Source organism: Rhinatrema bivittatum, chromosome 3 (assembly GCF_901001135.1).
Source record: "Rhinatrema bivittatum chromosome 3, aRhiBiv1.1, whole genome shotgun sequence".
NCBI classification, from domain to species: Eukaryota; Metazoa; Chordata; class Amphibia; order Gymnophiona; family Rhinatrematidae; genus Rhinatrema; species Rhinatrema bivittatum.
This window is the reverse complement of record NC_042617.1, coordinates 60826494-60970672: the sequence shown is the minus strand read 5'-3', so window position 1 is coordinate 60970672 and position 144179 is coordinate 60826494.

The window sequence follows — 144179 nt, the reverse complement described above, 5'->3', positions numbered from 1 at the left end:
TGTCCTCCCTGTCTCTGAGACAAACGTTCGCTGTGTTGGCATCATTCATCGAACTATTTTAGTAATACAGCTGAGAGGTGGATCTATTTATGTAAATCCACCCCACTAAGTGACCACTGGCAAATATTGTTTATTTAAAACTTTTAACATCAGTTCCTAATCCAGCCCCTGCAATAAGGGGAACTGCCAGTGCACTCACTCGTGTGCATACAGATAGAGGGTGGGTGGGTGCATTGGTGGGGATGTTACAATTTGTTATGATAAATATAAAGAAATACTCATTTAAACATTTATTTTATAATTCCCACCATTCATGTGATTTATGAGATTATGAAGTTTTATGAAAGGAGAAAAAGCTTTCTGGCAGAGGTTTTCTTCGGCGCAGATTGATTTATGTCTTTGGATAATTGTTTTCGGGCTACGTACGTTAATATTCCAAGTATGTGACCAGCCTGGGCACAAAAGGCATCTTTGGAGGTACTGGAAAGCAATTAAAATTGTTGCATTTTCATTATTAAGTACAATAAATGCAAGTGCATAACAATTACAGGAATAGCAACAGCACAGACCACTAAAAAGATGGCAACTTGCTATGGCCACAGAAATCTCCATTGCTCTACATGCAGCCATTCACAAACTTACACATAAAGCTAACTTTTTAGCCATCTGTGCAGTATGGGTCCCAGATGAAAATACAATTGAAGAGAACTCTGCTTACTTTACATAATAATCTATGAAAAGAACCGAGTTTCCTAGCTTATTATCCTTAAACAGAACACCAGATAAATGGAGTGGCATTGCCCTCTACTGTTAGAGCTAGGGATGTTTGTCGCTCACACAGAAAGTATTTGCGATTTAATTGTTGAAGCTACAAGGTTTTCACATACACTTGCCAAATCATAACACCCGAGATGAATGGTTTGGAATAAAAGATGACCGAGTTTAGACTTACTGTAACGACTGCACCGTGATCACTCAATAATGTATTGTTCTCCTGGATCTAAAGGTCATGAGTTCAATCTGCTGTGCTGCTAAGTTTATTTTAAGTTACTCCTTTCCTGTGGGTTGTCTGCTTTTAAAATAAATACATTTTACTTCAGTATTTTTTTTTTTTGGCATGTGGGGGGGGGGGGCTTCTCTAAAAGACATCGTTCTAATCGTTAAGAATTGGAGTATAATTCCAGTACCACAGTGACATCATTCAACACTTGGCGGAATGCAATACCGGGGAAATCTTCCACTGATGAAACCAATCAACGTTTCCATTTCAGAGGTCAAGCTTTGGATGAGTTTATTTGGGAGCCAGTTCTGGATCCATCCACAGCAGTTTTTGGAAGAAGTCTGCACAGAATGATTTAACCCTTGAATGGTGCCAGAAAGGGAAGGTTATATATATATATATATATATATATATATTTTTTTTTTTATTTTTATTTATTTTTAATTTCTATTCATTTATTTATTTATTTTAAAATCTTGTATTCCGCTATATTTCCAGGAAACTGTTCAATGTGGATTACATGTTAACTATCAAAAAATACCAATATGTTAGTATAATTTCAGGAAAGTCTATTCAGAGCACTACTAAGGTCTTCACAGATCTCTCAAGTGGCCCACATTTTATTTATTAGCTCTGTACAGAACTTGCAGTTATTCCAGTGCATATATAATGCATATTCCATTGTAGGCGTTAGCTGGAACTGCTAGAATAAAATTCCACGTACTCATTCCTAGGTATTTCCTCTTGTGCAGCTCATAATGACAGTTACACTTGGACCTTATTACTTCCAAAATGATCCCTTAATCACTATAACAGATGACCACCAGTGAATCAGCATTGGGGTGAAATCTGAGTCAATATCATTCCATCAGGAATGTACTATAAATTAGCCAGTAGGCATCTGGAAGACTGATGAACTTGCTTCTGAACATATATTGCCAATGATAGCTTCTTAAGAAAGAAGTGTAGAGTTTTGATGCAGAGTCAGTGATTATGGTGATGGTGGTGGGTCTTGGGACCCCCTTATTGAATTATGTTATGGAAACAAAGAGTATCTGACTGATAGGAGCAGAGCTAGTGAGGGCCTCTTGATAAGAAATTGTCAGCACATCATTGGGAGAACTGGAACTATTATATGTGGATTTGTCGTGACACATTTCATAGAATTGACTATAATGAAAATGTTAGAATTATGGAAAGGTGAACTTTGGGCGTTCTAAACTGTAACTGATTGCTTTGACTTAATTAAGGAGACAAGAATTCAAGCATTGTGGCACCCATGTAACCATTGCTTATGGATCCAAGTTTCATATGAGTAGAATGCCTATACATATCTAAAAGACTCCACTCAGCATGCTGTAGAACTTTCACTAATATTAATGTTTGCATACATCAGCTTGCATTCCTTTACCTCAGGTCATTTGGTGAATTTCATAAAGCTATCAGTGCTTCAGTGTGATACAATACAACGTAATGCATGATAGTTGTATCAAGGATTAATTTACCTTCATATAAACCTTTTTGTTATTGTCATCTCATTATAGGCTTTCTTCAAAATCTATCTAATATTTAGTCATTCATTTAGATAACCTACATTTATATAATCTACAATTTTCACAATTCTACTTCTGGTATTCTTACAAAATGTTTTGTTAAATCTGATATTCCTGATGGAGTTATATACAGCATATTATGCTATACATCAAGCACTTTAGCATAGGTGATCTGAGAACTCTTTTCGAGGGAAACACTACAGTTAAAGCCTCCCAGGATCATCGGCCAGCAGAAATGCTATTCAAATAGTCAAAGCAATCAAAGAAGAAAGCAAAGACTCTAAAGTTGATATTATCATCCATCTGGGAACCAACGACCTTGCTAGAAACAGCATCCAAGTGGTACAGAGAGATTTCCAGTCTCTAGCTAAGCAGATTAGTCACATGGCGAAGACTATTGCCTTTTCAGAAGTGTTACCTGTCCATGGAAAGGAGAAGGAGAGGCTAAGACATATTAATAACTTCAATGAATGGCTCAAATCCTGGTGTAAGGAACAAAGTTTTGGATACATTGGGGGCTCGGGCCATGTATGGAACAGTAAAAAGCTCTTTGTCAAAGATGGCTTATATCTGTCTGTGGCACGAAAAAGGATCCTAAAAGTTAAATTCAAATCCTATGTCATAAAGCATTTAAACTAGACACTGGGGGTGGCAGAAGAAAATTATAATGTCACCCCCCAAATACAAAAGCAATGGAAAAGGGTGAAGTGGATAACAAAACTCAGTTAAATAAGCCACAAATGGAGTCCAAGAAAAGCAATAACCTGAACGAGAAAAGCTGGAAAGTTTTGAGCATAAATGCTCGCAGTTTGGACAATAAAATCCCAGATCTGCAAGCGCTAATGGTGGAGGTGGACTTGGACATCGTTGCTGTCATGGAGACATGGTTCACGGAATCTCATGATTGGGATATGGCCATAACGGGCTATAACTTGTTAAGGAAGGACAGAGAAGACAGAAAAGGGGGAGGAGTGGCTCTTTATGTCAAAAACAATATCCAAGCATCTCAGCTGCAAGGAAGATGGGACAAAGAAGAAGCACTATGGGCCGACCTAAAAAAAGAGGATGGGGCATCCATTTTTATTGGAGTAGTTTACAGGCCTCCAAATCAGATGGAAGAACTTGACAGAGATCTGGTTGAAGACATCCAAAAGATGGGAAAGAAGGGAGAAGTGGTGATTGTTAGAGATTTTATTCTGCCGGATATAGACTGGAGAATCCCTTCTGCAGAATCTAACAGTAGTAGAAAAATAGTGGATGCTCTGCAAGGGGCACTGTTCAAACAAATGGTAATGGAACCCATGAGGGAGGGAGCTATACTCGATTTAGTGCTCACTAATGGAGATAATGTCTCTAATGTCCAGGTGGGTGCCCACCTCGGCACCAGTGATCATCAAATGGTAGGGGTGTGCATTCGTTTTGAACTTATGTAAAACGCTACTTTTTTTTTTTTTTTAACTTAAAAAAGTGATGAGGCGAAAACGATCGGATTTCCAACTTATTCAACATAGCTATGTTGAATACGTTGGAAATCGCGATCGTTGATCCTAAATAAAAATTTAAACTCCTCACCCTCCTTAATCCCCCCCAAGACTTGCCAAAACTCCCTGGTGGTCCAGCGGGGAGTCAGGAAGCCATTCCTCTATTCCTTTGCGAGGAGCATGTGACGTCCGCGTCACGTCGGAGTGACGCGGCCGTCACGTGGTCCACCGCGGTTCCGCTCCCGGACCCCTTGTTGGACACAAATGGAACTTTTGGCCAGCTTGGGGAGGTCAGGAGGCCCCCCACGTTTTTACTGCTTTTCTGTGCACTTTCCTGGTGCCCGAAGAAATTAGCGCCAACCTTTGGGTAGGCGCTAATTTCTGAAAGTAAAATGTGCAGCTTGGCTGCACATTTTGCTTTGTGAATCGCGTGGGAATACCTAATAGGGCCATCAACATGTATTTGCATGTTGCGGGTGCTATTAGGTTCGGGGGATTGGACGCGTGTTTTCGGCCGCTTACTGAATAAGGGGTGATGCTAGTGCATCAAAAAAACGCGTCCAATGGCGGGTTAACAGTGCATCTCTTTTTACCGTGGGCCCTAATTTAAATAAATTAATTTACTGAATCGCGTGCCTCTTTTTGGACAGGAGCGATGGCTGTCAGCGGGTCTGACAGCCGACGCTCAATTTTGCCAGCGTCAGTTCTTGAGCCTGCTGAGAGCCACGGGTTCGGAAACCGGACGCCGGCAAAATTGAGCGTCCGGTTCTCAACCCGCGAGCTGTGGGCTGATTTTAAATTTTTTATTTTTTTATTTTTAACTTTTGGGACTTCCCTGGCGCCTGCAGAAATTAATGCCTACCTTTGGGTAGGTGCTAATTTCTTAAAGTAAAATGTGTGGCTTGGACGCACATTTTACTTACTGTATTGCGCGGGAATGATAGGGCCATCAACATGCATTTGCATGTTGCAGGCGCTATTAGTCTCGGGGGGGTTGGACGTGCATTTTCGACGTGCTACCCCTTACTGAATAAGGGGTAAAGCTAGCGCGTCGAAAATGTGCGTCCAAATGCGAGTTAACAGTGCGCTCCGTCGGAGTGCACTGTACTGTATTGACCTGTTTGCTATTTACTCTAAGTAGTTGAATTCAAGAAAGCATGGGAAAAGTGCAGGGGATCTCTGAAAGAATATTAGGAATTGTAGGCCTAAGAAGTTGGTATAGTTATGCAAACTAGATAGGTTATATGGTCATTTTCTGCCATCATATTTCTATGATTTTATGTTCCTAGATTACTGAAAGCTAATTTTGAATTTTTTTGTCATGGGCTTGAAAATTATTATTTATGTGGGAGAGAAGTCTTATATCTACAAATTTCTACCATATGCCAAACAGTGACACTGATATACAACAAACATGTTGTGTATGAACTTATTAAATACATAATGGGAAACATTTTAAATGAATGTGTATAATTTATTTGGGGGTAATTTTCAAATTATCATAAGAAATTTTCAAAAGCCATTTACCCACATAAAGTGCACTTATGTGGGTAAATCCTATGGACAATTCAATGTCATATATAGTAGCAATATTTAAAAGCCCACTTACATGGGTAAAATGCACTAGTAAACCCATTTTTAAACTTGTAAATGCTTTTTAAAGTCAGGCCCTTAATATTTATCTCTGTCCAGCAGACTGTAATCAATGTATAAGCCTCAATGTATAAGCCTCATAATAGTCTCTAATAAGGCAAATAATAGGTAAGCAGTCCATTTTCAGATTTTCCAGATGCTATGCTGCACAGACAGTTGTTTTTTTTTACTGTCTCTTCATTTCTGGCACAATTCATGCATATATAGGGTAATAGGTTACAATCATTTTCTTTAATTTTATTTTTCTTCCTCTGCAAAGCCTATTTCCTTACTACACCCCTACCCCAAAGTATAGGCCAGGTTTTACAGAGTGAACTCATGTGCCTGAGAGCAGGAAGTAACTCCAATTAATGCAGAGTTCTAAAACTCTGGCCCTTGGGGGCCACAAACAGGTCTGTTTTTCAAGATGTCTCAAATGAATATTTATAAGATTATTTGTTTGCAGCTTTTGATTACAACATATTTTTTTCTAATTTTTTTTGCTTCCAGAATTTACAAAGAAACTAAAGACTATAAGGTGAATTTTAAGTGTTGCCCACAGTAAAAAGTCCATATACATGAGAATATGGACCAAGTACCAGCAACTCGTATTTTAAAACTGGCAAATTATGCATGTATATGTGCATGTACACGGGTGAGAACTCACAATAAAAAGGGGTTGATTAGGGTGGGGCTGTGGTGCTCTGGGGTGCGGCCAACATTTACATGTGCAAATCACAATTTTAAAATTGGTTAGGAGATCACATGGTACAGTGAGCAAAGTGAGATGTAGTTTGCTTCGCTCTGATCCCATGTCCATGGAATCAATCTCCAATTGAGTTTAAATCTGCTAAAACTTGGCTTGAAGGTTGAAAAATTAATATCTCGCTGTTTGCAGGTGAGTGTTTTCGGTATGTCTGCGAGAGTAGTTAAGAAAGATAAAGATAAAGAAAAGACTGGTGAAGGTAAAATGTCAGAGGTCCAGTCCATCTTGGAGAAAGAGGCTTTGCCCATATCTGTGGTTACTGATCTTAAAGCAACGGTAATGGATGCCCTAGAACCGAAATTCAAAAAAATAGTTGAAAACTCGATGAAGTTACTAGATATACCAATGTGGAACAACAAGTCTCTGGTAACCATGATGCTATACAAAATGCATTTGAGGAACTTGCTGATTTAAAATTGCTGGTCCAAAACCAGGACAAATAGCTTGAAGATCTAGGGAATAGATCTCGCCATAATAACCTAAGATTCATCGGGTTATCAGAATTGATTATGGAATCAGAATTGCCTAATGTTTTGGAATCCTGGTTAACTAAATAATTGGACCTTTCTGAGTCATGAGGCCCATTGTGCATTGAGCAAGCACACCGACTTGGAGTGAGGAAAGAGAGGGCTGAAAGGCCGTGTGTGGTGATCGCAAGGATCTTGGATTTTAGACATGAGTTGGACATTCTGCAGACGCTAAGATTATTCGATGAAACTGGCTGCTCAGAGAAGGGAATTTTCTTCAGTATGCTTCATGCTTTATGGAATGGGAATATGATTCGCTTTACTATACCCAGCGAAATTAAGAATTACTCTCCCAGATGGGGTGAATTGGTACTAGTTGGTGAACGAGGCTAGAAAGCTGGTCGATAGTCTACAGAAAGACAAATTTCTGTTGGCCCGTGCTTCAACAGAACGCTGATTTCCCTGCATGCATTTCTTTTTTTTGTTTGTCTTTTTCTCTCTGATGTGGGCACCAGGGTTTATAACTGAGGATTTGTGTTATTGAGCAAGACATCTGCTTAACAGTCAGTTTTTTGTGCTTTTTGAAGTTGGAATTCAACAGAGTGTGAATAAACATTAGAGGAGTATATTACCTTTTCTTGGGCCAACAAACAGATCAATCGTGGTGGTCCCTTTTTAACTTTATTTTTATTTTATTTTTACAGTAATCCAAGCTGAGAGCTTAGCTATTAATACTTAATATATTTTCTTGATTGTTGGTGATTGGCAGATAATTCCTTGTTTGTTCGGGACCATGCTGGTGGAATTAAAATTCAGCAGTATTTGTTCCTGATTTATGTTGCATCTAGGTGGATGGGGTGATTCTTGGGGGGGAATTATGGGATTTATGTACTAGGAAGTGATCTACCTGATAGCGAATAAGATTGGTTTGGGTTGAGAAGGAGACAGGGGACAAAAAGAGGGTTTTTTTTGGGGGGGGGGGGGAGGAAAGAATGGAATTGGGGAGGGGACTTCAACTTGGTAAGGAAATGAATTTATCCTATCTGGGGGAATTTTTTTGGAAGATGTCTCAATGTGTTTATGCAGGGGCCGCTGGGAGGGCTTCTGTGGAATATAGGGTGGGTAGCAACAATTTACCTAGGGGGTGGCAGCAATGAATAAATTTGGTATAAAACTTGTATCTTGGAATATCTGTGGGATTAATTCTCCCATTAAAAGGACAAAGATTCTGCTTGTGCTAAATAAAATGTCCACTGATATAGCTTTGATACAAGAGACACACCCGAATGATTCTGAACATAAGAAACTACAACAATGGTGGGTGGGGGATGTACAGTTTGCCTCTGCTTCCACTTCTAAGGTTGGAGTAGTGATCCTAATTCATAAAAATCTGCCTTTGATAATAAGCAAAGAAATTAAGGATCCAGAGGGATGCTATATTATTTTGCTAGCTGAGCTACAGAGGAAATCAGTGGCTATTTGTAACATTAACTCTCCAAATCTTATAGTCATTCTTTTTCTTGAAGCTAATTGAACTTCTGTTGCCCAATGTAGATGACTTCTCTAGAAATCACATGATCTTTGGCAGTCTAATATCTAATAACTTTATACTACCACCTGTTTATCTAGACTTCATTAGGCACTGTACCTTTTAATTATGTTATTAACCCCATATATCTTAATCCAAGTTAATTCGACCTGTTCATTGTAAGACATTTACTTGTCACTGTTATTGTTTAGAATGTAAACCAAATTGATCAATAATTCTGTTATTGGAAAGTCGGTATAGAAAAATGCTAAATAAATAAATAAATAAATGACTGATTGTAGGGGGGGGGGGGGGATTTTAATTGAGTTCATGATCCAGAGTTAGATAAATCACACATACCCTGCCAAAGGGGCAAGAAGCAGGAATTGAAGGGGATCCCGCTTATGAATGCTGAGTTGCACTGGGTGATGTGTGGAGAGTTTTGCACCCCTCGGAAAAAACTTCACTCATTTATCAAGAGCACATGCTACATTCTCAAGAATTGACTATATTTTAGCCTCAGAATATTTTTTTTTCAAAAATTGAGGAGGCTGGAATTGGAGAAATAAAAGTATCTGATCATGCCCTGATTTGGATCAACTTACATGATCCTGAGGTTGGGATCATTCAAAAGGTTTGGAAATTTCCTTACTTTTTGGCTAAGGATCAACAATGTCAAGATTTTTTGAGAATAAAATGGGCGGACTATGCTAAAAATAATGTGAAACATCTAATTGACCCAATTAGCTAAAGCAGTACTCAGGGGGATATTATTTCATTCCTTATTAAACAAAAAAAAAGATTTGGACAGGCAAATATTAGAAATGAAAAAATGTCTGAGAAAGCAGAAAATGCTTTTAGTGAATCTGAATTTGGCAAAGAATAGAGGGGCCTATATAACCACTCAAGGTGCCTTGAATTCAGTGATACATCAGAGAGCAAAGAAAAGTATTTTGTATGATATATTCAAAATGCATCATTATAGTGATAAGTCTGAAGATTGCTGGCATGATTAATTAAAACCTCCTCAGGTTCCTCCTTCATTACTTCTTTAAGATCAAATACAGGGAGAATGATTAAATCCAATAGTGGAATTTTGAAAGTCTTTGAGGAATGCTATAGCAAACTATACACTTCGGAAGGTTTTGATAAAGAAAAATGTGTATGGTTTTTAGAGACTTTAAATTTAAAGCCATTTCAGGAATCTCATTTGGCCTTATTAAATAGACCAATTAGAGCAGAAGAGATTCAGGTGGGAATACGTAAGCAGCAATGTTGAAGACCACAGAACTGGATGGTTACAGTACAGAATTTTATAAAATTTTAAAAGAACAAATATCACCTTTGCTAAGCAAAACCTTTGAAGCGCTCATTGATAGGGGGGAATATCCAAAGGGGGAGAACCGAGCAATGATTACAGTTATACTTAAGCCTGGGAAAATCACAAGCAAGCAGCTTCCTATTGTCCAATTTCGTTAATTAATTTTGACCAAAGACTCTTAGCCAAAATAATGGCTGATAGATTGACTTTATTTCTGCCAGATTACATTGACAGAGGTCAAGTCAGTTTTGTTAGAGGTAGGTATGCGACAGTTAATATCCGGATTCTTCTTGCAGCAATACTTTCTTGTAAATAATAAACTACTCCCTTTATTATGGTTAGTTTCAACACTGAAAAAGCATTTGATAGAGTAGATTGGCCCTATCTTTTCTGTTTATTGGAATATCTGGGCTTAGGTGATGTAATAGGGAAAGTAGTGCAGCTATTATATAATAGACCTCATGCTTCAATAGTGGCGAATGAGAAATGTTTGGAGGTCTTCAATATTGACAGGGGCACTAGACAAGGCTGCCCTATGTCTCCCTTGTTATTTTTGTTAACTTTGGAACCATTATTGAAAGCTATTCAGCTGAATGTGGAAGTGCGTGGAGTTCAGCTGGGTCAGCGTATCTTTAAATATGCTGCTTTTGCAGATGATCTAATGGTTTTCTAACTTCTCCTAGCTCCTCTTGGTAAAAGTTTTGGACATTATAGGAGTTTTGGGGGAATTTTCAGGTTTTCATTTGAATATGGATAAATCAAAAGCTGTAGCATTTTCTACACAGTCCGCTCTCATTGGACAGGAACATTTCCTTTGCGCTGGGCCCCAGTAACATTTAAATATTTGGGCCTTCAGATGATGCACGAAGTGGAAAATGTATATAATCTAAATGTTGCACTTTTGCTGGCATTCACAAAAGCTAAGCTTTGGGTATGAAGGCATCTAATGAGTTCTTTGATTGGTCACATTCATCTTTTTAAAATGGTTTTATTTCGATCTATGTTATCCAGAATTTACCAGCTAAGATAAGGTTGGGGAAGATTCAGAAATTGGACTGCATGATTGGACTATTTATTTGGAAAGGTAGAAAACCGAGGGTTGTTCTCCAAAGACTAAAATGGAATTGGGAGAATGGAGGCTTGGGAGACCCAGATTTGGAGCAATATAATCTGGCCAGTCTATTGAGGATAGTACGGGATTGGGTTTTTGAAAAAGCAAGATATATGTGCTTTGACAGGGAGAAGTGCCTTGTTTCTCTGCTGGATTTAAAGTATCTACTTCATGTGGACACCAATATAGTTTCCAAAAGTGGTTTAAACAATATATTAGTGGCCCCTGTGCATTGGTCATGGAAAAAAAGCATTATTTTAATATTTTCTATGAACTTGTCCAATTCCAGCTCTCCTTTCTTGCCTATTTGGGGTAATTTAGATTTTTCTTCAGGATCTCAATCCAAGTTCTTTTCGAATTGACTTCAGGTTGGGATTATTTCATTACAACAGGTTTTAGCAATTGATGGCACAATGATATCATTTCAGGATCTGAGCAATCAATTTGGTTTGAGAAATAAAGATATCTTCCCTTATTTACAACTCAAGCTTTATATTGGCTCACTGCAACAAAGGACTTTATCTCAAGATGTTGTAGTGTAAACTGAAGACTTTTTTATATAGAAAGAAGAAAACTTTCGGTGTCTATTTTATATAAAGACTTAAAAAAACTATCACATGCTGACACATTTGAGGTTGTGAGAGAGAGGTGAGAGACGGTAATTTTCCGATATCAGAGAGAGAGGTGCAGTCTAGAGATGTGCTTCGGGTAAACATTTCGTGTTGGGCTTCATTTCAGGGCCCCCCTTGGGAATTTCATTTTTCCTGCGGTTCGGGTTTTTTTTTCGGGGGCCCTGATTTTCAGGTTAGTGTGCACTATCGGGAGTTAGCACGCACTACGTTTCTATGACATTGCCTAATTCGGGAAAAATGATTGCACATCCCTCGTGCAGTCTTCTTACATAGAGAATATGCCTCACATTTGACAGCTTTTTATGCTAGTCTGATGCCTTCAATGCTTTGTCTGAAGTGAAAACAAGAAAGTCTCATACATTTTGGGAATGTGGTATTATCCTTAATTTTTGGGGCAAGGTGACATAATTTTTACAAGGAATATTGGGGTATATTATTCCTTTGTCCCCTGAGCTAGTGCTATTTGAAAAGGGTTTATCCCAATATTTTATAAAGAATGGAGACATTCTTTTTGCATATAAGGCCTTTGTATTGGGGAAAAAAATCAATTCTGTTAGTTTGGCGGGAAGAGAATTCACCATCTTACTGGCAATGGAGAAACTCCTTACATGATATGGTAGTTATAGAATCTACGCTACTGACTACCGATACTAGTTGTGTATGTAAGAAACGATTTTTGATGGTGTGGGTTAAATACATTCAAAATTTACCTCCATGTGCTAGAAGTTAGATTTTGAACAAATAGTAAGACCTGCAAAGGGTGATTAAAAAGTTTTATGTTAGGGGAGCTTGCCTGGAGAGAGTCGCTCTGTAAAGAGGAAGGGCAGCCGGGACTGAGCTCAGTGGTGAGAGGAACACCGTCTCCCATCCCCCCCCCCCCGTGACGTCATTAACAACGGACGACCGCTGGGCTGATTTAAGGAGACGCACAGCGGGAAAAGAGTGGGAGCTTGCCTGGAGAGAGTCGCTCTGTAAAGAGAAAGGGCAGCCGGGATTGAGCGCAGTGGTGAGAGGAACACCGTCTCCCATCCCCCCCCCATGACGTCATTAACAACGGACGACCGCTGGGCTGATTTAAGGAGATGCACAGCGGGAAAAGAGTGGGAGCTTGCCTGGAGAGAGTCGCTCTGTAAAGAGGAAGGGCAGCCGGGACTGAGCGCAGTGGTGAGAGGAACACCGTCTCCCCCCCCCCCCCCCGTGACGTCATTAACAACGGACGACCGCTGGGCTGATTTAAGGAGACGCACAGTGGCGCGCAGCCGCCGGCGCACAGCCGCGCTCGTTTGTGGAACAGTTCAGTAATACTAGATGGGTAAAAAGAGAAAAATCAGAGCAATAACATCGACGCCATTGGGCAAAGAGATGAAGGGCCCAATGGATACCCATATTGTGCGGAGGGGGAGTCAGACCTCCAAGGAAGGAGCTCAAGAGATCTCTTTTTCATCGGGGGCTACGGCGAGTCCCGCCCAGGACCAGAAATCCAATGAACCTCTCGAATATGATGGGGTAAGTGTTTTGAATACCCCTGAATTGAGGGAGGGATTGACATCTAAGGAAAATGGACAGAAATCGCTAGAGCAGGCCCCAGAGGAAATACAGGTGCCTGATAATATCTCCCTAGCTGATGTTTGGAAAGCCATCATGAAAGTGGAAAGGATGGTTTCCCAATCCATAACTCAATCCACCGTCTTTTCAGCAGAAGTGAATGGGAAAATGGAAGATCTTGGTAAAAGAGTAGAGAAAGTTGAAGCCTCTAACTTAGTGATGGGCTCACAAATAACTGCCTTACAAACAACGGGGACTACCTTTATTAAGGACACTATGATAATGTATAAGAATATGGAAAGTTTGGAAAATCTATTGCGTAACAAGAACTTACGTTTTTTAAATTTTCCATACACAAGATTACTATCTCACCAGGAGTTATTTAAAAAATATGTTAATGAGATTCTGCATATTTCTAAAGATATGTTAAAATCAAAAATGTATTATATATCTAATTACAGGAGAGAAGTTGAAGAGCCTGAAGGGGGTATAGATATATTGAGTGAAAAAAGCCCAAATTTAACATCCTTTTTAGAGGCCTCAACGGATGATATTGCCACTAGAGCCACTTTAATAGTGGTTTTCTGTTTAGAACAGGATAAAAATCTAGTACTACAAAAGTATTTTCAAAATAAGAATTTTTCCTTTTGTGGCAAATTGGTGCAAGTATTTCCAGATGTGTCTAGGAACACGCAGTATAGAAGGAGACAATTTCTTGTGTTACGACAAAGAGTGGTAGCTTTAGGTGCAACCTTTTTTCTTAAATTTCCGTGCAAGTGTCTTATAACTTATCAGAAAAATAAGTTTGTTTTTCTTGAACCTTCTAGTCTGGAAACATTCCTATCTGATAAGGGCGGATAGGGTTTGAGTTAGACATAGTATTGGATTATGTTATGGTCAAAAAGTAATTACTCTCGTTTATATTCAGTGGTTATGAATATATTCTTAATATGTTTTATTTTCCTTTTTGGCTCCCCAATAATGTGGACTGTTTAGATTAACAAGCATTATATGTACCTAGCTATTGTTTCTTGAACTGTAAAATTGTGCTTGTTTTTTTATTTACTTTTCTTTCATTTGTAAAAAATGTTTGAGAAATTAATAAAGTATAAATTAAAAAAAAAAGTTTTATGTTATTTTGTTTTGTATCGATTAAGAGTAATCACTTCCGAATTGTTTTGACCTGGATTGGGGGGGGGGGGGGGGGGGGGGTGGAAGGGAGGGATAGGAATTTGGTAGCCAATCAATGTTAATAGTTTTTATTCTCTGGATTTCTTTCCATTACTTTTGCATTTTCTTGGGTGCACAAGATTAAGGCACCTGAAAATTGAGTACTGTTTCTGGTTATTGGAGTAGGAGAAAAAGTAAAACAAAAAAATTTAGGATGGAAAATATCAAGGACATAACATCGTTTGGTCAATAATGTTTGATTATTCTGTGGAATATTGGGTGGGTAGCAGCAATTTACCTGTAGATGTCTGTGGTTACGTATCTGTATGTAGTATGTACCTTTCTTGATTGCATACATTGTTATATTGATGTTGTATGCTAACTTAATAAACAGTTTAAAACTAAAACGTGAATGCAGAGTGCCTTGGGCTGTTACCTGCGCATATTCACTTCTGCTCTTGAAAGGTGTAAGTCTGAAAAAACTGGTTATAGCAAAAAACTGACTGGGTGAGGTGTCTGGATTAATTAGAGGGAGTGCAGGCTGAAGACCCTGAGGAGTCTTGATGACCTTGAGATAGACTAGTCAAACCGATGGACTGAATAGTTATTTCCTTCATGCACGCATGTTTAAAAATTGGCTCACTTGCATGTGTCAAAGTTGACAAGTCCTAAGGAAGATACGCAAAGAACGTTTTCTCGTGTAACCACTTAAATTAGGAGCACACATATGCCCATTAGGTGTATATAATTCTATATGCAATCTGAAGTCTGCAAACCCTTAGATAAACTTTCTCAGGAAACAGTTTAATTCACAGTGAAACTGAAAGAGTCCTGTCTCACAGTCCAAAGCTCTCAACACTGACCAATGTTTTGCTGATTGCTTTCATTGGGGGAATAAATTCTACTGTAATTTCTTTTAATTTTATAAATATTATTTGCTTTTAATGCTTCAGGATATGTTGTACACCACTATGTGTTGCGAACCCTCCCATGGCCGGAGCCACGGGAGGCCTCTTAGCTTCCTCCCTGTGCCTGCCCGATCCTCTGACGCCGCTGCTTTTCAGCCCACGTGGTCAGGAGACCGCATACTTACTACTCCTTCATAGTGGGCTTTGCCGCCATGCTCTCCCGCAGCAGGACGCCGCTGACCAGGCCATCTTCGCGGCCCAGGAGCCGCTGCCACCGCCATTTTGCTTCGTGGCCCAGAGGCTGCAGTCCTCGGACTCTCCTGCAGCAGGGAAGCTGCTTCCAGCGTCATCTTTGTGGCCGGATGCTGCGTCCTTCGTCGGGGCCTGTTTCCTCAGCTCAGCCTTGCTTCTCCTCTCAGCGGCAGCATGGCTGCTGTCCAAAATTCTGCCCCTCTGCCTAAGTGGCGTGGCCGCTTCTTCTCCCTGCATTTAAAGGGCCAGTAGGGAGTAGTCCCTCTGAAGCTCCTCCCTGGACGTAGTCATCTTCAGCCCTATTTAAGGGCCTTGCAGTCACTCCAGCTTTGTCTTTGCAAGGAGTCAGTTCCTGAGTTGGACTGCTCCTGGATCCTCCGTTCCAGCTTCCAGTCCAGGAGTCTTCAATGATGTCCTTCCTCACTTCTGCAAGGCATTTCCGTTCCCCGTCATCCTTGTCTTCTTGTTCCAGTCCTGATGTTCCGTGAGTCCAAGTCCTGAGATGTTTCATGAGTCCAAGTTCCGAGATGCTCCATGAGTCCAAGTCCCGAGATGTTTCATGTTCCAAGTCCTGAGATGTTCCCAGTCCTGATGTTTCTAGTCCTGATGCTCCAGGTCCTGAATAACCTGTGCCTCGGGAGATTCCTTGCTTTTAATCCAAGTTCCTGCTTCCAAGTTCCAAGTTTTATCCTCGTCTGTATCCTGTTCCAACTCTGGAGGATCCGAGGGATTACTTCGCTCCTGTGCTGTGAGACATCCTGAGCCTGTCCTGCTCCCCTCGTGGTCCATGACCAGTCTCCGGGCTGTGTAGGGCACGTAGGGGACAGTGTGGTCCACGACCAGCCTCCGGGCTGTGTAGGGCACCTGAGGACCTTGCTCGCCCCCCTCTGTGTCCACATTCCTCATCTGAGTCTCCAGTGTGGTCCATGACCAGCCCACGGGCTGTGTAGGGCACCTGAGGGACTAGCTTGTCTCCACATCTCCTCGTCTACATTCCAAGTCTCTATGTCTCCTCGTCTCTGTTCCATGTCTCCACGTCTGAGTCTCCGTTCCAGGTTCCACGTCTGAGTCTCCATTCCAGGTTCCACGTCTGAGTTCCGTTCCAAGTTCCACGACTGAGTCTTCGTTCCAAGTTCCATGTCTGAGTTCAATCCCAGAGTCTCCATCCGCCCTTGTGTCCTGTCTGGCCTACTGCCTTTGCTGTTCCCAGCCGCAGGTCCAATAGGACTTGGAGTGGTTGGAGGACCACTCAGAGACCAACCTTGTGTGGTTGGCCTCACCAAGGCTGTGCAGGTCGGTGGGGGCCTGGATTTCCGGTCCTAGCCCAGATGGGACTTTTTCTCACCTGACTCGATGCTTCCTTGGAGCTCCTCTCCTGGTTCCCCGGGGTCCAAGGGCACACTTCTCCAGGGGATCGGGAGCGCTCCCTAGTGTTCTTTCCTACAGATCCCTAACACTATGGGCAGGTGTTGAATCTTGAATGGCAGTATTTAAGAAATAATATGCTTAGATGTCTCTTGCATAAAATCTCTGGCAGCCACCTGCTCAAAAAACCAAGTATATCAATTACACTGGATGATGTTCCCTCATCATCAAGCCTCACATCCATTCTGCCAATCAGAGACAATGTACATCAGCTGCCATGGATCTGCAACAAAAAGAGGAGCTTCATGATACAAGCTCCTCTTTTTTACTTATCCTTTCTATTCTGCAATCATAAGATTGTATATATTGTAAGTTTTTATTTGCTTATACTCATTTCTGGTTTTTTGTAATCACTTATAGAAGCTATGTTCTCCTCTCCTTATCATATTATTGTTTCTCTGAAACTCCATCGCTAGCTCTTTTTCCCTCTGTTATTCTCCCTCTCTCTTTCTAGCCTTCTCCCCTTCCCCCCTCCCTGTTCATTGTAATTTCTCCATCTTTATTGTTAATTGTAAACCGGCATGATGTCCCACACGAATGTCGGTATATAAAACCTGATAAATAAATAAATAAATAGATACATTGCCTGAATCCGAGGCATAATCCCAGTTTCTCTATAAAATAAAAAACATCTGTATAAATATTCAAAACTGAAGGGTTAATCAACATGTGACCTGACTTTTTGCCACATAGGAATCCAAGTCATTGCAGAGGAGGAATGTTCTAATGGATCAATGAAAGGGGAAGAGGAGAGTGACAAAAATGAGAAAGGAAATGGAACAGCTTTCTTATGATGAGAGGCTACACAGGTTATGATTCTTCAGCTTGGAAAAGAGACAGCTGAAAGGGGACATGATAGAAGTTTATAAAATCATGAGTAGGGTGGAACAGGTAAATAAAGGACCATTATTAGCTTTTCAAATAATATTAAAACAAAGGATATTCCATGAAACTCTTTACTGTGGTTTTCACAAGATTTGAGATCCGCTAAAAGATATTTGTGCAAACTTGAATGGTGACGTTCACCTGTAGCTAAGAATTTTGATTGTTGTCATCAATCTTCCCCCTACAGAGCTCAGGTTAATGATGCTAATCATTAGGGATGTGCATTCGTCCTGGTTCGGGGAGCCCAAAACCTGAACGGGTTTTTCCCGTTCAGCTAAAACTCTGTTCCATATAGAATGTGTAAGTCCAGCAATGTTATTATGCTAACGTGGTTGCTTTATATTACTTTAATGTTACATTGTTTCGTTGTTTTTATGTACAATTTTGTGAATGTTCACTTGTACTCGCCTTGATAAAGGGAGACAGTAGTTAAAAAATACTAATAAATAAATAAATAAGCCAGCAGATTTAAAAGGAATAATGGAAAGCACTTTTTTACTTAGTGCATATTCAAGCTGTGGAATCTGTTGCCAGAGGACTTGGTCAAAGCGACTAGCATAGCAGGGTTTAAAAGAGGTTTGTACAAGTTCCTGGAGGAAAAGTCCATAAAATAGCTATTGCTATCCCTGGAAGTGAGACACAGGAAGCAGATCTACTGCATGGGATAAGCCGAGTACTTGCGACCTTGACTGGCCATTGTTGGAGATAGAGTGCTGTGCTCAATGGTCCTAGGTCTGATTCAGCATGGCATTTCTTATGTTCTTATGCTGGAGCAGAATATAAGAACATAAGATGTGCCATTTTGGGCCACTACAAAGGTCCACTGAGCCTAGAATAAAAAAAAAAAAAAGTACTGGAAGGTCCCAACAAGTAAATCCATTCCTTGTTGCTCCCTCCCAGGGATTAGAGGTGGCTTTTCTTTTGACTTTTCTGTCGCAATCACTAGCATTATCTTATACAGCAAAACAGATTCCTTTGTGAATAGATATTTTTGAGGTCCATATTCAGTAGACTGGTTAGAGGACAAGTTATCCGGCTAAAGTTAGAATAAAGCTATGTTTGAATATATCTTTAAAAGATATCTGGCTAAGTAGCACTGTCATTGCCAAACAAAATAATGAATCAGAGGGTCAATCCACTCCCTTCCCCCCAAAGCATGATACAAAGGCCTTGTCAGGCTATACTCTCCTAACCACCCCGCCAAAGTTTTCTAAAGATTTACGAAGTGGCCAGCATTGTACACCAGGCCCCTATCCCAATTATCACTTAAACACAAGATCAGGCTGCATCCCCTGCTTACTGCGCACCCACTCACAAAAGAAGAATCAATGACACCTGCACCCTATCCCCTCCCAATACCTTTTTTTTATATATATAATTTACAGTTTTATTGTTGTCATCAAATATATAATAATACAACCAATGTATACACCATATAGAAATAAAGTACCAATAACTTGATATAACAATATTTTACAATTATTTCCCCTACCCTACCCATCCCTCCCTCTAATCTTTCTTACTCAACAAATTCTATGAAGAATACGTAGCGAGAAATCCAAAATATTAAAAGATATATAACAAAGTACTGAAAAAGGGCCATAGAATGAAATCAGGAATGATTAGATTCTCTCCAATGCATATAGGGCCCCCAAACCAAATCAAATTTCTTAAGCATACGATGTTTAGTGGCAGTTAATTTGCTCATGGTACATACAATGTCCAATCTAGATAGCATCCTTCTCCAGGTGGGAGCATCTGGTTGATTCCAATAGCTTGCAATTTCAATCTAGGCTGCAATACATATCTGTTGAATCAGAGCATGATAGGCAGAATTCTCAGAATGGAGAGAGCAGTTAAAGAAAACCACCTCCGATTGTAGCTGAATTGCAACAGAAGTAATCTCAGAGATAAGAGCCAACACCCTTCGCCAATATAAAGAAATGACTGGACAATCCCACTAAATGTTCATGAAAGAACACCCCCACCAAGCATCCACTCCAACAAAGATCACTGTGATTGGGATATAATTTATGTAGTTTTTCAGATGTATAATAGCATATAAAGCTATTTATAACCATTTTCCACTATTAAAGATGAAATGGAAGATTTACTAATCCCGAGAAAGATATCATTCCATTCTTCCTCTAAAAATTGGCATTTAAAACTTTTTCCCATGCTCTAATATGAAAGGTTTAACCTTCGTAGTAGTATTCAACAGCATGTATATCTTAGATGTGGATCCTTTCATTTTGAATATCGAGTCCAATTTGTTTATTTTCATGATAAGAGATTCAAATTGTTCATGTGGAAAATGCCAGATTCATCAATCTGATTAGATCATCCTTTTCCGCCAAATAAATTGCTTGAAATGCAGTTTTAAATCAGCTGCATAGTACATCTTTACTAGTTATAGTTATGAAAGCAGAAAGGTAGCCAAGAATTCCTCAGAGAGGGTAATTTTCAAAGGGACTTCTGAGGGTAAAGTAGTGCTTGACCCACAGCAATGACCCATGAGAAAACCTATTGACCAATACATATATAAAATTGCACTCATGCACACTGTGTGCTGAGTTTTCTATGAGCATAGGAAAGAGTTGTTTAAGGGGAGGAGTCTGAGCAGGATTGGGACTTAGTTGCATACATTTTGATTTTAAAAAGCATGCATATAAATTCTCTCAACAAAACTACCTACACCAAATAGCAGGTGTAATTGTGTGCATGTAGTTTGGTAGTGATAATTTTCAAAGCAAACTTATGTGCATAAGTCTGCTTTGAAAACTGATGTAACTTATGTGCATATTTGCCATCTAACTCATGCACGATGTTACAAAATTACCTCCAAAGTGACTAGGAATTTGTAGGAACAGAGAGTAGCACTATTTTCAGAGCTGGTCATGGTAATTTTCCACAAAAAGTACTAGGTCAGGGCTAGTGGTGGCCTCTACTTTGTTCTAAAACTGCAGTGGGGAAACAGAAGTGAGTTAAGAAAAAGTTCCATGTCAGCAATTTGATTAGATCTAGCAGAAAATCACCCCTGGAGCTTGTGGTAGGAAACAGACAGATAAGGCCTTGAAATGGTCTTCATTTCATGTTGGAATGAAGGATTCCTGAATTCATACAGGAAGGTCTGACAGCGTGACTTGGCATCATTACAGATTTTCAAATCTGGCCAGCATATGGCATAGTTTAAAAAAGGAGATGGTCAAGGTTATATTTTGACTATAACCATTTCCTGAGAAATTGCTTCCTACTGGATGTGCCATTTCTGTCATAAAACACATTTACTTATAAATTAAATTATTTCAAAGGGATTGTACTGACTAATGGACAAGAAAAATAAAACCAGACCATTTCCTGTCTTCAGTGCTCCTTCTGTGGTTAAGGAACAGGACCTTGCCTTTGTGAATCATCAGTAAAATGTTCAGTTGATAGCCACATAGAAAAAAAAAATCTATATTTTAGCGTAGGATGAATGATACAAAAGTATATACTGTATGTCAGGTTAAAATGTCCAAATAAGCAGATGTGGATTAATCAAACCCTGTACAAGCTGTCATAGTAGTCAGAATTGTAGGAAAACCAAGCATATGGATTGTACATATGAAATACACAATGTAAATAAGATTTTTTTCTCTTATGTTCGTTCATATGTGAAACCATTATTTTTGATAAAGTCAAACCTATAGAAATCATTCATCAAAGGAGCCCAATACTTAGTTCTAATTGTGCACTTTTGCTAAAAGTGCTGCGGGACTTTATCCCAAGCCTCAACTATCAGTTCTTAGAGGCCAAAATCCTGCAGCACTTTTAGCATAAGCTTTAGCTTGTACAAAGTTTTCAATGAAACCTAAAACCTAGGACAAGGCATGATAGGGCAGTTTTCAAGGGGACTTTGCTGGGTAAGGAAGGCAAAGTTTGGCTGCAATAATTGCATGCATCGCCAGCAATGTGAGCCCCCAGCACCCTATTCCAAGAGAAGGGAGGGCTGAGAGACCCATTTAATGCTCCCATTTATTGCGGACCAAAATTCCTCTCTGTGTGCTGCAGTCTTTACAAGCAAACGTGTACACCCTGGCCATAAAGGGATTGGAAAGACTTTCCTTGGATAGTTAAACAGGCCCTTTTATGATTTGGGGAAAGCCCCATGCCACGTTTCCTATACCAGTGTGGCCCGACAGCCCAGATATGCTTAAACTGGGGCACCTTCAAAGCAACAAAATCCTGAAAGAGGAGGCAACAAAGCACTGTCACAGTATTTCAATCACACAGATACTTTTAATAGAAGTCTCAGATAAGTTATAGCACCACTTACACACCACCTTCCATGGACAGCTTTCTGGGTTGCCGCACTTCCAGCCCTCCATTCTCCATCCTCACTGTGCTCCCTGACATTCTTTTTTTTATGCCTGTTTCTTCCAGCCAGGGGAGACAACAAATATAAGCTGCTTTGAAGTGCCTGAAAAGTAGAATACAAATAAAGTAAAAAATAAATGTAACATACAGGACTCAATGATCACGTCGTTGACTTTCACTGGTGCAAGAACAAGGAAGCCTTTCATGTGGTTAACCTTTGTTTTGACCCAGCAGCTTTCTTTAAGACTTCCAGTTTAATCAGAGGCAAGGCTGGATCTGGTGCCAGGAGCCTTCATTTGCAATTACAGTTGGACAGTTCTCCTATTCTATATCCCCTCCCAATTTACTTTCGTCCAGTCATTGCAGTGTCAGTGTTTGGCCGGGGGCTATGCACCAGGGAGCCTTCCGGAACCTTGTAATCATGGACACTAAAACTAGCTACTAAGTGTTGGCATTGCACAATAACTATGGCTACGTCTCTTCCAGGAATTGTGAATACAGAGTTGAAACAAGATATCCATTGTACACAAAAACCCAAAGGCACTGCCAAAATATCCCATAAGAATAGCAAACTCCTTCTGCTGGTGAACTCTATTAAGGCATTAACTTGGGGACACATTTATAGGTCGGATATCTACTAGAATCCTCAGCTAGCAAGAATACAAAGCAGATTTTTTTTAAAATTTAATTTAATTTAATTTTTTTTATTTATGCATTTTTAACAATTATAGACAGCAAAAAGCATATCAATGAAATGTCTAAGTAACATCCATATTCATATATTATTCATACAATAATAATATACTTTAAGCAAAACTAATATGACCTATTTTAAAGGCAAATTAGGAAGTCCCAAAGTTTATCAGGAACTCAGTAATTCAAGAAATCCAATTTTATAGAAATTTAAGGGCATCAACAATATATATACTCATACCTATGATGGGTGTGGTAGCTAGTTAATTATTTTTTTAAATGTAAATGTGAATTTAAAAAGGAACGTAACTGCATTGGTTCAAAGAACACATATCTTGTACTATTTAATTTTAACACACATTTACTAGGATATCTAATCACAATTGTGGCTCCAAGAGCCCTAGCAGCTTTTTAGAATTATAGGAGAAGAAAGAAGAGATTCTGTGCTTGATGTTTTAGTCTACTTGGGGAACAAGGACCTGGGTTGAAACTGAATCAGTGTAATACAGGGGGAGTTCAAAAATTTAGAGGAGGGGAATCTTCTGAGCTATTACCCTATCCTAGTAAGGAAGAGGAAAGGTTTGCAGTTATATAGAGTGTATTAAATGAAAAGGGAAATAAATGGAAAGCTATGACTACAATTCGTTGTTGTCTAAGCGACACAATTTCAGATCTGCAAACTCCAATGGCAGAGATAGACCTGGATAACAGGACTCATGGAGTTCTAGGTTGTACTGGGGCCATGCTGCTACCAATACTCCTGGAGTGCTATCCAGCATGAGGAGAAAGAGTCATTCTTTCAAGATACTAGGCTTTCTATGGAGGCTTTCTGCTTCTTACTGTTACGGGAATGCTGGGGAGCAGTCCCGATTCCAGAGAGGTAGTGTGCCCTTGGACCACAGCACGACTGCAGAGGGGCTCCGGGGAAGCACTGTGGCAGGTGAGACGTGTCCCAGCACGGGCGGATGGGATGAAGATCAGGGGCCCTGACCTCTGCTGAACCTGAACACATCAAAGAGACCCAACAATGCAATGTTGGTCTCTGGGGTAGCCCTCCGGCCACTCGATAGCCCTTTCAGACCTGCCGCTTGGGAACAGCAGATGCGACAGGATGGACAGATGATGAGGACAGACGATGGTACTAGAACTTGGAACATAGACAAGATGAGGAGACTTAGAACTCTGATGCAGGATGCTCAGACGTGGACTCAGGAAAGTCAGGAGTGGACTTCGGATACTCAAATGAGGACAAGGACTCAGGATGTAGGTCAAGGACAGAAGCAGCACAAGGTACTCCAAACACTGGGAACAGGATACAGGATTCAGGATTCAAGAGTCGGAACTTGGAACTCGGAATATTAAAAACAAGGGTCTTCCGGAGGCTTGCGCTGCCAAGGAAATGGACATATGGATACAAGGACATTAGGGGACATCTGGAACCTCAGAACATCAAGGCTTCAACCCCCAGGACAATCAAGAGCATCAAGGAGGCACTGAGAAATGAAACATCTGCGCATCAGGACATCTGGAGAACATGACATCTGGAACATCAGGACCTTGGACCCCCAAAAGCATCAAGGTGGCATTGAGAGAAGGAACAATTGGACATCAGGACATCTGGAGGAACAGGACATCTGGAACATCAAGGCAATGCCATCAGGAACCGACGAGACTGATGAAGAATCCTATTTATAGGACTGACCTGGATGACATCATCAGGAGGGGCCGCAGGACAACTCCCATGCAGGCCCTTTAAGTTACGAAGAGAGGCACGGCCTCATGCCTAGGGCAGGACCCTGGAGAGCGGCGTCCATGCGGCGAAGAAGAGCAGGAACGGTGCAAGGCCGCAGGACCAGGCCCAGCATTAATGGCAGCTTCCAGGCCGCAAAAAGGAGGCTGGGGGACGGCACCAAGCCATGGAGGATGGCGCTGACATCTGCGGCCTCCAGTCCACATGAAGGTATGGTGGCAGCTCCCTGCTGCTGCACAGCAAGAAGAACGCTGATGGCCACCAGCCGCATGGAGATGGCATCAGAGGCCTCCTGCTGCAAGGGTAAAAGACAGCGGCTCCAGCCATGCAGAGAGGACATTGGCAGCCTCTGGGCCATGGAGGAAGGGAAAAGAGGTGAGAGGCTGCTCACGGCCCTAGCCGCGGGCAGAATCGTAACAGTATTCCCTCCTCAAGGACCCCCTCCTCAAGTCTGCTTCTCAGAGATTTGGAAGGTTTGACGAACTTCGAAGTTGAAGGAACGAATATGGCAGGTACCTCCTGCGGGTCGTAGACAAGACACAAAATCTCAAAGAGCAAGTTGAGAAAAAAACATTTTTTGAAAACAAAGGCTCTGAGATAAAGTATATGACAGAGAGCCTCAGATTGGCTTAATGGACCGGCTCCAGCTATCTGGTCCAGTCCACCTTAAGACAGACAGGAAAGGGATTCTCGGGTGGGGGCGTTTCCCTGAGGTAAGGGATACAAAGGTGAGGCCCTGAGAGAGTTAGATAGGCGCCAGGGAGAAGAAGGAAGCTGTAATGGAGTGCTGTGCTCTTTTGGAAAAACTGTTCTTGCTTTGTCAGTCTGCTGAGGTAAGCAGACATTTTGATTCTGTCTTATTTATTTATTTCATTTATTTATTTATTTGCTTTTATATACCGACATTCAATCGAGATATCACATCGGTTTACATATAGCTGAACAAATAAGGCAAGATCTGCTTATTTTACATTGTAACATGGTAACTAGTATAATAGAAAAAGATAAACATTTATATTATAATGTTATAACATTTCAACTTGGGAATATAAATTATAGATTACGATCTAAATAGAGTCTTAGTGAGGTGGAGTCCTTGAGGGAAGGCTTTTAAGATGTGGCTAAGGGGGGAGAGGGGGTGGGAAAGTACGGATAGCTGCGGAGTGGGCTGTAAGGTGGGTTTCATCGGGTAGGTGACAGCGGGTAGGGTTTTGAGTTCAAGGCAGGGATGAGCCTGGGCTGAGGCTAAGTATCTGGCAGGAAGGCTTTTCTGAAAAGCCAGGTTTTGAGTTGTTTTTTGAATACTTGAGTGGAAGGTTCATTTCTGAGTAGGGGCGGGAGGGAGTTCCAAAGTGTGGGGCCAGCCAGAGATATGGCTCGTTTATGGGTTAAGGTGAGGTGCGCTGCTTTGGAGTTTGGAGTTTGCTGAACTTTTTGTAATTAAACTGTTGAAAAGCAGAACAGACTCCAGCCTGGTCTGTTCTCTGACCTTCTCCTATCTTAGACCACTCCAAGGGCATCACAGGCTCTTGGAAGTCTAAAAAATATGGGCCCATCACAGAAACATATTCGCCGGGCACATGGCCTTTGCAATCTGTTACGGGAATGCTGGGGAGCGGTCCCAATTCCGGAGAGGTAGTGTGCCCTTGGACCATGGTGCGACCACAAAGGGGCTCCGGGGAAGCACCGAGGCAGGAGAGACGTGTCCCAGCATGGGCTGACAGGCTGAAGATCAGGGGCCCTGACCTCTGCCGAACCTGAATGCATCAAAGAGACCCAACAAAGCAATGTTGGTCTCTGGGGTAGCCCTCCGGCCACTCGATAGCCCTTTTGGACCTGCTGCTTGGGAATGGCAGATGCGACAGGACGGACAGAGGTTGAAGACAGATGATGGTACTGGAACTTGGAACACAGACAAAACAAGAAGACTTAGAACTCTGATGCAGGATGCTCAGACGTGGACTCAGGAAAGTCAGGAGTGGAATTTGGATACTCAGACAAGGACTCAGGGTGTAGGTCAAGGACAGAAGCAGGCACAAGATACTCTGAAGACCAGGAACATGATACAGGATTCAGGATTCAAGAGTTGGAACTTGGAACTCAGAATATTAAAAACAAGGGTCTTCTGGAGGCTTGCGCTGCCAAGGAAAAGGACATCTGGATATGAGGACCTCAGGGGACGTCTGGAACCTCAGGACATCAAGACTTTGGAGCCCCAGGACATTCAATCAAGAGCATCAAGGAGGAACTGATAAACGGAACATCGGGGCATCAGGACGAGAACAGGACATCTGGAACATCAGGACCTCGGACCCCCAGGACACTCAATTAAGAGCATTAAGGCGGCACCGAGAGATGGAACAACTGGACATCAAGACATCTGGAGGAACAGGACATCTGGAACATCAAGGCAACAACATCAGGAACCGATGAGACGAAGACTCAGGATCCAACGAGAGACCAGAACATGGAACCATAGATGAAGAAAGGGAATTCCCATGAAGAACAGAATGCCTAGGAGAAGTTGAGATGACGAGAAGTCCAGGAGCGGACTGGCTCCTTGCAAAGGCAAAGAAGAACTGATGAAGAACCCTATTTATAGGGCTGACCTGGATGACATCATCAGGAGGGGCCACAGGACAACTCCCACGCAGGCCCTTTAAGAAATGAAGAAAGGCGTGGCCTCACACCTAGGGCAGGACCCTGGAGAGCGGTGTCCATGCTGCGAAGAAGAACAGGAATGGCGTAAGGCCGCAGGATCAGGATCAGCGTTAACAGCGGCTTCCAGGCTGCAGAAAGGAGGCTGGGGGACGGCGTCAAGCCTCGGAGGACGGCACTGACATCGGCAGGGATGAGCCTGGGGGGAGGCTAAGTATCTGGCGGGAAGGCTTGCACTAAAAGAAATGCACTATACAAGTCAGCTATTGTTAAAAAATAAATCATTTTGCTGAATGTTTGATTGAAGATGAAAATCACAAAAGGTACACTATTGAAAAGTACACTTCTATACAGAAAAAAATTCCAGAACAAAATTCACAGATACAGGCACTGATAAGTCTGCATACCCTAGCAACAGGTACTCTTCACAAGGGACCCTCCCTGGTCATTTCCCCAGTGGTACCTGAAAACTGGATGCAGACTCCATCCCAGTAGGTAACTGGAAGTCTTGCTGATCCACCACTGATGCTTTACTTTAAGCAGCACTTGTATTGAACCTGTAAGGCAATTCTTCCTCTAACTCTTCACAAAGGAAATCCTCTTTCTCCAAAAACCAAAAACTCACTCATAGGCAACAAGGACTACAGGACTAATTCCTCTCTTCTTTGAGACCCTCTACTCTGCTTCTTTGCAATATCTGAGAAGTCTACATTTGAGCCCCAAGACAAATCTCCCTCATCCTAAGGGCCTGGAAACCCCAATCCTAGGCCTAGAAGCCATCCTCTCAAGACAGGAAACAGGAAGGAAGAAACACTCTCTTAAGAACAATTGACTTAAAGAAGAACCCAGAGCCAAAGGACTCATGAGTTTTGATAAACCACTGTTATAGCTAGACACCTCCCATTGGGGAGCATCAGACCCACTATTACTCTTCTCCTCTTTCTCACCTCTTAAACCAGTATCCATGGAGACACTGAAGTCAATAGTAAGGGACACTTTGGTAACCCCCTTACACTTTCTATCATAGAGCATGGTTCAATGAATCCCATAAACGGGATATGGTCATACTAGGCTATAATCTGTTTGGGAGGGCTAGAGATGGCAGAAGAAGGGGGAGGAATAGTTCTATATGTATAATGTATTTCAAAGCCGCTGAAATGCAGGGGCTATAGGGAGGAGAGCTGTGGCTTATGTTGGAAAGGGGAGATTGTATTTCAATTTACACTGGTGTGATTTATAGACTACTCACAGGTGGAAGAACTAAACAGAGATCTGATTGAAGACATCCCAAAGGAAGACATGAAGGAAGAGATGTGGTAGATTTTAATTTGCCGGATGTGGATTAGAAATAAAGAGATCCTGGACTCTATTTAAGGGTTGCTCCTCAGAGAAATGGTAGTGGAACCTATGAGGGAAAGACCTGGTACTTACAAAATAAAAAAGCATTCCTATGTATAGCACCTGTGCCACATGGTATGTCCCAGGAAGTGTGGACCTCTTGTGTTTTGAGCCTTAATGGTACTGTCCCACTGAGGTGTTGTGAGCATGTTCTATAGCAGAGTCCCCACATGCAGCTACATGTGACATTTAAAATCACTATGAGAGCTGGGGTGCTGGGAGTCCCTTAGAGGTTGGATGAGCTGGGGGGGGGGGGGGGGGGGGGGAGAAGTAGAGACTGGGCCTTTTGGTGATTCAAAATGCTGGGGAAGGGGGAGGCAGAGGGCAGGGTTACCACAAAGGTATGGCAGATAGGTGTCAGTAAAAATTTCTCTAGGAGGTTGACAATCCTGCTAGCTCCCTGGGAAACAGCATCTGCCTGCCTACTTCCTTGGCTTGTGCATCTGCTCTCTGGGGGAGAGGTGTTGTGGTGCGTTAATAAATGATACAATTTCTATCCCCACTCACATATCTCATATATTCTTGATTTCTTCTTCCCTTTCCTTACTCACCCCGTTCTTTCACCCTCTCCCCTTCCCCTCTTTTTCTTTCCCTCACATTCCTTCTCTTCACCTTCCCTCGCCCCTTCCTCTCACCTTTCATCGACATTCCCTACCTTTCACCATTTCCCTCCTTCACACTCACTGCCATTCCTTTCTTTTTATCCTTCTTCAGTCTCACTTCCTTTCCTTCCTTACAACTCCCTCCCCTCACTTCCCTTCCCTTCCCTTCATTTCATTTTACTTCCTTTCACTTCCCCTCCACTTACTCACATGGCTTTTCCTTCGTCTTACCCCCATCCCTTTTAACCAAGTGTCTTCCTCTTTTGCCAGTGGTGATTGGGAGCCCTGTTGAAACTTCTGTGTGCTTTTGTGGTACTACTGCAGCATCAGGCCTCCTGCTGGGGTTTGGGATAACAGGGCTCAGGTGGTGGCCCTCCACTCCCTCTTCCCTCTATCAGTCCCTCTCCCCAACTGTTTTCCATCTCTCACTTTCTCTCTCTCCCCATCTCCCTTTTCTTTCTACTTTCCCTTATCTCCCATTCCCCCTTTCTTCCCTGCTCATCTACCTTCCCTCCCCCTCATCTCTCTTCTCTCCCTTTCCTCTGCTCCCCCTTTCTCTTACTTGTCCTTCCCCTTATCTCCTCTCTTCTCTTCCATCTAACTCTCCCTACCTAACTCCCTTGGCTCTCAAATCTATCTGCTCAATCTTCATTTAACTGACTGGGCCTGGCCTCCCCATCAGAATCTCAATTCAGCAGTGGATCAGCCAATTCCTGTTCTGCTGGTGAGACCAGATGTCCTTGGCACTGACTCAATTCAGCCAGTTCCTCTTCTGCTGGTAGGGTCTAGGAAATCCCACAAGCCATTTTTTAATCACCATTATCAATGTCATCATGTGCTTAAGAACATAAGACTTGCCATCAAACCCATTATCCTGTTTCCAACAGTGACCAATCCAGGTCACAAGTACCTGACAGGATCCCAAGGGGTAGACAGATTCCAAGCTGCTTATCCCAAGAACATGCAGTGGATTCCTGCAACGCTACCTTAATAGTTAATAGACTTTTCCTCTAGGAACTTGCCAAATCTTTTTTAAATGCAGCTACACTCACTAATAGCTTTCACCACATCCTCTGGCAATGAATTCCAGAGCTTAATTATGCATTGAGTAAAACTACATTTTCTTTTATTAGTTTTAAATGTATTACCTAGTAACTTTATTGTGTGTCCCCTTCTGCAGGTGGGGGACTAGGAAACCCCTTTAGCCTTTTGAGGTTGCTGTTGTTGCATATCATCTTCAGTGGCAGGGCCTGAAACCCCCCCAGCAGCCATTCTTTTGTTGCTGATACCACACAGGAAAAAGAAAACTTTCTTTGTGGGCCAGATCCTGCAGCAGGAATGCATATTATGGCGACCTGGAAAAATGAACTCTGTAGGTTGGATCTAGCCCATGAGCCATAGTGTGGGGAACCCCTGCTCTAAGGGAATGGTGTCGACTTCAGTGAGACTGAAGCTGGATTTTGGTGTGTGAGGCAGCTCGTTAAGCAGTTGCATTGAGTGGAACTGAAAATAAGGAATCTTCAGGACAAGGGCTGGAGTGAGAATGTAATCTCCTAGTGAAGACCCAAGCTCCTGGGAAGATCCCAACCTGTCAGTGAGGACATTTGGAATAGTGAATTAAAGGGAATCCTTCTAACATATGTCAGGGATGTGCCTATGCTTTCTAATGAAATGTAAAAAACAGTGAAAAACTGTTTCGTTTTGTTTTATTAGGTAATTAATTAAAAAAAACTGTCAAAATGTAGTTTTAGAAATGAAAAAACCACAGCATTTCTAAAATTTTAAAAGTGCCCATCTTCCCCCATGGGCCTTCCACTTGACTCTCCTATCCTCCCTGAATACCTCTTACCCTATCCATGGGGTGTGCAAAGTTGAAATGTGGCAGGAGCAAGGCCCAGTTGCTCCTGCTCTTCTGGCTCCCATTTTCAAAATGGTATCAGCTAACCTTGAAGCCAACACTATTTTGTTGTACAGCCATACAACAAAATGGCACTGGCCACAGGGCCAACTGGCAATATTTTTTTTTTGTGTGTGTACATTTATTCAATATTTTTACAATACATAAAGCAACAGTGTCATAAACATAACAACCTTCAATTCCCAATTCAACCTCCCCATCCCTCCCTCAATTAACCCTTCAACGAAAAGACTAATATAATATAATATAAGGCTCTGGAGAGTGGGCCTGATCATGTCTTATAAGAAAGAGTCATGCATTGGATACCAAACCCCTCATTTCACCTGATAAGGGTAGCAGATATTTTCCCCAAACCATCATGAAAGAATCTAAATGTTTTGAAAACTTATTTTTATTTATTTATTTATTTAAAAGCATTTATTGCCCGCCCTTCCTACGTTCAGAGCGGGATACAATATAAGCATACATAGTCAAGTGAACAGATGAGAACAGGACATCACTTAATACATCAGGAAGGGGAGGGGGGTTACATAATTCTTCAGAAAGGGGGGAGCCACATATAGGCACCAGGGGAGTTCATGCTATCAAGATAGAGGCCAGAAAGGTGTACAGTAGTCGGTTAGTTAGTACCTTCTGTAGAGGGGCATTTTGGGAGTGGTCCTTTGTCATTTAGTTTGGGAACGCTTTTTTGAAGAGAAAAGTTTTTAGGGCTTTTTTAAAGACTTCCTTAGGTAGGCCGTACCATACAAGTGGTCCTGCGGAGAAGAAGGCTCATTCTTTGGTTTCTTCAAGGCGAGTAAGTGTTGGAGATGGGACATCTAATAGCAAATATTCAAATGCTGCCGGTTTATGAAGTTGGGATTTCCATTGCTAGCATGTCGGTCTGTCTTCTGTAATCTAACAAGCCAGAAAGGACTGTAGAGTAAGTATACAAGATTTCTGTAGGAATAGACAGTGCTGATCATTTATAGAAATCTCATTACTGTCAATCAATCCCAATAGACATACCCATGTTTGTTTAGGGATTGTGTTCTGTAATATCTTACTTAGAGACAATAGTATTTCAGGCCAAAAGATACCTATCTTGGTACAAGTCCAAAATTAATGATAATCAGATCCCTTATCTTGTTGACTTTTAATACAGATTTATTTATTTATTTAGACATTTTCTATACCGTTGTTCCATGTAAAGATCATGTCTAAATCTATAGGTTTAGCAGAGAAAGCCTAAGTACATGGCATATACATACAATTTACCAGCTTGAGGTAAGTTTCTCTCATAGATACATTTTCTGAAATTTTTGTTATGTATTACAATTCAGTTTGACTTCTCAATCTGTATATCAGCAAGTACATCTGCTTGTTAATGATACCTTAAATTCCCAGATCATCATCACATTTTGAATTTCTTTTTTTAGGGCTCGTTCCTTTTTAAAGAATAAACTCGTCTGACACTTGCCTATTTTTTATAATTGCAGATTTAGGTTCCACATATAATAATGAGATATTGTGAATGATCTCACCCTGAAAGCCATATCTTTCTACTACTGAAAGTGAAAACAGATTCTTCCAGGACACTTGATTAACAGCTTTATTGAGTCAAATCCCACTGCTACTGCTTGAGTGCCTGTGGCCTCACAGGTTTCCATAGCAGTGATGAGTTTAGTTATGTTTGTGTTAGCTGACCTGCCCTTAACAAATCCAATCTGGTTTCTTGATATATATAATCTAGAGAACTATCTCACTTAACCTATCTGCTATTATTTTAACATGAAGCAATGGCATCACAGTTTAATAGAAAGATAGGTGGTGATGTCCTTTTGTGGATTGCAAACTGGCTAAAAGACAGGAAACTGAGAGTAGGATTAAATGGACAATTTTCTCAGTGGAAGGGAGGAGACAGTGGAGTGCTTCAAGGATCTGTATTGGGACCCTTACTTTTTAATATATTTATAAATGATCTGGAAAGAAATACGACGAGTGAGATAACAAATTTGCAGATGACACAAAATTGTTCAGAGTAGTTAAATCATAAGTAGATTGTGATAAATTGCAGGAAGACCTTGTAAGACTGGAAAATTGGGCATCCAAATGGCAGATGAAATTTAATGTGGATAAGTGCAAGGTGATGCATATAGGGAAAAATAACCCATGCTATAATTACACAATGTTGGGTTCCATATTAGGTGCTACAACTCAAGAAAGAGATCTAGGCATCATAGTGGATAACACATTGAAATTGTCGGTTCAGTGTGCTGCGGCAGTCAAAAAAGCAAACAGAATGTTGGGAATTATTAGAAAGGGAATGGTGAATAAAACGGAAAATATCATAATGCCACTGTATTGCACCATGGTGAGACCGCACCTTGACTACTGTGTTCAATTCTGGTCACCACATCTCAAAAAAGATATAATTGCGATGGAGAAGGTACAGAGAAGGGCTACCAAAATGATAAGGGGAATGGAACATTTACCCTATGAGGAAAGACTAAAGAGGTTAGGACTTTTCAGCTTGGAGAAGAGACGACTGAGGGGGGGTATGATAGAGGTGTTTAAAATCATGAGAGGTCTAGAACGGGTAGATGTGAATCGGTTATTTACTCTTTCGGATAATAGAAAGACTAGGGGGCACTCCATGAAGTTAGCTTGGGGCACTTTTAAAACTAATTGGAGAAAGTTCTTTTTCACTCAACGCATAATTAAACTCTGGAATTTGTTGCCAGAGGATGTGGTTAGTGCAGTTAGTATAGCTGTGTTTAAAAAAGGATTGGATAAGTTCTTGGAGGAGAAGTCCATTACCTGCTATTAAGTTCACTTAGAAAATAGCCACTGCCATTAGCAATGGTAACATGGAATAGACTTAGTTTTTGGGTACTTGCCAGGTTCTTATGGCTTGGATTGGCCACTGTTGGAAACAGGATGCTGTTTCCAACAGTGCTGGGCTTAATGGACCCTTGGTCTGACCCATTATGGCATGTTCTTATGTTCTTAGGTCTATATAAGACCTAATTTGTGGGATTCTTCTCTGGTTTCGTTATAACCGTAATATAAGTTTTAGTAAACTGTGATGGAAATCGGCCTCTTACTTTTGCCTCATAAAACAAGCATCTTATAGCCTCCGGTACTTTCCCTACTAACAATTTATAATAGTCAGCATTTAATTCATCAGGGCCTGGGGCTTTATGGCTTTTATGTGCTTTTGTAACTGATATGATAATTCTTGCAGCTGGATTGGTCTATTAAGTTTAATTAGCTGCTCCATTGATATTTTAGGTATGTTGAGTCCCTGAAAAAAATTCTTCCTCCTGAATTTCCCCCACAATGTCTTCCGTATGTAGATTTTTATAAAACAGATGACAAATCTCACTAATATCCTTAGCGTGAGTTGCAGTGTGGCCCTTTTCATCTCTTAATTTCTCTGTGTAAGTTTTCCCTCTAGTCAATTTTAGTAAATTCACCAAAGGTTTTCCCGCTTTGTTGCCAAAATGGAACAACTTGGGTGATTCATATAATAAAGCTCTTTGAGCTCTCTTATGCAGACAGCCATTTAACGAGGCCACCTTGTACTCTTCTTATAAACCTGTGACCCTGCCCCTATCAATTTGTCCTTTGCCACATTTAGTTTTTGCTCAAGTACTAATATTTTCTTAGAAAAAGCCCTATTTCTTGCTAAAACAAAGGCAGTGATTACTCCCCTCATCACAGCTTTGCTGATTTCCCAAAACAGAGCAGGAGCCTCTTTGTGTATGGCATTGTTTTTCTTGAAATCATCTCATTTGGCCTGTAGGAAATCCTTAAATTCCTTATCTTCTGCTAAGACGCCAGGGAATTTTCAAATTCTCAATTGCCTGTGAATTCCCCCTAGGTACATGTCTACCCAAACCATTGCATGATCAGATATCTCAATAGGGCCTATCTCCGCTCTGAGAATTTTAGGGAAAAAAATCTGTAATCAAAATATAATCAATCCTGGACAATGTTGAATAGGCCCTAGAAACGTGTGTGAAATCCCTCACATTTGGATTTAAGGTATGCTAAATGTCCAACAAATTGAGAGCCTTGCATTGATAATTTCCTTATTGTTATTTAATCTTGGGGCATTTGTTTGCACTGATCTATCATATTAGATGATTGTGGGCACATTATCAAAGGTCCCTTCATCATTTGTATGAATGTACTGGCTATACCTGTGAAGAATGTATTTTTGTAATCATTAGGCCCATATGAACTGCAAATCGTGCCATCCTGCCCCTTTATCTTACCCACTAATATTATGTTTCTCCCTTTGTTATCTGCAACTTGTTATCTGCAACTTGTTGTGTCAGCTGAAATTGTGTCTGTTTGTGAAAAAGCACAGCAACCCCAGCTTTCCTTCTTACTGCAGGTATGTCCTATCCAGCTTCTTTTTAGTTTTTTACACTTCTTGTTAGAGAGATGTATTTATATCTCTGAAACACTGACAAGATCTTCTGCCTAATCCATCTGTAACCAAGAGCCTTTCTTTGGTTACCAGTATGCTCAGGGAAGCCCTATGTAGAATGGGTTAGTGCAGTGGTTCTCAACCCTGTCCTGGGGACCCCCCAGCCAGTCGGATTTTCATGATATCCACAATGAATATGCATGAGAGAAAATTTGCATGCACTGCCTCCATAACATGCAAATTTTCTCTCATGCATATTCATTGTGGATATCATGAAAACCCGACTGACTGGGGGGTCCCCAGGACAGGGTTGAGAACCACTGGGTTAGTGGATGAGAGGAGGGCCTATTCAAATTCAGTCCCTCTCTTTGAGGGGCCTGGGAATGGCCATCCCCCTGGGAGGCTTTATAATAGCTCTTTCCTGAAAGTCTGGAGGCAGTCGTGTATAATTTGTGGAGAGTTAGTAGGAGGTTGGCACTTACCTTTTGTTGAACTTTTCAGGCCCAGTCAGAGGGAACAGGCTAACCCAGCCTGGGATTCATGACCAGTGTCAAGAGGGTGATCCTACCAGTCTACTCCCTAGCTGGTTTGGATATCCCTCTAGGTGGCTTTTGGGATTTTAAGCTTATTGTGGTAGGAGCCTCACTGGACACCTGAGTCTTTCTCGGATTCAGGGAAAGGGGAACCCTGTGTCTGGGATTTATCCAAGGGAAGTCTTGCTTTGGGAGGAGGGGACAGGACTGGGGCTGCACCAGAGACCGGACGGGGCCTTGAGCGCCGAAATTGCCCCCATTTTTTACACTTTATTCCCGTTTTAATTTTTGAACACCACACTAACACCAAGTAGAGGGTAGGCGGTAAACTAACAGGTTAAGGACGCGGCAAAATAGCTGGTTACAAAGGAGAAAATCTGAGCGCGCGTCACAGTATCGGAGGGGAATAGCTAATTCCTTCATTATACAGCTAATTCGTTCATTTACATATCATATACATGCTGCGTGCGGAAAGGGTTATGCGTCTGTTTTAAGAAGCGCTAAGGACGCTAAGGACGCGTGAAACTGGAGACTGTATCGCTGGATCACCTTACACGTCCGAATTGTGCGCTCCCAGCACATTACCGACGGGAAATCTTCAACCGCACATTACAGTATCGACCTGTGAGATAGCAATTGCGGATGGAGGGAGAAGCCACAAAGCTGGAGTGGGAGGAATCAGCTGACCGGCAGCAATTAGCTGAGATTGTAATCACAACTGCTGCCGGTGGCGTTCCCCTTCCTGTAGATGCAGCCACGAAGGGGGTCGGAGACTGAAGCCGTCACCATTGCTGAGATTGCCATTGCAGCTGCTGCCCTGTAAACTGAGTGCCCCTGCCCCCACCGCTATTTTAACTTACTAAGATGAAAAATAAATAAATAAATAAATAAATAGAAACACCGTGATTAGCATCGGAGGACCTAAGTGAAGCCTCCGATTTGACAACTGATTAGGCTACGGTCTCTCTGATGTCATTGATGACATCAGCGAGTAGCTGTGGCTCTGGGAGGAGGATTATTAATTTTTGATAAAATAAAGAAAAATAGAGGCAATTTACAGAAAGCAATGGTGGTGACCAGGTAAGGGGACCCTGGCCACTTGACAGACACCAACGTCCCTGCCCCAAAAGGTATATTTAATGTGTAATTTGCCCCGATGGGAATGCTACCCATATGAAGCTTAAAACTATTTAAAAACATAGCGAAAGCAGCAAAAGACAACAAGGGAAACCAATTAGTTTTCTAAAGACACCTACCTAGCCATTAATGGTAATTTAAAAATAATAGTTTTTAAGGAAGGAATATTTATGGTAATTATACAAGGTATGCAGATATTTTCAGAATAAAAGTAACAGAAAAAGCTATGAATAAATATGAGGAATATTTTTAATGGAGTATAGGAAGGTTTTAAGGGCACAAATAAGGTGGGTAATTTAATTTGAAAGTGATTTGGTACCATCCAGACACCGCTAATTTTGTTGGTCTACTCCAAAGCATCTAAAAAGCCCCCAGGTATTCCCATAGCAAGAAAGAAAGAAACAAAGCTGTAGTCATGGAGACTTGACTATGGCTTCCCTAGAAACCAGTGACGGGGTGAGCGTAGCTTTACCATTCTAAGCCGCAGCGCAGGATCCAAATGGAAAATATAGATCATCATAAAAGATAATAAAGATACCAAAAATTTTCTAATGCTAAACGTGCTAGACAAAATTAGAAATTGATTCATCAGTGAAAGTTAAGGATATCAGATAGACTGTCCCTAGAACTATTTCTCAATATAACATCATCAAGAGCAGGGATTTTACAAGCCTAGAAACTAAGGCCTGGATTTTCTAAGGCCACAGACCTTAGAAAATCCGGTGGTAACGGGGGGCGGGGTGGCGAAGCGGAGGGCGCCATCGTAAAAGGTGGTGCTATTGGGCACGAAACTGGCGGCAAAAAGGGCCCTTACATTTTCGCCATCAGCGACGTCTTCGCGGCGTCCGCCCTGGTGCCACCCCGACTCCTCCCCTTCTGGTGCGGACACCGCCCAGAACCCACCCCAATCTAGATATCGCACGCGAAAAGTCCCTTTTCACTTGTGAACCCTTTTGAAAATTACCCCCTAAAAGACAGTTATAGAATTCAATGAGTAGTGAGCATGAAGTCTGAGGGAGCAGAGGTGCTGTCAGAGTCCTCTGTTCTCAGGCCCAGTAAAAGTGCACCAACACTTTATTTATTGAAAAAAGTCATAATATTATTTAAGAGTGAATGTTATGAATAAGTATGTGTGAGTTCCTGTCAGGGTAAGGTGGTAGGCAGAAAATTTTAAACATTAATTCTGTTGCTGTACCATGTATTAGCACAGCATTTTGAGGGGTCAGAGAAAAAGTGTGAATGACTTTTATCAATGTTGAACACTGAATGCTAGTATAATAAGGACAATTCAGTGATTAATTACTGAGGTCACTCAGAGAGAAATACTCCATTCAAAATAACCCACAGCAACTTTGGAAAATACCTGAGAAGATTTGTTTATGCTCGAGACTATTGAATAACCCACTGTCTCTAGAGAAGATTCTGCTTGTATCCACTTTATTAACACCAAGTCATACTGGAGGATCTCAAAAGTTAAGAGAAAGAGAGAAAAAGAGAGAATGAGCAAGAGACTGAATGTAAAGATATATTTTGTGTAGTGAACTGTTCTTTCATGAAAAAGAGATAGGTCCATCTCAATTTTCTTCCGCTTTTCATTAGTAAGAAATAAACAGTAACAATAAGACGATGGAGACGCCAACACCCAGGGAGCTCCACTGATTAATCTGCGGAAGATCCAGGAGCAGTTTGAGGGAGATATTTTTCTTTTGTTGATTTATTTAAAGCTTAAGTTAGTAGGTTGAAGAGGAAACCACAAGATGAAAGAAGAAGAGAAGGACAAAAAATGACAGAAAAAGGAAGAAACTACAGATGTCTTTCTTTAAAAAGAAAAGAACATTAGAAAACATAGCCAGACCTGAGCAAACAGACACATGAACAACAAACTATTAGACACAGAAGAAAGAGAAAGTAAGAAAATAGAAAAGGACATTAAGAAAGGAAATACAAAATAAAGACTATATGTAAAACACTAAAGTTATTTACCTGAATCCAGGAAGGACAACTTGTCTTTACCTGAAAAATAGCAAAACAACACAAAGAATCAATTCTTTATAGTGAGAGAAAAAATACATTATGAATTAACCTATTAGAAGTAACAAAGTAACAAAAGAGTTTAACAAGATAATACTTATCTGATTGGGTTGTTTCCTGAACTTGTTGATAGTTGTTTTGTATTCTCTTGCTTGTTTGAATAGTAATCTCACTGAAAATATAAATAAGAAAAAGTAAAAAGTTGTTATTTATTGGAACGAACAAGGAACATGTTTCATTGAACTAAGGTTAAAGGTTCTATTTGCAAATGCACATTCCATTGAAGCAGAGATATAGTATTGTTTAATACCAGAAGAGTTAAAAATAAATAGTCAAGTATGTTCCTTTATTTTATTATCCTTGCCTCTTCTCTTTACCCTAAGAGACTTTGCTGGTTGGGTTGTGGACTCCTGTTCCTGAGGGAGATCTGTTTGGCTGGAGGGACCTGTACTGTATCCCTGAGGATTCCATCTGAGAGCTTGTTACCTTGGTCATACTGAAGAAACATCAACTTCGGCAATGACAGCAATCTTCCACCCTCAGGGGAAGTATTGGAAACTGAGTCAGAAGATCCACCCCTAGAGTAGGCAGGTGCAAAGCCTTACTCTGAGTAGCATCACTGAAGTTGAACTAAGATGTATCAGTGATTTTTCTATTGAATTGTGATCCATGATTCTGAAGCTCCAAGCCAAAATCATTAGTAGGAAAATGCTTGTACTGGAGAGTGATTCATCAGGAACTACTGTCTCAGAAAGGCTGGGAGAAGCAGCATACTTTTACAAATCACTAAGCTCTTTCTGGAATGGAAGACAGAATATCTGATCTCTGTATTGGAACCAACTACAAGTGCTGGAGTTGTCTGAAGTTACTTCAGGTCTTGACCACTTCAAAACATGGTTGCCAAAGAGAGGATTTGATTACCATTTGGAGTGCTTTCATCTATAGTCTACTATCCTACATGTTCGACCACTTTCCAAATAACCCCTATATCAGTGGCATTCACTTCTAATCCTCAAGGGCCACAAACGGGTTAGGTTTTCAGGATACCACTAATGAACATGCATGAGATAGATCTGCATACCACTGAGGAAGCATGGATGCAAGTCTCTCATGCATGTTCATTAGGGATATCCAGAAAGCCTGAAATGTTTGCGGCCCTCAAAGACTGGAAGTGAATACAATTGCCCTAGACTGTCAGGAAATGATTCTGTGAACAAAGGATTTCATAAGGTCCAGATAGATGGCCATCTGATCACCCAGAGATCATCAGATGATATAGTGTGATATAATAGCTGAGGAGGGGAGGAGTCGTACAAAAGTTCAAGTCCAGGATTTCCAAAATACCAACTTTGATAAAATACGAAAGTACCTTAAGGAGGAGCTAGCAGGGTGGAATAGAACACGTACTTTTACCTGTATATTGGAAGGATGGGAACAATAATCAAAAGGATTTTGACATGTTTATTTATGTAAAAGCCTTTGATTATTGTCCCTATAATGGGACCAACTATTACTTAATCTGAACCTTTGGTTTGATGATTTAACAATACAGAATACTTTTTTTGTATAATGCATTTTACACAGTGGGAGGAAAGATGCACAAATATAAGTGTCTGCTAAATGGTTAGCTCCACTGAGACATGACCACATTAATCAACTACACAACAGTGCTCCTCTGAAAACTAAATTACACAGCCAACATACCCTGCCAGGATGTGTGGCAAGCGTTTTCTTTATGACCGTCCCAGGTAGGCAATTATATTCTTGGCCTATACCAAAGCAAGAAAAAATGCTGTAGAAATGTGTCATTTCAAAATTGAGCTTTTTGAAGAAACCCAGAGAAAACAAAAGGCTCGTGTTAACTGTAACATTTAACTGCTTTAAGTAATAGGACTGCTCTTTTTCAGTAATGTGAAATATAAGGTTGTTAAGTCTGGATGATGGAATTTTTTTCTGTCTTTGGAAAAATGTGTTTAAAATGGAAACAGTATACACTGGCAGAAGAGGAATACTAGGCCCATTTAGTTCACTGCCATAGATCCCAGTTCATCTCTGGCTTACTCACTTCTTCACAACTAGGGATCCTCTGTGCTTACTCCAGGCTTTCTTGAATTCTGAGGGGGCAATATTTTGCCACAGAAAGTCCAGCTAAGTTGGCCAGATAAACTTATCTAGCTAACTTGTATCAAATATTCAATGATGCAGGTACGTCACTGAATATACCTTGATATCTAGAAGTTAGCTAGATGAGTTTATCCAGCTAACTTTAGGGCTGCTCAGAGACAGCCCTAAAGATAGCCTACTAAGGGCCTCATTTACTAAGCATTTTTCCCATAGATACAGAATCGGAGAAAAGCCTTAGTAAATCAGGACCTAAATTAGTTGGATAACACTGAACATCGACGACATCCAGATAAGTTAACTGGATATTTACTTCTCCTTGGATCACCCCCTGAGCACGTCTGACTTATCTAGCTTAGCTATTTAGCTAAATGAATCCGGATGGTGAAACTGATGGGGATTTTCAAAACTTGCAGTTTGTCTGGCAAAGTCCACAATGTAGCCAGTCAAACCATTTAAATATGGATCTCTGTAATTATTTGTATCTTCACCATCTTGACCATCCATCCCATAAAGAAATATTTCATTTATTTAGTAAATATTTCATGTAGTATCATGGGTCTCTAATATTGTTGAATTTATCCTTTTTAATATTATTTTGGACATTATTGGTTTTTTAAATTGTCACTTTCTTCTGTTTCTTCTTTGTTAAATGTCCATGTTTTACCTTCTTTCTCTTTGTATGCAAATTTATTTAACATAATAAAATATCTCTATGTAAGATTGTTTGGGGGAAAGTCAAAAGGAAAGACAAGTTTAACCTGTTTAAAGTAGGCCAATTCATCAAGCACACTTAAACTGGGCTACTAAAGAATATAAGGGGGGCCGATATTCAGCCACAAAGCAGCTAGCTGAGTTAGCCGGATACAGCTAACTATATCTGGAACATCTCCAACTTATGTGGATAAATTCTAGCCACGTAACTCGTTACGTGGCTAGATGTTAGTCATATATGGTTTTGAATATCGCCAGGTAGCCATTTAGATGGATAACTTTTCAGTTATATGACTAAATGACTTTTGAATATCATCCTCAAGATGTTAAAGAATGATTTGCCTTTTGTTTGATTTTACATAACCTTCATTAGTTACTAGGGGTGTGAATCGTGTGATCGATCGTCTTAACGATCGATTTTGGCTGGGGGGAGGGAAATCTGATCGTCGTGTTTTGTTTTGTTTTTAAATCGTTACAAATCGTAAATCGGGAGAGGGCGGGAAAACCGGCACACCAAAACAACCCTAAAACCCACCTAGACCCTTTAAAACAAATCCCCCACCCTCCCGAACCCCCCCAAAAAGTTTTAAATTACCTGGGGTCCAGTGGGGGGGTCCCGGTGCGATCTCCCGCTCTCTGGCCACAGCTGCGTTGAGAAATGGCGCCGTGGCCCTTTGCCCTTATCATGTGACAGGGCAAAGGTAGCGCCGGCGCCATTTTGGTTCCTGCTCCCGATGTCACATGTGCAGGAGATCACTCCCGGACCCCCGCTGGACCCCCAGGGACTTTTGGCCAGCTTGGGGGGGCCTCCTGACCCCCACAAGACTTGCCAAAAGTCCAGCGAGGGTCCGGGAGCGACCTCCTGCACGCGGGCCGTATTGCCAATATTCAAAATGGTGCCGGCGCTACCTTTGCCCTCACTATGTCATACGGGCGACCATATGACATAGTGACTGTATGACATAGTGACCTTTGCTCTCACTGGAAACTGGATTTCTAGTCACACTGAGATTGTCGAGGATTAGGGAGCTAGGGGGACACCCAAACTTTATCCTCTCTCTCACTCTCACTCACATGCACATTTGCATGTTTATTCTCTCTCTCACACATACACATATATACATACTGTCATATATACCCACACACTTTCATTCAGATGAGAGTCCATCTCCCCCTCCATGCACACTAAAGCCCTTACTCTCCCGGATTCCCCCATACACACACAGACTCTCACCCACACAGATGCCTGGCAGGCACCCATTCATTCTCATACACACCCATACACACACACACACACACACATACACATAGACCCCAGGTAGGCATTCATTCTCTCACACACACCAAGACAGACTCAGAGACAGTCACGCATTCTCTCTCACACACAGACCCCAAGCAGGCACTCATTTTGTCATACATCCATAGACAGACCCCCCCAAGTAGGCATCCATTCTCTTACATACACACTCACAAACTCCCATTCATACACATACACACATTGAAGGCAGGCCCCCTCTCTTCTTTTGCCAGTAGCCTCGAAGCATCTCTAATTCCTGCTGCCGCTGTCAACGCTGCTGCATGACTGTTGGGGAGCAGCTGATCACTCATTGCTGCTTCTTGCACTGAAGCCCATTCTGCTGCTGCCTCCTCTGTGCAGGCCCCGCGATATTAAAAATTGGTGGGACTAGCACTTTATGCATCACGAGGTCAGCATAGAGAAAGTGCTACTCTCACGCGTTCTAAAACCGTGGGCCTGCACAGACAGGAGGGGTGTCCTTCTCTGCACAGATGCTGGTGGGGTGAGGTCCACTGGTGGCTGCACAGCCTCTTTATCTGTTTTTCAGCTGCTAGTGGGATTGGGCCCACTGGTGGCTACACGCACCTTCCCCCGCGGTACGATATTTGCGGCCTCCTGGAATCTCGTTCAAGGCCCCCTAGGGGGGTGTGCACCCTGTTTGTGCATCCCTGACCTAGATTTTCTCCCTTCCCGTTCAGGGGCTGAAAATGTGAACTACACAGCATCCCCAGTCCCAGATATCTCAGGGAGCAGAAGATCTAGCTTGGATATCTAACCCAGGTCTTTAGTATGACAAAGTATAGCACAATAAAATAAGATCAATAATATTTAAATATGGGTAATTGAAAGTCATCACCGTTTGCAAGCCATTTCTTATAACTAATTGCAAATAATTAGATACCACAAATATCACACAAAAAAAATCCCCTAATTTACTGCGGAAATAAAGGTTTATTAAAATACATGAGCCACAAACTATAGTAAAGACAATTGTAGATGGTCTCTCTGCTAGTTTATTGTATGTGTTCTTTCTGACTTACTGCAAAAAGTTCCACAGGGCCACACAATAGGGATGAGCATTCATTTAAACAAAAATGCAGAACGCAATGAATAAGGCTAATTCTTTTAATTTGGGGAGGGGGGGGGGGTCCTGAACCAAATCAGGCCCCTTGAATGAAACAAACCTTATTCATTCATTTTGTTTTAAACTAATGCATTGGGCCTATACCTAATCCTGAAGCCGGGACCTCACCTACGGTAGGGCAAGGCCAAGGCCCAAAGCAGGAGCTGCAGCCTATGCTTGAACATGATGCTGGCACCTTGGCCAAGACCCCTGAAAATTAAAAAAAAAAAATTATCTAATTTGTCGGGTAACCAATGAAGGCCAAGACCTGACACCAGGTCCTCAACCTAGGTCAGGGCCTGAACTTGAAAGATGAGTCCTGATGCCAGGGCCTCAGCCTTGGACCCAAGCCCGAAGTGGTGATCCAACCTGAAGGCTGGGTTCTGATTCTGGAGCCTTGGCTTAGGCCAGGGCCTAGACCAAGGCCTGATGCCACAATCTAACATAGAGTCTGGATCCCGATACCTGGGCCTCGGCCTAGGATGGAGCTCAAGCCCAGGCCCAACACCACAACCAGACTCAGAGGCTGGATCCTGATGCTGGGGCCTCAACCCAAACCACGGCCTGGACCTCAGTTCAGGGTCAGGCCCAGGCCTTGGAACCCAGGCCTGGGAGCTCCTCTTCCCATCCTCTTCTTTCTTTGGCTCCTTAACGCCAAATGACAGTGTTCGCTGGGATTGCACCGGAGTTAATTAACTTTGGCATATTTACCCCAGTGGAAGGTGTACAATGCTGTACATCAAAATAGTGCTGTCCACTGGGGTGAATGCATCTCTGGGTCGGGTCCCAGCATCAGGCCTGGGTCTGGCTTCTGGCCTAGACTGAGGCATCGGCCTTGCATTGGCCGATGCCTCAGACTAGGCAACACATCCATAGCTTCAGCCTAGTCCTTGCTTGTGGATCCACACCATACCAGGTAAGTGGGGGCTGGAGGGGATTCTGACCCCGGCATTTTCCATGATAGTGGAAGGGAGGTTTCAATTTTGTTTTTTTTATCCGTTTTGGTGTTTTGTTTTGTTTTTTGTTTTGTTTTTTTTGCTTGATTTGTGTTTTGTCACATGGATGAAATGAATCAAGAAATCCATGAACCAAAATTTGTGGGAAAAAAAACCCTTCCAAAAACAAACCAAATAATAAAAACAATTTTTTCCCCTCCACATCTCTACCATACAATACTGAGGATAAAGCTGTAGTATGAATCTAGCGTAGTGTGACTTATGGCACTTAAGGGTTTTTTGTTTTTTTTTTGGCATTTTCCTTTTATAGCTCTTCATGTTTGATTTCTTCTTCCGTATGTATTCCTAGTTGGTTCAGGAGACCCTAGATGGCTTGGATGGTGGAGAGGTGCCATTGGTTAGAACATGTGGTCATAGTACTGCTAGCTGTCCTCTCCCTCTCCAAGCCCAAATGGCAACCTATCACAGTCTGCTCCACTGAAGATGAAGAAGGGCTTGGGCATGGGCAAAGTTTAGAGAGGCTGGACAGTCTGGAGCTGATGTATTCTGTCTGAAGCAGTTGCCATTTCTTGCAGGTTGAGCCCTTGAGTGGATGCCGGAAATGGAACAGGACCCAGGAGTGGACCTGAAGACTAGGATAGGAGCCATGAGCCAGGAAAGGAGCAGGAGACAGGATGCAGCAGGAATGAGGACCATGCAGGATAAAAGGTCAAGCAACAGCAGGATCACAGAACAAAGTCTATGAGGACTGTTGGATCAGCAAAGGTGTGTCAGGCTTGGGTTCCATATATCCCACTCTCAATTTGGGACTCAATTAATACTGGTCCAATAGGGCCGTCTCTAATGTTGTTTTAACGTCATAGTTTCTACAGGATTCTTGCTGAGCCAGAGTCCCTGTAACTCCACTGCAAGATCCCCTGGCCTTAAATACCCAGGGCTACAGGTTTGATCCACTGCCCCTTACACCACTTCCCTGGCACCCAAGCCCAACAGGGGCATCATTAGCCAAGAGCACACAGTGCTGATTCCCTGAATCTCTATCTCTTTACTATGCCATTCCCTCCTCGCCAAGCAGTGTGCATGGAACAGGAAGGGAGGATCTGGAAAAGCAATCAGAGTGATTTTTTTTCTTGTCTGCTCCAGATTCACCTCCTGCCCCTCCTATCTCCATAGGAGGGAAAGGGTAAGACTGGAAAATACACTGCAAGCAGCACAAGGGAAAAACAGGTGTTGAGGGATCGCACGAAGGAGCAGCTCAATTTGTTTCCTTTTGTGCTGTATCACTCTAGTCTCATCCCACACACCCTTGTCCCTTTGTTTCAACAGGAGGGTAGGGGATGGACCAGAAATACAGTTACTGCCACAGGGCCTGTGAGCCCAGGACTCGAGACTCATTTAAGGTCAGCGTGAGAGAGGAGGAAGCCGACATCTTAGAGCATAACCAGGGAGCTGTAAGTGATTGATGGGGATGGAGAGGAAGTAAACGTTGAAAGGGGGTAAGGTGAAGAGGGGGTGAATGCTTGTGATGTGAGAGGACTGGTGGTGATGTTAGAGGGGACTGGGAGAGGATGGCCTGGAAGGGGAGAATTTTTGGGGGTGAGAAGGAGGTTGAAAGCTGGGGAGTGGGAGCATGGTGGGGGTAAATGCTGGGGGAAGCAGAAAGGGAGGTGAATGCAGTTTCCTCCCCCATCTTCCTGAAATCAGTAATGCAATCTTGGGTTCTCTGAGGTGATGAAAGAGAGAGCCAGGACATGGAGGTCCATGAGAACCATGTGGGAGGAGAGGATATGCATGGGGAAGAGCATGGCTGCAATACCCGGGGAGAGGGTAGCATAGCAGCCTTTATTTCCTCTTACCCTTATTTACTTTACAAACAAAAAGGTTAGTTGCCCTTACAATATCTCCTTTTAGCTTTTGCACTGCTCTTCTATTTACCCTTGATTTTCTCATCTCTTTAGTGACCATTGAGGTAATCCCCTATTTTAACAATGTTAGTTTTCCTGAAGTCTAGGACCATCACCTTGAAATGAACTACTACTCCCTGTACTCTAATACTGATCCATACCATCTGGTGATCTCTGGATCTCTCTAATACTGAACTATACCAGCTGGTGATCTCTGGATTCCTCTAATACTGAACCATATCATCTGGTGATCTCTGGATCCCTCTAATACTGAACCATACCAGCTGGTGATCTCTGGATTCCTCTAATACTGAACCATACCATCTGGTGATCTCTGGATCCCTCTAATACTGAACCATACCATCTGGTGATCTCTGGATCCTAGATGAATAGCAACTGCCATTAGCAATGGTTACATGGAATAGACTTAGTTTTTGGGTACTTGCCAGGTTCTTATGGCCTGGATTGGCCACTGTTGGAAACAGGATGCTGGGCTTGATGGACCCTTGGTCTGACCCAGTATGGCATTTTCTTATGTTCTTATGTTCTTATGATCATCTACTGTGACATCAGCAATTTTGAAAATTCTAAAGTATGAGTGTAAGGGCAAGCCCAATCCACAATCCCACCCCCAGAAATACCTTTTGTCACAGTAGATATAGTTACGTATGTAATGGCACCTCACTCACAAATTTACCCATACACAAGGCAAGCAATTTGAACAAACAAACCCCAAAACGTATGTTGATAAACACTGTTTAACCCACAGAAATGGTTTACAAAATGACTCTCCCTGTGTAGAAAATAATGAATCTCTTCTATGCTCTTAAACTCAGCACTGTCCAGATGTACACTAATACTCAGTTCCTGCTGTTGCTTGGCCAGATCTCATCAGTCAGCCATCAGGGAGCGATAGGTATTTATAGTGTTCTGGCTGGTCCAGATCTCACTGGTAAAATGCATGCTATTCCCCTCTGCCTTGGCCATCTGTGCCTGCATGTGACTAAGGCACTGATTGTACAAAGCGAGGTACTTGATAACTGAATGTAGTCCTGGCAGGCACTTTGGAATTGGGGGCTAAAAGGTGCAGCAGGTACTTAAAGCCCAGGTTCTCTACTACCTGCAGGGGCTGATCCTCTAGGGCAATCATTTCCCCGATGTAGCAAGTCACTACTTTGGATGCTGCCCGACTCTTGCCTCAGGACAGTGGTACAGAACACCACTCCATTTCCTCTATAGTGGGTTTCTACTGCAGACGTATGACAGGGGGCTGCTGGCTTGCCACCTGACTGGTATAAGGGGCCTTGTGGTCAGCTTGGGGAAAAGTCTTCCCTTTTCAATCCTTTGCTGCAGCTTCAGCTTTGAGTGGCAGAGAGTATCCCCAGGCTAGTACTGCCACCTTCCCCTGATGCCAATGTTAGTGAGTGGTGTTTCTGTAGATGATGCTGCACACAAGCATTTGTAAGATGCCCCATTATCTTCCTTCAACAGATGGCCTTACTGCAGGGAATACACTGAGGAAAATGCAGGTTCTTCCTTAAATATATGAATATATATATGAACATAAGCACATAAGAAGTTGCCATATTGAGGCAACTGAGGGACCATCAAGCCCAGCATCCTGTTTCCAACAGTTTCAATCTTAGTTCTGACAGAATAGGCTGGCATTGCAGGAATATCCAATCCTATGCCCCTGCCATTTTTCTGCCCTTTGCCATTCCCTCCTCTCCCCTTTTTTTAGGTGACATGAATGAATTGGAAGTGGCTACTGGGAGTTTTCATATCACAAAATACGTTATTGATACTGTACCACTCACTTTTAATACTCTACTTTTGTCTGAGTGTCTGTTACATAAACTCAATCAAGTTGAAAGACTGAGTTCCCTTCAGTGCTTAGCAAGCACTATATTCTTGCCAAGCAGAGTTATCAGCTAGTGGCACAAATTCAGCCTCTGACTTTCTAGGGCTATCACTCACATTGTGTGCAAAAATGTCTCTCTTATATGTACAGTGTATGTGTGTGCACTGCTGATGATGCTTTTGGCAAACACAGAAAAAATTACCAGAAAGAGAATAAACTGAGATGACTGGTAAGACTGCACTTCTTTTCACAGCAATCTGTCTGCACTAGGCAGAGTCAGACAGATACAAAAAATCAGTGTTTACTGTTTCTGTATCTCCAGACTACTACCCTGACCCAGTGAACAGACAGAAAGCAGTGCCACTGTCTCTCTGTCACAGTAATAGCACTGAGACTGCAGCAGTGAAGATAACAAAAAGCCCTTTGCCAATGCCAAAATTATTCTCCTTTTTAAGATAGCTTCTGAAAAGAGTAGCTTTCCCTGTAAAATCCTAAAGAGAATATGGAGTTTCTTTGCACATGCTCAGACCTTTCAGTGGGAGAATATCAGCATCACTAGATCCAGCTATAGTTTAATTTAAAAAATACTGCACCTCAATTGGTCCTCCATCCTGTCTACTTGCCTATTTTTCTCTCCTCAGTTCTGGCTGTTACCTCACACAGGCATTGGTTGGTTGCTATAGTTACCAGTCTCACTGCAGCAGTTTTCAATGGGCCATAGACTTGAATGGGATCAAATTTGAGGGCACCCTCTAGTTGTGTTGGGGATTCACAAATGAAACACAAATGGTCTTATTGATTGCATTTTACACATTCTTCTTAAATAAATGCATAGCCCTAAACTTTGACTGGCTGAAAAAGAGACTTTCTGAGGGCATTCCAGGGGTAAAGTTATTCACCTACCTTAGCTAGTCATAGTTAAAAATTGGTTAAGTTAGCCAGATAACTTTAGACCTGTCTCAGTACAGTTCTAAAGTTATACGGCCTTATGTGGCCTGAAGAAATCAAGTTAAGTGGCATTGTTAGACTTGAAAAAAAAAATCTTGAGCTTGGGCCTCTCAGCCTGATCCCCACCTGCTGGCTGAACCCACCTCTCCCAAACCCCTCCGATGGAAAATAAAAAAACAATTACATTGACACTATTGGTGCTGTCCCTCCCCAGTAAATTCAACTAAACCTAAAGACCCCCTTTTCTGCTCTCCCTCCATCCCTTCATCCCAACCTTAAATCTCCCACCCACCCACTCAGTAATACCTGTGAGAACCCAGAGGCTCCCATTTCAAGTTCTGTGATCACAGTTCACTGAGATCTTGAGTGCTTCCAGCATTGCTTTGGCAGCAGTGCTGAAACCACTTGCTATCAGCATCACTGTTCGGTCACTAGACAGTAATGCTGACAGTGTACACCTCCAGTGGAGCTGCAGGAGCAAAGCTAGAAGCACTCAGGATTGCAACGCACTGCGATCCTGGAGCTGGAAGGGAAGATCCCAGGGTGCTGACATATATTGGGAAGGTGGGAGGGCTAGGACTGAGGTGGGAGGCGGGAGAGGAAGGGACCTTATTTTAAGTAGAATTTAATGGGTGGGGGAGAACAAGCGCTGATAATATTTGTTTCAGTTTTAAACTTTCCACTGGAGGGGTTTTTGGGGATGGGCTCAGCCAGTAGTGGCCTTTGTAAAGTTTGTGGGGGAATAGTGGGAATTGGGCCGGGAGGCTCGCGCTCAGGATTTTAATAGTGCCACTTAACTGGATATCTTTTGAAGATATCCGGTTAATTGGAATTTATCTGGCCATACAAGGCTAGATAACTTTAAACTTAACTGGCCATATTATTAGAACTGGTGGTCCCCAGCTGCTCCCATCCAGCCAGCTGACTGAACCGGCGTCCTGCTCCATCTTCACAGCAGAGCGCCGCCATTAAGCGCATATGGTGGGGACCTGGCAATAGACGCCTTTAGCGAGCCGGCGCCCATGTACGCACAACGCACCAAGGCAGGAAAAGGCAGGAGTCTCTCTTGAATGATGCGCCAGCCTCTAGGCATTTAACCCGCTCTGCCCTGCACTCTTTGCATCGGCAACAAGATTCCAGAGTGATCTGCTCCTCAGTACATGTTGCTTCTCCCTACGTTGTCTGCCCGTGTCCTTGCTTACTTGTGTTGCTGCGTTCCTACTTCCTGCTGTGATTCTGTCTTCTGACTTTTTCTTTCCTGCCTGGTACTAGGCCTCAGTACTGTGATCTGTCCCTGTACTTGCCCGTGTCTCTCCCCCTGTCTCCCTTGGCTTGACTTCCTGGTTAGGCTTCGGCTTTGCATGACCCTCCTGGTTGCCTCCTGGACCTGACCCTTTGCTTTGGATCGGATCTATGCCTGCCTGCTGCCTGCTTCGACCTTTGGCCTGTCTACTGCATCTTGAGCTGCCTGCCCTGACCTTCACCTGGACCTGAACTCTCTCTCTCTCTCTTGCTGTTGCCCCAGGAACCCTGTCAAGACCTGCCAGACATCAGAACCTAAGGGCTCAACCCACAAGGGAAATAGTAGGTATAGGCGCAGCTCCAGTCAGTCCCACTCAGGGTCAGTGTGGGCCGTACGGGTTTGCTCATCCAGCTGCGCCAACCACACCACAGCACACGGGTCCATTTCCCTAACACATATTGAAAAGCTGCCTGGTTAGGTTTAAAATTATTTGGCTAAATTTAGACGGATAACTTTAATGAGGGATATTCAGTGGGTCACTTATCCTGCTGAATATCCAGGACAAGTTATCTGGCTAACTTTAGCGAATAACATGTCCACCAGCCGCCTAACTGAATATTACCCCCAGTGAAAATTGCTGGGTTTTTACTTTCACTTCAGAATGTACCCCCTGCTGCCATCAACATCATCTCCATCTCCCCAATCCTGGAGAAGCTGTAATAAAAACTGACCTCCCCCCCCCCCCCAAAACTGGCCTTTCCTATCCCTTCCCTCTTTCCATTCTCATCTCACCTCATTCTTGGGGGTCAAAATGGTGCAGGAGCAATCTTCAGTGGCTCATGCCCCCTATGGATCCCATCGTCAAAATGGCACAGGATGGCCCTGAGGTTAGCGTCATTGTGTTGTATTATCACTGTTTTGATGCCTGGACTCCACAGGGCAGGAACAACTGGGGATCACTCCTGTCTTATTTCAACTTATTCAACACCACAGTTAGGGTACGATGGAAACAAGGAGGCTGGGGGGGGGGGGGGGGTAGGGAAGGCTGGCAGGAGGGCTATTTTTATTGCAGAAGCATTGAAGGGATTTGTTGGCAGTGGTGGTAGTGGTGGCAGGCGGTGCCTACCCAAAGGAAAGGAAAAACCCAACAGATTTTGGGTTTCAAATGAAATGGAGTGTTGCATTGCATTATTCCTATCATTTGAAAACAAATGCATACTCCTATTTTTGAAATAGCTCCTTTGATTTCTTGCAAATTAGTGAATGAAAAAATATGAGCATGCAGGAACATGGCTCTGACTTCAGGGCACGCCAGCATCATTTTGACAACGAGATCTGAAGGAGCAGCAGCAGCAATGGGGGACTCCTCCTGCCCAGATTTGACTTACTTTGATGGCGTAGGATGAGTATGGGGGAGAGTAGGAGAATTGAGAAGGCCTGGGGGAGGGAATTTTTTTTTATTTCAGTAGGAGGAGGGAGGGTGCATCCCATCCCCCTTTGTTTCCTTTCTTTTTTTGTTTCAATTTTTTCAGTGTTTAGCTTCAATTAAATGAAAAGAAATAAAATAAACATGAAATGAAATGAAAATTGAATTTAAAAAAAGCAAATGAAACAAAAAAATTAAAATAAATCAACTTTTTTTCCCTGCACATTCCTATTCAAAACTTATTATTAGCCATTTATACTTTTTTTTTTTGTACCATATTTCCCTGCAACTTGAATTTGTTCTTAGCTTTGATATTTAGGTCTATGTGCCAATTTTCTGTATGGAGAAAGTGCTCAACTTCTTTAGGTATTTTACTACAGAAGATACTTATTAAAGAATATACGGTTGATATGTTTTGTGGTCTTGAAAGCTTGCTAGTAAAGGGAAATTTTACCTTATCTTATTGACCCAGACACCTGGAGCATGAGAAAATCAACTCTCACATGCCTTGCATAATTGCAGTTTTGTGTGCATTCCACTAGATGGACCCAGAGACCATGCATTTTTCTCTAGGGCACCATGCAAGTTTTATTCAGAACGAGTGAAATAGTATGTTGACATATTAGTTCATCTGAAACAAATATAAATAAAGGACAGCAATTAAGTTGTGGGCAATGCCTTTTTAATGATACAACCTAGTCACACATGCATCAGGACACTCCAATTGAAGCAACGTGTTTACTGACATTTCCATATTTGTCATGTTTTCTCCTTCATATTTTGAAGCTGATGTATTAAGTTGTCAATGGCTTTGCAGGAGTGTTTAAGCATGTTATAATGGCAAATAATGTACATAATCACATTTGCAAGTTTTAATGCACGTTATTTGCTGTTTGTAATTTTGCTTTTGTGAAGTCCTTTGCAAAATTCTGCTAAATCACTAGTGAGCTGAAAAATCATGCAAATAAACTCATTAGTGATTCAGCATTAGTAAAATGACACAAGAAGAATTTCACAAAGCTGAAACCTTTTTTTGCAAATCTTAAATACATGTCAAGGAGAAGTAGTTAAGGTATTTTGTGATAAAGTCAGAAATTTCACATGAAATTTATTGCAAGAAAAATGCCATAATTCTCATATCTAAATTATTCAAATGAGCTGTAACTGTGAGAAAAACATTGTGTGATGCCAGCTCAATTAAGTGAGTTCCCTCACAGTTTAGTACATTGTTCCCATTGTAATACCATATAAAAGCCAAATAAATACCAGCAATATTGACAACTCAACATTTAGCCAGAAAATGTCTGAGTTATTCAGCTAAATGTATTTGAATATTGTTCTCCTTATAATTTGAAATGGTAAATAACCATCCCCTATTTATGAGTTGCATCCCACTCATGATTTTATTTTTAATTTTTTAAATTTTTCTTTTATTGAATTTTCAATTATATAGACATAAATAACATGTCATGGAAAATACAAGAATGGCTGATATCTGTTTAAGAGAAAAATTAACAATTTAAGCTTTCACATTTAAATCATTCCTTGAATTACAATGAAATTGGGGAGAATCAATGCAGAATAGAGCAACACTGAACCACACAGAAAATAAGTAATTAGAGAGGGAAGTGCAGGATTATTCACTCACTGGTAGCTTCTTGGTTGACTTCACCAGATTGTTGATGGGAATCCAAAAAATAACCCAACTGAGAAGGTTCAAAGAATACATATCTGTTGTTTTCAATTTTCATTACACACTTACATGGATACCATATAGGGCCTCATTTTCTAAGCGGCTCGCACACGATACCAGGATGGGGGCGGAGTCGGCTTCGGAAGAGGAGGAGTCGGGGCGTCACCGGGGCTGACTCTGCGCCAATGCCACGGATAGCGAAATGGTAAGGGCCTTTTCGCTGCTTATTTCGCGCCCAATAACTACACCTTCTATGGTGCAGTTATTGGGCACGATGCCGGCAGCGATTGCACCACGGAGGTGCGATCGCTGCCGGACCGCCCCCCCGCTTCAGCCCCCCCCCATTAGTGTGATTTTCTAAAGTATTGCAGGTCTGCGATACTTTAGAAAATGAGGCCCATAGTTATTTGAGCACCCAACAATCGCGCCCGAGGGCATAGGCTCAGAAATGTTTTCCGTCGTATCTGTGTTACACTTGAAATGTCTGGGTAAATCCCAACCCTTTGGCCCAAGTACAAGGATTCTCTATTTCAAAGAAATATCTTAAGGACATTGTCATGATCAGTAGAAAAAACAAATTTAGCCAAAAGAGTTCCTATATTTTCAACCTGGGCTTCAGTAGAAGTTTCCAGAAATTCCGACACATTTACAGGTGATGTTAAATTTGCATTCAATGGCAACACTGGAGTAAGGCCGGGAATTTCTCCCTGTTTCATACTGTTTGGAAGAAAATAAACCTTTGACATAGGCGGTATCATGTCCAATAAAAAATGTAATATCTCTTGCAAATACTTTTTAAATTGCTCTCTGGGAGAAATTAATTGACATTTAGGAAAATTTAATACTCTAAGGTTCAGATATTTAGTTGAATTTTCCAAATTCTCCACTCTTTTTGATATTATAGATTCTCCCTATATTAGAGCAGTCTGAGGATTTTGAATTTGAGACACTTTAAGTTCAAATTCTTCTATTTTAGATGAGTGCATAGTAACCTCTGGTTTTAAAGAAATAAATTGGTTTTGAGAGTCTTTCATAGCCAATTTTAAAGAAACAATAGAGCTTTCTAACATAGACATGGCTTTCCAAAGAGAATCTAAAGTCACCACTGAAGGTTTAACCAAAAATGGTTTATATGAGAAAGTAACCATGGGAATTTGAGGATTTCCATCGCTGTTCTGGGGGTCTTCCAGGAGTTCTCTTCCTGCTAGGGCAGGCATCTTGACGGGAAGTCCCGACTGTCCTACCTCTGCACTTTTAGTTGTTTCTACTACTAGCAGAGTAGATGTCCGTATTCCAATGCTGGCAACACAGGACACAAATTCAGCTGGAGGGCCTGCCTTGATGGTGGCCTTATCATCAGGCGTCTTCTGCCCTGACCGACCACCTGGTCTCCCAGCCGCTTTGTGTGAAGGTGGCAAGGGAGTCACCGGAGCTCCGGGACTTAGTGATATTTCCTCCAATGGTGCAGGAGGTTGCTCTACTCCTGCACTAACAGTGGAGCTGACATCTGCAGCAAGTCCCGCAGCGAAGCAGAAGTCCTCTATCCTTGTCTGGATCATAGCTGGCTGAGGGGGAGTCGAGGTTACGTCCCTCTGTCGGCCTTTTCTTTTAGTATGAGGCATCCTAAGAGGAAAATAGTACAAAACGAGGTAAGACTGGAGCTTGAGCCAACGCGTCCTCCCCTCAAGATGTCCCTCATGGTTTTATAAACGTCTATAATATCCCTTCTTATCCAAGCTGAAGACCCTTATTCCGATTAACCTGTCTTCACTTCTGTTGCCCTTCTCTGTATCTTTTCTAGTGCCACATTCTTTGTTGAAATGGAGCGACCAGAACTGCATACATTACTCAAGGTACAATCGCACCATGAATTGATATGTGGCTGTTCTGGGACCACTGCTTTTTAACATATTTATAAATGACCTGGAAATGAGAACTATGAGTGAGGTGATCAAATTAGCTGATGACAAAAAATTATTCAAAGTTGTTAAACCATAAGAGGATTGTGATAAATTGCAAGAGTATCTTGCAAAGCTAGGAGATTGGGCATGCAAATGAAAAATTAAATTTAATATGGACAAGTGCAAAGTGAGGCATGTAAGGATGAATTTTAAAAGAGTTGCTTGCGTTAAAGGGCCTATATATGTGAGTATCTGGGCCAATTGCGAGCAACTGATATTTTAGAATGTCCCAATTATATGCTAAACCCAACATGCAGGAAAAAGGGTCGGAATTAGGGTGTGTCAGGACATTCTTGGGCAGGGCCAATATATTTGTGTGTAAATGCAAATTTTAAATCCCACACTCACAGCACGCGCCAGGTTGTTACCCACGCTAATTTACCTCTGACGAAAACTAATTTTAGGCCTAAAATAACCGAGTGAACAGTCTGTGTAAACTGGGGGGAGTATAGGCTGAAGAATCAGGAGGGTCTCAAAGATCAAGAGATAGACTGGGCAAACGGGTGGACTAATTAGTCAAACTGGCTATTTCCTTCACGCGCGCATCTTTTAAAATCTGCCTAGCTGAGTGCGCTAAAGCCAACAAAAATCCCTAAAGAAGCTATGCGAATAACAGTTGCTTGTGTAACCACTTAAAATTAGGAGCATACATTCGCATAATAGATATATTTTAAATCGTATACGCAGACTTGCACAGAAGATTAAAAATTCATGCATGTGGGCGCACGCATGCTAGTTTTAAAGTTACCTTCTCCGGGAAGAATAACCCAAATTATAACTACACAATGCAAGGTTCCACAATAGCAGTCGACACTCAGATAAAAGATTTCGGTGTCATCATTGAAAATACGTTGAAATCTACTCAGTGTGCATCAGCTGCCAACAAAGCAAATAGAATGCTAGGGATTATTAGGAAAGGAATGGAGAATGAAACAGAGAATATCATAATGCCTCTGTACCACTCCATGGTGTAACCTCATCTTGAATAGTGGGTGCAGTTCTGGTCACCACATCTCAAAAGAGATATAGCAGAATTAAAAAAGGTACAGAAAAGGGTGACTGAAATGATAAAGGGCTTGGAACGAATCGCCTATGAAGAAAGGCTAAAGAGGTAAGGATTCTTTAGCTTGCAGAAGAGATGGCTGAGGGGAAAAATGATAGAGGTCTATAAAATAGTGATTGGATTGGAACTAGTAAATGTGAATTGTTGTTTACTCTTTCAAAAAGAGAAAGACTAGGGGACACACAATGAAGGTACTAAGATGAACATTTAAAACTATTAAGAAAAAATATATTTTTACTCAACGCATAATTAAGATCTGGAATTTGTTGCCAGAGCTGAAAGCTGTTAGTGTAGCTGCATTTGTATATGCATATAATCAATAAAAAGATTTAAACATAAAAATGGTTTGGAAAAGTTCCTGGAGGAAAAGTCCATAAATTATTATTAAAGTGGAGTTGCAGGAATCCATTGCCTATCCCTGGGATAAGATTAAGCAGCATGGGATCCTGGCAGGTACTTGTGACTTGGATTGGGCACTGTTGGAAACAGGATACTGGGCTCCATGGACCTTTAGCCTGACCCAGTATGGCAAATCTTACGTTTTTATGGTTCTTATTATGATATTATATTATTTTCTATTCCTTTCCAAATCATTCCTATATTCTATTTCCTTTTTTGACCGCTGCTACACACACTAAATGGAGGATTTCAATGTATTATCCACAGTGACTCCAAGATCCTTCTTCTTGGTAATGACTCCAAACATGGAACCCAGCATTATGTGCGTAGAGTTTGGATTTTTTTTCCCTATGTCATCAATTTGCACTTGTTCACATTAAATTTCATCTGCCATTTAGATGCATTGTACTCTAGTCTTACAAGATCCTTTTGCATTTACTCACAATCTGTTTTTGTTTTAACAGCTTTGAATAATTTTGTATCATCTGCATATTTGTTCCCATTTCCAAATTATTTATTAATATATTAAACATGGGGACCCGTACAGATCCCTGGAGCACTCTTGTTTCCTGACCTGAGTCTTATTTTCTGTTTCCTGTCTTTTAACCAGTTACCAAACCACAAAATGACATAATCTCCTATAACATGATTTTTTAATTTCCTGATGAGTCTCTCATGTGTGATTTTGTCAAATGCCTTTTGAAAATCCAGATACAGTATCTCGATGGCTCATCCCTAGCTACATGTTTATTATCACCTTCAAAAAGTCCAGTAAATTAGTGAGGCAAGACTTCCATTACTAGGTCATGTCTATCCATATGGCTAGTGATTTTGTTTTTAAGAATGGCTAGGCTATTACCATTTTGCCAAGCATTAACATCAGAATCATTGATTTTTAATGTCTTTGATCACCCCTTGATCCCTTTTTAAAAACTGGAGTTACATTGGCCACCCTCCAGCCTTCAGGTACTGTGGATGTTTTTAGAGATAGATTACAGATTTCGTCGTAGGCCTACAATTTCAAATTAGAGTTCTTTCACAATTCTGGTGTGAATGCCGTCAGGTCTTGGAGGTTTCTTACTCCATATTTTGTCAGTTTGTTCTATTGCATTGTCTATTTTCACAGTGATTTCCTTCAGTTTCTCTGAATCATTGCAATAAAAAAAAATATATCCGCTGGGGGTATCTGCTCTAAATCCTCTTCGGTAAACACTGAAGCAAAGAAATCTAAGATTTTGTTTGCTATGACTTTTCATAGAAACATAGAAATGACGGCAGAAAAAGACCACTAGGCCCATCCAGTCTGCCCAGCAAGCTCCCACACTTATTTTCCCATACTTATCTGTTTCACCAACCACCAAGTTCAGGGCCCTTGTTGGTAACTGTTTGATTCAAATTTCCTGCCATTGATGCAGAAAGTAATGTTGGAGTTGCATCAAAGGTGAGCATAAGACTTAATGGTTACAGGTAGTAACCGCCGCATCAAGCAAGTTACCCCGATGCTTGTTTACCCAGACTGCACAGATCCATGCCTTGTTGGATGTTGACTGAATGTAAATCCTCTTTTCCATATTTCTTTCAATCTCTAATTATCCCTTTTGCCTCTTGGTTATCTAGCTGTCCAAATGAGTTCCTCACAGGCTTCTTGCTTCAAATGAACTTGTAAAAGATATTATTATTAGATTTTGTCTCTATGGCTAGTTTCTTTTCAAATTCTCTCTTGTCCTGATTTAGATCAAATGTACCAGTGCTTGTGCTCCTTGCTATTGTTGGATTAGATCTCCATTTTCTGAAAGATCTCCTTTTGGCTTTAAATACCTCTTTCATCTAGTCATACTGGTAGTTTTTTCATCTTCCCTTGGCCTTTTTTAAAGCATTTATGCAGGTTTATGCATTTGGAGGTGAATTTTAAGACGCGCGAATGTATGCTGGCCCCTGCACATGGATGCAGCAATTTATGTGTGTACATGTGTGCCCAATTTTATATAGACATGCGCATGTGCACGCAAATGTCACGTGTACCACGTAAGTACGGGGAATTTTATAAGGGGTGCGTGCCGAGGTTACTTACCCTTTTCCCAATTCATTCCCAGTTCACCCAATGTAGGGATAGTACTTCCTCATCCCACTAGTTTTGAAGGCTCTCGTTTCCCCTGTTAGACCCGACCCTTAAAACCCCGCAGACTAGCCCTGATTTTTTAATTTTTTTGACTTACATGCCAGCAATAGCAGAAGTAAAGTTATACGGTGGGGACTTCTGGCGCACGCCTGTGCACATAAATGTTTACACACACATCTCTTGGTCCTCCCCCATCATGCCCATGCCCCACTCCTTTTTTGAACTTTTGGATTTGTGTGCGTACCGGGAGATACACACGTTCACAGGAGCTTCTTAAAATCTGAGTGGTGCGCACCAGCCCGTGTCATGCGCATATCTCCTGGCTTTGGCATGCATAGGGCTTTTAAAATCCACAAGTTGGATTGTAAAACCACAAGGGAGCAGCAAAGTATAGGGGATGAGGCTCTTCTGTGCAAAAAATGAGAGCAAGATCTGGAGAAGATCATAGCTGACAAACTTCAGGTGTCCAAACAAGTAGTAGACTAGGTGATGGCAAAAGGCCAGAAGAATGCGTGACTGCATAAGGAGAGGTATAAACAGCAGGAAAATGGTGGTGACAGTGCCTTTGTATAAGCCTCTGGTAAGACCTCATTTGGAGTATTGTGTACAATTCTGGAGTCCACTTCTTCAATAGGATATAAACTGGAGGACCAAGATGGCCACAAGCACATATCCTCCTTGCTGAAGACTCTTGTTATTCTTTAAAGTTTTTCCTTGTTTAAAGATTTACTTTTGCAGCTTTTCCATTGGGAAATGCAAGGGGAAGACACATAACATTTCCAGAAGCCTCAGCTATGTCAGCTTCAGGCCCCATGGACAAGTTTCTCCTCAAGCTGAAGGTAGCTGGACAGAATCTGGTGTGATGGAGTAGTTAAGACTCCCAGTAAGCGAAGGTTTGCTTTTAGGCTCCTAGGACAGAGAAACATTTCTATCCCTAAAGAGCGTTATTCCTCCCACCCAACTGGAGCCCCACGGTGAGATGAGTGAAGGAGCTTGAGCCACGTTGGGGTTGCAATTGGATGACATCAATGCAGACTCCTTTGGAGCTACAGCAGTGTCTGGAGTGTTTGGGCTGTTAGTGGGAAAAAGAGGAGAAATAAGTGTGGGACTAAGAAATGGAGTTTCTTTGTCATTATCTGGAGCCCTGGGTATGACAAAGGAGGATTCTGTGCTTGAACTTCAGGTTCCCATTTTCAAGAAAATGTGAAATTTAATTTTTCAAAAAACCTCATATTAAAACCTTAGACACTATTTTGGAAGCAATAGCAATGTTGTTGTCTCAGCTTGGACAGTATGCTGGGGTACAACCACATTTATTGGAATCATTACAGTCTTGTCACTGTGACCTTATTGGTGTTTCTGGAATAACTGGAAACTTCAGCAGCAGGTTTCTTCCTTACATGATAATATTAGGACTATCTCTAAGGGTCATTTGGCAATTCAAAATAAAATGGAGACTTTGGAGAATGTGGTTAAGTCAAGAAAATAAGGCTTATGAATCTTCCTAGACAGAGATCGGTGTCTCTTTTACAGATGTCAAGCAGATACTTTTCGGAAGCTCTGATGATTCCAGAGAATATATAATATTACCACCTTTTGCCAAGGCTTTTGCCAAGGCTTATTAAAATTGAAAAAATAAAAAATAAAAAGATCCTTTTTGGATTATGAAAAAATTGAATTGATTATCAGTGAATATTCGATTGAAATATTCAACACCGAGTATTTTGTTATAGGATTGAAGTGCACACTTGGTGTAGAATCTCTTTTTTGGATTAAGGCTTATTATTTGCCTATGGCTAAGAAAGGACCGCACCCTGATCCTTCACTGCAAGCCTCATTTGATCTTCTGAATTTGACAAACTATCTGGAACAATCCATGGCTGATTACATTTTTCCTTCAACCTTAGATGTTTCCTTTCTGGTGGATTCAGAGGCTTAGTAATGAAATTTTTCCTTAGAAGAGATTAGTTCCCTTTCTTAATTTAAAGATTAATATTTTCCCCCATATTTCTAAAGCAACCCAGCTTAGGAAAAAGAGATTATTGTTGTTGAGATCTGGTGTTCCACAATCGGGGGCCTTCTTCTAGTTAAATCTCCCTTGTAGGTGCATGGTTAAGTTCCAGGGGTAAAGTATGCTTTGTTTTGACCTCAGCAGCTTGCCAATTTTATAACTCAGAGGCAAACCCAAGTTGCTACAATAGGGGTAGGGGTGCGCGTCCATGTGCATGCGCTTCCCAGCCCCGCACATATGCATGCCGGATTTTGTAATCTGTGTGCGGCGCACGCAAGGGGGACTAGATTTGTGCAAATTTCACGTGGCGACGCATCATGGCCTTCCCCAGTTCCCTCCCAGTCCGCTCCAATGGAGCAGTAGCAACTTGCGCATGCCAAGATTCCCTTCCCCTGCACAGAAGCAAATGGCCGCTGTACCGGCCATCTCCAGCCCTGCCCCTCCCCCCCCGGACTGCCCCTTTTCTTTGGCCTGGCACTTCTGCGCGTAACAGGAGTTACACACACGTCTGGGCCCCTTCTAAAGTGCGCATGGCATGTACAAGGCCCGGCCGCGCATGTACCCCCGTTTTTTACGCGCACTGGCCATTTAAAATCAGCCCGATAGTGTCTTCTGTTCCTAGAACCACATCTTCTGTAGAAGAATGATACTGGCTCACTAATTAGAACAGCTGTCCTGGTGGTATGTGTGAGCATTAATTTTCTTAGATACATTTCTTCTAATTTAGAATAGGTCCTCTGTATTTGTGGGCTATAAGGATGCATTGCCAGGTTTGTTTTATCATTTTTATTTCCTTTCTAGTTCTATACATTATTCTGTACCAGTTTTTTCTTAATTGTATTTTGAAAATCCTATAACTCAGATGTTAAAATAAGTATAAACCAAACATAAGAACATAAGATATGCCATATTGGGTCAGACCAAGGGTCCATCAAGCCCAGTATTCTGTTTCCAACAGTGGCCAATCCAAGTCACAAGTACCCGACAAGTACCAAAACATTAAATATATCCTATGCTACTAATTTCAGCAACAAGCAGTGGCTATTCCCTATTAGTTAATAGCCGTTTATGGACTTCTTCTCCAGGAACTTATCCAAACTTTTTAAACTCAGCTATACTAACTATCTTAACCACATTCTCTGGCAATAAACTCCAGAACTTAATTGTGCTTTGAGTGAAAAAGAATGTTCTCCAATTTGTTTTAAATGTGCTAGTTTCTATCTTCATGGAATGCCCCCTAGTTCTTATAGTATCCAAAAGAAAAGAGTAAATAACCAATTCACAATTACTCATTCAAGTTCTTTCATGATTTTGTAAACCTCTATCATATCCTCCTTTAGCTGTCTCTTCTCCAAGCTGAACAGACCTAACCTCTTTAGCCTTTCCTCATAGGGGAACTGTTTCATGCCCTTTATCATTTTGGTAGCCGTTCTTTGTACTTTCTCCAGTGCAACTATATCTTATCTGAGATGTGGTGATCAGAATTGCACACAGTATTCAAGGTGTGGTCTCATCATGGAGTGATACAGAGGTATTATAACATCCATCGTTTTATTTACCATTCCCTTCCTAATAATTACTAACATTCTGTTTGCTTTTTTGACTGCCACAGCAAACTGAACTGACAATTTCAATGCAGTATCAACTATGATGCCCAGATCTTTTTCCTGGGTGATAACTCCTAATATGGAACTTAATACTGTGTAGCTACGGCATGGATTAGTTTCAACTAAATGCATCACCTTGCATTTGTCCACATTATATTTTATCTACCATATGGACGCCCAATCAGTCTCACAAGGTCCTCCTGCAGTTTATCACAATCAGCTCATGATTTAAATACTCTGAATAATTTTGAGTAATCTGCAAATTTGATTACCTCACTCATCGACCCTTTTAAAAGTTAAATGTATCTGCTGTAATTTTACTTAATGTCCTCGCTCAAGTGATTATATCAAATTTGAATGCATTATGATCACTATTGTAAGTAGCCCCCCACTATCATTACCCTTTGCACCCTGTTCTGCATTCCACTGAGGACTAGATCCAAAATAACTCCCCCCTCTCATCAGTTCCAGGACCAGCTCCATGAAGCAGTCATGTATGGAGCCCAGAAACATTACCTCCCTAGTATGTCATGATGCAACATTTACCCAATCAATACTGGAGTGATTTAAATCTCCCATGATTATTGTGTTACCAATTTTATTTGCCTTTATCGTTTCACTCTTTGATTATTTATCCTGGTTAGGCAGATGGTAGTATAACTCCCCAATGCTATAGTCTTTCTCATTACACATGGAGTTACTTTCTATCCATAAAGTGCATTTTATTTCTTGGAGAATTTTTATCGTGCTTGACTCTATGCCATCCTTGACATGTAATGCCACCCTTCCACCAGTGTGATCTGACATGTCTGGTCAATATAATTTGTAGCTAAAAGACAATTGTGAGCTACGATAACAGTTATAGTGGATTATTGCTGAGGGCAATAAATCAACAAGATGCTGTTTATTGTCTTATACTCACTTTGTTTATTACTTTGTATGATTTATTGCCCTCACCAATAACCCATAAGTGTAATCACAGCACATAATTGTCTTTTTGCTATTTTCCTGGTGTGTTTCCTGCACATCGATCCACCTTTTCCTTTGCAATATAATTTGCACCCTGGTACAACAGTATTCCATTGGTAATCCTCTTTCCACCAGGTCTCTGAGATACCTGTTATGTCTATATCCTCATTTAGTGCCATATGTTCTTATTCTGCAAATGTGTTTTTTAGATTTATGGCATTTGCATTTAGACAATATAAAATATTTTTTTATTTTTAACTTTATTGCCAATGTCCACTCTGCTAGGGTCAAAAGAAGGTACCGCGACCAGGCAGGGGCATAACTTAGGGAGGCCAGGTGGTCTGGAGCTGATGTCTTCTGCTTAGAGCAGCTGCTGTTTCACACAGGTTGGACCCTTGGAGCAGGCAGCCTCCAAGACTTACCAGGTAGAAGAGAAACCTGGAACTGGAGCAGATTCCAGCAGCAGAGATGAAGACCAGAGTGCAAGCCAAGGCCCAGGAACAATGCAGGTGTCAGGATCCAAGCTCCTTATACACAGCTCTCTATCTGGGATACACCTAATGCTGGTCGAATAGGGAATCTCCAGGGCTGGAAGCCCTAGTACTGTTTTAGCTTTATGGTTTCTGCAGGATTCTTACTGAGCCACAGTCCTTGTGGCTCCTTCAGCAAAATCCCCTGGCCTTTAACAGCTGGAGTCACAGGTTTGGTCTCTGCTGCTCCTAACATTTATTTATAACATGCATATTAGTCATTGATATAAATAGTTTGGAATCCTTCATATTTGTCTGCTCATTGTTTAATTTCACTTCAGTTGCTTCAGCAGCCTCACTACTGTAATATTCTTTCATGTTATGCCAGTATGATTAGAAAATCCCAAATCAATAAATCATGTGCTCCCATGAAACTGTTTTTGCTATCTTTGGCATTATTAGTGCAGCTAAGGATGACAGTAGGTTTTCCAAGGCTTAAGGTTGAACAACAGTCTCAAAAACTTCTTGGAGTTCACCAATTGTTTTGGTGCGAGTGCATATCTCTTTTTTTTTTCTCTTTTCTGTCTTTCTTTCAACTTTGAAGGGCTGGTAGTCCAGCCATTTCTAGGCCTTCACTACCGGATATTTGTAGAGGGCGGAATAGTCAGATGAGTCAGGACAGCCAGATTCCTCCCTGGGTCAATGCCTTTCATGCTCCCTTCTCTCACTAATCACATCCTCCCATGCTGTTCTTTCAAGATCCTTATTTAAATAGAATACATATGGAGTGAAACACGCACACATTTATGGTTTATCCTCTCCTGAAAATGTCTGTTCTCCTTTAGCCCCCCTCTTCCAGGGTTCAGTAGCTCTATCATTTTTCCCTTCCACAAACCTATGTGCCAGTTTGGAAGGAGCTAGAGTCAGGAGAGAAAAAGGAGTGAGCATTGCCATTCTCAGTTTAGTATGCTCATGCTATTAAGCTTTTCCAATGTATTGTAACATTCATAAGCTATTTAGCAATTGCATTTCCGCGTTGACATGCTATTGGGGAAATGTTCTACCATCTACATACTAAAATCTATTACATCATGTTAAGTGACTTTTGGCAAGCCTGTTAAATTTTTACTGACTCACAATAAACTTTTTTGCTTTAGATGTATTGCATATGTAAATCCCTTCCTATGGGAGTAGCCACCTAAATATTCCCCCCTCTCAGCTATGTGAAAATAAAATTAAAGAACACAAACTATTAGTATTACAGGTAATATAAGCAAAATCAGTGCATGCATAATTACATAACATATTTAGACTCATAATCTGTAGGATGCAGAAAAGTATGGCTTTATAGTAAAGAAGAGTTTATTAGTGTTTGGAAAGATTGAAAAATTAGAGGTAAATTTTCAAAAGATGTGTGTGTAAAAAATAGCAAGTATCTATTTTAAAAAATTGGAACATATGCATGTATATCGGGGTTGGCAAATAAACTTGCACATATAAAAAAGGGGCAGGCCAGAGGCATTCCAGGGAGGGACCAACATTTATGCTCATAGGAAGTAATTTTAAAAGGAGTTAGATATGTAAATGTAACATACTATCCTAGATACGCGCGTACCCCCCGAAAACCTGTCCCAAACACCCCTGCACGCGCCGAGCCTATGTTGAGTAGGCTTGGCAGCGCGCACAAGCCCCGGAACGCGCATAAGTCCTGGGGCTTTCCTGGGGGGGCGTGTCGGGGTCGTGTCGCGGCCGGCGCGTCATTGGGGGACGTTCTGGGGGGTGTGTCATGGCCGGCACGTCATCGGGGGCGATCCGGGGGCTTTCTGGGGGGGGCGTGTCGCGGCCGGCGCATCATCAGGGGCATTCTGGGGGCATGGCCGTGGCCTACGGACCAGCCCCCGGACCGGACCATGACGCGCCGGCAGCCGGCCCAATGCACGCAAGTTATGCCTACTTTGAGCAGGCGTAACTTGTACAACAAAGGTAGGGGGTTTAGATAGGGCCGGGGGAGGGGGGGGTGGGTTAGGTAGGGGAAGGGACGGGAAGGTGGAAGGAGGCTGAAGGAAAGTTCCCTCCGAGGCCGCTCCGATTTCGGAGCGGCCTCGGAGGGAACGGAGGCAGGCTGTGCAGCTCGGTGCATGCAGGCTGCCGATTTTGGGTAGCCTTGTGCGCCGACCCCGGATTTTAATGGATACGCGTGCCTGGTGCGCGAACAAAAGTACGCGTGTGCGCAAATTTATAAAATCTACCCCAAAGGGCCGGATTTTAATACCTACACGCGGGCGTAGATTTGTGTGCGCAACACGGTATGCACAAATCTACGCCCAATTTTATAACATGTGCATGCAGCCGCTTGCATGTTATAAAATCCGGGGTCAGCGCACGCAAAGGGGTGCACACTTGTGCACCTTGCGCATGCCGAGCCCTAGGGGAGCCCCGATGACATTCCCTTTCTAATAATTCCCAATATTCTGTTTGCTTTTTTGACTGCCACAGCACACTGAACTGATGATTTCAATGTGTTATTCACTATGACCCCTAGATCCTTTCTTGGGTGATAACTCCTAATATGGAACCTAACATTGTGTAACTATAGCACGGGTTATTTTTCCCTATATGCATATTAGTGCTTTCTCTGAATTTGCCTTTAGGACTCAAGAAACACTGTGTGATACAGAATTCCTAAAGGAAGGTCACCTTCCTGCTGTGCTTCTTAAGTCAGAATGTTCCTAAGATAAGTGCAATCGAAGGGACTGAATAAATCCAAATTTTATAAGTTCTTGGCAGATATCAAAGCACATTTCTAGTGCTACATCTACTGGGTCACTGATCTGGATTTGAGCACAGTGCTGTCTATGGTTTCCATTAGATCTGGGCCTGACTTGATCCAATAGGGAAGCTGGGGGGATTTTTTGCCAGGGTAATATCCATAAAGTTGGCATTCATACCAGAGTCCACCATGGCAAATAGAGTTAAGTACATTTGAGAAGCAGTAGGGAGTTGTAGATTCATTTCCACTGCCAGATGTGTAATAACTTTAGGGTTGAGGGGCACTTCCAAAGCTGTTGAGTAAAGCAATGGAGCACTAGATTCACTTGTGGCTTGGTAACTAGGTATGGTTGCATCATGAGATAAGGTGAGGTGGCCATCTCTGGTGGCAAAATTTGGGAAGCAGAAAAAAGTGCCCCCCCCCCAGAAAAAAACACTACTAACGCAGCTACTTCACCTTGCTGCAGCTATGTTTATAAAAATTCCCGGGGCCCAAAGAGAGCCAAGCCAAGGTGGACCCCATCCTACCTCAACACAAAGATGCGCCCAGTGGGGCCTGAAGAGCAGCATGGCCGCAGCAGACCCCATTCCGCCACAGCCCTATATATGCAGAGAGAGAGTGTGAATGAGAATCTGTGTGTTTGTATGTATGTGTGTGTATGATTGAGTGAGTGCTTCTATGGGTGAGAAAGAAGGTGTGAGAAAGCCTGTTTACATGTGTGAGTGTGTGCGCATGAGAGAGAGGATTTGTGTGAGAGCTTGTGTGCATGTGTAAGTATGTGTGTGAGAAAAAGAGGATATGCTTGAGAGTCTGTGTGCATGCAGGAGTGTATGCGTGTGAGAGTCTGTGTGATGTGTGTGTATGTGTGTGTGTGTGAGAGAGAGAGGGATGTATGTCTGTGAAGGAGAGAGAGCTGTATATGTGAAAGAGTGAGTGTGTGTATGATAGAGAGAGTATGTAAGTATGTGAGTATGTGAAAGAAAGAGAACATAAGAACTTATGAATGGAATGAGTAAACGTTAATCAGTTGTTTACTCTTTCAAAAAGTACAAAGCCCAAGGAACTCACAATGAAGTTACTGGGTAATACATTTAAAACTAACAAGAGGAAATATTTTTCTATTTAATGCATAATTAAGCTCTGAAATCCATTGCCAGAGAATGTGGTGAAAGTTATTAGTTTAGCTGTATTTAAAAAAGGTTTGGCCAAGTTTCTGGAGGAAAAGTCCATTAACCATTATTAAGGTAGAACTGCAGTAGTCCACTGCTTATTCTTTCGATAAGTAACTTGGAATCTATCTACCCCTTGGGAGCTCATCAGGTACTTGTGACCTGGCTTGGCCACTGTTGGGAACAGTATACTGGGCTTGATGGACCTTTGGTCTCACCCAGCATGGCAAGCCTTATGTTCGTATCTCGAGCAGCAGTAAAGCTACATGGATAACAAGCCGATGCACGCCACGGTCTCTGGTGTTAAAATGCAGAAATACAATACACGCATAACTGTTGGCACCGCCCTGGAAGGCTCATGGTCCACCATGCCCCCACCCCTTCTCTGACTTCTTATTTTTGATACGCACACAGGTTTATATGCGAGCACTTCACGGATTTTAAAAACCTATGTTGCCTGAGCGTGGCCCACATATGCGCGTATGTGGGCATTTCTGCATGAGCAATGCTTTAAAAATTGACCTCTTAGAAATCAATTCTCATCCCAATAGATTTTTGGGTATAAATGGTAAATGAAAGAAGGATGTGTGTGAAAGGTGTATTTGATAATAAATGTAGCTATGGTTAAACCGGTAATGTGTACTCTTTGGGGTAGATTTTTAAAATTACGCGCGGGAGGGGGGGACATTTGTGCGCGCTACCCGGCACGCACAAATGTACACCTATAACATGTGCGCGCTGCTGCACGCATGTTATAAAATCCAGGGTCAGTGTGCGCAAGGGGGTGCACACTTGTGCACCTTGCGCGCGCCGAGCCCTAGGGGAGGCCCGATGGCTTTCCCCGTTCCCTCCAAGGCCGCTCCGAAATTGGAGCGGCCTTGGAGGGAACTTTTTTTTTGGTTCCACCCCATCTTTCCCTCTCTTCCCCTATCTAACCCACCCCCCAGCCCTACCTAAATCCCCCTCCACCTTATTTTGTTGAGTTACGCCTGCCTCTGGCAGGCATAACTTGCGCGCGCCAGCTGTCTGCCGGCGCAGCAGGCCCCGACACAGGCCGCTGTGTCGGGGCACTCGGCCATGCCCCTGACCGCTGCCACGCACACGCCCCACCCATGCCCTGCCCATTTTTGAGAGCCCTGGGTCATATGCGCGTCCCGGGGCTTGTGCGCGCCACCGAGCCTATGCAAAATAGGTTCGGCGCGAGCAGGGTTTTTTTTTAAGGGTTACACGTGTCACCCTTTTAAAATCCGCCCCTTTGTGTTGCTGATTACACTTGTTTAAATCTTGTATCTTCATGATTGAACCACTGTAATCTTTGCTATAATGTGGTCGAAGGGGAACATTTCATAAAAATAAAAGACAAGGAAAACCTTTCCTTCTCAGTACTGTCTATCTGATATAATTTTAAATGGGATAAGGGATGTTGCCTTTTTTTTTTTTTTCACTTTCTTTCTCCACAGCTTCACCCCATATTCAGCATGCCCAGACTTTCTTTCTTTCTCAGTCATTTATTGCATCTTATAACTGTTACTGTAGCTTAGATGCTTCCAGCTCCTTGATTTTATGCACAGTCCCAGCTATGCCTGCTAATCAGACCACCATTTCTAATCTGCAGTGCCTTACTCACACCCTACACCTACCATCTAACCAGTCACTAAACCAGACACACAGACAGAATCCAACAACACTGCCCCTAGCCCGAGAACCTCTACATAAGTCAACTTGCCCCTTTAGAGAGACTTCTGGTCAGCAAGAGAACGGGAACAACCTGTGCACCAGGCCCTCCTGAGGCAGCAGTAACCCGTGTCTTCTAATAATGCAAACCCATGTAGAAGGGAAAACCCGATCTTGGCCATTCTGGCACAGAGCCAAATCTTTCTATTGCAAAAGTTCTTCCACTAATCCTGAAGGGACAGTGTAAAAGTAGAAGAAATAAATACATTCATTCATTTATTCATTAAAATCAGATTCTGTTTCCTGTGATTGGGAGTTTCAAAATATCTCCTGGTTTATTATTTGTTTTGCTTAGTTTTTGCTGTGTACTCTGTAAGCAGAGCTAATATGCAGTTCATTTTGGACAACTTGAAATATAAAAGTATATAGATTATAGATGAAAAGGGTAATTTTCAAACAACTCACAGAGGGCTGGATTTTGCATTTGTCTGCTTTGAAAATACGTGGTTTGACCCAATATATATGTACACATATAGTTGCTCTGGAGCAAGTGTAACTTTCTGCATGTACATTTTACATGTATACTTTTGAAAACTGAATGTATGCATATAAATGCTTTCCTTGGTCCAGCTTCACCCCTTGGAATGCCTACTGTGAGTGTGAGGAAAAATACACACATAATCCAGTTATATGCATATTTTTTCCTGCATAATCGCTCCAGGTAATTTTCAAAAGCCATTTTATATGCATAAATTATGTGCGTAAATCCTTTTCAAAATTACCACCATAGATATAGATATTGATATAATTAATTGCTACCAACAACGCCATTATTTTCCATTAAGAAGCATTATAAACCAGTGAATTCAATATTATATCACTATATCCTGATCTGAGTACTATCTTTGCCTATCAATGTACTCCAAAATATTTAATTCAATATTTATGCCTTTTTCTCTTTTATTTCCTTACAAATTTTAAACTGTATTTATTTGCGTGGTTTGAATTATCAAGCACATATTATTGCCTCCCAGATTTAGGTTTATCCACGTAAGCAGTAAGTTTTTCTAGCAAAGTTATAATTTGATATGAGAAAACAAATAGCAGATATCCAGCACTAATGCTTCTACATATCATTGATATAGAGATGTGAAGGCAACAGTAGCAGTGTAAACTCAGTTATTTTCAGAGTAAGCTATTGGGCAGAGTCTGAAAAATGTAGGGTCTTCTATAAACTTAAAAAAAATATTTTACAATGTGTTTAGTTTGACAAACTTTGCTTTTATAGTTCCACCTAGAATTTCTAGTAATTTTATAGTCTTTCTACATATACTCTGCTATGTTTGTGTATTGATTACTCCATGACAATCCAAAAACCGTATTTGTGCTGAATTTTTCAAACATTTACTGATTTAATTTGCTTTGTAAGAGTCTACTCTGTATGCCATCAAAACCTTTCCTTTAACAACCTTAGCTGAACATGAAACGCAATCATAGATGCCAGCTCTGTGGATGAAATGGATGCTTGACCACCTCCAGTATTGAGAAGAGTCCTTCACTGTCTAGGAAGGGGTAATTTGTGTTGAGTTTAGCACCCCAATCATTTTGAAAAGTTGGCATCTATGAATACAATTAAAATGCACTTCTCATTGGACCTTTAAAGATGTCAAATTTTTATGCATTTCACACAGGCAGCATGTATAAACAGCGATCAATTTTCTATTTGACATGGGTGAGCATGCATGAAAAGCGTTCAGAACATTTTCTGGTTTCTTTACATGTAAAAGTACACAGAAAGTGTAACAGCGTGTGCACTTTTACTCGCTGTGAAATGTGTGCTTGCTGTCTTTGCACTGCTTAGAAAAAGAGCTTTTCCAGGAGCAGGGGAAGGTCAAGAAAGTGGCTCTGTGCATAAATCCCTTTTTGGGCATCATTTTTCACATGTCCTTACATTACAAGGTGTAGTTTAAAAGCCCAATGCGCGCCAAACAGGGAGATACACAAATATGTCGGGCCTGCGTGCGCCGAGCAGATTTTAAAAGCCGCCCGAGTGTGTGCAAATCTCCCACTGCGGGCACAAATGAAAAGTTAAAAAAAAGGGAGGGGTGTGGGCATGGCCTGGGTGGGGCATGGAAGTTCCTGGATTTCATAGAAACATAGAAACATAGAAATGACGGCAGAAGAAGGCCAAGGGCCCATCCAGTCTGCCCAACAAGCTTTCACACTCTTTTTTTTTCTCCTCATACTTATCTGTTACTCTTGGCCCTTAGTAACCTTTTGGTTCTGTTTCCATCCCCCCCCCCCCCCCCACACACACATTAATGTAGAGAGCAGTGTTGGAACTGCATCTAAGTGAAATATCTAGCTTAATTAGTTAGGGATAGAAACCGCCTCAATAAGCAAGCTACACCTATGCTTGTTTATTTACCCCGATTATGTAATTCAGTCCTTGTTGGTTGTTGTCTTTATATAGATCCACTTTTCTTCATTCCTTCTTGCCATTGAAGCAGATAGCTATGCTGGATATGCATTGAAAGTGAAGTATCAGACTTTCTCCCTTGCCGTTGAAGCAGAGAGTAATATGCATTGAAAGTGAAGTATCAGACTTTCTCCCCTGCCGTTGAAGCAGAGAGCAGTGCTGGATATGCATGAAGTATCAGTCTTTCTCCCTTGCTGTTGAAGCAGAATTTCACAGCGCATAAATACTTACGTGCACAGGCGTGCGCCGAGGTCCCCTGCCACGTAACTTTACTTCTGCCATGGAGGATGTGTAAGTAATAAAGTAAAGATAAATAGATAGATTGGCTGGGTTTTAAGGGTCAGGGCTAACAGGGGAGAAGGGAAGCTTTTAAACTAAGGAGGTTTGGAAGTCCTATCCCTTATCTGGGTGAACTGGGTTCGTACTGGGAAAACTGGTAATGGCGGCAGCACACATGTCTATTAAAATCCTCCCACTTACGCGGTAGAAGCGTCATTTGTGCGCATAGATGTTCGTCCACTTAAAATTGCGCACATGTGCATGTGGCCAGGCTATTTATAACATACGCAGATATGTTATAAAATGGCTGCATCCTTGGGTGCGAGCCGATGAATGCGAACACATGTGTGCCCGCACGCTGGTTTAAAAGTTACAGACCCCATTTGTTTAAAGATCATATAATTTCAGTTGCTGCATATACTCGCTTGTGTGTATGTATTTTCAAACAAGTGTAAAACTAATATTTTCCTATCCTCACATGTCTTTTAAATACCTTACAATTTTCAAGTTTTCACTATAAATCCTTAATCTTAGGAAAAGTTTAAAAATATCTCATTCTCTTTCTCTTCATCTTTTTGTTTCTCCGCTCCCTTTCTTTGATGTTATGTTTATAAGATTATTGTAAGAACAAAACCAGGCATGCATCCTATGTGTCAGTCAGTGACTTAGAAGAATGTATTCATTTTAAACAGTTTCTTCCTCTGCTATAAGCTTAACTCCAGGGACAAATGGAAATGTAAGATTTCCTTGACATCTTTTATTTGTTAATTAAAGATGTAATGGCTAAATGTAGAAGGGAGCAAATGTTCTTCTGAAAGACAAAAGAATAGCAATCATCTTTAGTTTACGATGGGTACTTGAGGCTTGTAAGTTTCCTTTGAAGAGTTACTAAGTTGGGAAGAGGAGAAACCTTTTAAGTGAATTTTAAAAGCCTGGCGTGCACATCAATCAGGGATGAATGAATAAGTCAGGCTAGCACGCTGACCATATTTTAAAAAGTGTCCAGATACACACGTAAATGCCGCTGGGCACTCATCTAAAAAATTTCCAAAAGGGGCAGGGTGTGAATGTGGTCTGGGCAGGGCAAGAGATGCACACCTAAATACTTACATGCCTCTGCGTGCACCAAGGTCCCCTGCTGCTTAACTTTGCTTTTGCTATGGATAATGTATAAGCCATAAAATAAAAGGATTGAGCCATTTCTGAGCGGTTTAAAAGATCTAGGGAAACTGGGGAGAATGTAGGCTATCAAACAGGGGGTTTGGAGGACCTAGCTATTAACTGGGTTAACTGTTGGCCGAATTGGTAAACTGGGAATGGCATGGATGTGCACCCCTTTTAAAATCTCCTGACTTACGCGGTAGTAGCAGGATTTGTGTGTCACTGTCCATATATGTGGGCCACTTAAAATTTGCCACATATGTGTGTGTGCAGTCAGGCTACTTTATAACATGCATGCAATTATGCATGCAAGTTATAAAATAGCCCCAACCCTGTGTGCGGGCCGACATATGTGCACAGATGTGCACCCATACACTAGTTTGAAAGTTACCATCCCTCTGCTTTGCAACTGCAAATGAATAAGTATGTGATCCTATTGGCTGGAAACTAATGCTGTACCATTTACTAGATGAGACTGCCACCCTGAGGACAGTCCAGTAAAGGGGGTAATGTATTATTTATTATTATTAATTTTTCTTTGGAAGCCTATTTGAAACTATTTAAGTTTAAACTGACAAATAGCAGACTTTTGCATCAGAGCTTTCTTTAGCAATATATTACCTATTCATTCTTGTATCTAATAAAAGACAAGAGGCAAGTACTAATTAGACTTTTTAACCAATCACAGATGTTTCTTTGAAATCTGTGAATAAAAAAATGTTTTATATTGTTGAAGGACAGACAGATGTAGAGAATGTCAGAGAGACTGTAATGAGGTGAGACATTTGCCTATAGCCTGACTGCTGAGAACCCCTCAAAAAAGAGTAAAACAGAAAACAAGTTTTTTGATTCTGGGAGCTTTTTTAATTTAATTAATTATCCAGTACTAAAAGAGGTAGTCTTCTGTTATTTTGTAGAGAAGGCAAATAGGTGATTTTCAGATCATTCTTGATTTTGTTTTATTTCAAGTTAGGTGAAAAGTATTACGACAGTGCCTGCATTTTATCATTATTAAGCAAACTTAGATTTACTGAATTATCAGTAGATTTGCCATAATTTTATTCAGAATAGAGAGAGAATTTTTATTTATTTTGGTGACATTTTTTCTGTGAGGCATTTTGATTGCTTAGTCCATATGAAGCTACCCTGCAACTGCATTATTATCCAATGGGAGCAAGTGGAATGCAAAGAATTTCATCTAAATTATTCAGCAATCACATGAGGTTGAACTGAGAAATTATTGCTTTTATTCTGGCCAGAATTTGGATGGGGATTTTAGAAACTCATGTTTAATGTGCTTGAATTGAAAAACTAGGCAATGCTTGGGATTTTCTGTTTAAACGTTACAAAAAGTTAAGAGGATAACTTTAAAAACTACTTGGATGCACCCATATAAGCGTGTGTATGGGTACATACAAATTTACTACATTTTATAACCTGCATGCACATGATGGGGTGAATTTTCATATATACGCGCAGGCGTGCAATTGCATGCACTACCTGGCGTGCACACATGTATGCTCGATTTTATAACATGCACGTGCATGTAATAAAATTGGGGGTCGGCGTACGTAAGGAGCTACACAATTGTGCACCCTGCGAGTGCCAACTCCCGCAGGCTTCCCCCATTCCCTACCCCCTAGCCTGAACTTCCCACCCCTTCCCTTAGCCTTTCCACCCCCTAACCCTAACCTAACCCCCCCAAATTTCTATTTCACCTGCCGGCATGTGATCCTCCAACACAGCGGCAAATGGCCACTGTGCCGGAGGACTTTGGCCCCTCCCACAGACCACCCTGCCCCGCCCCACCCCCGGACCACCCCTTTTGTAAAGCACCAGGACTTAGATGCGTCCTGGGTCTTTACGCGCGTCGCCGGACCTTTATAAAATAGGCCCAGCGTGCGAAACCCCTCTACGCGCATAAACCATCTGGATTTACGCACGTAGGGCTTTTTAAATCAGCCCTGATATGTGCAGATTGCAAAATATGAGTACATATGTGTGCAATCATGCTCATGTATGTAAAAATTGTGAGCCTTGCGAAAACATAAGAACATAAGAAGTTGCCATACTGGATCAGGTAAAGGGTCCATCAAGCCCAGCATCCTGTTTCCAGCAGTGGCTAATCCAGGTTACAAGTACCTGGCAATTACCCAAACACTAAGTAGATCCCAAGCTACTAATGCCAGTAATAGCAGTGGCTATCGTGGTGCTCCTGCTCGCGGGCCTAGCCGTGAGCAGGTGCTTACCTTCGCGTCTGGAGCCGCCAACGTCACCGCTGTTCCGCGGCCCAGAGGCCGCAGTCCCCGGACTTTCCTGTGGCATGGAGGCCGCCATCTTTGCCGCCCCTGTGGCTGCCCGAGACCGCACCTGTCTCCTCTTTACCACAGCAGGGAACCGCGGACTTCGAAGCTCCTCTTTAGTGGCAGGACATCACCACTCCAACGTCGGGGCCTGCCTGTGGCCCAGCTTCCTCCTGTGCGGCAGCATAGCCACTCTCCAAGGTCCTGCCCCCTTCTCCTAAGGGGCGAGGCCGCGCCTCTTTCCCCTTCTTAAAGGGATAGCGCAGGTGTGGCCCTCCTTGGACTCCTCTCTGGGCATTCCTGGTCCAGGCCTACAAAAGGGCTCCTTGCTCACTCACTCCTCACCTTGGCAAGGAGCCAGTCCTCCTGGGAGCTTCTCCTCCATGGACTTCGCTGCGTCTTGCTCCTGCCTGGCTTCTTCATTCCTGATGTCCGAGTCCTGATGTCTGAGTCCTGATGTCCACGTCCAGATGTTCAAGGTCCAGAGTACCAGTGCCTCAGGAGGTTCTTGTTCTTAAGTGATCCCAGCTTCCGGTTTCCAAGTTCCGTGTTTTAAAGATTGTAACCTGTTCCGACTCCAGAGGATCCAAGGGGCAACTTGTTCCTGTCCTGTGTCTGTGTCCAGAGCTGTTCACTCCTCTCGTGGTCCGCGACCAGCCATCTGGCTGTGTAGGGTGCATAGAGGACAGTGTGGCCTGTGACCATCCTAGAGCTGTGTAGGGTGCCTAAGGGTCCAGCTCCACATCTTGTTTTCAGAGTTCCAAGCTCCGCATTTTGTCTTCAGAGTTCCAAGCTCCACGTCTTGTCTCCTGACTTCCAAGCTCCATTCCCAGACAAGGTTTCGTCTCACCGCAAGGGCACACATATCTCGTGCCGCTATGGGGAGTGCCCCCTAGCACTCCCTTCCATAGCAGCGCAACAGCTGTTCCCTAAGTCAACTTGATTAATAGCATTTAATGGATTTCTCCTCCAAGAACTTATCAAAACTTTTTTTTAAGCCCAGTTACACTAATAGCACTAATCACATCCTCTGGCAACAAATTTCAGAGCTTAATTGTGCATTGAGTAAAAAATAATTTTCTCCGATTAGTTTTAAATGTGCTACTTGCAAACTTCATGGAATGCCCCCTAGCCCTTCTATTATCTGAAATAATAAATAACTGATTCACATTTACCCATTCTAGCCCTTTCATGATTTTAAACACCTCTATCATATCCCCCCTCAGCCGTCTCTTCTCCAAACTGAAAAGTCCTAACATCTTTAGTCTTTCCTCATAGGGGAGCTGTTCCATTCCCCTTATCATTTTGGTAGCCCTTCTCTGTACCTTCTCCATCGCAATTATATCTTTTTTGAGATGCAGCAACCAGAATTGTACACAGTATTCAAGATGTGGTCTCACCATGGAGTAATACAGAGGCATTATGACATTTTCCGTTTTATTCACCATTCCCTTTCTAATAATTCCCAACATTCTGTCTGCTTTTCTGACTGCCGCAGCACACTTAGCCGACAATTTCAATGTGTTATCCACTATGACGCCTAGATCTCTTTCTTGGGTGGTAGCACCTAATATGGAACCTAACATTGTGTAACTATAGCATGGGTTATTTTTCCCTATATGCATCACCTTGCACTTATCCACATTAAATTTCATCTGCCATTTGGATGCCCAATTTTCCAGTCTCAGAAGGTCTTCCTGCAATTTATCACACTCTGCTTGTGATTTTTTTTTAATGTATTTATACATCTTTTACAGGTATTTTTAGACAACAATTACATTGCCAATAAAAGGTCTATCTTTAAATACATAAACATCTTATTAAAAAATAGAAATAAGGAAATAATAATCTGAAGCATCAACCACTTTATCAACATTATTATTTGACCAGAAAAGGAAAATTTGGTGGAATTAAATCCTCTGGAGCATAAGAAAAAAGTAAAATAAAAATAATACACTTTAGGAAAACAGGAAGATAAACATTTAAATTAATATTTACTCCCTTTAACTACACTAAGCTAAAGCACACAGTTCCCTAAATGCTATTTGCATTCAAAAAGGATTTTAGTTGAATGGGGTAAAAAAAAAAAAAAGATATCTGTTGTTTTTAAACCTTACAACACATTTACTCGGGCATCTTATAGTTATCGTTGCCTCTATATTTCTCACTTCTTGACTCTTTGAAAGAAACATCTTTCTACAGGCCTGGGTTTCTCTTGTGATATCTGGATATATCCATATTTTTCCATCTAAAATTGTTTTTAATCTATTTTGAAAAAAGTATTTCAGGATCAGATCTCTATCTGAAGTAAATACAAAGGTAACAAGTAAAGTAGCTTTATATTCAATCTGGTCTTCTGAGGGAGATTCAATTAAAATCTGTTATATTTACTAATTCTTGTTGTTGCTCAACAAGTTTCATTTGATATTTATCCCCATTCTTTCTACTACCCAATAAAAAATAAAGTTTTGCACTCTGCTTGTGATTTAACTACTCTGAACAATTTTGTATCATTTGCAATTTGATTACCTCACTCGTCGTATTTCTTTCCAGATCATTTATAAATATTTTGAAAAGTAAGGGTCCCAATACAGATCCCTGAGGCATCACACTGCCCACTGCCTTCCACTGAGAAAATTGTCCATTTTATCCTCTCTGTTTCCTGTCTTTTTAGCCAGTTTTAATCCACGAAAGGACATTGCCACCTATCCCATGACTTTTTAGTTTTCTTAGAAGCTTCTCATGAGGAACTTTGTCAAACACCTTCTGAAAATCCAAGTATACTATATCTACCGGTTCACCTTTATCCACATGTTTGTTAACTCCTTCAAAAAAGTGAAGCAGATTTGTGAGGCAAGACTTGCCTTGGGTAAAGCCATGCTGACTTTGTTCCATTAAACCATGTCTTTCTATATGTTCTGTGATTTTGATGTTTAGAACACTTTCCACTATTTTTCCTGCCACTGAAATCAGGCTAACCGGTCTGTAGTTTCCCAGATCGCCTCTGGAGCCCTTTTTAAATATTGGGGTTACATTAGCCACCCTCCAGTCTCCAGGTACAATGGATGATTTTAATGATAGGTTACAAATTTTTACTAATAGGTCTGAAATTTCATTTTTTAGTTCTTTCAGAACTCTGGGGTGTATACCATCCGGTCCTGGTGATTTACTACTCTTCAGTTTGTTAATCAGGCCTACCACATCTTCTAGGTTCACCGTGATTTGATTCAATCCATCTGAATCATTACCCATGAAATCCTTCTCCATTACGGGTACCTCCCCAACATCCTCTTCTGTAAACACTGAAGCAAAAAAATAATTTAATCTTTCCGCGATGGCCTTATCTTCTCTAATTGCCCCTTTAACCCCTCGATCATCTAATGGTCCAACTGACTCCCTCACAGACTTTCTGCTTCGGATATATTTTAAAAAGTTTTTACTATGAGTTTTTGCCTCTACGGCCAAATTCTTTTCAAATTCTCTCTTAGCCTGTCTTATCAATGTCTTACATTTAACTTGCCAACGCTTATGCATTATCCTATTTTCTTCTGTTGGATCCTTCTTCCAATTTTTGAATGAAGATCTTTTGGCTAAAATAGCTTCTTTCACCTCCTCTTTTAACCATGCTGGTTATCATTTTGCCTTCTTTCCACCTTTCTTAATGTGTGGAATACATCTGGACTGTGCTTCTAGAATGGTATTTTTTTTAACAATGACCAAGCCTCTTGCACACTTTTTACCTTTGTAGCTGCTCCTTTCAGTTTTTTTTCTAACTATTTTTCTCATTTTATCAAAGTTTCCCTTTTGAAAGTTTAGCACGAGAGCCGTGGATTTGCTTACTGTCCCCCTTTCAGTCATTAATTCAAATTTGATCATATTATGATCACTATTGCCAAGTGGCCCCACCACCATTACCTCTCTCACCAAATCCTGTGCTCCAGTGAGAATTAGATCTAGAACTGCTCCCTCTTTTGTTGGTTCCTGAACCAATTGCTCCATAAAGCTGTTGTTTATTCCATCCAGAAACTTTGTCTCTCTAGCATGTCCCGATGATACATTTACCCAGTCAATATTGGAGTAATTGAAATCTCCTATTATTACCGCACTACCAATTTGGCTAGCTTCCCTAATTTCTCTTAGCATTTTACTGTCCGTCTCATCATCTTGACCAGGTGGATGGTAGTATACTCCTATCACTTTAGTCTCCCCCAACACACAAAGGGGTAGATTTTCAAACCGCATGAATTGGCGTAATTTTGCTGGCGCATCAGGCGCCAGCAAAAGTACGCGGGATTTTAGTAGATACGCACGTAGCCGCTAAAATCCTGGATCGGCGCGCGCAAGGCTAGCGATTCTGTATAGCCGGTGCGCCGAGCCGCGCAGCCTACCCCCGTTCCCTCCGAGGCCGCTCTGAAATCGGAGCGGCCTCGGAGGGAACTTTCTTTTGCCCTCCCCTCCCCTCCCCTTCCCCTCCCTTCCCCTACCTAACCCACCCGCCCGGCCCTGTCTAAACCCCCACCTTACCTTTGTCGGGGGATTTACGCCTCCTGGAGGGAGACGTAAATCCCCGCGCGCCAGCGGGCCGCTAGCGCGCCGGGACGCGACCTGGGGGCGGGTACGGAGGCCGCGGCCACACCCCCGGACCGCCACGGGCCGTAACCACGCCCCTGGGCCCGCCCCCAAAATGCTGCCGACACGCCCCCAAAACGCTGTGCCGACCGGGCCCGCCCCCGACACGCCCCCCTCGCCAAACTCCAGGACTTACGCGAGTCCCGGGGTCTGCGCGCGCCGGTAGGCCTATTGAACATAGGTGCACCGGCACGCAGGGCCCTGCTCGCCTAAATCCGCCCGGATTTAGGCGGATTTAGGCGAGCAGGGCTCTGAAAATCCGCCCCAAAGGATTTCTATCCATAAAGATTCGGTTGTGCATTTATCCTGTTGGACTCTATGCCATCATGGACATAAAGCACCACACCGCATCCCGGGTGCTCCTCTCTGTCATTGCAATATAATTTGTACCCCGGTATAGCACTGTCCCATTGGTTATCCTCCTTCCACCATGTCTCTGTGATGCCAATTAAGTCTATATCATCATTCACTGCTACACATTCTAATTCTCCCATCTTACTTCTTAGACTTCTGGAATTAGCATACAAACATTTCAAAGTTTGTTTTTTGTTTGTATTTTCATTCTGCTTTTTAATTGATAGGGATAAGTTAGAATGTTTTAGCTCAGGTGAGTTTTTAGTTACAGGCACTTGGACTACTTTTCTTATTATTGGAATCTCACTGTCGGGATGCCCTAATTCTAATTCATCATTAGTATCCTTGAAGATATCTCCCTCCAAACTATGCGCTGCTGAGCGACTGTCGGCTTTCCCCTTTGTTCTAGTTTAAAAGCTGCTCTATCTCCTTTTTAAAGGTGAGCGCCAGCAGTCTGGTTCCACCCTGGTTAAGGTAGAGCCCATCCGTTCGGAAGAGACTTCCCCTTCCCCAAAATTTCCCCCAGTTCCTTACAAAACTGAATCCCTCTTCCTTGCACCATCGTCTCATCCACGCATTGAGACTCTGCCTGCTCTGGGGACCTGCGCGTGGAACAGGGAGCATTTCATAGAATGCTACTCTGGAGGTTCTGGATTTAAGCTTTCTACCTAAGAACCTAAATTTGGCTTCCAGAACCTCTCTATTTTCAGATAATCCTGTTCCAAGCAAGCGCCTAGGTGCCAGTTTCTCTAATTCATGACCAGGGACATGTGAAATGCACTCAGAAAGTGATTATAGGTTCTGGAAGAACCTAGAATAGGTAAATATACACATAACCCAGCGCACTAAGGAGATCATGACCCCAAAGAACATTGCTGTAACACGGTAGAGGACACCAGTGCTCTATCAAAGACATGTAGGTTCCACATGAAGTACCCCCACAGCCCAGGCTTTTAATGCACTGGGATCACCCTTGAGGCATGGGATAATGTAAGTGTGAAACTCTAGCAGGGACTTGAACTGAAGAGTTCTAACCCTCAGATCAGCTGGGGATCCGAAGCATGGGGAAGCAGCAGAGAGGAGGAGTGCTTCAGGTAGTCTGCAAGGCCACACCGACAGGCATCAGGGATTGGCTGGGGATCACTCAAAAGGGGTTGCAGAGGGTCAGAAAGTTATTCACAGTAACCCGAAGGCTGACTTGCTCTCTTCCTATCATATTTGCTATACGCTGAACTTCAAATCTGGGGAGGTTTTGGACTCTTGGTAGAAGGGTTTTTTGAAAATTTGGAAGGGGCAAATATTAATGGGTAGATTTTAAAAGGACCGCATACGTCCAAAGATATGCATTGTTTTCTAAAGTATATGCTTAAGTTATAAAATACACTCCACATGCACTCAGTGGTGAGAGAGAGAGAGAATGAGAGACTGTAATTCTAACAATAGTTGATTTGTAAACTGCATTCTCTGCTAGCTGCATTGTACAAATCAACTCCTTTTCATCATAAGGTCTGAAATTCTTTAATGATGTCAATTTTATAATGAATACTTCTGAATGTATCTGTAACACCACTCCCTTAACCTCAACCCACCTCCTGAAAACTCATCCCGAATCAAAGTGCCCCCTTACAATGGTCCATATATTGAGTGTCAAGCTGAGCCTTTTAAAGAGTCTCCCTTTCTGACACTCACCTATCAAGGAACTGTAGCAAAATTATACTACCCAACCCAGGGATCTCAATAATTGTAGCACCAATGCCACTGCCCATCTGCAAAGGACCTCTGACTTTGCTCAAAGAAGCCAATTATCCAGATATGGGTGAACTAGGATGCCCTCCTTCTGGAGAGCTGCCATCACCTTGTTGCAGGTCCTTGGAGCAGTCGCCAACCAAGCAGAAGGGTGCAAAATTGAAAATGTGTCTCAGGAATCTCTGATGATCTGGATCGATTGCTATGTGTCAGTCAAATCCAGAGAAACCAAGAGCTCCCCTTTGTACACTGCTGCAATGACTAACCATAGAGTGTCTGAAAACGAGAAACTTTGAGAGCCACATTCACCTTTTTTAGGTCCAAAATTGGGCAAAAGGTCCTTTCTTTTTATGAGACCACAAAATAAATGAAATACCTTCCTGTCCCCAGCTCCTCTGCAGGAATGGGAACAATGGCTCCCAGCATCTGTAAGCAGTTGATGGTTTCCTGTAGGGATGTGCAGCAGGGACGGATTTGTCCCATTCGGTATTCGTAGGGACTCAAATCCGTTGCATCCGTTCTCGGGGACCCCGATCCATTCATTAGTTACATATGTATTCGTTTAAAAAAAAACCAAACCCATCCCAACCCTTTAAATTTAATTAACTACACCCCCCACCCTCCTGACCCCCCAAGACTTGCCAAAAGTCCCTGGTGGTCCTGCAGGGGTCCTGAAGCTATCTCCTGCACTCGGGCCGTCGGCTGCCTGTATTTAAAATGGTGCCGATAGCCTTTGCCGTTACTATGTCACAGGGGCTACCAGTGCCATTGATCAGCCCCTGTCACATGGTAGGAGCAATGGACGGCCGGTGCCATCTTGTGCTCCTACCATGTGACAGGGGCCGACCAATGGCACTGGTAGCCCCTGTGACATAATAAGGGCAAAGGCTATCGGCGCCATTTTGAATACCGGCAGCCGATGGCCCGAGTGCAGGAGATCGCTCCAGGACCCCTGCTGGACCACCAGGGACTTTTGGCAAGTCTTGGGGGGGGTCAGGAGGGTGGGGGTTTATTTGTTAGTGATACGTTGTATTCGTGGGGGTTCGCCATACGTTTTGTGACCCCTATGAATACAACGAATATGGCATATATGTTGCGGATTACCAATACATTGCAAATGAATGCACACTCCTAGTTTCCTGTACCACCCATGTTTTTGCAATGGAAGTGCAAAGGGAGACCATGACAAGTTATTTAGTGGACGTGCAAACTCTAAAGTGTAACCTTCTCTTATCACACTTAAGACCCATTGGTCCATTGTGATTTTGGCCCACTCCTCATAAAAAAGAGTCAAGCGACTCCTCTATAACTGATTCTGAAGAGTAACCCAGCCTCGTTTCATTAAATGGACTTGGCTTCAACAGCACCCTGGCCGGAACCATCTCTGTTTGGCTTCCAGTCTCGAAAGGACTGGTTCCAGGACTGCTGTCTTCCAGTTCCTTGCCTCTGGGCTCCCCCCGAATCCCTATTCTTCTGAAAACATCTATTCACCCTTAAGAGAGAATGCTTAGGAAAAGATCCTTTCCCCCTGTCAGCTTATCCTTCAGCATTATATGCTCTTTATTTTCACCTAGATGCTTCATGAGCTCTTCCAAAATAAGATGAAGAATGTCCCCTGCTTGCCTGCTCCTCTGATAGCTCCTGCTCCACGGGCCACAGCAGCATAAAAAAACACTTTGGGCTCTTTCTTAATCAGGGCATTGTGGCCCTGTTCCAGCCAGCTCCCCTGTCAACCAAATCTGGGCACCAGCAACCATGTCATTTGTCAGCTAGCCATGCCAGCCAGCACCTGGGCATCAAAGGGGCATCTGTGCCCACCTCAGGCAAAATACTTTTTTTTTTTTTTTACACATATTCACATCTACCAAGCTTCAAATTCCTCAACACAACATCCTGTTTTTTTAAATTGAGCTGCATGCTCTTACCTCAGAGGAAGAGGACAATCAAAATAAGGCTGCAGCATAAGGACAGGCGTGGGAGCTCCTTCCTTCAATTGGTGCTTCCAGAAGTCATTGCCGATGCCAACATTCTGTGCTCCCCTCCCCCCCCCCCCCCATGCTGCCACTGTGCCATCACAGACCTCCAGCAGTCAGACCGACATTATCAAAGAAGGACTATAATGAGACATTGTTGCCCACATGTTGGGCCATCGCTGATTTGCTGTGACATTGATTAGGCTGCTGAAAATGGCGCTGACTCAGCGGCAGGTAACAGACTGGATATGAGAACCTATAGAGGTAGGAGAGCTCCAAAAAAGGGGAGATGGTCCAGTTCTGGTCCACAGGCCATAGTTTGCCCACCCCTGTTTTGAAATGAGTAGCTTGTTTTTCAGTCAGCCTCACTCTCCCATGCTATGGAATGTAGTCTTAAATGGCAGAAGTCTTGGTAAAAGGTACCATCTATCATTCTGATATTCTATGCCTGCAAACTACAGTTCAAACAGTGTTTATGTTGTGCAGTCCAGATGTAATAATTATATTTGGAATGATGCATTTAAGCAAAAGAGTGAAAAAAAGCAGACATTTTGCTTGATTTCTTGGATTGTTTTTATTATACTAATTATGGTAAGTTTCAGATTTCTTTGCATTTTAAACAAATCTTTTTCATTTTCATTTGTGGTAACTCAGTGAAAGCACCCAGCTTATAATTTTGTGGTTGCCCGCTCCTAGTGCCTTTCTTAATTTTGACTAGATCTTATATGTAACTTAAACCATGATGTGGTACAGTGTCACAGTGCAGTCATTATTTACATGCTGTAACTGATTTACATAAACGTAATTAGCATCTGCTATCACCAACAATCCTCCCATTTACATAAGCCCTGAAAAGTCTGCTGAGCCAGTATTTTTGCTTAATGTGAAATTTCAGTTACTTGAATTGAAAGGACTCATTTGTTTTTGCACTATTTGGAGGTGGTTCTGTGGAAGGGAGCGGTAACTCTGTACAGTGTATGTTAATATTTTTGCAATGCCAGTCATAGGTGCCCATTCCCTTTGATTTTTGAAAGACCCCTCACTCCCATGGCAAATCATCTCATAAAGTTAAAAATACATATGTTTCAGATATTTTCTGAGCCCACATCATTCTCCTATGGCTTCCTTGTTGTCAGCCTGGTTTGAGACTGTTGAGGCCTTCCCCTTCCTCCACCCATAGAGCCTAAAACAGCTAAAAGTGAAGAGGTAGAAATTCAGCATGCAGGTGAGTGGAAAAAGTACCTGGATAAGTCTGTCACTGAATATTCTTGGCTAAAGTTATTTGGAATTTTTCCAATCAAACCTACTTGGCTAACTGTCGCTGGGTAGTATTGAATATTATTGCTCTCTGGTTAACGCTTTGTAATACTTCCGGAACACAGCCCACTTCACTTCATATAATGAAGAAATGTTATCTGGGCAACAATTTGAGATTTGTCCAGGTAATTCCCAAAATTAACAAGATAAAATCTTTGCATTTCAACCCTGAATAATGTAATAGAATGTGAGATCAGCAGTTTGAAGCCATCAGTGCTAATGCTATTGTACTGAACCCTACTCGGAAGTTGGTATTACTGAGTATTCATGACTTTTGATCTTTTCCCAGCGTATACAGATGAAATTTACTATTACTAGAGTATATTCTACTATGCATTTACTACTGAGTAAATGTACATACAGCAGGGATGTGCTTTTGTTGAAACAAAATGGAAAATGTTAACAAAAATGTTCTGTTTCGCTTCATTTCATTTTTAAAACAAAGCTCCACCCCACCCCCTGTGCCTCCTCCATGGATATGTAAAAATCCAAATGGGGCAGCAGTGAGCTCTAGGATCCAGATCTACCTCCATACAACAAACTGTTGCTGGCCTCACCTCTGAGTTGGCCAGCTCCATTTTGAAGAAGGGACTCAGAGAAGCAGGCATGCTTGGGGATCACTCTTGCCCCATTTTTATTTCTACAGATTCACGGATGGGATAAGAGAGCTCCAGGGGTAGGGAAGAGAGAGGGGAAGGCCTGGCAGAACCTCAATTTTTAATTTTTTGTGGCACAGGTAATGGGGTTTTTTTTGTTTGATTTATTTCATTTTAAATAAATGAAATGAAATAAACCATAAACAAAATGAAAAAATAAATTAAAACAAGAAAACTAACAAAACTGTATAAAAAATGTCAGTGTGCACTCTGAATACTCAGATACTGTGTACATAACCATTAATGAATGTAAATACTCTGGGGTCAATATTCAAAACTGGCTGTTTAAGTAACTTAGCCAGATATAATTTATTTGGCTAAGTTATATGGTATATTCAGCAGCAAAGTTAAGCCACTGATAATATTCATATATATCCGCGCTTAGCTGTATAAGTTATAACTGGCTAAGTTTAGACCTGTTCTATGGCTTGTCTAAATTTAGCCACATAACTTATGTGGCCAAAACTGAATATCAATAGTTAGCCGCATAACTTTTATGTCTAACTCGCTCTACCCCTATTTGCCCACTACATGCCCACAAGTTATGTGGCTAACGTTTTAGCTTTATAAGTGACTTCTGTGTCTGAGCAGAGGCTGCTGAACATAGGTGCATATTCAGCAGCCGCTACTTAGCCTCATAAGTTACACTTATATGGTTAAATAGCGCTGAACCTGCTTTGAATATTGAGCTTACTATGCTCAAAGCTATAAAAATAGCTGTAAATTCTCCTGGAAAAAGTTATGTGTTTAAATTCCTAGATGCTACTATCATTGTATACTACCACAATTTAAGGACCATCATAAACATGTGACTTGCATGCTCAAATTACAATGGTCGCCAGGATTTTTAATGATCAGTCTAAAAAGTATCCACTTATTTTATAAACTTTTTTAACCTTTACTTATGCTCAAAGATCTCTTTATCTCCAACACTTCCTTTTAAGATGACTGCAAACAGTAACCTTGAGTCATAACCTAAAATAAGGGTGTCAAATCACTTATCTTAAGCATCTTGTTTGCAAAAGCTGTAACCTGAAGCCTGGACTGACAATCAAACAATAGTCTCGACAAGGTGCATGTTTCAAAGAAAATATGCATCTGCACTAGGGGAAATATCATCCTTCAGTTACTGAAAAGCTTGCAGCATCCATTTTCTTTGAAAAATCATGATATTCATTGTTTATCATGCACTCCGTTTTTAGGTTTCACTGATAATATCTGAACTCTAGTCTGACCAATAAGAGATGCATGCATGATACTGCTAGGGACTTGGAGGTCTGGAAGGATGCTTAAGCTTTAGCTTAATAACACCGGTATGATGTACTCTGACCCTTATTTAATTTAGATTCCACTTCTAAGTTTCTTTAATTTATATTCCTCCTTTTGGGCACTTCAAAGCGAATTGCACTTAGGTACTAGTATGGGAAGAAGAGAGCCACTGAGTGTGAGAGTGTTGTATTTGTGAGGGAGAGAGAACCTCTGAGTGTGAGAGAACGCCTTATTTTGTGAGAGAGTGCCATTGTGTGTAAGAGCCAGAGTGTGAGAGTGTGTGAGAAGGAAAGAGAGACACTGCTTGTGAGAGACTGCCTGTGTGTATGTGAGGGAGAGAGAGCCACTGAGTGTGAGATTGTCTGTGTGTGTGTGTAAGAAGGGCAGGGAGCCACTAAGTGTGGGAACATGCCTTGTATGTGTGAGGGACAGAGAGCCACTGAGTTTGAGGAGTGTCTTTGTGTGTGTGAGGGACAAAGAGCTACTGTATGTGTTTGTTAGGGGTGTGCATTCGTTTTGAACACATATGTAAAACGCAACTTTGTTTTTTTTTTAACTTAAAAAAGTGATGAGGCGCAACGATCGCAATTTCCAACTTATTCAACATAGCTATGTTGAATAAGCTCCCCCAAGCTCCCCCAAGCTGGCCAAAAGTTCCGGTTGGGTCCAACGGGGGTCCCGGAGCGGAGGCGCGGTGAATCACGTGACGTCTGCATCACTCCGACGTGACGCCGATGTCACGTGCTCCTCGCAAAGGAATACAGGAATGGCTTCCTGACTCCCCGCTGGACCACCAGGGAGTTTTGGTAAGTCTTGGGGGGGGATTAAGGAGGGTGAGGGGTTTAAATTTTTATTTAGGGAACCGGTGCACGTATGGACATAGCCTCAACTTATGGAATTCTACATATGTCCATATTGACCGAAATTGACCCTCACCTTTGACTTATGGACTTATGAACATAAACTTTTTGTCTGCACATCCCTAGTGTTTGTTTGTGTATATGTATGTGTGTGTGTGTGTGTGTGTAAAGAAAGAGCCACCGAGTAAGAGCGTGTGAGTTAAGAGTGTATGTATGGAGGAGACAAAGAGGAAAACATTTGTATACCCTTCCCTCCTAACTAATCCAGGACAATCTCAAGGTGACTGGAAATGAAAAGTTCCCAGGTATGGGAACGTAGTATGTCTGCTGTTTTTAAATGTTTTATTGATGTAATATTTGCAGTGGAGCTCTTTCCTGGGTAGGGTTGTTGCTGTTTGGGTCCTGAACATTAGTGTTGTTTTGATATGGCAGATTTGTCTCTTGGGGTAAATTGTATTCTTGGCAGGCTGTAATAGCTTTTATTGGAGCTATGTAATTATTATCCCAATATATTGTACATGAGCTATTGAGACAATATAGAACTCGTCTTTGTATGTGAAAATGTCTGATCTGACATTTGAAGAGGGGGCCTATGTAGTTTCTAAAGCTTTTGTACAATATTTTTAGGTAAAGGTGTTTATTTTGCAGGTATTTTTAGGCAGCTTGGCTTGTGCTGTTTAACTAATAGGTGGTGTATTGGTGTTTTAGGGCCTGATGTAATATTTGCATTGTTGCCTTTATATACATAAGGTTTTTAATGGTTAAGTACTGGCAGTTAGTGTTGTCTTTGGTATGGAAGGTTTACTATATTGTAATTATTTATTCATGGTTTTCTAAGGGCCAAGCCCACACCCATGCATATTATAAAAAGCCTAATGCCATATGGGTTCCAACTATCTTTTGTATGTTGGGGAAAAGGGACAGAGGGAGTGAGACTGCTGAAGGGTTGGGGAGGGGGTGAGGGAGGGTAGAGGGAATGTAGGGATCAGGATTGTTGGTGATTCAGGAGTTGGTGCTGTGGGGAGGGGGAGTTGGAAGTGGAAAGGGGATGAGGGAGCGAGACTGAATCCCCAACTATAAATGTCACTGCATGCCACTGGTGTCTGATAAACAGGGAACATTGTGAATTTTCAAAGAAAGTAGATGCTGCAGCTGAGGGATGGTATTTCTTCTGATGAGTAATTGAAGGGTGGTATTTCCCCTGATGCAGATATATATCTTTCATAGAGACACAGCCTGTGTAGGGACTATTGTTTGCAAGTCAGTCCAGGCTTTGGTTTATAGTTTTTCAAAACAAGACTCTTACGATAAGCGATTTGGGCATGGGATAAACGTTGTGGATCCCTAAAGGCTAGAGGATGGAATTAAAGGAAAGAATGCATGGGGGTAACTGGGGGTAACTTGCTGGTGTGGCAGTTGCTATCTTTAACAAATAACAGTAGCAAGTCTTAATGCAGCTCCATCATTGCTCTCTGCTTCAATGGCGGTGGGAAAAAAGGGAACTGGATTCAGACAGCATCCTATGAGGGCCCCAACGTTTACGGTTTGGGGAACAAATAAACATGGGGGTAACTTGTCGAGGCGGCTTTTACTATCTTTAAACTTAAAGACTGATACTTTTGATGTGACTCCATCATTGCTCTCCTGCTTCCATGGCAGGGGTTAGGGAAAAATGTATTTGGAGAGCATCCGAGGGCCCTGACGTTTATGGTCTGGGAAACTGATAAGCACGAGGGTAACCTGCACAGTGCAGCAGATACTGATATAAGCTTGCCGAGCAGACTGGATGGATCAATTGGTCCTTTTCTGCCATCAATTCTATGTTTCTATGTTTTCTTATTTTTGGTAATCACTCAACGTTACTGTTTGCAGTCATCTTAAGATGAGATTTTATAGATAAGAGATTTTTAAGCAATTGTATCTCCCAATTGACAAGATGGAAGAATTCCCTGTTGATTTTTTTAATCAGCATTTTAAGAGTATAAAAAATTGGTTTGCAGAGAAAAATTTAGTTCTTAACTGTGATAAAATCTTGGTGTTGTGGTTAGGATCTCTACCCTTGCCTGCTACATCACAGTTACCTATACTAGGCCAAGATGCATTACAGTTTGGGCTTTATTTTGAATTCTAAATTGTTATTGACAGTGCAAATACATGTGGACAGTATAAAAAAAAAATTGTTTCACCACTGAAGGTCCACCCAGCACAGATAGGCTGGCTGGCTGGCATAGGTCAGGCCCCCATGGAAGGAACCTGACACTTTAAAAACACATTTAATTTTTCTCTGCCAAGGTCTGAGGTTAAAAGGGGCCTATGACTGGAGGCAGCGTCATTCTGCCAGAACGGGAAAGCTGCTAGCAGCTATGGGAGGGCATTTCCTGTGCCTCCCATGGTCCCTCAATGCCTCGAGAGAGGGAGGGATTGGAGCAAGCACTTCCGTGGCTCTTCCAGTCAGCCACGTGGCTGTCCTCAGCAGCAGAGGACCAGTGCAGGGGTGAGGGTGAGGTGGCAGGAAGCTTTGGGAAAGCTTCCTGCTCCAGTGCCAGTATCCTCCACTAAGGATGTAGAGAAAGGATCGTGGAAGAAATCCATGATCTGCAGGCACTTTGAAATTAGGGCAGACCCATGCTTTGTGAAGTGTTATCAGTTGAGGGAAGCAAATAGTGCACCTGATAAACACTGGTATGCACTAACACCTGCAGAAGTGGCACCCACTACTACTGGCATTTAGGGAGGTGGAATTACTAGTAGTAGCCTGGGGACCCCCTCTTCCAGGCAGGCGAAAGTGGTGGAAAAGAGGAAGAACATTTCCCAGGCTGATCCCATGCCCTAGATCCCTTTCAGCAGTCAGGTAGGCCAGCAGCCCCCTGCCAAGCATCTGAAGCGCAACCTACCATGGAGAAAATGGGGTGGTATTCGATAGCAATGTCCTGGGTAGGAAACAGGCAGGAGCCAAAGTTAAAACAAGGAGCATTGCTGAAATAATTGACCTTGATTGCCAGCCCTGCAGCCAGTGGAGAATGTAGCTTTCAGTGTTTTGCAAAGCTGTCATTCCCACATTACAAAGTCCCCCTCCAGGACCACCTTTAATAGAATAGTCATCCCCAACCCGGACAAACAGTGCCATAGTTGCATTCAGACGCTGTTGGCTAAGGGAGAGGGGAGTAGCATACGTTTCATCAGTGAAATCTCATCTACCACAACATAGAATAAACTATGGATTCTTTTTTCAGAGTATGAGCAGGCAAAATCAAAGAAACTACAGTAGAATGCTGCTACATATGCTGTATGTTTTCTTATAATGGGGAGCAATGAGACGTGCAAACATTGAAACAGAATATGATGACAGATATGGACCATAAGGCCCATCCAGTCTGCCCATGACTGCATGGAAGGATAGAATTTAGCATGATTTTCATTGACAGCTTGGAAAGCTGGATGGTTTTGTCATGCCTTAAAGGCATGCTTTCATTTTTCAGGAGCTGCCACTGTATATTTGTGTATGTCTGACTTGTCTGCGGTAGAGAGCTACCACTTGGCCCATTCATTAGTGTGCATGTACTAATGCAAAATACAAACTGTCCCAAACTTGATTCAAATTTAAATTGTTGTTTGGGTTTTTTTTAAATAAATTAAAGGAATAGTATAGGTAGCTGTCTAATTTCAAGATACAATTCATATCCAATTACCTCTATTTTAGATAGGATTGCCAACTGGTTCCAGATTTTCAGGACAGGTTCACCCAGTCCTGGTTTTACCCCATTGCATGCAGGGACTTATTCTGATTTTCCTATTGTATTCCCTAAGACTATAAGTACCTACATGCAGGGGAGTAAAACCAGGACTGGATCAACCTGTCCTGAAAATCTGGAGCCAGTTGGCAACCCTATTTTTAGAGTCCATGAAATGAAATGTGACCATGATGTTCTAGGGGTATGCTCTTTGTCTGACTTTCATGCCATGTTCTCTCTATTTGCATGTCAAAGATACTCTTTAGCTAATATCTGCTTCTGACTGAGGTAAGATCTTCAGATATAATGAGTCTTGTCTGTGCATAGGCTTACAATCGGCGAAAATTCCTGAGTGGCAGAAATGGATGAATATCTGGAGATACATACATGTTCCTTTATGTTGTGAAAAAGATAACTTAAATTAGAGGTGGTCAAATTAATCAAAGTTTGAAGCCATGATTAAAACTCCTGCCACGCTCAGGGTAATCCTGGGAAGACTGTGATGCTGCCAGGTCATATTTTGGTCAGAACGGAATCATGAACCAGGAAAACAGTTCCACAGCTGGTAATACTCAGTTAATGGGAGGGTTTTTCCAAAGCAAAGCTCACTTACAATTCATTTACTCATCTTTACTTGCAAGTATGCATTTTGTTTTATACTATGTTAATAACTCTAAATTAGTCCAATAAAAAGGTATCACGACACCTAATACATTTTTTTTTGTTTTTACTTGTTCGCTTTTATTCTAATGACTATGGGGTAGATTTTCAGACGAGCGCGAACAGCCTACTTTTGTTTGCGCTCCAGGCGCAAACAAAAGTACGCTGGATTTTAGTAGATACGCGCGGAGCCGCGCGTATCCACTAAAATCCTGGATCGGCGCGCGCAAGGCTATCGATTTTGTATAGCCTGCGCGCGCCGAGCCGCGCTACCTCCCCCCGTTCCCTCCAAGGCCGCTCCGAAATCGGAGCGGCCTTGGAGGGAACTTTCCTTTGCCCTCCCCTCACCTTCCCCTCCCTTCCCCTACCTAACCCACCCGCCCGGCCCTGTCTACATCCCCCCCTTACCTTTGTCGGGGGATTTACGCCTCCCGGAGGGAGACGTAAATCCCCGCGCGCCAGCGGGCCTGCTGCGCGCCGGGCCGCGACCTGGGGGCGGGTACGGAGGGCGCGGCCACGCCCCCGGGCCGTAGCCACGCCCCGTACCCGCCCCCAAAACGCTGCCGACACGCCCCCCGGAACGCCGCGACGACCGGGCCCCGCCCCCCGACACGCCCCCGACACGCCCCCCTCCGAGAACCCCGGGACTTACGCGAGTCCCGGGGCTCTGCGCGCGCCGGGAGGCCTATGTAAAATAGGCTTCCCGGCGCGCAGGGCCCTGCTCGCCTAAATCCGCCCGGTTTTGGGCGGATTTAGGCGAGCAGGGCTCTGAAAATCTACCCCTGAGTGTCCAGTGGTTATTAACAGAAATAAATTTTAGTTTATTGCAAATTTTTTTGGGGAGATTAGGTGAGCTTAAGGCTTTATTAGCAGATGAGTGGCATTTCCACATCATTACTGGTATGAAGATTTGTGTCTGAAACAGAGTTTCCCTGCAAGAATGTGGCTTTTGAGGACATGCATTCTTTGTAAGAGGCATGAAAGAACCTCAAAACCATAAACATGCTGAAAGATAGCATGTTTAAATAAAAACAACTTTCAAGCCCATAAATGATCTGTAAAATCCAGCAACCATCAACGTATAACTTGACATGAATGCTTAGTGTTAGTATTCTCATTTCACTACCTCTGGCAGAAAAGTTTAAGAAATGCACATTATGTGCAAATATTTTCAACTGCAGTTTTGTTTCCACCACATATGGTTTGAATAGTCTAACTCCTCAGATCAATAATAGAAAAAAAAAAAAAAGCAAATACACTTCAAGGAAAAAAATATATACAGGGCTCATTCAACAGGACCTGGTATGGTCCACATACCTGGGGGAAAAAAAAAAAAGCATAACAGCCCTTACAGAAAGGAGATTTGCAAGAAAAATATACCCAAAAATACCATTGGTGTTCTTTGCAAATGCAAAAATGTATATGGGATTTTGTAGTGGTGGCAGTATGATCATTGCAACTGTTATGCTTTATAAGGAGGTTACATTCACTGTGAAGGCCTCAATATGTGAATTTCTCCCATCCTAGCAGCCAGAGATCACCTGGTTTCTCTTATTATTCGGAAGCCGCAAACACTGGCGGAAATGTCAATTGTCTTACATTTTCAGGGTTCTTATGATTGTGATCGGTGATTGTGACCTCTCCCCACTCACACGGAAACCCCCTGTATTATAGGAGGGGGGTTCATGAATAGGATCCAAGATCTTTTAATCTCTAACAAGCAATATTTCATAGAGAGGGAATTCTAATCCATTGAATATTACTATTTAGCTAAACTGAATTATTTAGCAACAACAGCAGTGCAGGATATCTTATGTCTAATCAGAAGTAATAATCAGGGCCCCTGTTTTCCAGTGAATCTGTGGCCGTCGCAACTGCCTTAGAAGTTGCTGCTCCCTGCAGAATCATGGAAAAGCATCAGTACACCTGCACCACTTAGCCCTTAGACCAGGCTATGCTCTTCTCCTTCCCTTCCAGCCCAGTGGCGCCTCTGCACTCTCTCCTGCTTCCACGTCTGCTCTCCATACTTTCTCCTGTCCCCAACTGGATGAACTCCTGGTCTGCGTCAGGTGCTCGCTTTCTTATTTCCGGTCCCATTGGGTTTGCACTTTCTACCTCTCACCGTAACTGCAGCAGCTGAGAATACAATTCCTGTCAGCGCCATGGGGTTCAGTGCAGTGGCGGCGGCCACAGACGGCAGCAGTGGGGTGAAAGGGGGGGGGCAACATTTGAGCAAGAAAGGGAGGGGGACCATGCAAAAGGCAGCATTAGAAGTAGGAGGTGGAGGATGTGATAAATGGGAGGAGTAGAGGATAGGGTGAAGGGGTAAGAGAGGGAAAGTGGGAGGAAAGGAGTACTAGAGGTGTAGGTGAGGAATAGAGCGGTGAAAGTGGGAAAAGGAGGAGAAATGGAAGTGTAGCAGAGGGGAAGAGGGAGAGAGGAATGACCAAAGAGAGGCAGGAGGGGTGAAAAATGGAGGAGAGGAGACTGGGAGAGTGGTGGGATGAGGGAGTGGGGAGAGAGGGGGGAGGGAGGTAAAAGAAGCAGTAAGGGGAAATAAGGCAAACATTGTGGTAGGAAAGTTAGAAAGGAGAGACGGGGAGAGCAGAGGCGGTTAAGATGAAGACACGTTTCCGCAGGGAGAAACAAAACAGTGAGAGAGAGAAAGAAAAGAGAGAGGGAAAGAAGTACGAGAGATGAAAAACAGTAGTGAGAAGTAAAAAAAAACAAAACAGAAAAAACTGAAATGGGAAAAAAAAATTCAGACACACAAATCAGGCTGGAGTTATTTATTATCTTACAGGAACTTTGGTAATAATGTGGATCGGGCGGGAGAAGCCGCTACGTAATCCCGGGGTTGTTTTCTTTTTTGTGATCCTCAACTCGTTTTAAAAGTGTTGTGTCAAGCATGAAATATATCGAGGAGCACGGTCAACAGTCTGACTCTGACGCTATGTTTTTCCATCCAATGTATTTTTCTAGGCCTGTGGCCCTGACTGAATGATTTTTTTTTTTTTACTGTTCTGGGATAAAAACATCTTCTTTTATGGAGTTATATGCCATGTTCTTGTGTATTTTGGATGGCATAAATTGTACTCAGCATAGCACTGAGCAGTACATGTCCACTGCACCGCATTCATTGTTTTCTTAAATCTTCAAATGTACATGAAACTTTGCTTTTTTTTTTTCTTTTTCTGTTTTAGCCCTCCAAGATTTCTCAGGCATTCTTTCCTCTTTAAAGAATGATAAGAACTGCGAACAGAAGGAACGATAATAAATTATTTCAAGCCAGAAGGAAAAAATTAATTGCACATTTTAGCAATAAATTCTAGTTCTAGGAGGCCATCCAGGTTTCAGCGTAATGCTTCGAATGCGTCTGGTCTTACAAAATGATCGCGATAACACAGGCTGCTCTGGATGAAAGGAGCAAAAATGGTACATTTATCGGCTCAGTTTCACCATTTTAGCACAGAATCCAAGCACATGGATTCCTCTCGCTATTTACGAGTGGAAGGCAAACACAGTATACACGCATAATCAGCGGACAATCATCCAAAGAGCAGCTGCAAGGATCTGGCAAAATTTAGGGACTTCATTTCAAAACTGCATGCTTGCACAGTTGTGATATTGTGCCTGTTCCCCTACCCACGCTTCCTCTGGCACTATTTTCTTTCACCTGCAGAAGAGAAAAAATGTCAGCGTCAAATATGTTGCAAGAAAAAAATGCATATAAAGAGTATTGCAAAGCTCTTTTCTGATCCTTAAATTTAGCAACAAATAATTCGGCAGCGCTGTTTGCACAATATTTTTTTTTTTTCGTGGAATTTCAAAAGATTACAAGAAATGAACAACATGGCTGAAACTGGGCAAAAAATAGCAGCACAAACTGACCTGCTGGCTTTTTGCACTTTTGTTTTTTTCTGGAATTTAAATCTGGCCCTAAATGTATCAGTGCCTCAAAGAGGGAAATCAAAATCAGCTCAGGAAAAATGACAGAGGTGTCTGCTGATTATGGATAAAACTAAGGTGCATTTATTAGCACCTAGTAGCATATAAAATGATAGCAGATAAAGACAAATCTGCCTTTTCAGTCCGCCCAGTTATTCTGCTCTAAACTGCTACGGATAATATTCCAGTTGCCTGTCATGAAAAGACCTTGAGCATTGTCTGATTGCCCCTTAAGGATTTGCTGTGGGAATAGGACTTTAGGCATTACCTAGCTATGTTTTTGTTTCATTTGGTTTTTAATTAGTAGTTTTTTTGTCCCTGTTAGCACACACCTGAAATCTTTCAATCCTCCAATGTTACTCCTTTCCATTGGTGCTGATAATTACATATATGCTTTGGCACCGCACTATGAATATGTAGCCACTATACTTAAGCTCCTAGTGGTATGGGCTCAAAAGAATGCTGTGAGCATGATTTAGAGGGAGATATTCATTACTCTGAGACTGTCTAGCGAGAGGAGTGTGTGGAGACAGTGTGGTCTGTGTACAGCTGTGCAGAGTGGAGCTGAGAATAAAGAAACTACCACAAGTAAGGAGGTGGAGGAAATGCCTGGCTCCTGGTACGATCACGTGCTCCTGGGAAGAAGAAGATGAATTCTCTATCCATAAGAGATGTCCCATCTGGTGAGGATATGGAACAGTGAATAGCAAAATGAATCCCCGTAATTAATACACAGGCGCAATAAGGAATGAAACACCCACCGTAAATTATCTATGCAAGGGAAGAAAACTAGATTTAAAAAGGAGGTGAGGGATCTACAGTTTCTCAAAGAAGACTAGGAATAGAAAGAATATCTATAAACCTAGCCCCCTACCCACAACCCATATCCCTCTTCTCCCATCCCACTCGGCACTCCCTGAAACCTCGAAGGCCGTCAGGGGCACTATATAAGTTGTACGCTCCTGGTAGCATCCAGCATTGATAGCGGGACGTTTGCAGGTGGGGCTTGCAAGGAGGCCTGGAGGTGGCCTGGGTCTTTGAAATCAGAGGAGTTGGGAGCCTCAAGCTGCTATGGCCCACAGCTTTCGGGGAGCTGGGGAGAATCAGGCACTGTGGCCCAACCATAATGTTACTTATTTTGGCTGTGCGGGATGGAGGATCAGGCTTCCTGTTCCAGAAGGGTTTTCTTTTTTTTTTTTTTTTATTAACTTAACTGGCTATATATGAATATAGCCAGTTAAGGATAAAGTTATCTAAGTCAAGTTTAAATTTAACCAAACCTAAATTTAAACCCAGGGAAATTTAAATCTAACTAGATATATTCACAACAGCTGGGTAGGTTTACCTGGATAACTTTTAACTGTGAATATAATCAGTTAAGGATAAAGTTTTCCAGGTCAAGTTTAAATCTAACCAAACCAAAGTTTAAACCCGAGAGAGTTTAAATCTAACTGTCTTTATTCTTAATATAGCTAGTGGGTATAAACTTAGCTGGGTAAACTTATCCAGATAACTTTAACTGAGAATATTCAGCGGGAGAATGGTCTGCTCTGGCTTTCTGAACCTGGATATTAACATCTCTGTTTGCGGGTTTACTGAATATGAACCTCATAGTGTTTCGCCATTCCAGTAGATAAGCAGTGCTACCATGTTGTACCATCAGCACGTCATACATAGCCACACCATGTGCAACTGTTTCCAGTTCTGTGCTGCAGAATCTGCATTTGTTGATTTTAATGGTGTTTTCTATACTTGTTATGAATTATTTCGTCCATAGTCCATTGTCCTATGCTGCAACTACCAATCTCTCAGTCATCTTTAGGTGCATGCTCACCTCTCTTTAGCCATTGCTGTCACAGAGTTTGATCTACATGTGGTTGCTGAATTAACTCTTTGTATTTTTAGCTGTATTTGAGCATTCGCCACATGCTTTTTCTTTGTATACTGACCCAGCTCTTTAAAGAGGTTTTTCCTCTTGATTTGTAAATTCTGTTCCTTCTTTCACCATCAAAATGCTTGGCCAAGTTTAAATAAGGAAACTTTTTGAGGTCTGGGTCTGATGATCTTGTAAAATAAGCTGGGAACCTATGATAGTTGCTCTGTATGTATAATCTTTTTCTAAAAGACAATTCTTCCTTCAGCTCTTGAGATGTATATTCTCAGCATACACTGGTTCATGATGGGAGAAAAAGACTGTATGGCCCATTTAGCCTTCCCATCTGCCCAATTAATTTAGCTTAATAATCCCCATCATTCCCTTAGAGATCCCATGTATTTATCCATTGCTTTCTTGAATTCAGATACTGTTTTGCCTCCACCACCTCCACTGGGAGGTCGTACTGTGCATTGTTTCTGAAAGGAAATATTTCCTAAGATTGCTCCTGAGTCTATACACTTTCACCCTTATCCCATGACTCCTTGTTCTAGAGCAGAGCTTCCCAAACCTGTCCTGGGGACCCCACAGCAGTTGGGCTTTCAGGATATCCACAATGAATTTGCATGAGATACATTTGCATATACTGAGTCTCCATGGTATGCAAATGTATCCCATGCATATTCATTATGGACCTCCTGAAAACCCAACTGGCTGTGGGGTCCCCAGAACAGGTTTGGGAAGCCCTGTTCTAGAGCCTCCTTTCCATTGCAAGAGGCTCGCTTCCTGTGCATGGAAACCTTTGAGATAGTTAAAGGTCTCTATTATATTTCCCCTATCTCATCTTTCCTCTAAGGTGGACATGTTTAGAACTTTAAGTCTATTCTCATATTCTTTATAACGTAGATCACTGACCATTTTAGTAGCCAAGGATGGCAAACTCCAGTCCTGAGTGCCACAAACAGATCAGGTTTTCAGGATACCCACAATGAATATGCATGAGATAGTATAGCATTTTGATGAATCTAGGGGAATATTACCTGCATTGTAGCACAACATGGGTAATTTTGACTGCATCGAGGGGGGGGGTAATTTTCAAAGCTCTTTTTCCCTGCCCTGACACCACCCCTCCCCCTTGCTCACCTCCCCATTCTATTCATTCCACAGGACTTATTAGGTTTATAATCGCCGAGGATAAATCTATGTTGCTATCTCACTACTCTACTGTTCCTCGTTGATTATTTTATCACTCTCCCGTTGTTATCTTTTAAAAATCTTTCCTGTCTTCCATCTTCCAGGTTTTCGCTCCCTGTTTAATGTAACTTTACCTTCTTCTTAAATTGTTAATTTGGTTTCCCCCCTGTTCCATTGAAAACCGGTACAATAAGACCTTCGTCTTGAGTATCAGTATAGTAAAAGAATTTAAATAAATAAAAATAAATGTGTAAAATGCATTTTTACCTGCTGATGTGGCTTTCAATATTGCCTTCTCAGTGACCACCTGGGTATAACAGGACTTGGAATTCTTTAGGTTAAAGAAACTTATGGGCCCAGTCTCCAATTGATCACCTCAAGAACTGAAATACTTTTTCACATTTTAGTCCTACATTGGGAAGCATAAAATGCTGTTTTTTGTTTTTGAGCAAATTCAGTTTTTAAGTCAGTTGACATATTGTAAAGTCAATGAACATGTAGAAGTGCACTGCTCCTGCTCTATCAACTCAGGCATCAACCTAAGAAAATCTGGTTTTGATAACTCTTTTCTATTTCCAGCAAACCAAAAGTGGATTAAATTAGTCCATATAATTGAGATGTTTATTGTAAAAAAAAAAAAAAAAAAACCCAAAAAAACATATGCAACGCAGTATGCCACACTGTACATTGAATTGATATACTTTAAACAAAGGGTGATGATTAAATTTGCTGGTTGCAATTTACACTAATTTGCCAGTGAAAATATTATTTTGTTTATGTTATGAAAGCTAGCTCAGTGACTTTAAGGCAGAAAGTTTATTTTTCTTCACTTCCATTTTTTCTGTCTCGCCTCCCACAGTGACTAATTATCATGGCTCATGAAGCAGCTCTTTTCAGACTTCCTATAATGTCTCTCTGTGGCTGTAACATAGGCAGTGGTATCTCAGAAGTATTTGGGGAGGGAAGTGAGCAGGGAGTAAACTAGTTATGAAAGGGGAACAAGTCAAAGTAACACATCACATCCACCTCCACAGCATTGCCCCGTCTTTAAATTAGCTATAAAATTACTGCAAGAAAAGCTCTCAAGGACCTTCTATTTCAACCACCAATACAACTACCATTAAACTTATTCAATAGTATTATTAAACCATTTATTTCTATATTTATTTAATTTATTTCCGTTTGATAGTCTGCCTTTTCCCAGGAAAGACACAAGGCAGATTACAAAGAAAAATGTGAATTACAGTAGAGGGACCAAGAACATAAAACTGGCCATTGAACAAAGCAAAACTATATTTGTAGCAAGCAATACACAGTGTACACTAATTTCATAGTACAGGGAAGATACCTAACAATAGGAAAAACAAACATGGTACATAAAAAAGAATATTTTTCCTCATAGTTACGGGAGGATACCTAGCAGTAAGATGGGTAGAAATGCAGAGTTCAAGAGAAGGCTTGGTCAGGTTTTGATTCTTTTGGAAAGGAAGAGTAACAGATTTCTTGCCATTTCTTGTCATATGGAGAGAAGTCTGGAGCCTATGTAGGATTGGACAAAACAGCAATATAAATCCTGCACCTTGGATTCTGTAAAGATAGCCTGCATTCACAGAAACTCCTCCAACAGTGGATGCAGAGCAAAACTAGGATGTTTCCTCTCAAAACTCACCATAGAAAAAATATGCATTCATGTTCTGATGTCACCTCAGTCATAGCAATACAAACTTCCTTCCCTGTTAGATACTTTGTGATGCAATACTAAACCCTACAAAAAAAGACACTCGGAACTTATATAATAAACAAAGGGAGGTTGCAGCTTATCTGTATACTTCTCCCAGCTACCTTGGGGGTCAACTGGAAGTCACTACAACTCACCGTGGGCCTGAGTTGTTCCCACTCTGTGCTCCCCAAGAAGCTGGCCAGGTACTGGGGAGGTTACAGTTCATCTGCATACTTCTCCTAGCTGCCTTGATGCTTGATTCTGGAAGGCAAACTACCTGAGCTCTGGGTATGTAGTGTGATTGGTTGTATGATGGTGGTGTAAAATTTTGTGCAGTCGTGCAATTTTAGCCTTAATATTATTGCAGGTGTAAGAATTTGTAAAGTTTTGATATAACACTGCATATGTTGTATTGGATAATAAATATTAAGATTTTTTGTGAAAATATTTGATGTAGATATTCAAAAGCCATTTAGATAGATAATTGAAAAGTTATTTGTCTAAATGATTTAGTTGTGATAGGAATTATCTGGCTAGAATTTAGTTGGATATAACCAGTTAGCCAAATAGTTGTAGCAATCTTCATTTTGTGGAGGGAGGGAGAGGGAGAGAGAGACTCAATATAGCAAAGTGTGTTTATTTTGTTATTTATAGCACTATAATAGCATAGACGTAAAACTCGGGGTCAAGGGTAGGGAAAGCTTGGGGGACAGTTTTAGATACACCATCACAGGTACATACAGGCTAGGTACAGTGTTTTCTTTCAACCCTCAATGCTCCAAATGATACCCAATCTTCACAGGTGCCTACTGTGCTGTTTCTACCTGTGAAGGTGTATCTAAAACTGCCCCCCAAGTCTTCTTCACTCTGACCCCTCATCCCGAAGAATGATGGATGCCTAGAATGACCCCCCATAATGGGTGGTAGAGTCTAAAATGCTAATGAACTTCAAGAAGGAATAGGATAAACAAAAAAAAGTGAAGAGACACTAATATGCTGCAGGTAAATTAATAGCTAGAAGTCCTACAAGAAATGAAGGCGCTCAAGTAGGCAGCTCTGTCTGGTAGGCTGTAATGATAGAATTCATTAACTGCTGCACCTCTTGTTGACTGAGTCAATGCTATGGGTTGATGGTAGTAAGGAGCCATCCAGAAAGGCCTTGAGGAACTGGGAAGCTGAATGTTTGGGTAACAGCTATGCTTGTGTTAGTGGCTGTTGGATAATTGTGAAACCCCTTGTTGGACATGGGAGGGTAGGGTGAGGAGTGTGAACTTAAAAGTAGATTTTGTATGCTCAGGTACACCAAAGGGTGGAACACATTAAATGAAGACAACAAAAATTGTATTGGATAAGGAATGCTATCTTTAAGTGGTCATTCTCTATGACTGGTAACTGAGATGGATTTATTTATTTATTTTTAATTTTTATATACCTACTATGTTACTATAGTCACACTACTTAATTCAAAAACTGAATGATAAACTGAAAATTTCTGGAAAACATCCACATTGTTTTTTCACTTTCAGACTGATCATTTTACTATGTTCTTTTCTCCCTTGTCAATCCTTTTACATATGAAGGTATATGGTTAAATGGCAGCCACCTGACCATTTCTTGATCCAGGAAATTAACATTGTTTGTCCCACATGCTATGTACCACAAAATATCACAGATTAGAGCTGACCTGGAATATGCAGTACAGATGGTTATCTACTCATGGTGGATCATCATCATGTATTTCATGCTTTCCAGACAGAGAGATCAAGACATGTTACAGATAGTTTAACAGACTACAATATCTTCAGTAGGAAGATTTCAATGGTTACATGACTACAGTGTATAAAGAACTGAAGAAAAATCCAGAGGAGTAAGCCTAAATGGGATTTGCAATAGCGATAATTGAAAGGAATAGATGGATACAACGGTAGTATAATAATTAATTAATTAATTAATTAATTTATTTAAAGCTTTTTTATACCGACTTTCATGAAACAAATCAAATCGGTTTACATGGAACAAAGATCTTAACAATAACAGTCCACATTGAACAATAACTAGAAGGAGAAAAAAGTTACAATAAAACAGGGGAATACAACTGGGAACTGGAAAATCAGGGGGCAGGAATTAGATAACTAATTACAGTAATATAAGTGGTAGAACCTTGGGAGGCTTACATAATAATAGACCGGACAATAATAGACGGGTTGCAACAAATCCACATATGGTACAAAATAGTCTTGGAGTTAGAGGAGTAATAACCCTGGATTAATAGGTGGGGGGGTGGGGGGGAATATACAAAAATTGGCAATGTCATTGTTTATATATAGACTTGTACGGGGCAGTAAACAAAGTGGCTATATATAGAGAATTTCAAGCACTTACTTCTTTTCAGTTTGAGAGGTGTGAGTGAGCTTCATTGGTGAATGCCAAATGCTGCTTCAAAAAGCCAGGTTTTTACCAGTTTCCTGAATAATTAGAAAATTGTCTGATGTGGAGAAGTGGTGAGTTCTATATTGTTAGGGCTGAGTCTGCAAACAAAATGTTCTTAGTTCTGGCAAGTTTCATAGTTTTCTTTAATGGTAGCACTAAATGTGGTTGAGTTAGTGATTGCAATGTGTGGTTGGGGATATATGGGATCAGAGACCTTTTGTGGTAGGGTGGGGCCATACCTTTGAGAATTTTGTAGGTTAGCACAAGCAGTTTGAGTTTTATGAGTCTGGAGCAAACCTTTCAGAACAGGAGGGATGTGCTCAAATTTCTTTGTATGTGTTATCATTAAGGACCTTCATTTTCAGTTTTTATTTTATTTTCCCTGAGAACTTCAATGTAATAACAACAGAAATATCAGTGGAAATATGAATTTTCCACTGATTTTTTTCTCTTGTTTGTTATAACAAAGTTATTTTTCCACGGATTTTTTTGTTATAACATTGAAATTTCCAGGGGAAAAGTTGCATTACCTCTGGGAAATTCCCAGGGGTAATGTAACTTTAAGATTTTATGCAAATCTGTTGGGTTCTGATAAGAAATTCTGTGATTTGTTTTTTGTTGCTGAAACTGATCACTTAAAATGCGTACAAATCTGAATTGTTTTGGGACGAAGGGAGGGGTGGGGTTAGATCAAATGGAAGCATTTTGAGATGTTCAGGCCCACCATCTCTTATATTGCTTAGAATAGCAGTATTTTACAGTTCGCAGGGGAGAATTGTAAGATTTTATTCTTACATTTTGTTTAACATATTGAATAATGCTGAAATTCTACAGAGGCTTATGTTTTGCCCATGGAATTAACATTGAATTTCAAACTACCAAAGCCACTTGTTGATAGTATAGACTGCTCCTCTTTGTAACAACATTTCCCACTAGTTACAAAAAAAATCGCAGTGTAAAATGAACATATTACATCTGAATCAAATATTACTTTATGGACTATGCAATATAATCAGTGCAATAATATTAGACTTCCTTTTCCTGCATTGTTTAAAAATGTTATCTTAAAGGAAATAGAGATAGCTGATACTTTTCCCTTCCCTGAACAATCCCGCAAAAACACATAATTGGAGATCATACTTTCAAATCTAAAACTTTGTTTCTCTGTTTTATATTAGGCAGCATCATTATATACTTTGTTCGGGAACTCTTTGCCAGACCAGATCAGAACTACACAATGTCATAGTTCCTTCAAAAAGACCCTAAAAACTTTTCTGTTTAATCAGACATTTAATTTTGGCACACGTGCATAATATTTAGGTCTGAGCTGTCTCAGAACAACATGTTGTTAACAACACATCACCAACTGCACATGCTTTAAGGTTGTTTCCAGTTTTGTCTGTGCTTTTAATTTTATGCATATTCTTTTTGTACTGTGCCTCAAACTCTTGTTGTTGCGTCAAGGCGATGTTATGGGATTTTTTTCAGAGCCACAAACTGACAGAATGTATACAGGCTTATAGGAAACTGATTCTGGGCCTGGCCAACTCAGAACCGGTTAACTTAATTTACACATGTGCAGGCTCACAGAACTGTTCCAGACATCTAATCCCCCACAGAATTGATGCTTGCATATACACCCATGGCTTGCATAAGTAATCACTGTTTGCACATCCCCCAAATAATTGCTTTAGGGATAGAAAATCAAAAGCCATTTAGATGGATAATTGAAAATGTATCCATCTAAATGACTTATCCAGCTAAATTCTAGCTGGATAGCTCTTAATCCAGTTATAATTTAGCCAGATATGTCAGGGGAGTTCCTGGGGTGGGCAGTAGCCATACTGGGGTGGAGTGAAGTTAACCGATTAGGAGTTATTCAGAGGTCGCCAAGGAACCAAACCGGCTAACTCTGGCCACGCTGTAAGCAGGTCTAAAGTTAGCCAGATTCACCTATCCGGCTAACTTTTAAGATAGCCGGGTATATGAATATCCCAGTTAGCCAGATAGCGTTATCCGGCTAAGGTAGCTAGCTGCTCAGCAGATGAATATGGACTCCTTAGAGTTTAACAGGCCTCTTTGCTAATGTTTACAGTAGAAGCGAGGTGTTTCTCACATATGCAGATGCTGTTAATTAGAATGGTCCCAAATACAGTGCCCAAACATGAAGATACATATCAAAGCAGTATTAGGCTCTGATATGCTGAACTACAGCAACAGGACTGATAAGAAAACAGAGAGAGATAGACCCCCCTCCTGCCTTAAGCAGTTGACAATGTCCCACTTTATGCATCTGCCAGTGTTAGAGTTCTCCTGATAGGTTTCTCACAAACTGTATAAAGGCAAGCAAAGCTGTAAGGGAATCAGTCAATGCAGACCTCAGACCATGGCAGGACAGACTGAGACTGATCTCTCGGGTCCTTGTTTTCAACAGTGACTATAAGCTCGGTATCTTTATATGTAATGTATACATGTATATGTGACCCCTGTTAAGGTAGAACCCGGATAAAAGCTCCGGAGGCCATATCTCACGCTTATATTTAAGTGGACACTATTTTTATGTCATAAAATACATTTCCAAGGTTTCCTGCATGGGAGAAAGTTTCCTTTCAAGGCCCTCATATTGCTCTTTAACTTTCCTATAGTTAAGTTTCTTGCACACAGCCCTGATAATCTTAGCATAGAGGTTAACAAAGTCATTAAGGCCGAGGGAATTGTCTGGTGGTTTCTTTTACTGATAAGCTGCATTGATGAGTTTTAAAGTCTTTACAGCTGTGTACTTCACTTTCCAAATGATACAAGTGCTTTTAGTAAGTTTGGGACTTCTTACAGTCTTTCTTAAGGAGCTGAAGTTTCTCCAGTTCAATTAGTTCTTTTATTTACTTGATTTGCAAGTTTTGAGGCTTCCAATGCAGATGAAGTATCAAAAGTTTCCTTTTAAAGTTTCCTGTTAAAGTGTTAAGTCTTTTTTCTCCTACTGTCTCCTATAGTATCAAGGGTGATACCTTTGTCTCCTCTTTCTCCTCATCTCCATTCTCCAGAAGATACCCACGGGGCATTGACGCGGTCCAATTCCATCTCTTCCCCTTCTTTCCTCTTTCTCCTTCCTCTCTCACTCAGGATGTCTGAAAGTAATCCTCAGGTTCCACTTGCAAGAAGTGAACCTTTTCTATTTGTTAGAAAAGAAAACTCAAAACAGCTTAGTTAAATCCAAAAGGATTTGGAACTCCAAACTCAAATAAGCTAAAGGTGGCATGAGAAGGTGGAAACTCGCATCCAAAATAAATGTCTCCATGGAGCTTAAAGTTAAGAATTAAAAAAAAAAAAATGACAGCATAGCTTAGGATATGCTGCTTCCTGAGAAGCAAACAGGATCCCCAGGAGTAAAATGGTGATGTCTAAAAAAACCACTGGGGACACTACTATTGCTAGCTGCCACATGGGGGAGCTGCAAACCCAACAAATACCAACCTGTCTACCCCCCATACCCAAATGGTACATTCTTGTCCAAGTAGTAGTAGAGGACTAATAGGATCACTGTATATATATATATATATATTTTTTTTTTTAGATATTCTATGAGGTAATTGCTATTATCTGCAATCAACCATTTAGTATTATTTGTAGCTATTCTCTTTGTCCAGTTGTTCCTATAAGCCAATAATAAATCCATTATTACTCTAACCTGGCACCAAGATGTTTTTTGTCTGAGAAAGAGTATAAATAAGCCTTGTCAGTTACTAATGTAAGACCTGTCAGTCACAAGTATTCTAGTCTCGCTCAGTCTGGACCCTGAACAGGTGCCTGATACATTTTAATGATGAATATGTCATCTATGATTTTGGGGGGCACTAGATGATCAGAAACCAAACAAATACATACATTTATAAATTAAACTAAACTCATACCTCATTGACTGAAAGTCATGTCTGAAATGGCCAGCTGGCCTGAACTAAAATGTTTTCCCTTATTACTCACCATACAAAAAAAAAAAATAATCTAATTTTGTATTTGTCTTCAGTAACAGTGACACAAATGATTACATTTGGAATCCATATAGCAAATATGCCATAACAAAAAAGCACTGAATCTTATAATTCAGATAGCAATGATCCTATTAATGTAGAGATAACTGTAAACACTACACCAGACCTAGAACACCACTTTCTGTTGGAAGAACAGAATAAGCTGTACAAATTCCTATACAGAAGCCTCATGTTAGCAGAATACTTCACCTCAGTTGCACAGCAGAACACAAACTCTCACCAAATACAAAACAAGTAACCACACATTTGAAAAGAAAGAGGCTGATAAATCCTGATCTGTTCTTTGCTCTGCTGTCCATTCCAACCTCACCCCTCCCCTCCTGTGTCCTGCAGACAGGAGTGGAAGAGGTGGGTCTGGATCTGGGAGCAGAGTAGCTCTCCTTTGCTGTGCTGTGCACTCTGTGGAACTCCAGTGTTATCCGTACCACTCCTGTTCCCTGCATAGAAGTGGGATGGGAGGGTGGGAGACCAGAAAAGATGGGGCTGGATTAGGGAGCAGAGTAGCTCTCCTTTGCTCTGTTCTGTGCCCTTTGCACTCCAGCCTCACTATCTCTATTCCTGCCTGGAAAGGAAGCAGTAAGCAGAATAGTTGTTTTCTGCAACCTAATAGAATCACCCCTCCTGCCATCCTGAAAATAGTAGCACTCTAGACAGACTCACTCTGCCATATAGTGCACAAATTCTCTCAGTCTTGGTCAAACTCAGCTCAGACTCTGTATATGCATTTTAGTCCAAAAAAGGCACCAAGAAGCAATCGTATCCCCAATGGAAGAATATTAGTACAACCAGATAAAATATTACTTTCAGACTTTGAAAACTATGCTTCTATTGGTTACTTTGTTTAACTTGTGTTAAGGTCTATCTTTTATACTTGTGGTTCTCAGTCAGACTTGCTGTAGGTTGATCAAAACCATTTGAACCATAAAAAGAATTGATTACTTACCAAAACTGACAGGGTTAGAAAGGCCTACAATTCATTTGGATTGTATAAATTACACAGTGACCCATCCTTTAATGTTGTTTCCAGGAGCAAACCAAGCATAAGTAAAAGTAATTATTTACTGATTGATATCATTGGAAATGGTCACCTATTTAGTAGAATGGGATGACAATAAAAACATTGCAAACTCCCCCCCCCCCCCCCCCCCCAATATTTAAACATTAATGTATTTTTCTTTAAAGTCAGGTTTTGCATTTTATAGATGTTGTACCTGTATTTCAAATTATCTAATTCTAACGACAAAACACATATTACAATCTGGCTGAATTTAATATAAACCCACACGTTTTCAGGTTCAGTTTTCTTTTTAATTTGCTGAAAAGAATCCGAAAGCTCGCCCTTGAGGTCATTCTTGCCCTTAGATTGCCAAATCATTATCTGCTGACATATAATACAGTTACTATTTATTGTCTCTTCTAAATTGTACACCAGCCAACTAAAACAACTAGCTTGGGTCATTCAGAGGATGTGATATTCAGTGCCTCTGATCTTCTGAAACAATGCATATTTTTTAAAGAATGATAAAATATGTTAGTACAATTTTTGTTCTTGATTAGACTGTTTTTTTGTGACCTCAAAATACAGGACTTTGTACTTTAGCTATCAGTGCATGAACATCTACTTATAAACACTTTCACCTCAACAAATGTAGGTCAGATTGGAGGTGACTAAAACTATTCCCATTTGAGGACTCCTTGTGAATGAGTTGACAGTTGGGAAGTCCTTTCAAGCAGACTAGATAAGTGTCCAGTGTCCACATCACAAAGCTGTTATTGCAATATTTGTAAATAAATTCACACTGGAGCTTTTAGCCTAAGAAGGAAAATTATAAAAACATTAGCATTTCAGAATTTTTAGGAAATACAAAATGTGCTAAAAATAAAATAGGAATGTAAGACTATTTCTTCAGGCAAAATGAGGGAAGTCTTAGGTAAGGGCAGGAAAGACAAGGTCAAGTCAATGATATTGCCACTTGCCAAGATTGCTAGTCAATCTATTCACCTATCTGTTTAGTTATCTATCTACTAATGATATGTAAGAAATCATAGAATTCCTTACCAGAAGAGCTAAACCGAAAAGTCTGGGGTGGTGCAGAGTGCTTAGTGAGTAGGGGATGGGGTTTGGCTCCTCCATGTGGGAGAATCACATGGTATGTTCACAGTCTTTATAAACCTCTGCCACCATCTCTCAATGTAGATTCTTAGAATTTCTGAGTTTCCCTGCTGTGGGACAGCCCTGTTTGTGCAGTCCCTGTTTTTAATTATTTTCCAATGGGAAAGGACTCTGGGTTCTCGCTTACAGAGGCCTGGGTAAAGAAGTGGAGACCGAGTGCCTTATCTCTATTTTGGTCCACTGTGTTTGGAGACATTTTTGTTCCTGGAGAAGGAAGTTTTCCCCTCCTTTTTTTCTCTCTTTTGGTTTTCTCTTTTGAGAATGTTTTTTCCATCTGTGTTTATTGACTGAGAATTCTAGGGCCCACAGACTCAGATTTTTTGGTTATCCAGAAGAAGAAGTGTCTTTCACTTAGAAAGGACATAAGGAGAACCTGTGTCATCACAGAATAATGGATTCACATCCATTACAAGAGAGAAAGAGTTATGAAGGCATCATTCAAGAGTAGTTTTACTGCTCCATCTTTTGGAAAAGAGAATAAAATTAAATTTCATTAATTTTACATGTGCCCATATATGTATACAGTACTCACATAAAATAGAAGAACTGATTAATAGGCATGTGCATTAGTTTCAAAGAAATTGAAAAACTAAAAAAATAAGGGCTAATTTGTTTCTTTCTGGGGACCCTAAAACAAATTAAGAGGATCCCTCAAATTAAATGAATCCTATTTCTTACATTTGTTTGAAATCAAATGATTTCTATAAGCCATTAAAGTGAATGGACTCACAGAAATCATAAGAAAGCAACAGTTGAAGGTGTATAGTTTGAAACTGATACAGTGTAGAGCAGGCAGTCAGCAGAGAAGGAGTGAGTAGGCATGTTGTCAAGGAGATTAAAGGAATGACATATCACAGCACAAACAATTTGACAGTGTTATCTATCTCTGCGAACCAAGTACAGTAATGCTGATCTTGAAGACTGATCATGACAGAGATTTGCTCTGCATTGCTTCTCAAGACATTGTGTGAAAGCATAATTCTGAGCTTTCTCTGAGTTCTTGCTAAAGTATGTTGCTGTGGCATATTTTATAGAGATGTGAATCAGAACCGAAATCGATTCAGATTCCGGTTCCGATTCACATCGTGAAATTTTTTTCGTGCGGTCCGATTGGTTTTTTTTTTTATCAGCTGCGCCCGAGTCGATAAACAAAAAATGCACCCAACCCTCTAAAACAGATCCCTTAGCTTCCCCCACCCTCTTGACCCCCCCCCAAAAACTTTTTTAAATTACCTGGTAGTCCAGTGGGGGTCTCGGGAGCGATCTCTCGCTCTCGGGCCATCGGCTGCCACTAATCAAAATGGCGCCGATGGCCCTTTGCCCTTACCATGTGACAGGGTATCCATGCCATTGGCCGACCCCTGTCACATGGTAAGAGTAATGGATGGCCGGCGCCATCTTTAAAAATGGAAATGTGTTCGCCGAGTTCATGGCCTCAGCAATCTGTAAGGAGTGGAGTGAGCATGAGCCCTTCATGCTGCGGCATAGTTGACAACACCTCGAGGCCTACGCCGGCAGCTGGAGAATGCACTTTGTCACGGGCCAGGCTAGAGCTTCACCTGTACCAGCCACCTTCCCCAGAGGTTGAGCCCTTGGGTTCTGAAGCCATCCAGATTTAGGTGGTTTGATGGAACTAAGACAGAGTCCAGAGTCAGGCCAAGAGTCTGGGCTGGTGGTAGACAAGATGTCGTCAAGGTTCATGGCTAAAATCAGGTCCAGGGAGTAAGCAGGTGATATATCTAAGTCCAAGCTAAGATCAGAACCAGAGAGACAGGACAAGATAGGCAAGAGATGAAGGAACAAGATAGACATGGCAAGGCAAGACAAGAGTCTGAGGATTGAGGGCAAGGACAAGGCATGGAGATAAGGAAAAGAATGGGGCAGGAGTAGGAACAAGACAAGGCGAGGTGAGGTGAGGCAAGGCTGGATGAGGCAAGGCTGGATGAAGCAAGGCTGGATCAGGCAAGGTTGAATGAGGCAAGGCTGGAAGGCTAGCAACTTGAACTGCTAGGCAGGAGACCTGTTGTGGAGGTGTCAATTGAGAACACAGATTCTGTTTAAATCCCTCAGCAATGATGACATAATCAAATGGCACTGATTCGGGCATCCCACTGCAGAGCTTTTATCAGGAGGAGGAGTTCATGCAGGAGCGGTGGCGTTTGAGCAACAAAGATGAAACATGACATCAGGGTAACCCAGTGGCATCTTGGGTTGAGTGCACCGGTTCACAAGCCGGCAAATGTAATGTTATCAGGACCTGTTACCAGGTAAGTAGTTTGAATATAATTAAAAAGCAGATAAGGAGCCAATGTAGAGCCATGAAATGAGGGGTAGAATGGTTACAACCATGAAGGAAGATAAGTCATGCATCTAAATTTTGAGTAGACTGTATTTGTTTATTTATTTATACAAACTTATATTTCACTGATCTGCAAATCTCAGTGGGATTGTCTACAGCCCTTAGGAAATCTGAACAGTGCTTTATTTTTAACTGGTGCACAGTAGCTCCATCCGGTCTCAATAGGCCTATTGAACGGAGTGCGTTTTTTAAATAGATCTTTTTTTAAAAATAGATCTTCCTTTTGTCAGTGAAAGAATTGTGAGGTTTCTCGGAGTTTTTTTAGGTTCAGATGAGATTGATTTGAGATGTAGGGGATGTATCCCCTTGATGGTTTTGCTTAGTTTTCCAGGTGCCTATATTAATTATATAGAGGGATTAGTCAGTATTGATTGTTCTCTCTATATAAAGTTTTGGGTAACAGAATTGGATACTATGTTTAGTGAATGACGGAATATGATGTCATGTCCGGTTATGCGTGAGTACGGCAGTCTTGAACAAACAGTTTTGAATGGAGTGCTGCTGAAGAAAGGTAGTAATCTTAAGTTTTTGTTATTAAATGCTATGTTTATTCTTTGTTTTCAAATAGAATTGGCTTCAAATTTGACTATGTGAGTAGAATTCTTGACCCAGTGGTGCAGCGCAGCAGGCGAGCAATCCCGTTTCCAGTTTATAAATGGTTTAAGTAAGTTGCTTTATATTTTTTTTGGTTAAATATTTGATGTCTTTTAGGTGCGACACTGGGTGGTGGTTTGCTTTTTGTATTTTAATTTTAGTAGTTACACAGCGTTTGTTTTTCATTTTTGTCTACAGACATGTGCCTCTGAATATAATTGTGTGCATTTCTGACCAGTGTGTATTCAAAAGAAATTGTCTGTTTGTGCTATAAAAGTAACGGATTGAAATTTAAGTTACTTTGTATCTACATGAGGTAGGTTTTGTGCATGTTATTCTTTAAAGAGGATTGATACTTTATTTAATTATTCTAATTATGCAAGCAACTTTGTTACTTCACGATTTTAGTGGATGGACATGGAAGTAAAACATCTTTGACAATATCTAGTCCCTGAGGAAGCCTTCTTGGAAGGCGAAACGAAGATATCTTTTGTTGGACCCATGTTTAGAAGTAGTCAAACACCCGGACCCAGGATTCATGTTTAGAAATAATTAAAATACTCGGATCCATATGAAGAAGTTTATTATCTGGACCCATATTTTTCAAGTAATGGATATTTGCAGTTTAAATTGGGAAATATAAGATTTGTGAACTATTGTAATTCATGTACACTGTTATTTTAAATGCAATATGTTGTTTTAAAAGGTATGGATGAATTGTGTGTGTGTGTTAGTTTAGCTTTTAGAGTGTCTATATAGGTGAGTGTATAATTTTGTCAAATAAACGTTATACACATTGTGAATGTGTTATCTCTCTAATTTGTGTGATATACTTAGCAAACGAGTAATAGGGAGTCACTTATAAATTGTTACCCTCTGTATTATTTTACCCTGTCTTGGATGGAACATGAATCAGTTGAGACTACCCCAAAGACTCCAAAGCAGCCAAAAAATCCTTATAAACATTGGATGGGGAAATATCTACCTGAATATTGAAGTCTCCTAGAATTATAGCATTCCTAGTGTCAGCTTTGATAGATAAGTGTTGTGTTTGAGGCATTATGGACCCTTGGTCGCAATTAGAGATGTGCAATCGTTTATCACGAATTAGGCAATTGTAACGAAATTGCCTAATTTGTCGTGGTTCGGGGGCCCCGAAACCCGAAAAGGATTTTCACCGAACTTCGGGGAAAATTCGTTTTTCGGGTTTGTATAGGGAGAGGGGCACTTTTTTTTTTTTTAATTAAAAACCACCCCAAACATTAAGATTAACTATAATACAACCACCCTCCCCCCATCCTGATCCCTCCCCAAGACTTACAAACATCCCTGGGGGTCCATTGGGGTCCCGGGTTCCATTTGTCCCTTCATGCCCGGTGTGCCACTGCCAGCCGTGCTCAAAATGGTGCCGAATAGCCTCTGAACTACTATGTCACAGGGGCTACCGGCGCCATTGGTCAGCCCCTGTCACATGGCCATCGGCGCCATCTTGTGCTCATACCATGTGACAGGGGCTGACCAATGGTGCCGGTAGCCCCTGTGACATTGTATGGGCAAAGGCTATCGGCGCCATTTTGATTCCTGGCAGCCGACGGCACAAGTGCAGGAGATCGCTCCCAAACCCCTGCTGGACCCCCAGGGACTTTTGGCCAGCTTGGGGGGGGCCTCCTGACCCCCCCAAGGCTTGCCAATAATTCCTGGGGGTCCAGCGGGGGTCCGGGAGCGATTTCGTTGTCAGCTGCCAGGAATCAAAATGGCGCCGATAGCCTCTGCCCATACTATGTCACAGGGGCTACTGGCACCATTGGTCAGCCCCTGTCACATGGTATGAGCACAAGATGGCGCCGATGGCCATGTGACAGGGGCTGGCCAATGGTGCCAGTAGCCCCTGTGACATAGTAGTTCAGAGGCTATTCGGCACCATTTTGAGCACGGCTTGCAGTGGCACACCGGGCACGGAGGGACAAATGGAACCCGGGACCCCGCTGGACCCCCAGGGATGTTAGTAAGTCTTGGAGAGGGATCGGGATGGTGGGGGGGGGGGGGTTGTATGTAATGTATTAAAATGAATTTAAATGCTTGGGGTGGGGTTTTTTTTAGCTTCGTTTTCCCGCTTCGTTTTTTGGGCCGGTTTCGGGTTTCCTCGTTTCGTTTTTCAAAAAAACTAAACGGTAAAACCCGAATTTTACCACGAAGTATCCGAGTCAAAAAATAACCCGGTAGAAAAAAACGAAGCACATCTCTAGTTGCAATGGAGATGACTCCATCCATGGGGAGGAGCCCCATGGGGAACCACTGCGATAGGCTGACACAGTTAGCAGACACAGAATGGATAAAGTCTTTATTGTACTGCTGTAGATAGATGGTGAAAGCAGGAAGGTAAGGCACTGATCCATGAAGTGCCAGTATACTCAACAGGCTCAGAAGTATAGTCTCACCCAGATGTTCACGACAGGTGGGAGCCCACAGTGCGGGTAATGCCGCGGCTGGTGGGAGGAGTTGGAGTGCCAGATCATAGAGGTACTCACAGAATGAAAGGCATCTTCATGGTGGTAGAATGGTGGGACCAAAGGTCTGTGGTGCAGGTTATAAAGGTAGATAGGCCCTCAAGGAGCGAGTACCCAATGGTCCAATATCCTGAAAGTAGAATAGAGAGAAAGACTCCCGAGGAGTGGTTGTCTTAGTTAGTGAGGAACCCCAAAGGGAAGTTGGAAGTAAGAGACCCTCAAGGAGCGGGTGTCTAGAGCTTCTTACTGGAGCGAGGCCCTTAGCGTGAAAGCAGCGTCTAAGCGTGCAGCTTAGAGCAGTCTGAGTAGCGAAGCAAAGTCTTTGCTAACTCAAAGTGGTAGCAGAGGCAGGGGCTAGATATACCCGGAGGTACTGACATCATGCGGTGGGGCCACCCCTGAGGTTCCCGCCATGACATGTATTTGAACATAGGAGATGTGCGCGCTCGCGCCCTAGGAGACCATGGGAGTGAGCATGGCGAATGGGGACGCCCATGCTGGTCTGCAAATGCTGAGGCTCTCAGCACTCGGCACCGGAGGCAGCCGTCTTGTCCAAAGAGAGTGAAAGGGGAGAGAGGGTGCTCCGGTGACATCACGAGCCGGCGAACGCAGGGGATTTAAATCCCTGCTGTCCTCCCGGCGTCACGTGCCGAAGGAGCATGACAAAGGGGCCTGACCTTTTGTGCGCCTCTTAGTGCGCACCTTTTAACTATTCCTCGCAAATTCCCATTCGGCCGATCCATTAACACCTAGGGATGTGAATCGTTTTTTGACGATTTAAAAAAATTGTCAGATATTTTTTAAATTGTCAAAAATCGTTAGTCGCGATACAATAGAAATTCCCCCGATTTATCGTGAAAAATTGTAAATGGGGGGAGGGGGGAGGACGGGAAAACCGGCAAACCAAAACAACCCCTAAACCCACCCCAACCCTTTAAAATGAATCCCCTACCCTCCCGAACCCCCCCAAAATGTTTTAAATTACCTGGTGGTCCAGTGGGGGTTACCGGCGTGATCTCCCGCTCTCGCGCCATCGGCGCCATTTCAGCTGCCACTAAAAAAATGGCGCCGATGGCCCGGTAAAAAAAAAACCCACCCGACCCTTTAAATTGACCCCCTTAGCCTCCCTCACCCTCCCGACCCCCCAAAAAACTTTTTACAGGTGCCTGGTGGTCCAGTGGGGGTCCCTGGAGTGATCTCCCGCTCCCGGGCTGTTGGCTGCCACTAATCAAAATGGCGCTGATGGCCCTTTGCCCTTACCATGTGACAGGGTATCCATGCCATTGGCCGGCCCCGTCACATGGTAGGAGCACTGGATGGCCATCCAGTAAATGGCCGGCCATCCAGTGCTCCTACCATGTGACAGGGGGCGGCCAATGGCACGGATACCCTGTCACTTGGTAAGGGCAAAGGGCCGGCCCCGTCACATGGTAGGCGCACTGGATGGCCGGCGCCATCTTTAAAGATGGCGCCGGCCATCCAGTAAATGGCCATCCAGTAAATGGCCGGCCATCCAGTGCTCCTACCATGTGACAGGGGCCGGCCAATGGCACGGATACCCTGTCACATGGTAAGGTCAAAGGGCCATCGGCGCCATTTTTATTAACGCAGCTGATGGCCCGAGAGCAGGAGATCGTTCCCCGCGCCCCCACTGGACCACCAGGTAATTTTAAAACGGTTTTTGGGGGTTCGGGAGGGTGGGGGAGGGTCTTTTTGTTATTGGATCGGGTGCAGCCGATAACAAAAAAAAAATCGAGCCGGACGATAAAATTTTAAGATTTTGAATCAGAACCGGAACCGATCAGATTCCGGTTCCGATTCACATCTCTATTAACACATTCTAACTTGCTCAGACACAGTTATTCCAGATCTCTCCTCCATTCTCCCCACTCAGCTAACTGACCTCCAGCAGACCCACCCTACAGACAGAAACACCCTGAGGACTCATCTAGCGGACTCACTCTTCTAGCGGACGCATGCAACAGACAGACTATCAGTGGTCTCACGCAGCGGACACATTCAGCGGTCATCAACTCAGAGGTCTCATTCAGTGGCTTACTCAGCAGTCAGAAATTCAGCAGTCACACTCACTGGACTCATTCAGTGAAGTCACACAACGGACTCATCCAATAGTCTCACTCATTAAAAAGACCACTCAGCAGACTCACTCACTCATTCAACGCAATAGTCTCATCCACTTAACGACCACTCAGCAGACTCTCCTAACAAACTAAATAAATGGTCAAACACTCAGCAGACCTACCAAACTCTGTCAATGGATAGACACTCAGCAGACGGACACTTAACGGACTCACTCAGCGAAATCACCGACCCACACCAGCCAAGATGTGGACCTTCCCAATCCCAATCATCTTCAATCACCTCAGACACAACTCCAAACTCTTCACCGTCCCTAACACTCAACTCAAGAGATTGATCCCCATCACTATCTCCCCTCTCACTCAACTACTGGGCCTCTCTTTATTCTCACTCACCCTCTTCAATGCCCAATCTCTCACAAAAAAACCCCCACATTATCAACGATTATCTTTTGGATGACAAACCTGACATATGCACAATCACAGAAACTTGGTTGAAACCCACGGACACGGTACTAACCAACCAACTTCCCACTCAGATATACGACATCTACTCAATCACAAGACCCAAAAAAAAGAGGAGGAGGCCTATTCCTAATGGCAAAGAAAGATCTAAGAGTAGTTCTCCAATTCTCAGATTCTGCAGCAAATCTGGAATTCGCTCTCTTCAAATCCTCTCAACTCCAAATATGCCTAATTTATGCCCCCCCCCCCAGGGCTCCTAGAATCAGACCCTTCACACCTCATTGAATGCATTGCCAAACATATTAACTGCGATTCTCCAGCCATAATTTTGGGAGACTTCAACTTACACGTTGACGCTTCTCCTCTATCCCCCAACTGCGAAACTTTACTCTCATCACTCAAATACTTGGGTTTCAAACAAATAATAGATGGTCCCACTCATAAAGCTGGACACACGCTGGATCTAATATTCCTAAACCAAGGACTCACCCTAGCTTCCAAACTGCTCTGCACTCCTGTCCCTTGGTCAGACCATCAACTGATTACTACAACCTTAGACATCCCCAAAACCACACCACAACCATATCACAAGTCCACAATCCAATTCGGGAAACCGTGCGCCTTAGACAACCTCAGCTCCCACCTATCGAAAGAATTAGATCACCTTGATCTCACAGATGCAGAGGCGGCCACCACCTCATGGTTCAAAATAACCAACAAAGGAGCAGATCTTACCTGCCCTAAAATTACTAAAGTAATACACCCGAACCCTGACAACAGGAAACCTTGGTTCACACCACAATTGAAATCCCTAAAACAAGACCTAAGAAGAAAAGAACACCGATGGCGAAAAAACCTGTCCACAGAGATGCAAGCCGCCTACAATGATACCATGCACCATTACAGGAATACAATCCTCCAAACTAAGAGAGACTTCTTCACCCAAAAAATCCACCACTTCTTCTTTGACTCCAAAGCCCTGTTCTTGTACATCTCATCTCTTACTAAAACTGCCTCTCCATCTATTCCCGATGACCAAGCTGAAACCAAAGCTACAGAACTAGCTATTTACTTCGAGAAAAAAATCTCCAACCTGGTAGCGCCGCTGATCGCCAACAATAACCAATCACATCTCCATTATAACACTGCTATTCAGCAAAACTCCAGTCTTGAATCATTCGAGCCCACTTTCTCATTGGAGATTGAAATCTTGCTCAAGAAGCTTAAACCATCCTCTCAACTTCGGACCCAATTCCATCAAATCTCCTCATCTCCATCCCAAAAATCATTGCGAAGCCTATCTCAGAAATCATTAATTGCTCTCTTGCTCAAGGGCTAGTACCAGATGCCCTGAAGATCACGATACTCAAACTGCTGCTAAAAAAAACAAACTTGTCTCCTGCGGATCCCGCCAACTTCCATCCGATAGCCAACTTACCGTTTATTGCGAACATTCTAGAAAAAATCATTAACAAGCAACTATCTGAATACCTGGACTCGCACAAGATTCTAACCCCAGCACAGTTCGGATTCCGAAAATCACTAAATACAGAATCACTATTAATCTCTCTCTCAGACTCTATCAGCCTCAGCCTTGAAAAGAAACAACCATACCTCCTTGCTCTTCTCGATCTATCCACGGCTTTCGACACAGTGAACCACGCAATACTATTAGATCGCCTCACGGCCATTGGTATCACTGGGACGGCACACAGATGGTTCAAGTCTTTCCTCAATAATAGATGCCTTAAGGTCAAAATTAACAACAAAGAATCCCAACCCGTCAGCTCCTCCTTGGGAGTCCCGCAAGGTTCTTCCCTCTCTCCCACTCTCTTCAACATTTACCTTCTCCCGCTCTGCCACCTTCTAGCAAACCTGAAGCTAATTTATTTATTTATTTATTTATAACTTTTATATACCGACATTCAAATGGATATCACATCGGTTCACATACAACTGGGGAACCAAAAAACTAGTAGTGAGAAAGGAAGGATAAAGTTACAATTAACAGGGGGTCATAAGGAACGGGGAGAGAATGCGGAACGGTCTAAGGGACCCAGTGAGAGTAAAAGCAGGAGGGATACAGCAAATTTACAAATTTACACTGACGACGTGCAGGTACTAATCCCTATCAAGGAATCCTTCTCCAAAACCCTCAGCTTTTGGAACAATTGCCTTCAATCAATCAACCGCCTCCTCTCCAGCCTTAACCTAGTCCTTAACACCAATAAGACAGAGATCCTTATCATATCACTTGACGGCAAGTATGGTCTAAACAATATACCAATCTCTTCTCAAATTAACATCTCCCCGCATGTCAGAGACCTCGCTGTTATTCTGGATAAACAGTTCAACTTAAAAAAATTTATCAATACAACCACAAAAGACTGTTTTTTCAAACTACAAGTATTGAAAAAGTTGAAACACCTCCTCCATTTCCATGACTACTGCACGGTGCTTCAATCCATAATCTTCTCAAAAATCGACTACTGTAATTTGCTCCTCCTAGGTCTTCCAGCAAACACTATCAGACCCCTCCAGATGGTACAGAACTCTGCTGCTAAGATCCTGTCCAACTCCAATAGAAGAGAGCACATCACACCCATACTTCACAACTTAAACTGGCTTCCCATCAAATTTAGAATTCTCTACAAAGTCCTTATGATAATCTATAAAGCCATGCACAATCTAACACCTCTTGATCTCATCTTACCTCTACGTCTCCATGAATCCTCTAGACCAGTGGTTCTCAACCTTTCTAATGCCGTGACCCCGCAATACAGTTCCTCATGTTGCGGTGACCCCTCGCCCCGCCCTCGCCCCGTGAGGGTGGGGTGAGGGCGGGTCTTTGGTCATATGGGGGTGGGGTTATGGATGGGGTTGGATTTTAGTGCACACTTATCATTTAATTATGACATTTATAATGTGAATGTAACTCAACTCACCATAGGTTCTCACATGCATGGCACACTGACCCATGATCGTCACGGGGCTAGATGTAAAAGTACAGTTTGTATCCACAGGAACCCCCCTGACCCACAATAATGGATGTAAAGCAGAATTATGACATTCCCCATACAACTCACCCTACAAAAAAGATATTCTGGTTCTAGTGACATCTCAGTAACAGCAACTTAAACTCCTTCTATTTCCAGGCTCAATAGCCCTACTTATGAAAAGACAGCAGTTTACCACCAATGCATGTCCTCTGAGAAAACACAACAAATAAGACCGATACAAACGCTTACATGCTAGCAAAATATCTAATCTCGGTAACAGACACAGAACCGACCTAACATACTCCCAGGATCTGTAGTAATGCACATAAACTAATCCGCACACAGTTACACCTGTATTATGGAATACACTCAAACAGGAGCAACTCTATCTATGAAAAGGCAACACTACAAATATTAAATCAGGTCCTAAAAACCAATACACCTCTTATTAGGAAAACAGAACTAGCAAGCAGCTATAGATCCCCACACAGAAATAATTGTAAAACTATACTAATAAGCAGAATAAATGTTTCAAAACAGCTATGAACATCCAACAATTAAAAACGCATAAAAACTATTAAACATTCTCCAAACACCAATAAAATATTTCAAAAAAGCAGACATCACACAATTAAAATGGCAGTCAAGAAAAATAAACTTAAAAAGCCACCTTTACTTATCCCCTCCAGCAGCTCTCCTACTCCCCTTCCCTGCAGGCCGTGGCACTCACCAGAAGCAGCAGTAGAAGCTAAGCTCTATACTTATGGTCCTCTTCCTTAGTGCCCATGTCTCTCACACACACACACACCATACCAGTCATGCCCCCATGACCAGTTTCTGTCTCTCACACACCAATCATCTCCCAAACAGTCTTTGGCACACACACACCAGTCACCTTCCTGAACAGTTTCTCTCATGCCATACACACACACACACACACACACAGGCTTCCCACTCCCGTGTTCTACTTACATATACGGGCTTCTCACTCTCATAATCACTTTCTCACACACACACACACCAGTCACCTTCCTGAACAGTTTCTCTCATGCCATACACACACACACACACACACAGGCTTCCCACTCCCGTGTTCTACTTACATATGGGCTTCTCACTCTCATAATCACTTTCTCTGTCTCTCTCTCTCTCTCACACACACACACTCACTCACTCACCAGTCTCTCACTCCCATGCTTGTTCTCTCCACATGCACAGGCTTCTCATTCCCATAATCACTTTCTCTCTGTTACACACACACCAGTCTCTCTCATTTCCATGCTCACTCTCCACGTGCACAGGCTTCTCATTCCCTGAATCACATTTTCTCACATTCACACACACACACACCAGTCTTTTTCTCTCACACACACCATCACCTTACCAAGCAGTCTCTCTCTCTCATGCATGCACACTCTCCCTGGTTTCTCACTCCCATGCTTTCTTTCACCCCCACAACACCAGGCTTCTTACGCCCATGCTTTCTCACATACCCAGACTTCTCCCTTCCATGCTTTTTCTCTCTCTCACACACACACATCAGTCACCTCCCTGACTAATGTCTCACACTCTCACACACACATCAGTCACCTCCCTGACTAATGTCTCACACTCTCACATACACATCAGTCATCTCCCTGACTAATGTCTCACACTCTCACATACACATCAGTCATCTCCCTGAGCAATCACTTTCATTGTCTCTCACATACACACACACACATCAGCTCTCTGACCAGTCAATCACACACAGGCTGGCTGGCTGCTTCTCTCTCTTTCTCTCACTCACTTCCTCTTCTCCCCCGAGCACAAATGGGAGCTGCAGCAGCCTCGCTGGCCAAGAAAGAAGAATCCCATCGGCCGCGGGAGGCTCGTGCTGCTCTCTCCTTTCTCCATTACCGGCTGCTTCAACTGCTCGGGGCCAATGCTGCAGCCGCCGCTGCTACTTTTTCGCGTGGCGCGGCTCTCTCTCCTTCCCGCGCACCACGATTCACTTCCTGTTCCGGGTCACGGGAGGGGGGGGGGCAGGCGCAGGAAGAAGAAAAGGCCCAGCCGCGGGTGCAGAGCTTCTTCTAGCGCCGCTGCCGTTCCCGCTGGGCTTGAACGTGCTGACAGCCCGGCGGCAACGGCAGTGGGAGAGACCGGGAGCGCGCGACCCCTGCGTTTTGGGCGTTCGACCCCCGCCGGGGTCGCGACCCATAGGTTGAGAACCGCTGCTCTAGACCGATTAGATCTGCTTACAAAGGCACTCTCTATGCTCCCCCGGTAAATAATGCCTTAAGGAAATGCACCTTATCCGCCGCTGGGCCCTCTCATTGGCATGTTCTTCCCCCAGAACTCCAGCAAGAATCTTGCCCACTGACTTTCAAAAAGAAACTCAAAACCTGGCTATTCAAACTAGCCTTTCCATAACCAGACGAAAATTACCATTACCATTCTACTCAAACAAGCTTATCCATAACCTGACGAACATTACCATTAACATAACACTATGAACTTTACTATGACGTCCTTCACAGGCTTTTATTGTACCTTTATTTATTTTATCCCTACGTATATTTATTTTAAATTTCTCTGGTGCTGATGTATAGTTTCTTGCTTAAATGATTCTTCATTCTCTAAGTGTCTCTTTGGTTAACAGCTGCTAATTCTACCCCCAGTTTTTACATTGTTTTTCCCAGTTCTATGTAACCCCAGTTCTATGTAATGCTTGTTGAAATATTGTGTTCCACTGTAAACTGATATGATATGTATCTTGCCACATGAATGTTGGTATATAAAAGTTCAAAATAAATAAATAAATAAATATATGAAAAGAGGTAAGGCAGAGCGGTTGCAGCCATCTGCGACCGACGGACGCAACAATAAGAGACAATCAATGCAATAGAGAAAGATGGCATCAACAGCAGACTTGTTAGTAAGAGGTTACAATAGTCCAAGTGGAAGGTGACAGTAAGGAACTGCTTATGCATGAGCTCCTCTTACCGTGATGCAGCCTTGTAGGTATTCTGAGACCCACACCAGTGATGGGTGAGCAAGTCTTGGCACGGGTCAGACTATGACTGAGTCCAAAAGTCTATACAAAGACCAGGCTGTGGCTGAAGCCAGGCAAGGACAAGACTGATGGCATGAAACAAGGCTGATGGCTTGAGGCAAGGCTTATAACATGAGGCAAGGTTGATGGCTTGTGAGGAGACTGAGGCTGAAGTGGAGTTGAAGACTGTAGCGAGACTGAGGCAAAGCTGAAGGCTGAGAAGATGGAACCAGGCAGAAGCTGAAGGCAGGAACCAGGCTGACACTGAAGGCAGGAACCAGGCTGAAGGGCTAGAGCAAGACAGAGACTGGAACCAGAAGGAGCAAGAACCAAGAGACTTTCTTGTTGAGGCAATGAATCCAAGTTCAGGCAGGCTAGGTAGTCTTGAGCATGTGACATCATCATCGGGGGGATACCCAACTCTCCTGCCAACGTACACCAAATTGTGTGCACTGATGCACATGCATGCCCTAAGCATCTCTTCGCTGTATCTTAGTATCATATACATCAGAGCGTTCAATGGCAGCACCCTTCCACATGGGGAGCGTCCACCGCCAAGGAGTCTGGGAAGGTGGCTGGATTCTAACAGTGATCCCTCCTCAAGCCTCTTCTCTTTGAGGAGACTGGGGGCTCGGTGGTCCAGACCCAGGATCCAGAGATTCTTTGGTTTCAAGACTGGACTGAAACAGCATTCAAAGCAGAAGATGTAAATAAAGAAAAGATTGAAAGCTTGGACTAGGACCGAGACTGGTCCTGATTGATGGAAAAAGTTTCTTTGGCAGGAGGACAACAAGGTTTAGTATTCACATAGGAACAGGATGTACATCGAAGCAGAAAAACCGGCACTTTAGATGAGGTGGTACAAAATGACGAGGCCAGAGACAAAGATGGTCAATCTTTAAGGAATTCCAGTCAATAGATGGTTGATGAAGATTCAGCCAGGGTAGTCCAAGTACAAAAGGGCTGAATGCTTTAGATAGTACATAGAACTAAATGTTCTCCAAACTGCATTGTGATGGACGAGGAAGCTGTGGTCACACGACCAGGTAAGGGTTCTCTGTAATGTCACAGGGGGTGGTTAAGCTGATAGTAGGGAAAACACATTGATGTAGCAGTGATTCTTGAATAAAGTTGCCCCTGGCTCTGGAATCTACTAAAGCTTCAATCTGAATTGAGTGTTTTCCATAGGTAAGAAATACTGGAACAGATAGTAGTGGAGAGGAAGTAGGATAGTGCAAGGCTGCCTTCCCAATGAGACTTCTTTTTATAGATTTTTCCAGTCTCGGGGGACACTGACAGACAAAATGATCTTGTGTGGCACATTAGAGACAATGTTTTTGTGATCATCGCCTTTCTTTTTCATAAAATAAATGTCGGGTAATGCTCAATTGCATGGGTTCTTTGAAGGCAGCCACCTTCAGTGGATCCAGGATGGATTGTGAGAGATTCAGAGGTCAAGGAACCATGTGTGAGTTCTGCTGAGAGTTCTTATTTTCATGAGCCTGTTCCTGGAATCTCAAGTCAATACGAATAGCCAAGGCAATGAGTGCTTCGAGGGATGGAGGAAGGCCCCAGGTTCTAAGTTCATCTTTTATTCTCTCAGATAATCCCTGCCTAAAAATGGCAATTTGGCTGTCTTCATCCCAACTGAGTTTGGAAGCTAAGGTACAGAATTCTACTGCATATTTGCCAACAGAACAATTTCCCTGACGAATACGGAGCCCTATAGCAGCGAATGTGACATGCCCAGGTTGATCAAAGATCAGATGGAATTGCTGAATGAAATTGTCCAAATTTCTGAGAAGCAAATCATCTCCACAAAGGAGAGGCCATCTCCACACGGGAGAGGCCCAACAGGGAGAGTATATACGTGATCTTGACATGGTCAGAGAAAAATCGAGCTGGCTGTAATTCAAATTGCATCTTGTACATGTTAAGGAATCCTCTGTATGCTTTAGGATCACCCCCATATCTTGGAAGTGGTGGTAGTTGAATCAAGGACTCACCAATCCAGATAGTTGCCAATGCAAGGTTTGCCAGAACTGGAACTGAGACTGAAGCTGGACATTGGACTTGTATTATATCTAAATGAGGTGATAAGGTCTGTAATGATCAAATTGTTGCTGGGCCTGTTGCATGAACTGGTGCAGGAAACCAATCAATTCTGTTTTTTGCTCCTGCATCTGTGTGATCACGGTAGTGATTGCCTGTCACAGGGGTGTGTTAACTGAGCTCATGGACTCAGCAAACTGTAAAGAACTTGCCATGATGCAGCCTCAAAGGAGAGTCCTGAGACCCATACCAGTGGTGGTTGAGCGAGTCTTGGCATGGGCCAGACCATGACTGAGTCCAAAAGTCTTTATAAAGACCAGGCTGTGACTGAAGCCAGGGAAGGACAAGACTGACGGCTTGAGACAAGGTGGAAGAGCAAAGTAGCAGCAAGAGTGGGAAAAACACCCCAAGATTTAAAAAAGGGCATCAACCACAGTGGCATGAATCCTTGAAGGCAGCATGAGAGGCAAAGTGGCATCAAGATCAACATCCTAAGACACCATAAAGGGGAAGCAAAGCAGAAAAGTGGCAGGAAAATCCAAAGACACTAATAAAGGGACAATGTAGAACATAGAGTGGCATTAATAAATCAAGACACCATGAGATCTGCAAAGCAGCCCCCCACAGTGGCAAGATCATCCCAAGGTATACAGTCTCATTTATCAAAGCAAGGTAGAGTTACAGCAAGAGCCTCAAGGTGCAAAGTCTGGATATGGCAGCAATGCTGAATATAGGAAAGACCCCCTAAGGTGTAGGATAAGGGGACTAGCAGTAAGGCAGAGTGGTATGGGAGATTTCTGTCTTCTTGCCACTTGTCAGATTTAGTACAAGAGAATGATCTATCATCAGTAACATTTTTGTGACATAAGCTTTTATTATATTCTCTACTTGTAATTGATCTTGTTGCTGGGTAAAATTTTGGGATTCTTCTTAGGTTCCTTTCCTATTTAAACTTTTGTCCTAATGAAAGCATGTAAATAGTTTTTCTTCAATGAGCCTTTCCTGGCAATTTGTGAGATTTGCTTTATTAAGAAAGCTTTTCCTATATTCTATAGCTGAAAATAGTCTCTTTTGCTTGTTGATTTGGTGATATTGCATTAGTTCTCTCTTCCTAATTAAAGCTTTACCACATTCAGAAAATGTAAAAGGTTTCTCCTGTGCATCTTTTCTCTTGTATCTCTTTTTCTTCCTTCTGACAGAGGGTTTTTAAGATGAGAAAGAAGAAGGGTGGGAGAACTACGAAGAGATCCTAAAGATATACAACAAAGCACTGGTTAGAGAATGAAAAAAGAGATGGAATGGAATGTGCAAAATGGCGCCGGCCATACAGCAACACGATTCGACTGCAGGAGGTCGTTCCGGACCCCCGCTGGACTTTTGGCAAGTCTTGTGAGGGTCAGGCTGGCCAAAAGTCCCTGTGGCCAAAAGTCCCTGTGGGTCCAGCGGGGGTCCGGGAACGACCTCCTGCAGTCGAATCGTGTTGCCGTACGGCCGGCGCCATTTTGTGCAAAATGGCGCCGGCCGTACAGCAACACGATTCGACTGCAGGAGGTTGTTCCCGGACCCCCGCTGGACTTTTGGCAAGTCTTGGGGGGGGGTCAGGAGGCCCCCCCAAGCTGGCCAAAAGTCCCTGGGGGTCCAGCGGGGGTCTGGGAGTGATCTTCTGCGCTCTTGACGTCGGGGGACAGGAACCAAAATAGCGCCGGCGCCATTAACGCAGACGTGGCTCGAGAGTGGAAGATCACACCAGGATCTCCCCACTGGACCCCAGGTAATTTAAAACATTTTGGGGGGGTTCGGGAAGGTGGGGGATTTATTTTAAAGGGTCGGGGTGGGTTTTAGGGTTGTTTTAGTGTGCCGGTTTTTCCGCCCTCCCCCTTCCCCTCCCCCTTCCCCCAATTTACGATTTTTGACGATAAATCGGGGGAATTCCTATTATATATCGCCTCTAATGATTTTTGACGATTTAAAATATATCGGACGATATTTTAAATCATCAAAAAACGATTCACATCCCTAGAAAACACATTCACATTGCATGCTGGTTGGTGATCAGAAGAGATAGTGTTGAGCCACCTTGGTTAGGTCTGGCAGACTGTGAACTTGTATGTCCAATATACCCGTGCATCTGTGTCCATGTCCTTGATGGGCTTTATGAGATATTGTATCACAGAAGTTTGGGCTGGTGTTTTCTCTGCTGGGATGGGGTGAGGATCTCTCTTACCTACTGCTTTAGCTATGGTCTGTGTCAGGAGAGATGGTTCTTTGCAGGCAATGTGATTTTGGCATATTGAGGTGGGGGAAGAAGTGGTAGCTGTCAAGGTACTACTCCTGCTTGCACTTTCTGAAGTGATCACTCTCTCCTGTGCTACATCCCCACTGTGCCTCTGCCTCTGGAGCTTCTGTTCAGACACCTTAGGTACCAGCATCTTCTTCATGAATGTGAGACATTGGGATTAGATGGTGAGACTCCCTTTCACCTTTGAATCACAAAGTGTAGCAAGCAGAGAGGTTTCAATCTTTCTTGAACCTGCTGTTGTAAGAGGTCCAGAAACTGTAACATCTCTGCTTGCATTCCTTCTTGCTCAAGGAAGCCCTCTAACTTTTCCTCCAGAATATTTATTATAAGGATGACCCCACCCAGGGTGGCACTTCTGGTACTCAAATCCTCCATGGCATCCTTGAAGGGCTTCAGGATTTTTACCAGCTGCCTCTTCACTACTCAGTCATGATGCCCCATGGGGCAATGCACACCTATCATTGATTCCAGAGAGAAATCATGAAGCGATATTGGCTGCTCAAATAACCTCTGCAGTATCATATAGATGAAATTCCAGTGGATGTCAACATCCACTGTGACATAGTGAGGGCAAAGGCGATCGGCGCCATTTTGAAACCAGTCCAGCACCGAGGGTATGATTGAAGGGATGGCTCCCGGACCCCCCGCTAGACCACCAGGTACATGTAAAAGGTTTTTGGGGGGGTCGGGAGGGTGGGAGAAGCAAAGGGGTAATTTGTAAAGGGTCGGGGTGGGTTTTTTTTTATCGGGCCATTGGCACCATTTTTATCAGTGGTAGCCAAAATGGCGCCGATGGCCCGAGAGCGGGAGATCGTGCCGGGACCCTCCCCCCCCCCCCCCACTGGACCACCAGGTTATTTAACATTTTGGGGGGGGTTCGGGAGGGTGGGAGAGCAAAGGGGTCATTTGTAAAGGGTCAGGGTGGGTTTTTTTTATCTGCTCAGGCCTCACTAAAAAATTAATGATGTGAATTGGAATTGGAACCGATTCCAATTCACATCTCTAACGATCCGATTTTTTTCTCCCTCCATCCGAACCTGATCGTTAAAACGATCGGGCACACGATTCACATCTCTACTGTAAACAGAGTCTGGCTTCTTGTAGTTTGGTTGCTGTCTGCATATTTGGAGTTCTGTTATGCTTTCTTTATTCTGTATTTGGCAAGAGTCTGTCTGTGTTCTGCATGTGTGAATGAGGTGACATATTTTGCTAGCTTGTAGTTTCTGTATAGGGATCTATAGCAGCCTAACTTTTCTGAGGCATATTGGTATTTTAGGGCATGGCGTAATATTTGAAGAATTGGCTTTTCATAGATAGGGTTCTTACTGTTTCAGTCTGGCAGTTAAGGTGTTATGGTATAGCAAGTTTCCTATAGGTTCTGAGTACATATTTTTTGCAGGATTTTGTATTATACAGTGTTCCTGTTAGTGGATGGAGTTCGTGTTGTTGTTACTAAGCTGACAACAGAATTTGAATATTATTTTTCTCTGGTGAGTAGTAAGGGAAAATGACCTTGTTCTGCTCTGCCCCCTTTGTTGGAGGAGTTTTTGTGAATGTAGGATATTGTAGAACCTGAGGTGCAAGTTTTATATTGCGAGTCTGTCCAATCCTGTGAGGACCCCAGACTTCACTCCCATATAAAAGAATTTTTATTGATTTATGCTTTCAATAATTTTAGTGGTACTTTTACTAAATGGTTGAAACTGGCCAGGGGTTTCTTGTTACTTAGAAGGTTCTTTCTAGAGACAGCTTCAGGGGAATATAGGACAAAAATCATTTGTGTGATGTTCAGTTATGTGTTTTTAAAGAATTATTCTTGGGGAGAGGGGAAGCTGAGGATCATGACTGAGTTAATTATTCAAATCTTGGGGGGGGGGGGGGGGGGAAGAAAGGAGGGCTTAGGACCTGTGCCCCAGATCTTTTACGACATAGCAACGTCTCTGCATTTAAGAACAATGAGTAGCCTTTTTTAAAGAATATGGTTGCTGGAAGAAATGATTGCCTTTGAAATTGATGTGCATCCTCTCTTATCCACTAGATGGTAATACGTTATCAGCTATGTCTATTGGACCATGACAGCTAGAGCAGAGAAGGATTTTGTTTCCTGTTCATAAATATCTTCCAAACCTCAAGACCAGATACTGTTTCTAATTTGCAAATAAGGAACTGGCAAGTCTTTACCAGTTCTCAGTGCTGTATCTTAGAACTGTTTTCTATTTCCTAATCTAAGGGGAGCAATGGACAATGTTATAATGAACTACAAAACATAGAAGAATTCCAACAGCCCGATATATCACCAGAAATTAAAGAAGAGACATATTTCTTGTCCTGCTACTTTAAAATAGGTCTAAAACTATAATAAGATGGGGAAGATGTGTAGAGATATCTCAGTGATACAATGATATTTTCATTAAATTCTAAACACATAATTTATTGGGTTATTTTTGCAGTTTTTAAGTAGGTTTGTTGATACAGGACCACATTCAAAACAGCAGTGCAGTGGTATTGATAAATGTTATTATATCCATGCTGTAACTGAATTCATTAAGTATACATTGATATTTCTTCTTCACTAATGTCAAGGGATGTAGGCTGTTCTTAGCTCTTATGGACAGAATATAAATGGTATAATATTCAATCTAAAAAGTTCAAAAAAATACAAGGGTGAAAAACAACACGTTATGATCTAAAGTATTACTACTGTGCCTAGAAGTAAAGGCTCCACGTTCTCCTATAGCACATCTCACAAGTGTCTCCAATCCTCCGGTGAAGAATTCTGCACCACCACCTTCCTCCGTGGTGGAACCTATGGAGGTGAATCGTGGGCATTTGTTTCCGACCGAACAGCTTCATCTGCAGAAGGAGGGTCTTTGCCTTTACTGAGGCACTTCTGGACATCGTCTGCAGTCCTGCCCGGTGCGACCGGGAAACTGCAACGCCTGAGCCCGGCAGGGGTCCCGACCTTGGGCGCAACTGTTACTGGCCCTCAACTTTTGCTTCCTGTCTCCCTGGGCATCAAGGCCAACACTTCGCTTGTTAGAGACCAGCTCCCCAAAGGGGAGGAGTTAGCAATCTGTTAGAGACCAGCTCCCCAAAGGGGAGGAGTTAGCAATCTGATAGAGGCCAGCTCCCCAGAGGGGAGGAGTTAGCAATCTGATAGAGGCCAGCTCCCCAGAGGGGAGGAGTTAGCAATCTGATAGAGGCCAGCTCCCCAGAGGGGAGGAGTTAGCAATCTGTTAGAGACCAGCTCCCCAAAGGGGAGGAGTTAGCAATCTGATAGAGGCCAGCTCCCCAGAGGGGAGGAGTTAGCAATCTGATAGAGGCCAGCTCCCCAGAGGGGAGGAGTTAGCAATCTGTTATGAATCTGGATGCTGGATACCTCCGTTGAAGGAGGAGTTAACAAGCTATAAATGATCACCCCGCCAGGGGGCGAAGTAGCACTCTGTAAGGATCTTACTAAGGAGTAGCAATCTGTTAGTTGCTACTCCTTCCCTCTGGAAGAGCAGAGCACTGTTATGCCTTGTTCCTGTAGAAGGTGAACCAGCAACCTGTATGATTCCCATGGAGAGATAGCTATCTGATATGGATCAGCTTCCACAGAGAGAGGAGTAATGGTCTGATGTGGGTTAGCTCCCACAAAGTGGTAGATGATGATACCGCTCTTAGTGTAGGAATAACACTTAGTAGAAATAGTGACTCCCTGGGCCAATGGCAGTTGACAGCGCTCTCAAGTGGAGATCCTGACAGGGACCACTGGCTAGGCTGGAGTATTGAGACAAACACAGATAGTTCTTTATTAGACTGGAAGTAGAGCCACCAGAGGTGGCAGAAGTGAGTTGATATGCCCAGCAGGGCTGAAGTCCCTCTGATACTGGAACCACGATCTCTGAGTTGTTGAGCTGCAAGGAGAGACTATAGGTAGTGAGTAGATGGGGTATGCTGGGCATAACCAATGATAAATGATACACTCACAATAGTAGATCTCTGTAGTGACTTCTATATGCAACAGAGTGTCTTCAGTATTCAGGAACAGGAGCCGCAGGCGAGTACTGGTTCTTGTAAGCAGTCTGAAATAGAACTCATAATAACTGTGTATGGGATGGCTTCTGGAATAGAAGAGAGGCTAGGAAAGATTTAGGAACATAGGCCCTCGTGGAGCGAGTATCGCTTCCTATCTGTTAATCTGTAATAATAATCCATAAAATATGGGTATGCGAAATCTGAGGAAGAAGAGAGCATGAGAAAGGAATTAGGAACATAGGCCCTCGTGGAGCGAGTACTGATTCCTATCCGTAATCTGCAATGGTAATTCACGATCTCCGTGCCTGTGATAACGTCTTAGACTGAAGGGATCCTTAGCAATTAGGAACAATGGCCCTCGTGGAGCAAGTACCGGTTCCTGTCTGTAATAGGACTCACTGTGTTCACGTCTGCGATCGCCTCCAGGCAGTAGAAGTCTTCTGAGTCTTCGGGAACGTAGGCCCTCGAGGAGCGAGTACCGGATCCCATCCAACAATATGAAATCAAGAATAGAGAGAGCGGAGCCCCCAAGGAGTGGGCACTCCCAGTAAGTTTGAAAAGGCCGAGCAGTGGAGAAGAATTCCCTTGCTGACTCGGAGCGTAGTTGCAAGTAGCGTGGACTGTCGAAGCAAGTCCCGTTGGAGTTCCTTGCTAACTCGTTTGTAGTTAGCAAACAAAGACCTTTAAATTGAAAATGGATGACATCAGTACGGTGGGACGCCCCCGAGGTTCACGCCCTTGCTGGTACAAAGTCTGGAGCGCGCGCACCCGCGCACGCCCTTACGTCATCAGAAACATGGCGGATCCGTAGCAACAAGCCAGCCCAGGGACACCGGGACCAAGAGGCGGAGAGAAACCGCGGCTGCATCTGTCCATCTGAGCCGAAGGGAGTCACCACAAAGGTAGAGAGGGTGGAGCGAGGGTGAGAATAGGCACGAACGCAACATTGCTACCACGCTCTTGTGGATACTGGAGCTAGTGGCAGCTTCATTATGGATGACATCGTCAAACTCTTGAACATACCTCTCCAACCATTGGAGGTGAGTCTCCGCATTGCCTCCATTTAGGGGGATCATCTCCCAGGACTCATCACTCACCAGACAGTGGCTGTCCGTCTTACTGTGGGTACCCTCCATGAGGAAGAGATGTGTTTCTATGTACTGAAATGATCAACACACCCAATTATTCTGGGTCTGCCCTGGCTCCAGGCTCATGAACCCCAGTTCGACTGGCAAACATTACCATTGGTACAATGGGGCTCCAAATGCCAGAAGACTTGTTTGCATTCCTTATCTTCAGTAGTTCCTGTCCTGAAGTCTGTCACCCTATCTGGTTTGCCTCCGCAGTATTCTGACTTCCACAATGTCTTCTCGAAGCAGAAAGTGGATACCTTGCCTCTCTTACGCAAGTTCAACTGTCCTATTAACTCCTGCCGGACACTACACCTCCCAAAGGCAGAACTTACCCATTGTCTCAGCCTGAGACTCAGGCTATGTTGGAGTATATTAAGGAGAACCTAGAGAAAGGTTTCATCCATCCATCTGACTCCCCTGCTGGTGCGGGGTTCTTCTTCGTCAAGAAGAAGGATGGCAGTCTATGCCCCTATATTGATTACAGGGGGCTCAATGCCATAACCCGTAAAAACCGATACCTGTTGCCCCTCATTAGTGAACTGTTCGATCACCTTGAAGAAGCATGGATTTTCTCCAAGCTGGATCTGAGGGGTGTGTACAATTTGGTACACATCCAACCTGATGATATATGGAAAACCGCATTTAACACAAGGGATGGTCACTATGAATACACTGTGATGCCCTTTGGGCTATGTAATGCCCCAGCAGTCTTTCAATGACTTATGAACGAAGTCTTCCGAGATCTTCTGTACTCCTTCATAGTCGTATACCTTGACGACATTTTGATCTTTTCTAAAGACCTGGAATCTCACAGAGATCATGTCAGGATCATACTGCAATGTTTACAAGAGAACCACTTGTATACCACGCTGAAAAAATGCCTGTTTGAGCGTAATCGCTTACCCTTTTTAGGGTACATCATTTCTGACCGAGGATTTTCCATGGACCCCGAGAAAGTCCAGGGGATCCGTGACTGGCCCCAGCCAGTAGGCCTCCAAGCCTTGCAATGCTTTCTTGGTTTTACCAATTATTACCGGAGCTTCATTGCTAATTACTTCTCCCTAGTAGCCCCACTTACTGCTATGACTAGGAAAGGAGCCAACACCCGGGTATGGACACCCAAAGCACTTGCTGCCTTCCAGACTATCAAGGAAGTGTTCTGCTCTGGACCCTGTTTGCAGCACCTGGACCCCACATGTCCTTTCGTCCTGGAGGTCAACGCCTCAGCAATTGGTTCAGGAGCCGTCTTGAGCCAGTTTTCCCCCAAGGGCAAACTGATTCCCTGCTCTTTCTATTCACACAAGTTTTCCCCCATGGAACAGCGTTACACCGATGGTGACCGTGAACTCCTCGCAGTCAAGTTGGCACTCCAAGAGTGGCACGTCTGGTTGGAAGGGGCGCAACACAAGTTTATCATCTTCACTGACCATAAGAACCTTGAGCATCTGAAAGAGGCTCAACTCCTGAACCCTCGTCAAGCCCAATGGGCACTCTTCGTCAAACGATTCAACTTCATGCTTTGTTTCCATCCTGGTTCTAAGAACCTTCATGCTTTCAAACCTGAAGATGTCCTTGAAGTTTCTAGCTTCATTATTGATCCTGCTTGTATTTTACTTGCCGTGACCACCACAGTCCATACTGGAAAAACTGTCATTCCTAAGAGATTACGTGAACGAGTTCTGAAATGGACTCATGAATCCAAGTTGGCAGGCCATCTGGGCCATGCCAGAACCTTAGAGATGTTACAAGGACACTATTGGTGGCCCAATATGGTGCAAGACTCCCAAAACCAAGTGGTCTCGTGTCTCATCTGTGCTCAGCAGAAGCTGCCTACTCGAAAGCCTTGGGGCTTACTGCAACCACTCCTGGCATCTACCGAGCCATGGTCGAGCATCTCAACGAACATTATTATGGACCTGACACCTTCCCAGAACAACACGGTGATTTGGGTCATCATCAACCGTTTTTTGAAAATGGGTCACTTTATTCCTCTGCCGGGCCTCCCTTCAGCCCTGGAACTCACTAAACTGTTCTTAAAGAACATCTTTTGTCTTCATGGACTCCCCAAGGAGATCATCTCCGATCGGGGACCACAATTTGCTGCCAAGTATTGGCGTTCCCTATGTAAGAAGTTCAACATCTCCCTAAGCTATACATCGGCCTATCATCCAAAATGGCACAGGCCATCCATTGCTCCTTCCATGTGACAGGGGGCCGACCAATGGCACCAGTAGCCCCTATCATATGGTAAGGGCAAAGGGCCACCGGCGCCATTTTGTTTACTGGCAGCCGATGGCCTGAGAGTGGGAGATCGCTCCCAGGACCCCTGCTGGACCACCAGGGACTTCAGGCAAGTTTTATTTTTTTTTGGGGGGGGGTGTAAATAACTAAAATTGAAGGGTTGGGGTGGGTTTGGGTTTTGTTTCGGTGAAAATTGCCGTAAAAAAAAAAAAGACCCATTTTCCATGGGTCGCCCAACCTGTAGCCCGACCCGGCATAATAAAACGAAGCCCATCTCTAGTAGTAATACAACATTTAACTGAGATTCTGGGAATACCGGAAGTAGCACGCCGAAATGCTGAAACGCCATTATGCTGCCCTAATAGTAAGTAGTGCTCGTAGTAGCTCCTACAACAAACTCTTGTAGTAGTTTAAAGCTTCTTTGAAGTTGATGTTGAATAATCCATTTTGTTTCATTTGACGCAGTGAAACAGCCCTTGACAAAGGACACTTTTGTCTGAAACACGGCTCCATGTTGGGTATCGGTAAAAAAACATTGAAGAAGATGTCGGCTAAAGATTATTCAAAAATTTTGATATTCTGGCATGAATTGACTCTAAGCTAGAGTGACAACAAGATAAGCACAACAATATGGATTTTAGTTATAAGTGGTGATGGACATTCACTTGAAGTAAAAACCAAAATATAAAATTTCCAAAAAAAAAGGGATTCTATCCTTGACCAATGATTATACATAAGGCAGAGTATAAAAGTTTCTAACTGCACGATGATGCCTATTATGATGGTCACCATATAAATTTGGTTGCGTCTTGTTATTTAAATTCTGATTCTGGGACAACGTTGGTATTCCTTTATTGTTTACTTTTCTTCATGTCATCTTTAGGGGCTAGAAACACTTTTCTATAATTCTGTTGTGACCGTCGGTCCTCGACGGCTTTGTCCCGCCTACCTCTCACTACTTGCGGCTCCTTCCACTCACCTCGGACTACTGGCTGCCACGGCGTCTGTTTGCCGTCCTCTCCAGCATCCCCTGACTGGCTTTGGTGCTGCTTCCCGCCATGATCCTGCAAGGTATCTTAGGGCATGCACGTGCACACCGCCCTCATCTTTATTTCCACATTGGCGCAAACCTCAGGGGCATCCCCCTGATATGACGTCAAGCTGCCCGGATATTTAAGCCTACAGTATTTGCTAGCTCATCGAGTTAGCAACAGAAACTCTACGGATGGGATTCACTCTCCGTACCGAAGCTGCTCTGCCACTCCAGTGCTATTTGGAACTCTTACACCCTTCGGGGTTGCTAACGAGGTACCCTCTCCTCAGGGGGCCTCTTCTGCTTCTTTCAGGTGCTATCAGGAAACCAGTACTCACTTCTTGAGGGCCCATTTTCCCTGAGTCACTGCCTGCATCTTCAAACCTTTCTACTTGGAAGACTTCACTAACAGTTTCCATCTGTGAGTACAACTACCATCTATTCCACAGTACTGCTTCACTGGAACCAGGTACTCGCTCCTCGAGGGCCTGCCCTCTGTTCCAGTGCCAGACCTCTCATCTAGTGGAATCTCTGTTACTACTACGTGAGTACAATACAACTGAGTCTCTCTGCTCTAAGGGATCAGGTACTCGCTCCTCGAGGGCCTGCTCTCCCTGTCTTGGAGCTTCTCCTAATTCTACCTGGGACTCTGAATGCTTCTCATTGTGTACTCATAATTCTCAGTCTCTTTCCACTACAGCACAGCCTAGCAGAGGATTCGCTGTTCCAGCGTTCTGTGGGAGACCTGCCCAGCCGGGCTCAACATCCACTACTCACTACTGCCACCTCTGGTGGTTTCAAAAACTGTTTAATAAAAGATCCAAATCTGTGTTTGTGTGTCCAGAGTCTAGCCTGACACTGTGGTCCCTCACGGGACTACCCCCTGTGGGCATGGTCAGCTGCCACAGTGTCCAAGGATCCATCCAAACATCAATAACCATAACAAATTATCTTTATTTGTATGTATTGTTATGGAGGGGAACACAACTAATGATGGATTTGCTATGCTTTCATTTTGTGAATGTGCATGGAACCCCATGCAATGTACACACACAAAGATACACCTGCTCATTGTTGCTGTGGATTTACACACATAAGTTGGAAAATCAAAGGTATGCACATAAATCCAACTTAATTCTCTGGAAGGTCTTAGTATTATGCATAAAAGCACTTGTGAAACTGTGTCCTGTGCATAATTTTGAACATATACTGCTGCATCCTTAGGTGAGAGATTTCCACACAGGTCTTGGAAATCTGTGGTCCAAGGATATGGGACCAGTCACAGGTGGCCCAAGGATCACAGAGATGTGATAAAATGAAGTCAGACTGATGAAGATCGGGACCAGTCTGTCAATAAAAATGTCCCTTTCTTAAACTTGAATCTAAAATTGGGACATATTAAAAACATTAAAAATAAAAACAGGTATATGGCCACAGTGAGTATTAAAAACACATTTAAAATTTGAACATATTAATTGAAAAACAGGCAATTGGCCACAGTGTGTATCTCTCCTAGCATTCATCTTCCTCGGGGTTCATGCCAATCTGAGAAGAGACAAATGATGGGGTTAAAAGTAAAACACTATCTTTTCTACATAACTCTCCCTACCCCAGTAAACTCACCACCCCCATCCCTTAAGATATACCTCCAAAATAGTCCACAATGACCCTGCGATGGAGTTCATTCCCCCTTGCCAAACTGTCTCCATCTGCAATAGGTGGGCACATTGGCTATGGCCCCAGATCTGGATCAACGTCTTGAGGAATGTCATGCCAGAGAGTGATATTATGAAGCACCACAATGATATCTGCCACTTTGCCTGGCGAATATTGTAGCGTTCTTCCAGCATGGACAAGGCAGAAGAACCAGCTTTTCAAAATGCCAAATGTATGTTCTATGACCACTCTGGTTCTCGTGTATACCTCATTATACTGGATTTCTGCTGCTGTTTGTGGCACCAACAGGGGTATGTTCACCCATGCTTTGCAGCCATAGCTAGCGTCTCCTACAAGTAACTGGAAGGTGTGTATTATTGTTTTTGATACCTACTGCAGAGAGCTTACATTTAAAATTTTCAGTTAATGCTTTTGCCACCCCTCACAGAGAACTTCACATGTGAACCCGAATAGTATGCACTTTAGTCAAAACATTGCAGCAGCACTCTCCCTCGCAGACAGTCTGGACTCTTTCTGCAGCTGATACATTTCCTTCCTTATGCATTCCATCTCAGCCTGTATAGTCATCCATCCCACCGTCACACTGGTCCAAGCCTTGCAATTAGTTCTGCTGCAAGCTGATCTGCCAGTACATCAGAGTCAGAAAGCGGTGTTCCTGTAGGTGGGACAATGCTGTGATCTTTAGCCCCACTGCCGATCACAGTGGTTCCTGTAGAAACACCACCTGCAATGGTGCCAGCTGTTGGTGGTACATCTTGGATGTCTGAATGGATGTGTTTGGCCATGTGAAGTGGAGCTCAACCACCTGACTGTCTTCTTGAGTATTGGATGCCAGTGTCTCTCTTGGCAGTTGTAGACTTGGTGGGTTCTCTGCTAGTCCCATCAGGGGTAGATCCAGAGGTGCTGGATGGTACTTTTTAGCCTCACCCTCTGTGGCAGGCCCTTGTGTGGGAAAACTCCTCTGTGAACATCAGCTGATGATCACCTGGGAAAATAGCAAAAGAGATATGAGAGCCAAGTTCTACTAGATCTTTCTGAACACCCTTCAGCCAGTCCTCTTCACCCCAGATATATATGCCCCACCATACTCACCTGCTCGTTCTGCAGCATCTGTATCAGTGGTACCAGTATGGACTCCTGCAAAATAGTCCTGCCAGGGACTACTGGTACCCTGTGTGAAAACTGAAATTGGCACTCCTGCCCTTGAAAATATACTGACTTCCCTTGCACCACCACCTGCAGTCTCTTCAAATATTTCTACTCCCCTCCCCCCTTAGTATGATCCTACCCAGTCTTGCTCCTCCAGTGAATTTAGGAATTCACCACTTCTAGGCATTGTTGGTGCCATCATGCCTCTACCTCTACTCTTGGAAGTTCAGACAACGCCAGTGAAATTTGGGGACTATACAGGATGGGAGAGAACTCCAGTATAAATCCTGCTTTTCAAATTCTATATAAATACACTGCAATTAACTCCTACAACCATGGTTGCATTTTAGAAATAGTAGGTTCTCCTTCCAGTTCCAGGCAATTTGTGAAGTATAACCAAATCTTTATAAAAAAAATCACTTCGAATCCATATAGCAAATCTTCCATACCATAACAGTACTAATTCCTAGGACTCAAATGACAACAACCTTACCTATGAAAAGGTTGCACTGCAAATATTACACCAGACCTTAGAACACCAATGCATCTCCTATTGTAAAAATAGAGCAAGTCAGACTGGCACACATCCCTACACATCAGTAGAATTTTTTACCTCAATCATACACAAAGAACATATTGCCACAAACTAGAGACAGAATCATACAAACAAAAACAAATGCATGCAGTGCAATACTGAAGAAAAACAAACAAATGCATCTCCTATTATAGAGTTCAAAATACTAACATTTCAGAGATGCACATTTTCAAAGCTGACATATTCCAGTCATTAAACTGGAAATATTTATTTATTTATTTAGAAACTTTTATATACCGGCATTAGTGGGTACATCATACCGGTTCACATAATAACTTAAAGCTTGGAAAATACATTTCAACAAGGAGAATGTAACTGGGCGTGGGGGTAAAATAAATAGGCAGTAGGAAGGATAGATAAAACAAAAAAATAGATAAAACAAAAAAAAATATATTTTTTTCTATCTTTGATATCTGGTTCTGTTCTCTTTTTCCTGCTTTCTTCTCAGTTTTCTTCGAACTCCTTTTCCAGGGTCTCTTTTGCACACACATACAAGCTTTTACCCTCACAGGTGCTCTCTCTTTCTCTCGATCTCTTATACACACTCATACACAGGCTCTCATTCTCCCTCACACACACACACTTTCACTGTCAGAGGTTATCTCTCCCACACAGGCTCCCTCATCACACACATATACATACAAATGTGCGCGCACACACACACACACACACTCAGTTTCACATGCTCTCTGTCTCACACAGGCTCTCTCGCATGCTCTTTCTCACAAATATAACACATACACCCTCCCCCCCCACAGGATTGCACTCTCACATGCTCCCTCACACACATACACACGAGCTCTCACATTCTACCTCACACACACACACACACACACACACACACATACACACACAGAGTCATACAGGCTCTCACTTTCACACACATATGCACAAACACTCACATGCTTGCTCACACATACACGCACACACACATAAACAATTCTCACTTTCATATGCACATAGGCTCTTATTCTCACATACACACACACATACACACATGCTCTCATTCTCATTCACTTACACACACAAATTGTCACATGCTCCTTCACATACACACACACACACACACAGACACACATACACACACACACACACACACACACACATATACACACACCCAGGCTGTCACGTGCTCCCTCACACACACACAAACACAAGCTCTCACTTTCACATATATATACATACATATAGGCTCTTGCATTCATATACATGAGCACAAAGATGCTCTCACTTTCACACACACACTTAAGCTCTTACTTTCACACACACACACACACACACACACACACAGACACACACACACACACACACACAGAGTTCTACTCTCTCATACACACTTTTACATGCTCCCTCACACACATACAGGCTCTCACATGCTCCCGCATGCACACACACACACACACACACACACACATCCCACTGCGGGATGGGGTCTACAGAGCCCTATCCTATCAAACTGCAGCCTCCTCATCTTCCTGGGCTTCTAAAGAATGGTGTCCATGTTATAAAATCAGGGGTCGGCACGTGGAAGGGGGTGCACAATTGGGCACCTTGTGCACGCTGAGCCTGCGCTGAGCCGTGCTGCCTTCCCCATTCCCTACCCCCCACCCCACCTTCCCTTCCCTTAATTCCCCTGTCCCCAGCCCTAAGCTAAACCCCGCCAAAAATATTATCCTACCCTGTTGCGTGAGCTGGCCGACTGCCGGCGTGTGATCCCCTGGCACAGCGGCAAATGGCCGCTATGCAAGGAGTGTCTGACCCTGCCCCACCCCTTTTTGAAAGCCCCGGGACTTAGATGCATCCCCGGCCTTTACATGCGTTGCCGGGCCTTTTAAAAATAGGCCCGGAGTGCATAAGTCCGGTTACGTGCGTAACGTTTTGAAAATCCGACCCATTATGCTTCTCGCAGAACTGCTGCACCATAAAATGTACATTGAGTTGATGCTGCTTCTCTTCCAGCTACTGGCTGCTGTCTCCCTCCTACTCATTGCTCTTAGATGATGAACTGTGTGGGGCCCTACCTCCCTAAGTACTACTCTTACTTCCTGCTCCCCTCCCCTTCCCCCTGTTTTGGCCCCTCCACCCATCTCTTTTCTTCCTCACTCTAACTGCACTTTCTATCTCACACATGCCACTTAGCTCAATCCCCATCTCCCTTCCCCTGCTACACTCCACCATCTAATGCACCATACTCCTCCTATCCTCTCTTTCACTATTCGCCCACCTGTCACACTAATCCACTCCTCTACTCACACCCTCTCTGTCATGCTCCATTTTTTACACAGCCACGAACACCCAATCACAGACTAGCAATCAGACGCACTCTAAAGTTTCATTCAAGAATACAAACAAAAGACAAAAAGATGAGAAACAAAAGAGAAAACAAGCAACACAAAAGACACCACTCAACAATCTCAATTGAACAAGCACCAACACCTAGAAAAACCTTCAA